General features: G+C 37.5%; 2 protein-coding genes across 5 annotated transcripts; both read left to right on the top strand.

Moving 5' to 3' along the window:
• Window positions 1-4,163: 4,163 nt before the first annotated feature.
• LOC306873305 (huntingtin-like) lies at window positions 4,164-59,785 on the top strand. Of its 3 annotated transcripts, none has more exons than XM_079422499.1 (67): window positions 4,164-4,540; window positions 5,741-5,824; window positions 6,875-6,995; window positions 7,108-7,167; window positions 8,175-8,254; window positions 8,400-8,538; window positions 10,457-10,598; window positions 10,701-10,879; window positions 11,072-11,276; window positions 12,588-12,632; window positions 12,841-12,918; window positions 13,756-14,123; window positions 15,261-15,384; window positions 15,510-15,628; window positions 15,763-15,874; window positions 16,019-16,156; window positions 16,713-16,871; window positions 16,956-17,053; window positions 17,167-17,306; window positions 17,475-17,538; window positions 27,886-27,986; window positions 28,078-28,224; window positions 28,802-28,922; window positions 29,227-29,372; window positions 29,582-29,733; window positions 30,522-30,724; window positions 30,850-30,976; window positions 31,121-31,245; window positions 31,968-32,078; window positions 32,168-32,245; window positions 32,369-32,592; window positions 32,700-32,778; window positions 32,887-33,048; window positions 33,199-33,254; window positions 33,450-33,598; window positions 33,846-33,982; window positions 34,083-34,199; window positions 34,327-34,449; window positions 35,425-35,675; window positions 36,347-36,489; window positions 36,627-36,837; window positions 37,114-37,249; window positions 39,414-39,593; window positions 39,684-39,860; window positions 41,074-41,150; window positions 41,243-41,381; window positions 41,468-41,590; window positions 41,738-41,948; window positions 42,508-42,653; window positions 43,641-43,818; window positions 43,923-44,006; window positions 44,100-44,284; window positions 44,374-44,500; window positions 47,771-47,874; window positions 47,960-48,114; window positions 48,194-48,333; window positions 48,437-48,519; window positions 48,750-48,880; window positions 48,976-49,108; window positions 51,213-51,368; window positions 51,457-51,647; window positions 52,142-52,256; window positions 53,306-53,537; window positions 53,854-53,959; window positions 54,049-54,211; window positions 57,776-57,936; window positions 58,075-59,785. In XM_079422499.1, exons 1-67 carry the CDS (start codon window positions 4,443-4,445, stop codon window positions 58,286-58,288), a joined length of 9,363 nt encoding a protein of 3,120 aa, XP_079278625.1. In that variant the 5' UTR covers window positions 4,164-4,442; the 3' UTR covers window positions 58,289-59,785. The 3 variants fall into 3 exon arrangements, with proteins under 3 accessions (XP_079278625.1, XP_079278626.1, XP_079278627.1); XM_079422500.1 differs by having other exon boundaries at window positions 53,306-53,519; XM_079422501.1 differs by lacking the exon at window positions 12,588-12,632.
• A 2,160-nt stretch (window positions 59,786-61,945) lies between these two features.
• On the top strand, window positions 61,946-113,481 carry LOC306873307 (regulator of G-protein signaling 12-like). 2 transcript variants are annotated; one of them, XM_079422503.1, is made up of 17 exons: window positions 61,946-62,077; window positions 63,481-65,572; window positions 73,367-73,477; window positions 91,265-91,286; window positions 102,931-103,100; window positions 103,505-103,597; window positions 103,839-103,982; window positions 106,763-106,942; window positions 107,646-107,796; window positions 107,995-108,089; window positions 108,555-108,749; window positions 109,001-109,074; window positions 109,268-109,394; window positions 109,977-110,073; window positions 110,600-110,667; window positions 111,305-111,401; window positions 111,689-113,480. In XM_079422503.1, exons 2-17 carry the CDS (start codon window positions 63,623-63,625, stop codon window positions 112,264-112,266), a joined length of 4,152 nt encoding a protein of 1,383 aa, XP_079278629.1. In that variant the 5' UTR covers window positions 61,946-62,077; window positions 63,481-63,622; the 3' UTR covers window positions 112,267-113,480. The 2 variants fall into 2 exon arrangements, with proteins under 2 accessions (XP_079278629.1, XP_079278630.1); XM_079422504.1 differs by lacking the exon at window positions 111,305-111,401 and having other exon boundaries at window positions 61,983-62,077; window positions 111,689-113,481.
• Window positions 113,482-125,267: the final 11,786 nt, after the last annotated feature.

Here is a 125,267-nt window from a genome sequence, read left to right on the forward strand (position 1 = left end):
ATTTATAGTTCCATATAAATGGATGAAACGGTGGATGAGGCACTTTTGTGAATTTTTCACTGCTGGAAACACTTCTTGAAATAATTTTTCTGTATATTTTTCTGTATCATTTCAGGTATGACAATTCTTTCAATGATTTCTCAATTTCGTTTTTTAAGTCAATGCTTTTCAAGACTTGTTCAGACTTATTTGTTTCTATGTTCCCCAGTTCTGTACAAACATGTGCAATTCATCCTTCCAAATCAATGATACACTCTCTGTATTCGACGAGTCTATAATATGGGTCTGTATTTGCAAGGGACACATTGGCAGCCTTGTCATTTTTGTTACTTTAGTACTTTTCTCCATTGTGGGAACACCAATCCATTGCTGGACCCTCTGGGTGTTCATTCACATCAAACCAAACTCTGTCTTTCCATTGAATATCAATATAGTGGAGCTGTTTTTTTTGCATCAATTGCATTATAGACTCATTTATTACCAGCTATCCCACTGTGACAGGTGATCGTTTGGTTGCCTTTTTCATTGGTCTCTGCTGGACAGTCAGGCCTCTTCTCCAGATGTGCATGTGCATGGAACATTACCTGGCAATGATTCATCCCGTAATATTCCTGAGATACAAGGGCATCCAGTACAGGATTGCATTGGCAACAGTAGCTTGGCTAATTGGAGCGGCCAACAGTGTGAGGCTCATTTTTATCGGAATAGAATATTTCCCAGATCATGTATTCTTTTTGGTTTTTTGCATTGCAGTGACAATAATCTCATTTTGTTGCGCTTCAGTCCTTTATGCTCTGAAGCGTCCAGGACCAGGTAAACGAACAAATGTAGAGATAACAAGAAAAGACAGACACAATAAAACTGACAGAGGCAGAGCTGTTGAGAACCAGCAGAAAAGGAAGGCCTTCAATATCATCTCTCATAGTTTAGCATCTATCCTGATTTGTTATCTTCCTCTAGTAGTATCTTATTTTATACGCATAGCTAAAATCAGTAAGCATACATACATTTGCAATGCATTTCCATTGCTTCTGTCCTTTAGTTTGACTGCTGTATTAATTTCTCCACTAGTCAGGATGTTTAATGAAGGCCAAATAAAAGAAATGATGTGCTTTTCAAAGCTTAGAGAACAAATGAAAGGAAAATAAGAGAACTAAAATAAATATTTATTGAAGCTTTAATGTTTATTTCATTTCTGATTTTTAAGAAGCAGAGAGACATGGCATTGGGATCGAACAGTATTTGAGAGTGCAAATGTCTGCAATGAATATCTGCTTGCTGTTGTAATCTTTCTTTCTTTCTTTTTGCAAAACAATGTTGTCTGGATAACATTTGGCACAAAAGAATCTTTTCTGTGTGAAACAACACAAACAATGGATTTACTTCTGATCACTGTAAAATGCATACATTGATAACCATGATAAATAAACAATGTTTTTGACCAGGACAATTGTGAAGGTCATGACTAATGTTTTCTAATAACAACAAAAACAAGCTTCATTCTGTTCATCAAAAGCAGCAATATTACCATAATTCAAATACATCCATTTCACTAGCAATAAGTAAAGTTATTTTGATATTATGTTTTGATTATGTATTGCTGGTCTACCACATTTAATAAGTAGTCACTGTTGTGACACTTTAAACTACAAAAGGCGCTACCAACATAACATTTGTAAATGTGTAAACAGCTTGCCATTTATATTGCAGTACTCAGCAACAGTTTCTAATCTGGTATCTATGCATTAATGGATACAGTCAACATTTCATAAAACTTTGTTGTAGTTTAGTGTGAAAGAAAACAAAACCCAGTTAGTACAGCTACTAATCTATTCCTGCGAGGAGGAAGTAAAGATAATTTTATAGTGTAAGTAGGTGTCCTATAAAGAAAAGTGAGTATATCACACAGTGAGTATATCTGATTTGTTTATCAATTAATTATTATATATTGGTCTACAATGTAGTGACTTTACAATTGTTTTAATGTGAAATCAAAACAGAGCAACCAAAACTGTAGACAAGTAGTTTTAAGCAGCTATTATCACTGAGCATTTCTGCTTATTGTACATTTATGTACATATTTCTGCCATTGTAAATGTTTTAATATTAACAAACAGCTGATCAGATGCATACAGCATATATCTACCCAAATAGCCATGAAGTTTGAAACTGCAGGCTGCTTTTTACACAGGTAGGATTGAAACTGGAATCAGTTTCAGTAGGAAAGACAGAGCGAACACAGTCGACTGTAGCAGCACATCTGTGGCTGCATACAATCAAGAATTCACTGCAAGGACTCCAAAGTCTCAAATCAACCAGACTGAGCCTCAGGAAACAGGTAGGCTACAAAATATAGTACATTTGAATGATAATGCAGTTATAAATGTAGACTAGCCTGTTTTCTTTTTCATTTAGGCTCTTCAGTGTTCTGCAAAGTGGTGGTTGTGTGCCTGGCGTTGCTGTTCGGTATTCTGCTGGCTGGTCTCATAGCTCTGGCATTTAATACAGAACAGACACTGTCCAGTTCAAGACTGACTATGACCAGTGTATAGATGATCAGGACTATCTGAATAGACGTTACTACAATCTGACTATAGAGAGAGATCAGCTGCAGGCTAGTGAAAAAATCCAAATGAAAATAGTACAGACTTTAGAAAAGCTGCTACTAGTTGGTAGGTAAATATTGTCTAAATATTGTAGTTAGTTTCACCTCAGCATAACATATTTGTACATACACAGTGACATAGTCATTTTTTACAACTATAATCTTTTAAGGGTGCATGACAGGAAGGAGCAACTTTTCCTCTCATATTTATTGTGTCTCTGCTACAATGTTCTCGTGGAATGAGAGCAGACACCGCTGTGCTGAGAAAGGAGCTTATCTTGTGATCATAAATAGTCCAGAGGAACAGGTCAGTGAGAGTGCAAAAAGAGACAAGCCTTAGAGTTAAGAGTCAATGAAATGTGATGGTATCTCAGATAACTGTGTCTGTACAATATGTACCATTATCATTGGTTTCAAATAATTTTGCCCACCTGGGTGCTAACCATTTCTTTACATATGGGCTGCAACAGGAATTCATATCTAATGTCCAAATAAACATATGGATAGGCCTTTCTGTAAATGTTACTGAGGGAGTGTGGAAATGGGTGGACAACGCTGAAGTAATCAAAGAGTGAGATCTGATTTATATGAGTTTTTTTTTCCCCCAAGCAAAAATTCTAAAAATATATGGAAACTCTGTGTTTTAGAAAGTTTATAGAGATTTCTTTTAATTAAAACTGTTATGTTCAGGTACTGGGCAACAGGAGAACCCAATGATGTAGATGGAATTGAAGATTGTGCAGAGATTTTAACTGGCCGACCAAGCCAAGAAAACTGGAACGACCTTTCACGTGAAGAAAAAAAAAACAATCCATATGTGAATATGAATATGAAATGCTTATTTTTAAGCCATGAAAGCATTATACATGCCTTTTTAGTTAAATAATCAGTAGAAAAATGGAATATATATGAAAGTCAAGAGAGACATTTTATACTCCTATAATATGCCTCTTCTTAATCTGACAACATTCAAAATCACGTGCTGTTTATTTAAAATAATTTGAACGTTTTTGTAAGTGATTTTTTGTCTGATTGTGTTTTTATTCCCGAATAAAAGTAAGTATTCACATGGAAGTATAACATCAGCATCACACCTGCTAAATTACACACTAGAAATGACCTTTATATTATATTTGATTCTTGAATTTTGAAGCCTAATTCAGATTTATTAGTCTGCTGTCTTGGTCTTCCTATATGGACAGAATACAGTTTTCAAAGATGGTGGATAATTGCAAACGAGTTCTACATGCTTTATGCTTTGCATTCAAACAATAGCCTAATAATAATAATAAAAAAAATGTTTTTGCTTTTAAAACTTTTCATGAAAAGATAAAAACACAACTAGGTGCGTAAAGTTTGTTCATTTTTACCTGCATTTTGCATACAGCAGTGATTGAAGGCAAGTCAGATCTAACTTTAGTAACTGATCTGGCGATAGTCTTGTATTAGTTCATGTCACTCAAACTCCCTACAGATATAAACGTCGTCGTGGATAGGTTTTATTATGACAAAGAGGACTTTAATTTTGACAGGAGTTTTATTAACCCGGAAATACAGCAGAACCGTCTCTCCCCTTACCCTGCTTTAAGATGGCTTTCAGAACTGGAAATGTTTTCAACTACCTTCTGATTATTTGGTTTGAATATCGGTCATAATCGGATGGTGTGTGGAAATTAGATCGGATTTGAGGGGGTTTTGGCCACTGTGCGACCTCGACGACAGCTTCAGTTTCCCTTCGGCGCCCGACAGCAGAGCTCTTACTCTGGCTGCAGCGTTGAGTTTGTAAATATTACCAGCTCTCCAGTCAGACTCCATCCAGACAAGTGCTTCTGAAAAAATGGCCACCATGGAGAAGCTGATGAAGGCGTTTGAGTCGCTCAAATCATTCCAGCAGCAGCAAGGCCCGCTGTCGGCCGAGGAGCTCGTCCAGAAACAGTGAGTGCTGAGCTCATGTTACTGCTGCTTCTTCGTCTTCATCTTCATCACCTGACACAGTCGCTGTAGTAATCTTGTCATCACATGCAGGAGGGCTTTCTCGTATAAAGCTGGTTATTGTTGTTGTTTTGGGCTTAAAGTCACATGACACGTTAAAACAGTCTAGAAAACCCAGTAGAAAACAATCAATTCTTGATTGCTGAACCAAAACGCATACTGAGAAATGTTTGTGTAAATTAAGTAGTTCTATGAATCTGTTCATCTCCTCATTTTACATCATCTTACAAAACGTGTTTTTACTTGCATATGCCACTCAACGTGACTCAATGCCATCAGATACAAAAAAAATTCAAATTGCTTCAAGCCAATATTCAGCTCCATGTATTGAATCTATTCAAATCTTGCAAAATTTCCCATTGGATTGGAATTGTGTGTAAATAAATGAAGCGATTTCCTCATTTAAGACACCAGATGCATTTGAATAGCCGAGTTGACTTTTCATTGCATTTGTTATTCATGAAAATGCATTAATTAATGACAGATTGACATTTTTCTGGGTAAAAAAATTAATAAAGCTGCACTGTGGAGCTTCTGTCTCCAAAAAAAAAATAATAAGAAGAAAATGCATACCTGGCAATAAAGCTCATTATCATTCTGATTCTAAAATGTCCCAAAATGAACTGTTTGGTACTATTTTAGATGTTAAAGGACCTGTCTGCCAAGCCTCTAAGTGATCATGCGTCAACCACTGTAATAGATAACCTATTACATATTTAGTTTTTCAAGGTTGAATGCTCCTCTGCTGAAGTCATTTGGTTGTGTTTAAATAAATTCAGATTTGTTGTAGATCACCACGAGTGAACAGTGATGTTATATGTGCCGTGGTTCAGAAGAACAGCTTTATTGCTGCATTGGTAGCCATTTTACATTAACCTAATGGATTTAGGTAATCAGTATTGGAAAATAAACAGTATCTGGCTGACTGTGGCCCAACTTAATATACTCACTGACTTTACAGATTAATGTCAGATTTACAACTCAGTTGCTTCTATTCATGTTGAGTTGCGTATTAGCAGCTCTTGTGTATGCTTATGAAGAAAATATATGCTGGAGATATTATTCATGTGTTTAATCAAATGTTATAAATTCAGTTTGTGTTTGTTTTCGTGACATTTCCAGTAATATTATGTTTTCTTACAGAAAAAAAGACCTTGCTACAACCAAAAAGGACAGAGTAACTCATTGCCTGACGATATGTGAAAACATTGTGGCACAGTCGCTGAGGTATGCAATAGTCAATGGACGGACACATCAGATTAAGGATAATCAGATTTGGTCATGTCTTATGAGTCATTGACAAAAGCCTGTTGATGCTGTGGCTAGGCTTTTTCACCCTTACAATGTAAATTCAGTGAAGGTATTCAAGATTAAAAATCCTGAATTATTACAAGTGGCCTTGCAAATTTTAATGTGAGTGCCAGCACGCTTGAAGTCAAATTCTCTCAGCTTGACTACACTTGAATTTAAAATAAATCTGTTTGGAAAAACAATGGCAGTAAATTAAAGAGTATTGTAAACTTTTATTGTAAAAAGCCTGCGCAGACTTTTTTGATAGGATCTTTCTGAATGTACTGTACTGTCAGCATATACACTACTGTTCAGAAGTTTAGGGACAATACAGATGTAGTGAAATCCTGGCTGAACTTGGGGAAAACGGTCCTGGGCTTTGACATAGTTTTTGGAAATTTTAATGGTAGAATTGACTTATAAATGGTCTTATAGTCATAACAGCTCATTTTCTACTGTTTTGGCTTTACTGGCCTTGCTGCAGTCATCCTAACGCTAAACTAGAGCTGAATCTGGAGCAGTACAGGTCATATACACACTGTAGCAATATGAAGTTTATTATTCATTTTGCTACATCGGACTCAAGGGGCTTCATTCTTTGCCTAACTGTGTAACCACAACCTTGTTTTTCAGTTAGCATTTACTTTTTTGGCCAGCAGAATTATTGCTAGACTGCACAACAGCTGCACAACGACATTCTCTTGGAGCTGTTAGTGTTTGAGGGATTTGCTGATAGTAACATCTGGATTTAAAAAGGAACAGACCACACTCAAATGTGTAGTCTCCTGCTTTTCTTTTATAATCTTAATCAGTGGCAAAGTCAAATTGCTTTTGTTGGGACAAAATATACATAATGCACATTTTATCAGGGCCGCTGCTAGTTTGAAAGTTTTAGCCTACAGTTTGTTAGCAAGCTAATATTGTTGTCACAGCTGTGTATGTAATGTATGTGATTCCACTGAGACTTTTTCACTGTGACTTTATCAGGACTTCTCCAGAGTTCCAGAAACTTCTCGGAATCGCTATGGAAATGTTCTTGTTGTGCAGTGACGACAAGGAGTCTGACGTCAGGATGGTGGCAGATGAGTGCCTCAACAAAATCATCAAAGTAAGTCATGTACACTTGATATATCTCATATATATCATTTGGACTCTAATGATGATTACAGTTACATTACATTATTATGTAATGTACATTTACATTAAATAATTTCTTGCAGGCATTGATGGATTCCAACTTGCCAAGGCTACAGCTTGAACTGTACAAAGAGATTAAAAAGGTGAATCAGATTGTATTCTTTTTATGAGATTTGGATGTAACACAAATTTTTCTTGCCCCCCCCCCCCCCCCCCCTTTTTTTTTTTTTTTACATTTGATATTGAGGGTGAGAGTATAGAAGCCCGTTTGGGCCGCTGAATAAAAAAATGAAAAAGGTGATTACGACTTTTTATCTAACAATTCTGCCTTTTTTTTTCTCAGAATTGCGTGATATAAACTGAGAAATAAAGTCAGAACTGTGAGATATAAACAATTGGTTATTGTTTTGTTTTGACTTTTTATTTCTCAGAATTGCGAATTTATATCTTGCAATTCTGACTTTTTTCGCACATATCGAAAAAATCGAACATATCAGTCCACAACCCCCCCCTCAAAACTGGACTTTAACTTGCATTTGCGAGTTTATATCACGTAATTCTGACTTTATAACTCACAATTGTGAGTTTATACCTCTCAATTCTGAGAAAAAAAAGTCAGAATTGCAAGACATAAACTCGCAATTGCGGGAGAAAAGGTCAGAATTGTTACAGAATAAAAACATAATTCTAAATCGTAATTCTGACTTTATATTGCAATTGCGAGTTTATATTACTTAATTCTGACTTTATAACTCACAATTGTGAGTTTATATCACGCAATTCTGAGGAAAAAAAAAGTCAGAATTGTGAGATAAAAGGTCGCAATAACCTTTTTTATTTTTATTCAGTGGCGGAAACGGGCTTCCATATGAGAGAGAGTTTAGTCATGAAATTCTGGTATAGGATTCTGAGCACAAGGAATATATTGTCTGATTGGTTATATATTTTGTTTTTCTTTGGGTGCAAATAGACAGTTGGTCTGTTATTCATTTTGCTTTGTTCTTGGTATAAACAATGCTTTATTGTTTTTTCTAGGTGAGAGTGTTTTTGGAAATGGCATACTGTATAGTTTTCGTAGGTACAGGGGTCTTGTTTTCTCTAGGGAAATGTACAGATCACTAATAAAGCACTGCTCTGTTTATTTCCACAGAACGCTGCCTCTCGGAGTCTGCGGGCAGCCTTGTGGAGGTTTGCTGAGCTTGCTCACCTAGTGCGTCCTCAGAAATGCAGGTATGCTTATTGACTTAAAGTCAATTACTTCTATTGGTCTGCTCAGGAATAAGTGAAACTGATATTGGGTTAGTGATTACAAAATGAAAATCATGCTTCTAATTGTAATGATCAGCAAACACACATGAATTTTTGTTCTCCTCAGGCCGTACCTTGTGAATCTTCTGCCATGTCTGACACGGATCACTAAACGTCAGGAGGAGACTGTGCAGGAAACTCTTTCTTCTTCAATTCCTAAAATCATGGCCGCCCTGGGACACTTTGCCAATGATGGAGAGATCAAGGTAATAACTGCAGTCTGTGAGTTCAGTACTATAATGAAAAACTCAAAGGAAACCACTGTAACCAATGTTTTATGGTTTAGCTGAATGTTGCGCTTTAAAGAACCACATCACCTGATTTTCATGTGGAAATCATTTGACTCAAATGTCACAACACCACCATATTAACCATGGCCCCTGGCCTGAATTCTGTGATTTGGCACCTCAGTGCAGGATTTCCCACACGTTATCTTCTCTCACTGTCTGAAGCCGTGAATGCGCAGTGGTGACATCATCTTCCCAATATGGAATGTGACTCAGACTGGATTTAATTATCCATGAGCCTCCTCTCCCTCACATCAGTAGGAGACGGAAAGAGTCTGTTCCCTTGCCAAGAACACATTTACATTTAAAGACAGGAGATTTGTCAGTTTAGTGTAGTTTACGTATGTTTAAATCCAGCTAAATTCATTAAAGGGGTCATATAACGTTGCTAAAAAGAATATTATTTTGTGTATTTGGTGTAATGCAATGTGTTTATGCGGTTTAAGGTTAAAAAAACACATAATTTTCCACATACTGTACATTATTTTTGCTCCTCTATGTCCCGTCTTTCTGAAATGCGTCGATTTTTACAAAGCTCATCGTTCTGAGAAGTGAGGCCTGCTCTGATTGGCCAGCTTTCCAGTGCGTTGTGATTGGCTGAATACCTCATGTGTGAGACGGAAATGTTACGCCCCCTCACCGTATTGTGATGCCGTATCCCAGCGCGATGACACAAAAACAATAAAACCCATTATAAACTAGGCATTTGTTGCATCCAGTGGGTACATAACTGATAATACTGATTATATCCTCTTTTGGAAGCCCAAACAAAGTACTTTGCTTTCACAACGAAACAGCGTCTCCAGGACAGGGAGCCAGGGGCAGCAACAATACTACAGCGAGAGTAATAGTTCCGCCTTCTTTCTTTGCATATACATTTGGCAGTGTTTTGCAAATATCCCCACACCATGCCGTAGACATGTGAGGGCGTGTTTGAATGAGCTGTTTTAGGGGGGCATGGCAGAGAACTTTTATAAAGAATATCTCTTTGGTTTTGAGACTATAGTCTGTGCAACTTCAGGGATCTTATCTATGTATGCACAAACAGCTTGTAACACTCCAAAGAGAAAGGAAAACTAGAAATCGCATCATATGACCCCTTTAATGCACAAATTTCACATGCAAGGTCAAGTGAAGGTCCTTGGAAAGACAGGAGACAAAGACAAATCACAATACACAACCTTTCAAAATTTTAGGGTCTGTAAAATTGTTTTATGTTTTTGAAAGAAGTCTCTTATGCTCTCCAATGCTGCATTTATTCGATCAAAAATACTCAGAATTTCCTGCAACCATTACTTCAGTCTTCAGTGTCACATGATCCTTCAGAAATTATTCTAATATGCTGATTTTTTATGATTTTATGCTGAAAAGAGTTTTGCTGTTTAATTTTGTGGAAACCATAATACTTTTTCAAGAAAGTTCAAAAGAACATTTTTTTTTATTAAAACAGAAGTAGTATGCATGTCTTTAAGGTCACTTTTGAAAAAGAAATACTAATTTCTAAAGAAGAATTGTACTTTGAATACTAATGTACCTCTTCAGATGACAATCTGTTGCAGAAGAGGGATCACAGATTCGCAAGGGAAAACACTAATTAATGTTCCTAGACTTCTCTTACGTCCTTTTCTTACAAAATAAAAAAACTAATTAAAGTATTCTCAAAGTATTAAAAGTATAAAGTATTATAATTAGTAGCGCAAATTAAACAATATGATTTCATAATCTCACTTCATGTTTAAATTACTCATTCACATTCTTATCATATTCAATAAATGATTCTTATCCCAATCACTTTGAATGTGGCACTTATGATGTCACTCTGTGAATGTGTATGTAGATGCTGCTGAAGGCCTTTGTTGCCAATCTGAAGTCCAGTTCTCCCACTATTCGCCGAACAGCGGCCAGCTCGGCTGTCAGTGTGTGTCAGCACTCACGCAGAACACACTACTTCTACACCTGGCTCCTCAACGTGCTGCTCAGTAAGACGCTCACACACACTCTGAAACACATACACTGGAAAAACATGGTCAAACGGTGTGTTTCAGATGTCTTAATTCATCTTCCTGTTTTCTCTCTCTCAGGTTTGGTTGTGCCAGTGGATGAGGAACATTCCAGTCACCTGATTCTGGGTGTATTACTGATGTTGCGCAACCTGATGCCTCTTCTTCAGCAGCAGGCTCCTAACACCAGTCTGAAGGGCAGCTTTGGGCTCGTTCGTAAAGAGGCAGACGTCACCCCTACACCTGAGCAGCTCATTCAGGTACCAGAGCTGAAAAAGCTCATTGTATTCTTGTGATTTGACTTATTGGTATGATGGAAAACAGGATTTTCCTGGCTCCCCCTTAATCATTTATTGAAATTCCTTCGCTACATTCAGTAAAGCTGAATTTTCAGCAGTTTTGCTATGTTGTTATGATTCATTGTGTGTTGCTGTGAATTCTTTGTTTCTTAGGTCTATGAACTGACCCTGCACTACACGCAGCACTGGGATCATAATGTGGTGACGGCATCTCTGGAGCTTCTGCAGCAGGTGTTTCGCACTCCTCCCCCTGAGCTCCTGAACGCACTCATCACATGTGGCAAAATATCACACACCAGTGTCTTCAGAGAAGAGACTGAGAGCCGCGCACGCAGTGGCAGCATTCTTGAGCTTATTGGTAAATATTGCATTTATACAGTCCGTTGAATTTATCTCATCAGTGATCATGCCGTAATAGTTTGGTCAGTCGTCTCTGTTTCACTGTCAGTGGAGAAGCATCCTGTGAGAAAATAAGGTTTGTGTTGGGTACGTAAGCGACTTTCATAAGTAGACATCGACTGATAGTAGCTGATACCGATAACTATATTTGCATTACATTTACATTTAGTCATTTAGCAGACTCTTTTATCCAAAGAGACTTACAAATGAGGACAATGGAAGCAATCAAAATCAACAAAAGAGCAATGATACGCAAGTGCTATAACAAGTCTCTGTTAGCTTAACGCAGTACACGTAGCAAGGTTTTTTTTTAAATTATATAATAAATAAAAAGAAAACCGAAAGAATAGAGCAAGCTAGTGTTAGAGGCCTTTTTTGCTTTTGTTTATTGTATAATAAAAAGAAAACCAATAGGTAGAATTCAGAAAAATTAAAAAAGCTAGTCTTATTTTTTATTTTTATTTTAAGAAAACAAGCAGTAAATGAATATAGCGCAAGTCTAAAAGGGACAAGTTTTTTAAAGAAAGAATTAGAGTAGAGAGTGCTAGAGTTAGAGGGTCAAATAAAGTATAAATAAAAATATAACTAAAAATGGAAAATGTAGTCAGTCGCAGATTAATCGGCCGATTGTTTTTAGAATCGGTAAGATGAATGAAAACGATTCCCTTAATGTAAAAAATCAGCAAACTTTATTATAAAATTAACAGTAATGAGTTATTCATTATAATGTTTGTAATGATTCAAATAAATAATTTTTATACATACAAAATCACTATTGACAAATTTATTATTTTAATTTTGATGTCATATGAAATATTTACGTAATGTACAAGAAAGGGTGAGAGAAAAATGTGCATAACTACTTCATAAAGTTTATTTTGCAAGGCCAGGCAGAAGAACATGGAGCAAAAAAAGTATCACAAAGAATTTTACGATGACCCATTTATTTGGTAAAACTATGACTATCGGTCAACCTCCATTTGTGGAGTAATCATCTGTAATGTTTGGATTTATTATCTGAAATTGTTAAAGTTCTCTCTTTGTATTTTAATTCAAATCTTTGTTACTCACTAATGACAAGCCCTCTTAATATTTTCCACGCTGTTTCTTAATATTGCCTATTCTGTTTGACTGATAACTACTTCAAAATTCACTGCAGCAATTTTCACGATGCATGTGATCTTCATCCTCTGCTTCTTCCTTCTGCTAACCCTAAAATTGAATTTTTGGGCTTTTTCTGCTCTCTTCACTTCCTGTTTCCTGCATACAGCCGGTGGGTCAACATGCAGTCCTCTCCTCCTCAGGAAGCAGAAAGGTGACTTCTTGACTGCCCTTCTTTTGCGTCTAACCTACTGACATGTTTCTGTGTTCGTTTCGAGGGCTGTCTGTGGCATGTTATTAAAGCAGTTTTGATACTAAATGTGCAGTTGGAGTTTTAGACTAAGAAATTTAGAATGGTGTTTAAAATAGAAAAACGTTTGTTGTATTGTAATGATAAGCCTTGTTTGTTGTGTTGTGCTCAGGTAAGCTGTTGTCAGGTGAAGAAGAGGGTTTGGAGGATGACCCTGAGAGGGCAGAGGTTTCCACAGGATCGTTCTCTGGTAAGTTGAGGAGAGGAGTACGGTTACGTTGGAAGACGTGTGAATTTCTCCTGACAGATGAAAAAATAAATAAAAAAACAGCGTTAACATCTCATAAAGTAACCTGAAAGAGGGACCAGAGTCATATTAAGGAATCAGAATGTTATATACAATATTGTTCAAAAATTCAGTAAGATTTTTTTTAACAATAGTTCTATTGAGCAAGGATGCACCAAATTGATTAAGTTACATGAAATACTTTTATAATGTTATAAAAATATTGAATTTATGATTTTATAAAATGTTGTTCTTTTGAACTTCATCAAAAAGTCATGAAAAAATGTATTATGGTTTTCACAAATATTAAGCAAACACAACTGTTTTCAACATTGATATTAAGAAATTTTGATTGAGCACAATAGATAAATAAGTACATTACTGAATGAATGAATGAATGTTTCTTGTGCACCAAATCAGCATAAGGATTTGAAGGATCATGTGACACTGAAGAGTGGAGTAATGGTTGCATAAAATTTGTCACAGTTATTTTAAATTGTTATAATGTTTTACCTTTTACCTTTTCAGTTTCTGACCACAAAATTGGATGCTAATTATTCTAGAGTAGATTTGAGGATTTTGCTGTTTTGATTGAGCACCTTAACAACCACATAGCCACATGCTAGAAATTACTTAAAACTCCCGTAGCCCGGGGTATCATGGCCTTGAATTTCGCTTTCTTCAAAAAAAAAAAAATTAAGCTCATTTTTATTTGTACACACTCCTTGAATTCAAACAAATGCATTGCTTGTAATGTATGGCAGGGTTAATGGTTTGTTTTTCTCTGTCACTTTCTTCAAGCCTCGGTTGGTGGCGACAGCTCTAGTGAAGCTCCCTCCTCATCGGGCGTTTCGTCTCTTGGCACATCTGACATCATCACAGAGCAGCCACGCTCCTCCCAGCATGCCTTGCAGGCGGGAGACTCAGTGGACCTGAGTGCATCAGAGCAGGGTGTAGGGCCTGATACTCCAGATGAGGAAGACGAGGAGGACATGCTAAGTCGCAGCTCAAGCGGGGGCGCCGGGGTCGTCAGCACGTCCGGTGACTTAGTAACCGAAGGCAACCAGATATTGACGGGAGCCATGTCGTCATCGCCCCCTAGTGACAGTTCCCAGACGACTACGGAGGGGCCGGACTCTGCCGTGACGCCTTCAGACTGCGCCGAGCTCGTAAGTGTCACCAGCACCAGCAGACGCTATCGGAACTATTCACCACCTTCCCCAACTCCCACAGAAGGGCCGGACCCGCACTCCGACAGCGAGTCATCTCTCTACAGGCCATCCTCTTCCTCCTCCTCTACCTCGACTTCTTCCTCCATCTTTTCTGCCATCTCTTCCTCTAGCAGTAGTGACCAGGTCAGCAGAGGACGGGGGGTGAGGCTGTTGTTGCTCTTCCCCGTCCTGATAGAACCCCGCCCCTCATTTGCTCCACCCCCCACATGCACGGCCTCTTTCCTGAGGTGTTCGAATGCCTTTTATTTCCCTGATTCTGGACCAGTGATTAAAAACCTAGTCCCAACAATGCTGACGCTGATCTCAGATCAGTTTTAAGGGCTTCATTTGATCATAAATCATTGTTGTTATTGTTAACTAAAACTTTTAAAAATAATTTTTGTTAATTGAAAAAAATCGCTTTTAAAATAAAAGTATTGGATGAAATGCATAAGTAAAAATAAAAAACTAAATTAGGAATGTTTGACAAGTATTACAATTACTAAAACTGAAATAGAAATAAATTAACGCTAAATAGAAATGTTTAAAGAAAACAAACATTAATAAAAATGACAAGCACAAAACAAAATGACTAAAAGTTAAAATGAAAACTGAAATAACACTAATATTAATATTAATAAATAATACTAAAATAACATTGGTTTGAATTTAAGCCATTTCCCTGTTTTGATAAAAGCTATGATCTCTGGCCACAAGCTCCCTTCTGCCAAATTAGGAGACTAAAATTTATAAACTAATATCTAGTGAGTCATTAAATCCTCAATATGTTTTGGTAATGCAGCTGGCCATTAACACCCTACTTTTGGTTTTTGCGAGGCCCAAAATTGTCTTGACATGCATATTATTATGCAAAAGAAAGTTGTGATCAAGCAATATTTGAGTTCCTAAAGTGATACTGCATGTCTGACTATTACTGTTCTTTGTGTGTATTTGCATGAATGAGCTGATGTGAATGTTTATGCTTGTTTGTGAGTTTGGTCCATTCTCTTGTGTCTTGTCTCATATACTGATGTGTGTTTGTATATAAATGTGTATGTGTAAATATATATCATATATCATGTGTGTGATGTTTAGGTGCTGGACGGCAGTGAGAGTCAGTACTCAGGGATGCAGATTGGCACACTTCAGGATGAGGAGGAGGAGGGCGCAGCTCCACCACCTGACAAAATACCAGAACCTTTCTCTCAGTCAGCACTGGGTACATGCTCATTTTGTACTCTTGCTCAGAAATACACCCTGCTCTAATGGTCTAACTTGTGTGTCAAGTGCACATGTTTATTAGTCATCCTTTTAGCTCACAGTTCTGCTTTCTCTTGTCGTCAGCTTTAAGTAAGCCCCATCTTCTGGAGGGAAAAGGTCATAACAGGCAATCATCTGATAGCAGTGTGGATCGATTCATACCAAAGGAAGAGGTTTTGGAACCCGCAGAACTCGACAACAAGGTAAAAACGTACATAATCTTTATAGTCCAAATGAATAATATCGTTCATCTCAGTTGGTCACTGATTCTTTACAGAGATCTAGTAGTTAAACTGCAAATCATGTGAATATTTTGTATGTATTCTATGTGTTTTAGCCATCTAGGATTAAAGGAGATATTGGGCACTATACTGACCTAAAGGAAGAGCCTCTGGTGCACTGTGTCCGGCTGTTGGCTGCCTCCTTCCTGCTCACCGGCCAAAGAAATGGTGGGAAATAAGACATTTACTCTCATGTGTTGCTTGATTCTGTATTTGTCACAATAGCATACAAGTGCTTTTGGGTGTTGGTGTTTGCTAGTTGGACATTAGTGTCTTTCTTCATTAAATAATTAGTCTGTGTGTGTGTTGTAGGGCTGGTTCCTGATAATGAGGTCCGTGTGAGCGTTAAGGCGTTAGCCGTCAGCTGTGTGGGGGCAGCAGCAACTCTTCTACCTAAAGCCTTCTTTAACAAACTCTACCTGCAGCCACTAGAAGGACAACAACCAGACGGTGAGAGAAATACTGACCTTTTGTCTTTTGTTTAGTTTAGCTTTGTTTTGGTTTGGTTCAGTTTAGTTTGGTTTGTTTTTTTTGTTTTGACATTTTTTATTTTGGTTCGTTTTGTTTTGTTTTGGTTGGGATTGCTTTTTTTATCTTGCCATTTTTTTGGTTTAGAAATTCTACATTTGCTTTTATTTTTGTTTATGTTTTGTTTTGTCTTTAGATTACCTTTTATTTAGTTTCTGTCTTTTTTTGTACATGTCTCATTTTTGGTAGGGACGAGTCAAGGACTCAGGCGCAGAGCTCAACAGTCTTTATCATAATTCAAAAATAAAACAAAAATAAACAGAAACTACCCCGTAAGGGAAAATACTTAGCCACAGCAAAATAAGACAGGACGCGGCGGGGCAGGACACACTGGGAACCAATAGGACCACAGAAACATTAGATGACGATCTAGCAAAGAGCAGGGAGAATAAAAAGGGAAAAATAAAGGAGCTTTCAGACCTCAAAACTGAAATGATACCAAATTAGATAACTGAGCTTGTTGTCTTTGTGTGAACAGAGCAACAGTACATCAGTGATATACTGCAGTGCATTGAACATGGGGATCCTCAGATCAGAGGAGCCACAGCCATTCTGTGTGGGGGTTTAATCCAAGCCATCCACCTCAAGACACGCTACAACACGGAGGCATGGCTGTCCCAGATCCACTCTGTCACAGGTGAGAACTACAGCTGCAGCTCGATCTAATGAATCACACTCTCTGAAGCCTGTCTTCACAATCTTTGTCTTTCTGTTTTCTCAGGAAACTCTGTGACACTGGAAAACTTTGTGCCTCTGCTGCAGCGAAGTCTGAAAGATGAATCTTCAGTCACATGTAAAATGGCCTGTGCTGCTGTTAGGGTGAGAATATATATAAATGCATGTTCCTCGGATCATTTTAAACATGTAAAGAATGCTAGTTTATGTTTGTCTGTTAGAGGAATTTAAAATATTGTGTTTTTACACAACTGCAGCACTGTATCATGGCGTTGTGCAATGGCAGTCTAAGTGAACTTGGCCTGCAACTACTCATTGATCTGCTGACCTTGAAGGACTGCCCCTATTGGCTGGTTCGCACTGAGCTTTTGGAGACGCTTGCTGAGATAGATTTCCGGTAAGTGGACACAAACTTTACTTGTATTTGAAAACTTTGTAAAACACATATTGATGCAATCTTTTATAAGGCACATATTTCATAATGACTATATGACTGCTGAACTTTGTGGAAAAAAATAACAAACATATAATTATTAAAATCACCTGCTGTTTCTGTGTTTGGCAGGTTGGTAAGTTTTTTGGAGAGAAAAACTGAGAAGTTGCACAAAGGAGAGCATCACTATACTGGGGTAAATCATCTTTCTTTCTTTTCTCAATTTAAGATGGTTTGTGTGTTATTTATTTGTTTTATTAATCTAGTATTAAATAATGATTAAAAAGAATAATAAAGATAATACTTCTGTCATAATTCACTCTTCATGTTGTTCTCGTATTACTTTTTCATGAAACACACAAGGATACATTTTTGAAGAATATACTTCATATGATCATATGATTTTATGTAAAAAAACTAAAAAAAACTAATAAAAGTATAAAATAATCATCAAAAATTAAAATTTCAGTTTACATATTGCCAGTTCAGCAACATGTTATATGTAAAACACACACACACTTCCTGAATATGGTTGTTTAATTAATTAGGGCCCAAGCCAGTAAGGCGCAGGGCCCTATTGTTCTTCTAAGGATTATTAGGGCCCAAGCCAGTAAGGCGCAGGGCCCTATTGTTCTTCTAAGGATTATTATTAGGGCCCAAGCCAGTAAGGCGCAGGGCCCTATTGTTCTTCTAAGGATTATTATTTTTTTTTTTATTATTTTTTATTTCGACTATCCGGGTACTTTTGGGGGCCTTAACGTGCCCGAAAACTCTTGAAAATTGGCACGCACGTTGGAACCTGCGGCCATTAGGACGCGGCTGAGGCTGGGACCCGGGCGGGGCACAGGGGCTCTACGGCGCCCCCTGGAAAATTGTCAGAAAGCTTGATGTATAGCTCACACATACTTGCACGTATTCATATGAAACTCGGTACACATATAGAACTCATTGAGCCGAACAACTTCCGTGCAGCATTTCATAGGCTCCGCCCAACAGGAAGTCGGCTATTCAGGGCTGTTTAAAAAGCGCATGTTCTGGAATTTGATATACTCCTCTGAGGATTTCCATACGATTGCCACCAAACTCGGTGAACATGATCTCAAGACATTGGGGATGCTAAATTGCGAAGATATTTTTGATATGTCGAACGGTTTGCCCGTGGCGAGGCGATGAAGTTATGGCGAAAAATGAGACCCAGGAAATGCCTAATAACGTCCACATACATTGTATGATGTAGATCAAACTCCAGTGATTTGTTCGTTGTATGATGCCGATCGGATAGATGTGACTATTATGACTGAAAGTTATAGCGCCACCAACTGGCTGCAGGAAGTGTGTCATTTTCAAAATGCTTTGAATTCAGCATCTTATTTTTACTCGATTTGCTTCAAACTTCACCAGAATAATGTCAAAACACGGCCGATGTAAAACTGTGAAGGGAATATTGATATCTAAAATTATGTTGCCATGGCAACGTGTCAAAGTTGAAAATTCGTTTCTGGTGATTTTGAGGCAGATAACATGTTTAGAATGTCATGAAACTCAACACACATATGAGTATTAATGATAGTTAGACACTGGAAAAAGCTCATAAACGGGCGTGGAAGAGGCACTCTATAGCGCCACCTTTTGTCAAAAATGAGGGGGTTAGTTTTAGCTACAGACCCCAAACTCGGTACATAAATTGTTCTAATTAATCCGGACAACTTTCTAATTTACAGTCATTAGCTACGACCAACAGGAAGTCGGCTATATTTATTTTAATGTGGGTTTTTTTTAAAAACGGGCTGTAAACAAATTAATACTCCTCCAAGCAGAAACACGGAAATCACACCAAACATTTTTTATCATGATGCCAAAATACTGAAGATGCTAAATTGCGGACGGATTTAGGATATCTTGAACGATGATTTAATGGCAATTTATTAAAGTTACAGTAAAAAAGATCTTATCTTTTAAGAGCAGCTTCCAAACACTTCATAAAAAATTACATACACAGAACAATACAGTCTGAGGATATGTGATTAATTTCATGAATTTACAATACACTATGGAGAGGAGAAAATTAAAAAACTATCAGAGCTGCTTTTGAGTTAGAGCTCCCTGCCAGCCTGCCTCTGAGTGAGAGGTCCTGTCAGCCTGCAGCTGAGTGATGGGTGGGGTGGGGGTGGGGGTGGGGTGTGAGTGACTGTGTGAGTGACTGTGTGGATTGAGGCAGTGGGTGAGAGAGAGAAAGAGAGAGAGGGTCTGTTTTTTAAAATCTTTAAAAAATGCTTATAAATCATTAAAGATTTTGATAACACTTTATAATAAGGTCTCAATTCTTAACATTAGGAAATGCATTAATTAACGTGAACTAACAATGAAAAATATATTTTTACAGCATGTTAATTCTTCCATGATAGTATGAACTAACAAAGAACAATTTTTTTAAAGCATTTATTAATCTTTTTAATGTTAGAAAAATAGTCATGTTCTAAAGATAAACTTTAAAATTTAATAATATATAAACACATTTTGGATTAATATTGATCAACATTAAATGGTATATAATTATTAATGATTATATATATATATAATGATAGCTACAGACACCAAACTCGGTACATAAATTGTTCTTATTAATCCGGACAACTTTCTAATTTACAGTCATTAGCTACGACCAACAGGAAATCGGCTATTTTTTTTTAATGCGTTTTTTTTTTTTTTAAACGGGCTGTAAACAAATTCATACTCCTTCAAGCAGAAACCAAAAATTCACACCAAACATTTTTTCACATGCTTCCAAGATACTGAAGATGCTTCATTGCGGACCGATTTAGGATATCTTGAACGGTGATTTAATGGCAATTTATTAAAGTTACAGTAAAAAAAGAACACTTTTTTTTTTTTTTATCTTTAAAGAGCAGCTTCCAAACACTTCATAAAAAATTACATACACAGAACAAGACCGTCTGAGGATATGTGATTAATTTCATGAATTTACAATACACTATGGAGAGCAGAAAATTAAAACTATCAGAGATCTGCTGTCACTGCGCTCCTAATGTGTGCGGTGGGTGACTGACTGTGTGAGTTCAGTGAGTGTGGAGGGGGAGAGAGAGAGAGAGAGAGAGAGAAAGAGAGAGAGAGAGAGAGAGAGGGTCTGTTTAAACTTCTCAATAAAATCCTTAAAAAATGCTTATAAAGCATTAAAGGTTTTGATAACACTTTATAATTAAGTCTCATTTGTTAACAGTAGGGAATGCATTAATTAACATGAACTAACAATGAAAAATATATTTTTTACAGCATGTTAATTCTTCATTGATAGTATGAACTTACAATGAACTAACAATGAACAAAATATTTTTAATATTAGAAAAATAGTCATGTTCAAAAGATAAAACTTTAAAATGTAATAATATATTAACACATTTTGGAATTGATTTTGATCAACATTAAATGGTATATATTTATTAATGATGTTAACTAACAACAGTTAAATAATGTTGTTTTTTAACATTGGTGAATGCACAAATAACATTAAATATTAACAATATATTTTTTACTTTATTCATTTGTGTTAGAAAAAATTATTCATGTTAGTTAATGGAAAAATAAATCATTAAAACCTTTGGTAACTATAATAATTTCTCATTTGTTAGCATTAGTAAATGCATTAACTAACATCAACTACCAATGAAAAATATATTTTCACAGAATTTAAAGTTTTATATGTTGTTCTGTGTGTGTGTGTTTCACAGAGTTGATGGTTTGGATTAACCCTTTAATTGCCGCATCCCTTAAAACCAAACTGCCAGAGGGTTACTGTGATGCTTGTGCTCGCTGGGCACCGTTTTATCGATGCCACCGGGGGTGGCGTATGCTGACGGCTTGGGCCCGTCATCGCTGCTCGCAGCTATATTTTTTTTTTTTTTTATTATTTTTTATTTCGACTATCCGGGTACTTTTGGGGGCCTTAACATGCCTGAAAACTCTTGAAAATTGGCACGTACATTGGAACCTGCGGCCATGAGGACGCCACTGAGGCTGGGACCCGGGCGTGGCACAGGGGCTCTACGGCGCCCCCTGGAAAATTGTCAGAAAGCTTGATGTATAGCTCACACATACTTGCACGTATTCATATGAAACTCGGTACACATATAGAACTCATTGAGCTGAACAACTTCCGCGCAGCATGTCATAGGCTCCGCCCAACAGGAAGTCGGCTATTCAGGGCTGTTTAAAAAGCGCATGCTCTGGAATTTGATATACTCCTCTGAGGATTTCCATACGATTGTCACCAAACTCGGTGAACATGATCTCAAGACATTGGGGACGCTAAATTGCGAAGATATTTTTGATATGTCGAACGGTTTGCCCGTGGCGAGGCGATGAAGTTATGGCGAAAAATGAGACCCAGGAAATGCCTAATAACGTCCACATACATTGTATGATGTAGATCAAACTTCAGTGATTTGTTCGTTGTATGATGCCGATCGGATAGATGTGACTGTTATGACTGAAAGTTATAGCGCCACCAACTGGCTGCAGGAAGTGTGTCATTTTCAAAATGCTTTGAATTCAGCATCTTCTTTTTACTCGATTTGCTTCAAACTTCACCAGAATAATGTCAAAACACGGCCGATGTAAAACGGTGAAGGGAATATTGATATCTAAAATTATGTTGCCATGGCAACGTGTCAAAGTTGAAAATTCGTTTCTGGTGATTTTGAGGCAGATAACATGTTTAGAATGTCATGAAACTCAACAAACATATCCATTTTAATGATAGTTAGACACTGGAAAAAGCTCATAAACGGGCGTGGAAGAGGCACTCTATAGCGCCACCTTTTGTCAAAAATGGGGGGGTTAGTTTTAGCTACAGACACCAAACTCGGTACATAAATTGTTCTTATTAATCCGGACAACTTTCTAATTTACAGTCATTAGCTACGACCAACAGGAAGTCGGCTATATTTATTTTAATGTGGGTTTTTTTAAAAAACAGGCTGTAAACAAATTCATACTCCTCCAAACAGAAACACGGAAATCACACCAAACATTTTTTCTCATGATGCCAAAATACTGAAGATGCTAAATTGCGGACGGATTTAGGATATCTTGAACGATGATTTAATGGCAATTTATTAAAGTTACAGTAAAAAATAGATTTATTTTATTTTTTTATCTTTTAAGAGCAGCTTCCAAACACTTCATAAAAAATTACATGCACATAACAATACAGTCTGAGGATATGTGATTAATTTCATGAATTTACAATACACTATGGAGAGCAGAAAATTAAAAAACTATCAGAGAGTTATTAAACTGCTGAGTGAGAGCTCCCTGCCAGTCTGCCTCTGAGTGAGGGGTGGGGGTGGGGTGGGGTGTGAGTGACTGTGTGAGTGACTGTGTGGATTGAGGCAGTGGGTGAGAGAGAGAAAGAGAGAGAGAGGGTCTGTTTTTTAAAATCTTTAAAAAATGCTTATAAATCATTAAAGATTTTGATAACACTTTATAATAAGGTCTCAATTCTTAACATTAGGAAATGCATTAATTAACGTGAACTAACAATGAAAAATATATTTTTACAGCATGTTAATTCTTCCATGATAGTATGAACTAACAAAGAACAATTTTTTTTAAAGCATTTATTAATCTTTTTAATGTTAGAAAAATAATCATGTTCAAAAGATTAACTTTAAAATGTAATAATATATAAACACATTTTGGAATTAATATTGATCAACATTAAATGGTATATAATTATTAATGATTATATATATAATGATAGCTACAGACACCAAACTCGGTACATAAATTGTTCTTATTAATCCGGACAACTTTCTAATTTACAGTCATTAGCTACGACCAACAGGAAATCGGCAATTTTTTTTTTTATGTGTGTTTTTTTTTTTTAAACGGGCTGTAAACAAATTCATACTCCTCCAAGCAGAAACCAAAAATTCACACGAAACATTTTTTCTCATGATTCCAAAATACTGAAGATGCTACATTGCGGACGGATTTAGGATATCTTGAACGGTGATTTAATGGCAATTTATTAAAGTTACAGTAAAGAAGAACACTTTTTTTTTTTTTTTTTTTTTTCTTTTAAGAGCAGCTTCCAAACACTTCATAAAAAATTACATACACAGAACAATACAGTCTGAGGATATGTGATTAATTTCATGAATTTACAATACACTATGCGGAGGAGAAAATTTAAAAACTATCAGAGATCTCCTGTCTCTGTGCTTCTAATGTTTGCGGTAGGTGACTGGGTGAGTGACTGACTGTGTGAGTTCAGTGAGTGTGGAGGGAGAGAGAGAGAGAGAGAGAGAGAGAGAGGGTCTGTTTAAACTTCTCAATAAAATCCTTAAAAAATGCTTATAAAGCATTAAAGGCTTTGATAACACTTTATAATTAAGTCTCATTTGTTAACAGTAGGGAATGCATTAATTAACATGAACTAACAATGAAAAATATATTTTTTACAGCATGTTAATTCTTCATTGATAGTATGAACTTACAATGAACTAACAATGAACAAAATATTTTTAATATTAGAAAAATAGTCATGCTCAAAAGATAAAACTTTCAAATTTAATAATATATTAACACATTTTGGAATTAATATTGATCAACATTAAATGGTATATAATTATTGTTGATGTTAACTAACAACAGTTAAATAATGTTGTTTTTTAACATTGGTTAATTCACAAATAATATTAAATATTAACAATATATTTTTTACTTTATTCATTTTTGTTAGTAAATTATTCATGTTAGTTAATGGAAAAATAAATAATTAAAAAATGCTTATAAATCATTAAAAGCTTTGGTAACTATAATAATTTCTCATTTGTTAGCATTAGTAAATGCATTGACTAACATCAACTACCAATGAAAAATATATTTTCACAGAATTTAAAGTTTTATATGTTGTTCTGTGTGTGTGTGTGTTTCACAGAGTTGATGGTTTGGAATAACCCTTTAATTGCCGTATCCCTTAAAACCAAACTGCCAGAGAGTTACTGTAATGCGTGTGCTCACCGGGCACCGTTTTATCGATGCCACCGGGGTGGCGTATGCTGACGGCTTGGGCCCGTCATCGCTGCTTGCAGCTATATTTATTTATTTTTTTTTTTTTTTATTTCAATCATCCGGGCACTTTTGGGGGCCTTAACGTGCCCGAAAACTCTCGAAAATTGGCACGCACATTGGAACCTGCGGCCATTAGGACGCCGCTGAGGCTGGGACCCGGGCGTGGCACAGGGGCTCTACGGCGCCCCCTGGAAAATTGTCAGAAAACTTGATGTATAGCTCACACATACTTGCACGTATTCATATGAAACTCGGTACACATATAGAACTCATTGAGCTGAACAACTTTCACGCAGCATGTCTTAGGCTCCGCCCAACAGGAAGTCGGCTATTCAGGGCTGTTTAAAAAGCGCATGCTCTGGAATTTGATATACTCCTCTGAGGATTTCCATACGATTGCCACCAAACTCGGTGAACATGATCTCAGGACATTGGGGACGCTAAATTGCGAAGATATTTTTGATATGTCGAACGGTTTGCCCGTGGCGAGGCGATGAAGTTATGGCGAAAAATGAGACCCAGGAAATGCCTAATAACGTCCACATACATTGTATGATGTAGATCAAACTTCAGTGATTTGTTCTTTGTATGATGCCGATCGGATAGATGTGACTATTATGACTGAAAGTTATAGCGCCACCAACTGGCTGCAGGAAGTGTGTCGTTTTCAAAATGCTTTGAATTCAGCATCTTATTTTTACTCGATTTGCTTCAAACTTCACCAGAATAATGTCAAAACACGGCCGATGTAAAACTGTGAAGGGAAGATTGATATCTAAAATTATGTTGCCATGGCAACGTGTCAAAGTTGAAAATTCGTTTCTGGTGATTTTGAGGCAGATAACATGTTTAGAATGTCATGAAACTCAACACACATATGAGTATTAATGATAGTTAGACACTGGAAAAAGCTCATATACGGGCGTGGAAGAGGCACTCTATAGCGCCACCTTTTGTCAAAAATGAGGGGGTTAGTTTTAGCTACAGACCCCAAACTCGGTACATAAATTGTTCTAATTAATCCGGACAACTTTCTAATTTACAGTCATTAGCTACGACCAACAGGAAGTCGGCTATATTTATTTTAATGTGGGTTTTTTTTAAAAACGGGCTGTAAACAAATTAATACTCCTCCAAGCAGAAACACGGAAATCACACCAAACATTTTTTATCATGATGCCAAAATACTGAAGATGCTAAATTGCGGACGGATTTAGGATATCTTGAACGATGATTTAATGGCAATTTATTAAAGTTACAGTAAAAAAGATCATTTCTTTTTTTTTTTTATCTTTTAAGAGCAGCTTCCAAACACTTCATAAAAAATTACATACACAGAACAATACAGTCTGAGGATATGTGATTAATTTTATGAATTTACAATACACTATGCAGAGGAGAAAATTTGAAAACTATCAGAGAGTTAGACTTAGACTGCTTCTGAGTGAGAGATCCCTGTCAGCCTGCAGCTGAGTGAGGGGTGGGGGTGGGGTGGGGTGTGAGTGACTGTGTGAGTGACTGTGTGGATTGAGCCAGTGGGTGAGAGAGAGAAAGAGAGAGAGAGGGTCTGTTTTTTTAAATCTTTAAAAAATGCTTATAAATCATTAAAGATTTTGATAACACTTTATAATAAGGTCTCAATTCTTAACATTAGGAAATGCATTAATTAACGTGAACTAACAATGAAAAATATATTTTTACAGCATGTTAATTCTTCCATGATAGTATGAACTAACAAAGAACAATTTTTTTAAAGCATTTATTAATCTTTTTAATGTTAGAAAATTAGTCATGTTCAAAAGATAAACTTTAAAATGTAATAATATATAAACACATTTTGGAATTAATATTGATCAACATTAAATGGTATATAATTATTAATGATTATATATATATATATATATATATATATATATATATATATATATATATATATATATATATATATATATATATATATATAATGATAGCTACAGACACCAAACTCGGTACATAAATTGTTCTTATTAATCCGGACAACTTTCTAATTTACAGTCATTAGCTACGACCAACAGGAAATCGGCTATTTTTTTTTTTTATGTGTTTTTTTTTTTTTTAAACGGGCTGTAAACAAATTCATACTCCTTCAAGCAGAAACCAAAAATTCACACCAAACATTTTTTCACATGCTTCCAAGATACTGAAGATGCTACATTGCGGACTGATTTAGGATATCTTGAACGGTGATTTAATGGCAATTTATTAAAGTTACAGTAAAAAAGAACACTTTTTTTTTTTATCTTTAAAGAGCAGCTTCCAAACACTTCATAAAAAATTACATACACAGAACAAGACAGTCTGAGATATGTGATTAATTTCATGAATTTACAATACACTATGGAGAGCAGAAAATTAAAACTATCAGAGTTCTCCTGTCTCTGTGCTTCTAATGTGTGCGGTGGGTGACTGGGTGGGTGACTGACTGTGTGAGTTCAGTGAGTGTGGAGGGGGAGAGAGAGAGAGAGAGAGAGAGAGGGTCTGTTTAAACTTCTCAATAAAATCCTTAAAAAATGCTTATAAAGCATTAAAGGTTTTGATAACACTTTATAATTAAGTCTCTTTTGTTAACAGTAGGGAATGCATTAATTAACATGAACTAACAATGAAAAATATATTTTTTACAGCATGTTAATTCTTCATTGATAGTATGAACTTACAATGAACAAAATATTTTTAATATTAGAAAAATAGTCATGTTCAAAAGATAAAACTTTAAAATGTAATAATATATTAACACATTTTGGAATTGATTTTGATCAACATTAAATGGTATATATTTATTAATGATGTAAATTAACAACAGTTAAATAATGTTGTTTTTAACATTGGTTAATTCACAAATAACATTAAATATTAACAATATATGTTTTACTTTATTCATTTGTGTTAGAATAAATTATTCATGTTAGTTAATGGAAAAATAAATCATTAAAAAATGCTTATAAATCATTAAAACCTTTGGTAACTATAATAATTTCTCATTTGTTAGCATTAGTAAATGCATTAACTAACATCAACTACCAATGAAAAATATATTTTCACAGAATTTAAAGTTTTATATGTTGTTCTGTGTGTGTGTGTTTCACAGAGTTGATGGTTTGGAATAACCCTTTAATTGCCGTATCCCTTAAAACCAAACTGCCAGAGGGTTACTGTAATGTGTGTGCTCGCTGGGCACCGTTTTATCGATGCCACCGGGATGGCGTATGCTGACGGCTTGGGCCCGTCATCGCTGCTCGCAGCTATATTATTTTATTTATGTTACATGACATAGTTATATTTTACAAAAATATAATTCTAATAAAAATAAAATTAATATTTTATAAATATTTTTTTTTAGATTTCATTAATTTTGTAATCAATGTTGTATGTAATTAATATTTGAATAATGTATTTTTCATATTATCAGTTGTTGAGGCTCCAGGACAGGGTTCTCAATGATGTTGTGCTTTATCTACTGGGCAATGAGGACCCGCGTGTGAGACATGTGGCAGCAAACACCATCAGCAGGTATTTAGACATTTCATCTCTGACTCATCATCTCCTAACTGCACATCACAGGTCTCACACTCTTGATTTTGATCAACCTTTCTTTACTCAGGTTGGTGCCCAGGTTGTTCTATGACTGTGACCAGGCTCAGACAGACCCGGTTGTGGCCATAGCTCGAGATCAGAGCAGCGTTTACCTGCAGCTGTTAATGCACGAGACCCAGCCTCCATCACAGTTCACTGTCAGCACTATTACACGGTACACTACAGCCATTCTTCAATGTATTTAAATAATATATTTACGTCATTTCTTTCAAAACAATAAATAAATACAAGTGAAAGCTACACTTGTATTTCTTTATTTATTGTTTTGAAAGAAATGACGTAAATATAATATTACAAAAGATTTCTAATTCAAATAAATGCTGTTCATCAAGAATCCTGAAAAAACATGCATCACAATTTCCACAAAAATATTAAGCAGCACATCTGTTTTCAACATGGAAAATAATAAGTAATGTTTCTTGAGTAGCAAATGAGCATATTAGAATGGTTTCATGAGACGCTGAAGCCTAGAGTAATGGCTCCTGAAAATTCAGCTTTGATATCACAGGAATAAATTACATTAAATTTGACCATAAATTATAATACAAAACAGTTGTTTTAAATTGTAAGAATATTAGACAATATTACTTTTTTACTGCTAATATTTCACAGTATTACTGTAATTTACAGCAGCCTTGGTGAGCATAAGAGACTTCTTACTGACTTTATAGTTTTGAATGGTTGTGCACTTGGCTTAAATCAAATTTTTTATATGATGTGCCTCACTTCAGAACATACCGTGGCTACAATCTGGGTCAGAGTGCACCGGATGTTACTGTGGAGAACAACCTGTCTCGGGTCATCACTGCCATCTCCCACGGTCTCACCTCCTCCACTTCCAGAGCCATGACTGTGAGTGCCTTAACCTTCTGAGTCAAATTCTTATAAAATATTTACTTTTATTGGACCGTCTTATTGTACATTATTGTTACATTACTGTACATTATTGTTTGTTATGATTAATTTTGTCTTGAGTTATCTCTTACTTTTTCTTGAAGTACCATGATGAAAAGAAGCATAAAAAAATAAAAAATAAAAGCCCTCTGTGGGTTTCTGTGTGGTTGGAAACGCTTCTGTTTGGTGGTACAGAAGTAACAAACAGCTGCTCTTATTTGAACCCAAGATCTAATCTCTGTACTTAATGTCATCTCTCTAGTTTGGCTGTTGTGAGGCTCTGTGCCTTTTGTCCAACACCTTCCCAGTATGCACTTGGAGCACAGGCTGGCATTGTGGCTTTGTGAGCTCTTCTGTCTTTCATCTCAACCGTTCCAGCCAGTACCGGAGCCGAGGACGCTCCTTTAGGTATACACTTTTTTTTTTTTTTTTTTTGGAAAAAATCTGAACATTACAGCTGTAAAGTCTTTCTTGTAGGACCAAGAATAAAACCTGTATATTTAATGTCTTGACCATATTGTTAGTATAAAGAAGATTATAAAAATCAAATATCCCTTGCCAATCTTATCAGTATGTTTCACTCACAGCAATAGTATAAATGTTCTCTTCTCCTGTAGTCTCTCTCAGCCTGGTGGTAGTGAAGAGGTGCGGCGGTCTCTGACGGTCGGTGTGGCCAGTATGGTTTTGTCTCTCATCTCCTCTGCCTGGTTCCCTCTTGATCTCTCTGCCCATCAAGCTGCTCTGCTACTGGCTGGAAATCTTCTCGCTGGTACAAATGCATTTATATTAGATTAGCCACAGTCACGCTTTGGCTGTTTGCAGCCATTTTTGAGAAAAGTATAAGTATTATTTATTTATTTATTTTAAAGATATTATCTTTTTTTTACCCATCCTAAACCCTTGTCTGTTGGGGGTCTTTTGTTGACTCAGAACAGTAAATGTATAATTTTTTTTAAATGAAATTGGTAAGAATAAAAGTATGCATGTATAATTGTAGGTTATTTAGGTCTTGTTTAGGTGTAAATTTCTCAATTGCACCATCATTTGTATAAGCAAATAAGCAAACGTTTGAAACTCACTACAGTAAAAATCTACACCTCTATAAGTGAATCTTTTGCACTTTAGATGTTTTAGAGTCTCAGTACTTTATTTCTATTTGTGTTTGTTCAGCATCGATATGTAGATTTTATTATTGGTTGATATTTAGATTTTATTTACTACATAAGTGTTCTGCATTATGATATTTCCTTTTTATTTCATGTATCAGTCAGTTTTGACGTGTACCTTTATGTCCAAGTTATTTGTTTTGTTCGTTCAGGTTACATATCTAAAAAAATCACCAAATATTAAACCACTCAGATTAAGGAAACCTAATTTTGATAAAATAAACATAAATTAAATCTGTCAAAAATGACCAAACAGCCTAGGAGTGTTGTGTGATTTTATTCTGTTCATCCAAGGCTAATGAAAGTCTCATCTCTGGAGATATTTATTTAATTTTTACTTTGTTTTAGGCCCATTTGTATGTAAAATGTTGTTTTCTACCTGTTTTTGTAGCCGTTGCACCAAAGTGCATGAAGAGTCCATGGGCAGGAGAGGAGGAGTCTAACCCCGCCCCCTCGAAGGTGGAGGAGGCGTGGCCTGCTCTTAACGACCGCGCTCTGGTTGTTATGGTGGAGCAGCTGTTCTCACACCTGCTGAAAATCCTCAACATCTGCGCCCATGTGTTGGATGACACACCCCCAGGCCCTGCAGTCAAGGTAAAGGAAGCATTCAATAGATCCTGTTACCATAATGCTATATGGTACCATAATCATATAACATCAGTAATATTTATTACAATGGTATTAAAAGCTTTGTTATTTCTGTTAATCTTTCCTTCCAGGCTACTTTACCCTCATTGGGCAACACTCCTTCTCTCAGTCCAATCAGACGGAAGGGTAAAGAGAAGGAGATGACGGAGCCAAGCACCACCCCCATGAGCCCAAAGAAAGGAGGAGAAGCCAACACAGGTACAGTTACACCTGCGGTGCCACCTGTTGACCATACATATGAATAATACCACTGTCAGTAAACAAGGAAAATAAGTCTCATGGTGTCTTATATTATTTATTAATTGAATATTTACAGGTATCTTGTACTGTTTTTCTATACAGGCAGAGTAGCGGACAGCACAGCGACACCAGCAGTTAACAAATCCACCACTGTGGGCAGCTTTTATCACCTCCCTCCTTATCTGAAGCTTTATGATGCACTGAGAGCTACACATGCTAACTACAAAGTCAGTTTACAGTCAAGCGTTTTGGTTTGTCTATTATATTTAGCAACTATTGTTCAAAAGTTTGGGGTCAGCACAATCGTTTTTTCCTTTTTGGAACAAATTAATACTCTTATTCAGCGAGGATGCATTAAATCGATCAAAAGTGACAGTAAAGACATTCATAATCCTATAGAAAGTCTATTTCAAATAAATGCTGTTCTTTTATAATTTGTATTTATTGAAGAATCCTGAAAAAAATGCACTCGCATATTAAACAGCTCAAACTTTGTCAAAATTTGATATCAGAAATGTTTCTTGAGCAGCAAATCAGCATATTAGAATGAATTTGAAGGATCATGTGACACTGAAGACTGGAGTAATGATGCTGAAAATTCAGCTTTGCAGTCACAGTAATAAATTCTAAATTAAATTGTAAAAATATTTCGCAATGTTACTGTTATTACTGAGTTTATTTTAATTGAATAAATGCAGCCTTGGTCAGCATAAGAGACCTTTAAAAACATTAAACATTTAGACCCACCCCTAACTTTTGTAATATTCTTAGTGTATATTTTTCAATTACTTCTAACTAGTTAAGGGAAGCAAAACAAGATATCACAATAAATATGTTTATAAATGTTTTTTTTTTTTTTCTTAAAAAGTACTCCATTCAGGTGGACAAGATGAACAAAATGCTCATTCCAAATGGATTCATTTTGCTTATAATTATTATCATCTAACAGGTCACGTTAGACCTTCACAACACCAATGAGAAGTTTGGGAGTTTCCTGAGGTCGGCGCTTGATGTCCTTTCACAGCTGCTTGAGTTGGCCACCCTGCATGATATTGGAAAAGTATGACGTCAAAGCCTAATGTCATCCTGTCAGTGAGTAAGCAAAATGAATGTCAGTAACAAACTTTAACCCTGTTTTTATCTATCTAGTGTGTTGAAGAGATCCTGGGTTACCTCAAGTCGTGTTTCTCTCGGGAACCCACTATGGCCACTGTGTGTGTTCAGCAGGTTAGACATGCTTAACTCTTCTGTTGGATAAAAGCGTCTGCTTAAATTAATAAATGTAAATGTTCTGTTTTAATCCATGACATTACGAAGTCCTTGGCTTCACCATGTGCTCTGTGTTTACAGCTGTTGAAGGCGTTGTTTGGGACCAATCTTGCATCTCAATATGAGGGGGCTTCATCTCACCCGTGTCGGTCCCAGGGCAAGGCCCTCCGGCTCGGCTCGAGCAGCGTCAGACCCGGCCTGTACCATTACTGCTTCATGGCCCCATACACTCACTTTACCCAGGCCCTCGCAGATGCCAGCCTCAGAAACATGGTGCAAGCTGAACAAGAACAGGACGCCTCTGGGTGAGTGAGAGAAGACTTGTGTATAATATTTCCTTAGAAAGATGTATCTATAAATATAATAAACAACATTAAGAGGACCATTATGATTAAACGTCCTGATCCTGTAGGTGGTTTGATGTCATGCAAAAAGTCTCCAACCAGTTGAGGTCAAGTATCACCAATGTCACTCGCCACCGAGGAGACAAGGTAGGCTGCCCCATAATTCATGACTATAATTAAATCACATAACAATGACATCTTGACAACTTACTACAGTTAAATTTTCTAATAGTAGACTACTTGTGTGTGTTTCAGAATGCCATTCATAATCACATCCGTTTGTTTGAGCCGCTGGTGATAAAGGCTCTGAAGCAGTACACCACCAGCACCTCAGTGGCCCTGCAAAGACAGGTGCTGGACCTTCTCGCCCAACTTGTGCAGCTCCGGGTCAACTACTGCTTGCTTGATTCAGACCAGGTGAGTCTTTTAGAGCTGTGGCTCATACTCCAACTGAGTCAAAATGCTACTTTACTCAACTAATTGAGAATCTTGCAAATCTTGCTATTACTTTATTTCTGCGTTAGACATACACTGTTGTAATATTTTACTACCCTGTGTTTGTTTCAGGTATTCATTGGTTTCGTGCTGAAGCAGTTTGAGTATATTGAAGTGGGGCAGTTCAGGTAAGACAATCTGTATTTGTAATGTAACTTTTGATTATTTCATCCTTGCTTACTAAAAGTATTAGTGAAAAAAAAAAAAATCTTACAGTCCCCAAACTTTTGAACTGTAGTGTACACTCAAATGCACATGCTCAGATATATAGATAATGATAATATTATTAGTTTGCACTAAACTGATTTATTTTTTCTGTGTAGGGACTCTGAAGAGATTGTCCCCAACATTTTCTTTTTCCTGGTTCTGCTGTCCTATGAGCGCTACCACTCCAAACAGATCATCAGCATCCCAAAGATCATTCAGCTGTGCGATGGCATCATGGCCAGCGACAGGAAGGCAGTAACACATGGTGTGTAGGATCACAATACGAATATATATTCACATCCTTGAGCAGAATAATTAACGACTGTGTAACTTAAAAAAAAAAAAACACTCCAAATGTTCTAATTTACTAATACTGAATAAACAGTCTAAATTAAACAAAAACTACATTTTTTGGCTTTAAAATGTCACATATTACTACACATAGATTAATCATTAATCTAATCATTTAAAAAAGTTCATTTTTCATTCTTATGCTTCTCTTTATTTCCCAGCAATCCCTGCGCTGCAGCCTATAGTACATGACCTCTTTGTGCTGCGTGGCTCCAATAAAGCAGATGCAGGAAAGGAGCTGGACACACAGAAGGAGGTGGTGGTGTCCATGCTGCTACGCCTCATACAACACCATCAGGTAACACTTATTGCTGGTCTGTGTGTTAATTTGGAAAAACATTGTACTTTTATTGCATTCATGGATTTATTTGTAAAATAATGGATGTTTGTGTGTGTAGGTGCTGGAGATGTTTATTCTAGTCCTACAACAGTGCCATAAAGAGAATGAAGATAAATGGAAGAGGCTTTCACGGCAGATTGCTGACATCATACTGCCAATGATCGGCAAACAGCAAGTGCGGCTTTGTCTAATCAACTTCCTGACTCTTCTTTTATGAGTTTCATGTCAAATTCAGAATAAAATCTAATAAACTTTTTTTTTAATAAGTGTGCTTTACAGATTTGTGTCTGTGTGCTTGACAGATGCACCTGGACTCCCACGAGGCGTTGGGTGTGTTAAACACACTGTTTGAGACAGTGGCTCCCTCCTCTCTGCGGCCTGTGGACATGCTACTGAAGAGCATGTTCATTACACCTCCCACACTAGTGAGAACCTTCTGTCACACATTGCATAGATTACATAGAGGTTGTCAAAAACCATGTGAAGTTGTGGTCATATGAGTGAAATTTTGTTCATTAAGATTGCTAAATAGAGAAGCATGATTTGTCACTTCATAGAACAGGTTTCCACTGCTCCAGAGTCCAGTGGCGGTGTGTTTTACACCACTCCATCCGATGCTTGTCATTGTACTTGGTGATGTGAGGCTTACATGCAGCTAGCCCATTCCATGAAGATCCCACCACGTATTTTTGTGCTGATATTAATGCCAGTTTGGATCTCTTTTAGCTATGGAATCGGCACAGCTTTGGCAACTTTTACACAGCATGCTCCTCAGCAATCGGTGACTCCACTCTGTGACTTTACGGGGTCTTCTTCTTCGTGGCTGAGTTGCTGCTGTTCCTAATCGCTTCCATTTTTCAATAATACCTCTTACAGTTTACGGAGTATCTAGCAGTATCTTTTAAACTAACTTAATGCAAAGGTGCCATCCTTTCACATTATCACACTTGAGTTCACAGAGCTCTTCAGAACAACCCGTTTTTATAAATGCAGACTGCAAGGCTACACTGCAAAAAATGCTTTTCTTAGAATTTTTGTCTTGTTTCCAGCAAAAATATCTAATAATTAAGTGAGAAAAATAATCTTGTTTTCTGTTTGACATAAGATTATTTTTCTTACCCCATTGGCAGATTCATTTGCTTGTTTCAAGCAAAAACTCACTTAATTTTGACTTTTTTTTTCTGAAAACAAGACAATTATTTTTACTTGTCTAGAAAATCCTTCTTGATTTTAAGAATTTTTAGATATTTTTGCTGGAAACAAGACAAAATCTAAGTAAGAAAAGCATTTTTTGCAGTGTAGGTGCTTGATTTTATACTACTGTGGCAATGAGTCTAACTGAATGCAAGCTCACCTTCATCCTATTAGTTGGCTCATTGTTTTCCTGTTTTCTTCTGTAGGCATCAGTGGGTACAGTACAGTTGTGGGTGTCTGGGATTCTTGCCATTCTGCGTGTCCTCATCTCACAATCCACAGAGGACATCATTCTGTCTCGTATTCAGGAGCTTTCTCTGTCACCTTACCTCCTCTCCTGTCCCACCATCCGTCGACTGTGTGACGATGACCCGTCCTCTCCTGAAGCTCTGCCCACCACCATGGAAGACGCCAATGGGGAGCAGCAACGCATCCCTCCGGAGGAAACTTTTGCTAGGTAACTGCTGGTCATTGGAGATAGTCAGTGTGGAAAAATGAATGCTAAATTTTTAAGATAAATTACAGTTGTGGCCAGAATTATTAGAACACTAGTATTTTCACCAGCTAAAAAATGGTTTTATGTCAGTTATTTCTATCTGTTGCTGAAGTGTGTCAGTAGGAAGTATCAGTTTACGTTTCCAAACATTAATTTTGCCATTAATTGTAATAATCCAGTGAGATTTTTGTTTGCCCAAGCAGTTTGACAACAGCCAGTGCTCCACACAGAGATCTGATCTTATCATCATCCAGACTCTCTGGAATAACATAAAGAAACTGAACAGACTGAGAGACTAAATCCAGAAGAACTGTATCAAAGTCTCCAAGATGCTTCAAGAGACCTACCTGCAAAGCTGCATTAATGTTAAAAGTTTTAAGCACTAGTGTAAAAATGCTGTAAAATGAGGATGCTGCCAAAAATAATGTCATAAATAGATTTTCTTTATCAACGAATTTCTAGTAACTAGAGTAAATCAGCATTTGGTGTGACCATTCTTTGCATTTAAAGCAGCTTTTGTGCACTTGCGCATAGTTTTTCAGGTAGCTTTGCAGGTAGGTCTCTTGAAGCATCTTGGAGACGTTGCCACAGTTCTTTATAAATACAATCATTCATTTCTTTTTGTTTGTCAGGTTCTTATTGCAGTTAGTGGGGGTGTTGCTGGATGATATCGCCACTAAGCAAGTGAAAGTTGACATGAGTGAACAACAGCACACTTTCTACTGTCAGCAGCTGGGCACACTGCTCATGTGTTTGATCCACATCTTCAAATCAGGTAGGCAGAGCCCACATCTCACATGGCTCAACTCATATACAGTCATATGTCAGGATGTAATAACCGAACACTGGTCCTTTACAAGTTCAGCAGACTCAATGTTCTCAGTAAATTCCCATTTCCCTTAAACTTTCCAGGAATGTTCCGGCGGATCACGGCAGCGGGCAGCAGGCTGCTGAAGGCAGAAGGAGGCGAAGGGGGTAGTTTTTATACCTTGGAGGGTTTGAACAGCCTGGTGCTCCAGCTTATCACTACACACCCATCTCTGGTCCTGCTCTGGTGTCAGGTCCTTCTCATAATTAACTACACCAACTACACCTGGTGGTCCGAGGTGCATCAGACACCCAGGTCAGACTATGTGCTAGCAGCCTAATGAAGCCTCATCCAACTGTTACAACCAGGCTAAGCTAAATTTTTGGTAATTTTTAGAATAAATTGCTGTTTGTAAGGGCAAAAACAATTTGGCCTTCCATGGGTTGTGAGTTAATACAGTTATATGTTGGTTAAGTGAAGCTTGAAATTGCTCTTTGTAAGAGGTAAAAGCCTGTGGTAGATCTGTTGTTGTTTATTGAAATATGTTACTTTTCCTTTAAGCAACTTGTTTTTCCTTTATCATTCCATCAGGAGGCACAGTCTGTCCAGCACTAAGCTGTTGAGCCCGCACTCATCTGGAGAGGAGGAGAGGCCTGAGGGGAAACTGGCTATGTGTAACAGAGAGATCGTCCGACGAGGAGCCCTTATCCTTTTCTGTGACTACGTGGTGAGATTTCTTAAGCAATGTGTGCCCTTTTTTTAAAGCAGTGCCATGAGTTTTATTTTATCTACCCTAACTTCCACATCACTTAAGATTATTATTATTATTTTTTTTTTTAAAGAAATTAATACTTTTACTTTGTTCACCCCAAAATAAAAATTTGGTCATCAGTTACTAACCCTCAAATTGTTCCAAATCTGTGAGAGTTTTTTCTTCTGCTAAACAGAAGGAAGATATTGAAGAATGTGGATGAACAAACAGTTGCTGGTCCCTATTGACTTCCATAGTATGGAAAAAAAAATTAAATGGAAAGTCAGTGGGGACCAGAAACTGTTTGGTTAATCACATTCTTCAAAATATCTACTTTGGTGTTCAACAGAAGAAAGACATTTTTATAGGTTTGGAACAACTTGAGGGTGAGTAAAAGATGACAGAACTTCCATTTTTGGGTGAATTGTCCCTTAAAGTGAGTGTACCGACCAATACAGTATCTCACAGAAGTGAGTAGACCCATCACATTTTTGTAAATATTTTATTATATCTTTTCATGTGACAACACTGAAGAAATGACACTTTGCTATAATGTAAAGTAGTGAGTGTACAGCTTGTATAAGCTTTCCCCTCAAAATAACTCAACACACAGCCATTAATGTCTAAACCGCTGGCCACAAAAGTAAGTACACCCCTAAGTCAAAGTGTCAATATTTTGTGTGGCCACCATTATTTTCCAGCACCGCCTTAACCCTCTTGGGCATGGAGTTCACCAGAGCTTCACAGGTTGCCACTGGAGTCCTCTTCCAATCACGGAGCTGGTGGATGTTCGAGACCTTGCGCTCTTCCACCTTCCGTTTGAGGATGCCCCACAGATGCTCAATAGGGTTTAGGTCTGGAGACATGCTTGGCCAGTCCATCACCTTTACCCTCAGCTTCTTTAGCAAGGCAGTGGTTGTCTTGGAGGTGTGTTTGGGGTCGTTATGTTGGAATACTGCCCTGTGGCCCAGACTCTGAAGGGAGGGGATCATGCTCTCTTTCAGTATGTCACAGTACGTGTTGGCATTCATGGTTCCCTCAATGAACTGTAGCTCCCCAGTGCCGGCAGCACTCATGCAGCCCCAGACCATGACACTCCCACCACCACGCTTGACTGTAGGCAAGACACACTTGTCTTTGTACTCCTCACCTGGTTGCCGCCACACACGCTTGACACCATCTGAACCAAATCAGTTGATCTTGGTCTCATCAGACAACAGGACATGGTTCCAGTAATCCATGTCCTTAGTCTGCTTGTCTTCAGCAAACTGTTTGTGAGCTTTCTTGTGCATCATCTTTAGAAGAGGCTTACTTTGATGCAGCGTGCGGCGTATGGTCTGAGCACTGACAGGCTGACCCCCCACACCTTCAACCTATGCAGCAATGCTGGCAGCACTCATACGTCTATTTCCCAAACACAACGACGCTGAGCACGTGCACTCAACTTCTTTGGTCGACCATGGCAAGGCATGTTCTGAGTGGAACCTGTCCTGTTAAACCACTGTATGGTCTTGGCCACCATGCTGCAGCTCAGTTTCAGGGTCTTGGCAATCTTCTTATAGCCTTTTTTCAGATCCTCAGAGAGTTCTTTGCCATGAGGTGCCATGTTGAACTTCCAGTGACCAATATGAGAAAGTGAGAGCGATAACACCAGATTTAACACACCTGCTCCCCATTCACACCTGAGACCTTGCAACACTAACGAGTCACATGACACTGGGGAGAGAAAATGGCTAATTGGGCCCAATTTGGACATTTTCACTTAGGGGTGTACTCACTTTTGTGGCCAGCGGTTTAGACATTAATGGCTGTGTGTTGAGTTAATTTGAGGGGACAGCAAATTTACACTGTTATACAAGCTGTACACTCACAACTTTACATTGTAGCAAAGTGTCATTTCTTCAGTGTTGTCACATGAAAAGATATAATAAAATATTTACAAAAATGTGAGGGGTGTACTCACTTCTGTGAGATACTGTGTATATATATCTGATTCTGATAATTAAAAAAAAAATCTCTTAAGTCGGTTGATAATTGATCTTTGTTTTCCAAGCTTACCATTCATCATATTTCTAATAAAACATATTATACATTGCACTTTACAAAAAAATGTTGTTTGTTTTTTCTTCTCCCGTCTCAGTGTCAAAACCTGCATGACTCTGAACATCTGACGTGGCTGACAGTGAATCATGTGAGCGATCTGATCAGTCTTTCCCATGAGCCTCCAGTGCAGGATCTCATCAGTGCTGTGCACCGAAATTCTGCAGCTAGCGGACTCTTCATACAGGCTATACAATCACGCTGTGACAACCTTTCTACTGTATGTATATACATATGCACTGCATTTTCTTTGAGTTTGTGCTGTGATGATCTTTTCTGTTACTTACATATTAAATGTGTAAATCTCCAGCCGGTAATGCTGAAGAAGTCCCTGCAGTGTCTGGAAGGCATTCATCTAAGTCAGTCTGGGGCTCTGCTCATGCTATACGTGGACAAGCTTCTCAACACGCCGTTTCGTGTGCTGGCTCGCATGGTGGACACACTCGCCTGCAGACGTGTGGAGATGCTGCTTGCTGAGACCCTACAGGTAAAACACAGACAGACAGACACACACACACACACACACACACTCTCTCTCACTACTGGCTTATTTTACTGTCTGTGCCATTTGGTGTAAAAGACTATAATTGAATAAAACTAAAATAATTGCAAATAAAAGACACAATTAAAATACTACTACTACAAAAATTTAAATATAGTTAAAATTAAAGAGATTTCCCCGGGGATCTTCTACCACTGTAAGAATTTTGAGGATGGGTGACTTAACCACCAATTCATATAAAGCAACTCTGGAATATTTGGCCTCTAAGTAATTATTTTTAGCAGCCAGTGGCTTTCCAGCATTTTTCTAAATATATTTCTTAATTTTCCTTCAAAATGTATTCTTTCAGTCAAAAACCACAAAATCAACTATTCTCACCCTTTCTTGGTCCCATGTTGTCAAAGACAATGTTTAAAGACCCCCCCCCCCCCTCCCCCCACCCAATGCATTTTTGGCACTTCTGCTGTAATAACAAGGCTGCTGTTATTATAGACAGAAACTAGGAGAGAGGCTATTTGAATATATTTAAAAATGTATATAAATATTGTACATTTATATTTGTAATAAACATAATAATTTGTTTAAAAATAAGTAAATAAAGTAAATATATATATATATATATATAAAAAAATCAATAACTGAATGTTCTTCAGTGTTTTATTTTTATTACCAATAAATTGTCTTTAAAATGTGTTTTTACTCACAAATAACAAATTCTACCTGCTAAAATGTTTTAAAGACTGATATAACTAGAAAAAATCTATTAAGAATTTCTTTTTAAGATTGACTTAGGAATCCCTCGCATATCCAGGATTTCCAAGGCCGTGAGAATCATGGCTCCTGAATAGAAATGAATGTTGTTGAGAAAAACAAATTAAAATAAGAAATAAAATGTCAGCCTTACGTCTAACGTGTTTTAGCCATCTTGCAGCCGTTGGAAGTTTGACATTTGACATTTACATTTAGCAGACACTTTTATCCAAAGCGACTTACATTGCATTCAAGTTACAGTTTTTACATTTTATCAGCTCTTGCTTTCCCTGGGAATCGAACCCATGACCTTGGCGTTGCTAGCGCCATGCTCTACTATTTGAGCTACAGGAAAGCTACAGGAAGTGTGCTGTGGGCCCTGGACCTCTGTTTAAGATCAACTGCACTAAATGATTATTGAGGGTCATGTTTTCTCCTCCTGCTGTAGAATAGTATTGCTCAGCTGCCACTGGAGGAGTTGGACAGGATTCAGCAGTACTTGCAGACCAGTGGACTTGCGCAAAGGTAAGGCACATCATCAGTCTACTTGTTTTGTCGCTGTTGATAAGATTTCCCAACCCTGATTTTTAAAATATCCTTTTTTTTTCTTATGTCAGGCATCAGAGGTTCTATTCCCTGCTGGACAGGTTCAGAGCTACTATTGCTGAAGGTACCACGAGCCCTGCTGCCCCCATTACCTCACACCCACTGGATGGAGATCCACCCCCTCCCCCTGAGAATGTGGATCCCAATAAAGTATGACTTACACTGATGCTTTCTAGGTAAAAATAGTTGAAAACTATTGCTATTAAAAAATTATTGCTATTATGTGTGTATTGCAGGAGTGGTATGTTGCTCTGGTGAAATCTCAGTGTTGTTTGAGAGGTGAAGGAGCTCTATATGAAACTACAGAGCTGCTGACAAAACTTCCTCAATCTGACCTAAACGCAATCATAACCTGCAAGGTAAAGACCAAATACATAATAATTTGTTACATTTATATAGCACTTTTCTGGGTACTCAAAGCACTTTACATGGAAGAGGGGAATCTCCTCATATCTCACATTTTATAACACGAACAGACACTGAAGTTGTGCTATTGTATTTTGCAGGACTTTAACTTGTGTCTGCTGGCATCATGTCTGAGTGTTGGGGTACAGAGGGTGTGTAGGGATCATGGGACAGTTTTATTTGACACAGTTCAACAGGTGGCCTTCGAGCGATTGGCTGGTGTTGTCGAGCTCCTCCCCTCCCCTCATCAGCCCCTCCTACCGTCCTCCAAAATGTGTGCGGACTATTGGCAGAAGCTTAAACAAGTCTACAGTGAGTCACAATCAGAATTAAGCTTATTTACTCCAAACGACATGCCTGCTCATGCACAAAAATGTATTAGTTTTAAAGTTAATACTTTAATAATCTAATGACATTCGTATATTCATGTTTTCTGATGTTGGTTAATGCTCACTGATATTTTAGGAACCTATTCAAATTGAATATAAAATTTAATTGAATAAAATATAATAATTTTATATTCATTATTAGCTTAGCTAAATGGCAACCAAATCTGCTCCTCTACATTAGGTGGTGCTGTTCAACATGCAAATGTGTACAATACTGTAATCAAGGCAAAGGCTAACTTTGTTTAACATTGCTGTGGTCACTGCAAAATCCCCATCCTTACATTTGTGTTATCTCATTGTTTTGATGACTTTATTATTATTATTCCAACATGGTGAAAATAGTAATAATAAAAAATGAGTAGGTGTGTCTAAACATTCGTAGGTGTAAGTACATAGGAATTATCCTTTGTGGCAAATTCTGCAAATTATAATAAAGTGGTAATGAACACTCTCATTGCATGTGTTTATGTGTGTGGTTGCAGGTGAGCCTGGGTTTTATCAGACAGTGTTGAGTCTGTGTGGCGTTTTGAGTCAGTACCTGCTGTCTTTGTCCAAACTGCCATCCTCACTGCACATTCCCAAAGACAGAGAGACACTCATTACCACCTTCAGCACCCTCGCCATAGAGGTAAGGCTGATGCATCCTTTCCAAATAGGATGATTTTTATATGGAATATTCTAGTGGTTGACCAATATTGATTGTTTAATGGGTAATGCCGAATGGTCGATTGCTGATATAAAGAGATACAGGTCTACATGGTATCACAATACTTACCGGGCGATGCCAGTAAGTGAAATTACAAAACTAGTTATATATACAAAGACAGCGCACTCCTGTTACTTATGAATGGTAGAAAGTGCATTATGCGATTTGGCAGGACAGCCCTGCCTTCTCAGTAAAAGAGCCATTCGGCAATTGGTAAAGTCGTGGCATTACTGCAGCTGCTGTTAGAAGCTCTGACTGCTGTATAATAAAAACATATCCTAGCTCTTCCAAGCTTTATAATGGAAATGAATGGGGGTTGAATATTTTTAAGCCCAAAAAAGTGTATCCATCCATCATAAAGTAGTCCTCACGGCCCAGGGGGTTAATAAAGGCCACCTGAAGTGAAGTGATACATTTGTGTAAGAAAAATATCCATATTTAAAACTTTATAAACAGTAATCTCTAGCTTCGGCTAGCTTTTGTACACACGTTCATGAGGGAGTGGCTTAGTGTAGGCATTGTGTAAGCTCAGAAGGCCTTTATTAACCACCCAGAGCCATGTGGAGTACTTTTTATGATGAATGGACACATTTTTGTGCTTCAAAATCTCAACCTCCATTTCTGCCATTATAAAGGGAAGAGCCAGGACATTTTTAATATAACTCCGATTGTATTCATCTGAAAGAAGAAAGTCATATACACCTAGGATGGCTTTAGGGTGAGTAATCATGAGGTAGTTTGGGTGAACTATCTCTTTAAGAGTGTAGCCTTACCCAAATGACATGATATACCATGTTATACAAATATATATAGGTCTATAACTGGATTCTGTTTTCCACATTGCAGAAATCATGGAGCTCTATATAAATCAAAGGCACTAAGCTCATATTTCTCTTTCCATCTCTGTAGGTGGTGGTTTGGCGTTTGCTGCAGGATCAGCTGCCTCTGAGTGTGGACATGCAGATGAGTCTGTCGTGTCTGTGTCTGGCTCTCCAGCAGCCGGCGGTGTGGACACACTTTTCCTCCCACACCTACCTTACACACACCTGCTCCATCATCTACTGTATACAGCTCCTCATCCACGCAGGTGTGTGCTACAAAACTCTGGAAAACACAGCCTACTGAAACCTTATAAAAGTGCTATCATTTTGAAAATTTATATTCCTTTTGTGATTATGATGTGTTATGTAGTTGCTGTTGGACCTGGTGACCAGCTTCTGAGGCCTGAGCGGAAAACATCAGAGCAGTCAGAAGACGAGTTGGACTCTGCAGATAGTAAGTTGACACATACATGTTACACACTGATCCATGAGGACCATAGCAACAAGTGTTAATTTCTCTGTTTGCTTTTTTTTTTTTTTTTTTCAGAACAACTTGAATGGCGGTGTTGTGAGATCATGGCCGAGCTGGTTGAAGGTCTGCAGAGTGTGCTGGCTCTGGGTCACCATAGAAACAAGAACATCCCAGCATTCCTTACACCTACCCTGCGGAATGTCATCATCAGCCTGGCCAGGCTGCCCATTGTGAACAGCTACACCCGAATCCCACCACTGGTGAGAGAGTCTGAGCGAGTGTTTATGCATTCATTTTGTGTATGTGTGTTTAGAAGTGTATGAAAGTATTGATGCATTTGATTTAACAGGTCTGGAAGCTGGGCTGGTCCCCCAGGCCGAGTGGAGAATTTGGCACAGCATTGCCTGAGATCCCTGTAGAGTTCCTGCAGGAGAAAGACGTCTTCAGAGAGTTCCTCTACCGCATTAATACTCTGGGTATGAGACTAGTTTCAGAGTCCTCTGTCTCTTTAAAAGTGGTTCTGAATGTGATTTTGAGTTCTCACAGAATCTTTGATTTATTCATTCCATCACTGTCACCTCATGTTTCTTCATGCAAAAAAAAAAAATGGAGTATATATATATATATATATATATATATATATATATATATATATATATATATATATATATACACATATGCAAATGTTTTTTTTATAATATATTAAATAGGTAAGCTGCTCTGTCCAATTAACAATTGAAAAGTATGAATACACACAGCTGCTCAAAAGCTTGGGGTCAGTAAGATTTTTTTTTTCAGTATTAAGAAATGAATATTTTTATTCAGCTAGGATGCATTAAATTGGCAGTGAAGACATTTACATTCTTACATTTTTTTCCTCATATAAATGCTTTCGGTTGGTCGAAGAATTCTGAAAAAAAGTATCATGGTTTCTAAAAAAAAAATGTCCAAAACTGTTTTCAGCATTTACAATAAGAAATGTTTCTTGAGCACAAAATCAGCATATTAGATTTATTTCTGAAGGATCATGCGACACTGAACACTGGAATAGTAATGCTGAAAATTCAGCTTTGCCATCACAGGTATAAATTACATTATAAGTTACAAAATATATTCAAAATAAAAAAAACAGTTCTTTAACACTAGAAATCCCAGAGTTTTTTACCCCTCCTTTAGCCAAGTGGATGCTAACTGGCTAGTCTTTTGGCTATCATTAGCATCAATTCATGTGTAAATGTGGTCATTACCTGAGCAATCTGCAAGGGGGTTGGGGGTGTGTGTGTGAATGGTTGCTGGTGGCTTGTTTGTATGTGTGGGGGAGGGAGGGCTGCTAAAAGCAGAGAACTTCATTGACCATGTCTCACATTGGCATAGCCAAGTCAGCAGTCTTCTCCATTATTGTTGTTTCAGCGAAGAGATACCCAGAATTTATACTGTAGGGATGGTCATTATTTGAAACTCAAATGTAAATATTCTAATATTTTGAGATACTGATTTTTGACTTTCATCAGCTGTAAGCTATAATCAAACAAAAAACAAAAAAAAACTTTTGAAATGTTTTACTTTACATGCAATGAATCTAAAACATATGAAAGTTTAACTTTTTGAAATAACTTACAAGAAAAAATGAACTTTTTCACAACATTCTAATTTATTGAGATGCACCTGTATATTTAACCGTGGTAATATTTTAATCCCGGTTTGTACTAAACTCATCTGGTGGGTTTGCTGCCAAAAAGCTTTTTTTTCAGTTTCTTCTGACCATAGAAGCCAGTGCCATTTGAAGTTCCAATCGTGTCTGACAACTGAATTTGTTGGAGTTTGTTTTTGGATGAGTGAGGAGAATTTTCCTTGAAACCCTCCCGAACATGTAGGTGATGTAGGGGATGTTTAAATGTTGTTTTTAGGTTTCTGACCCAAAGACTCAACTAATCTTTACAATTTTACAGCTGTGTCCTCTTCCAGGCAGATTTTTAACATCTTTAGTTGATTGGAAAGAATTTTTCAATGCTTTAACTAATTTCTTATTCTGCACATCAGAATTATATTCTTAGGTTTTACTCCTTGTGATGGATGATTAAGGGAATTTGGCCTTTGTGTTCCTCATATTTATAATCCTGTGGAACAGGAAGTCATGGCTGGACAATATCATACTCTTAGTCACCCTGGTGTGCTAAAAAATATAAATATGAATGGGAATATATGCACATACACGTACATATATAGCTACATATACGCGTGTGTGTGTTATATTACACAATTCAAGATAAGGGGGCAGGGAGGGCTGCTAAAAGCAGAGAACTTGATTGACCATGTCTCACATCGCTGTCACTTGCGCATAAACTCCTTAGCCGGAAAACCACCATCCTCGGCACAGTCAACAAGATTCGCCGGGAAATCCCTCAATCCGCTAGACACACAGATCGCAATGAATTCACCACTCAGGTATGTTGCAGGTCTTTTGTGGTTCTATGTTTATGTGTTTCTAATTTTTAGAATCAACACCGTCAAGTGTGTCATTGTGTGTAAAAGTGCTATGAAAATAACAATTTATCTTATTTATTAGGTGTTTTCAACCACTGCTGCTACGCTGACGGCGTATGCGCCCAAACGGAAGAAGACCGTCTACATTCTTAGCAGCATGCACAGCGTGATTCAGACTGATAATACCACCAAAAGGAAGCCAAACACTGTCACCCTTTACAACACCACAAAGTGCGGCGTGTACTCACTCACTTTTTAATATCATTTGTAAATGTGTACAAATGGTTGGTTTCTTTTTTATTTTATTTTGTACTGTTTTTATCAATAAATCTCAGCAACAAAGGAAAAAAAAAACATGTGTGTTGATTTCTCCCTAAGATGGCAAAGTGAAACACTAGTTTCCTTGAAGTGGCTCAGCATGGCCCCACATTGTTTACATAACAAAAGCAACTGTTCACAGCCAATTAAGGATATTAGCCTAAAGCCTTCCAGCCCATCGGCTGTCCTGCGGGTTTTATAGGTAGAAAAGCCAAATGGCTGCTCTCTGGGACTTCTAGTGTTAAATTGTAATAAAATTTCAAGACATTACTCTGGATTTGGATTCAATGGATTTTTGATCAATGAAATGTAGTCTTTGTGAGCATCCCTTTCATCTTTCAAATATAAAAAAAATACATAAACACTATACAAGAAACTATACAAGAAAGAAAGTTCACTATACAAGAAACACGTCTGATTGTTAAAAAACAATGTGCTATATAAAATACCATTTAGTGTATTTTTGCATACATTTTTACACATGCATTCATTCACAAGTGAGAAGCATAACATTTTTAGCATCATTTGGATTGTGAAATGTTTAAATTAAGTAAAGTAAAGTAAAGTAAAGTCGTGACGTATTGTCAAGTATGGTGACCCATACTCGAAATTGGTGCTCTGCGTTTAACCCATCCAAGTGCACACACACAGCAGTGAGTAGTGAACACACACACACACACAAACCGTGAACACACACCCGGAGCAGTGGGCAGCCATGCTGCGGCGCCCGGGGAGCAATTGGGGGTTCGGTGCCTTGCTCAAGGGCACCTCAGTCGTGGTATTGAGGGTGGAGAGAGCGCTGGATTAATTAGTAGACAATGAATTTAGTCAAACTTCTATAGCTTCATACAATATGTTACTGTGTTGACGTCAGGCAAACATGTGTAGTCCTTTTTATAATACATGATTATTAAGCAGTTTGATTCATCCATGTGGTCTTGCAGGCTGGAGCAGTCGGACACAGTTTGAGGAGACGTGGGCCACTTTGTTGGGAGTGCTGGTCACTCAGCCAATCACGATGGACCAAGAAGAGGAAACCCAGCAAGAGGTACATCATTTAACTTCTGCCAAAACACTCTTCCAGGCTTTGGATACTGTGAGTGATAGATAAGAAGTGTCTGTTTGTGTCACAGGAGGATATGGAAAGGACTCAGATAAATGTACTGGCGGTTCAGGCCATCACCTCTCTGGTGCTGAGTGCCATGACTCTGCCGACAGCAGGAAATCCAGCCGTCAGCTGCCCTGAACAGCAACCCCGCAACAAAATCCTCAAAGCTCTGGATACAAGGTTTGTATACATTTATTTCATTCATGTGTTGGGCCTCTTGGTTTAGATGCAGAACATACGTTTTACGTGTGTTTTCTAGGTTTGGCCGTAAGCTGAGTGTGATTAGAGGCATGGTTGAGCGTGAGATTCAGGCTATGGTGTCAAAGAGAGATAACATCGCCACACACTTCCCCTATCAGGCCTGGGACCCTGTGCCATCCTTATCATCCTCAACGGCAGGTCAGTGGTCAGCTGAAAGATCCTCTTGCTTTATATGTGCAGTGTGTCTCTTGTCACATTCGTGACCTTTACGTGTGTTTGTGTGTGTATCTGTAATGCTCAGGCACCCTCATCAGCCATGAGAAACTCCTGCTGCAGATCAACACGGAGAGGGAGATTGGCAACATGGACTACAAACTGGGTCAAGTTAGTAAATGGACTACTCTACAAACCTTCATTTTATTAACACATTTGATTCATGCTCATTTTATTTAGATGTATATGTCGATTGATGGTTGTGCTATTTTTTAGCTTACCTGTTATCCAGCAAACATGAGTGTATGCCAAATATGTTTTCTATTATTCAATGGATTATTGATTGGTATTCACCTTCAGGCACATCGTTACTTACAATATCAATCCTGTACACTTTGTAGGTGTCAATTCACTCAGTTTGGTTGGGAAATAACATTACCCCTCTGAGGGAGGAAGAATGGGGTGAGGATGAGGAAGATGAAGCAGATGCTCCAGTGCCTTCCTCACCACCATTATCGCCAATCAACTCCAGGTCAGACTTGCAAATTACTAGCAGAACAGCTCCTTAAAATCAGCAACCCTTTCAGACTTCACACTCTGCATTGCCTTTCTTCTTGTCCTGTCTAGGAAGCACCGTGCTGGGGTTGATATCCATTCCTGCTCTCAGTTCCTTCTGGAGCTCTATAGTCAGTGGATCCTCCCTGGCAGCCCCAGTAGCAGGAAGACTCCTGTTGTGCTCCTCAGTGAAGTGGTCAGATCGGTGAGTCCATTCATCAGCCTTTAAACTGTATAGTAAGGCTGGGTGATAAAAATGTACATCTCAATATTATGTAATATTATATAATATATATATTATATAACATCTCAATAAATATGATCAAAGGCGGCTGTGAAAATTAATCTGCATTGTTGATCCTTTTGATCTTTTATTTGAAAAATTCACAAAAATCTAACCTTTAATTGGATAATAAGAATTTAAAATGGGGGGAAATATCATTATGAAATCAATGTTTTTCTCAAATACATGTTGGACACAATTATTGGCACCCCTAGAAATTCTTGAGTAAAATATTTCTGAAGTATATTCCTGTTCATATTCACAATTTTGAGTACTCCAGGGTGATTATGAACATGAAATTATCCAGCCATGGATCCTGTTTCACATTTATAAATAGGAGGGAAAACAAAGCCCAAAGCCCTGCTGTATTTTTGATGTTGTGGTCCTATATTTCTGCTGGAGGTCCTGGACATCTTGTTTAGACACATGGCATCATGGATTCTATCAAATACCAACAGATAAAATTTTTTATAAGTGACTGCCTCTGTTAGAAATCTTATAATGGGCCATGTTTGGATCTTCCAACCATACAATAATCCAAACACAAACCTCAAAAACGGGTCAATGAGCACAAAACCAAGCTTCTGCTATGGCCATTCCAGTCCTCTGACCTGAACTCTGTAGAAATTAGAAAATGAGTGAGGTGAACTGAAGAGAAGAAGCACCGTCATGAAGCTGGGAATCTGAAGGATCTGGAGAGATTCTGGATGAAGGAATGGTCTCTGATCTCTTGTCAGGTGTTCTCTAACCTCATCAGGCATTATAGGAGAAAATTCAGAGCTGTTAAACTGGCAAATGGAGGTTTCAAAAAGTATTCAATAAAAATTAATTAAAATGGGCCGTTAATTGTGGCCAATGTGTATTAGAGAAAAACATTGATTTCATAATGATATTTCCCCCCATTTTAAATTATTATCCAATGAAAGGTTAGATTTTTGTGAATTATTAAAATAAAAGATCAAAAGGATTAACAATGCAGATTAATTTTCTCACAGCCTTTGATCATATATACCAAGGGTGCCAATATTTTTGGCCATGACTGTATATTGATATTTTTCCATTTGTTCACCAACAATGTAAAATGGGGGGTTTTTTGGCCACAATGAAACCGCCATGATCAGGATAGAACAGTTATTGTTGCAAAATACCTAACAATTTACTGCAAAATCAGCACTTTTGTTAGATAAATTTTTTGGCATTTTTGCCTTTTATTGGAATAGAAAATTAAGTGGACAGGAAGCGAAGTGGGAGAGAGAGAGGGGGGAAACAGGATCGGGAAAGGTCTGTGAGCCGGGACTGGAACTCTGGACTCCCAACGTTCAACAGAAGCTATTGGCGCCAACCAAAATTAACACTTGTTAAAAGAAATCTAGATGTAGTGCCACTTACTGTTTTTTTTACAAAATTTACACAAAATGAACATTTAAAATCAATGAAATGGGAAATTTGAAATTGACACAAAAAGTGCTATTTTGATAACATTTTGAAGTGACGTCTAGCGGTGAAACTTGCATACTGTCTAATGTTTTAAACACTGAATTCATGATCATTTAAATTAAGCTAGAATTTACAGAAATTGTTTAATTGAAATATTTTGCTGCATGTCATGAACTAACCAGTCAGTAATAATTTCTTACATTTCACAAAGCTAAAGTTTACAAAACACTTCTTGCCTCATTTCAAGTCAGACATAACTGAAATTAATCAGATGTAAATTCAGTAACCGCTGAATTTAAAGTACATCATTTATTTTATTAAGACTAATTCAGACTAATAACTCCTGAGTTTGTGAGTTGTTTTGTGATTCTTTACAAGAACTGGGTCACAGGAGTAATTTGTTAATGAATCAGACTATATTAGTCATACTGTTTCAACATTTGTTGCCCAGCACACAGTAAATAAACATTTGATAGTTTGAACATTGTGTTTTTAGAGCGTACACATTCAAATTTTCTTCTATACACTTACCTCTGCTTTTCCTATGCAGTTAACACATATCCTTTCTTTGTCTCTCTGTGTCTTCAAGCTGCTGGCAGTGTCTGATCTCTTTACCGAGAGGAATCAGTTTGATATGATGTTCTCCACTCTGACTGAGCTACAGAAGGTCCATCCACCAGAAGATGAGATTCTCAACCAGTACCTCATGCCAGCTATCTGCAAAGCAGCTGCAGTGCTTGGCATGGTGAGCATGTATATGCACTGATGCAGCAGCTATATAAATAAATGCAGTTACAGCTATTAAACAGTCTGGACTATTGTATTTGTGTCAGGATAAAGCCATCGCAGAGCCTGTGTGCCGTCTGTTGGAGAGCACCTTGCGCAGCACTCATCTGCCCAGTCGGATTGGTGCTCTTCACGGCGTTCTGTACGTGCTGGAGTGCGACCTACTGGATGATACAGCACGCCAGCTTATACCTGCCGTCAGTGAATACCTGCTCTCTAACCTTAGAGCTATAGCACAGTGAGTAACACTACAACCTGAATACATACACACGCTTTATGCTCCGTTTTTGCTGGGATTGAATTCACAATCTTCCTATTACCAGCCTTGAGCTTTAACCCCTACTCCACACCAATCATTAGTGTTCCACTAACTCTTAATATTTGCTGTTTTATTTAAGAGAATATGGGATGAGAGGTTAACGGCTTGCATCCTGCATTGGATGAAAGACTTCATACTGTTAGCCTCTCTTAAGAGGTTATGCCCCATGCAGTCAAAGCTAATGGCAAAGTCTCTATGGCATGCTGGGAGATTCAATAATAGGCTCACACTGGCAATCACAACACATGCCTGCACACTGCATGGTCATCAGCTCCTCATTAGCTGTAATGTATGGTGACTTACTGAGATCTGAAATCCCTCATTAAAGACCAGGGATAGAATTAGCATCAGATAGCCTCACTGAAAATAGATGAGTGTGTTTATGACTAACACTGTTGGTGTGTGTCTCTCAGATGTGTGAATCTACACAACCAGCAGCATGTGTTGGTGATGTGTGCGGTGGCCTTCTACATGATGGAGAACTACCCCCTGGATGTAGGGTCCGAGTTCAATGCCGGGATTATTCAAGTGGGTAGAGACAACACTTTGGAAAAAAGTGTTGATATACTGTAGTAACTCTTTCCCTGCCAGCATTTCCTTTTTTAAAAAGAGTTGCCAGCCACCTCTAGCTTCATCCATTGTTTTTATCAACATTTGAACATGAGTTTCACTAAAAAAAAATGCAACATTTTGAACAAAAAAAAGAAAATTGCGTTTTTGTCATAGAAAGCCGGAAAATTCCGTCAATGGCAGGGAAAGAGTTACCTGATCTGTCTGATTCTAGACCTCAGCTGGTCGGTTTCTGGGTCAATGACATGATGCTGTTTTTTTCCCATATCTATAAATATATTCATTAAGAAAATTATTGTAGTTTGGCAAGTAGTTTGCCATAACATTATTTAGAGAAAAAAATAATTAAGTCATCTGGCAGAACAAACATGCAGAAGCAACAAAACAAGATATTATCTTATAATTTGACCTTTCTGCAACAGGGCAAGGTATATTCAGGTTGTAAAATGTCACGTGGCATGACTTTCCAAAAACTAAATTATATTTCTAAATTAATAAAATTCTGATATTTGTAAAAAAAAAATATATATATTATTAGTATTATTTTAATTAATCGGTGCTCGCATGTAGGTTTAAGTAAAACATATTTTTAGATAATACTTGATGGTTACAACATACAATGTTGATGGTTTAATTAAAGGGATAGTTCACCCAAAAATGAAAATTGTCATCATTTGCTCATCCTCAAAAATTGTTCCAACCCAGTGTGAGTTTCTTTCTTCTGCTGAACACAAAAAAGTTACTTTGAGGAATGTTGGTAACCGAACTGTATGGTAGCTGGTAGCCATTGACTTTGATGAGGAAGTCAGTGGCTACCAGCAACTGTTTGGTTTAATTTTTGGGTGAGCTATCCCTTTAAGTTTAAACTCTATTTGGAAATGTTGTTAAAGAGAATATAAAGAGAGAGAACTTGTGCTACATTTTTAAAAGATTTTTCCTATTCATGGACACTGATGTCACTCACTGATCCTTCTCTCTCTGCTCTTGTACCTTTTCTACATTTCCAGATATGCTGTATGATGCTGTCTGCTAGTGAGGAGGCCACACCGTCCATCATCTACCACTGCATTCTGCGAGGTCTGGAGCGGTTGCTTCTGTCTGAGCAGTTGTCACGCATGGATGCAGAGACGCTAGTCAAGCTGAGCGTTGAACGTGTGAACATGCCCAGTCCACACCGTGCCATGGCTGCCCTGGGTCTCATGCTCACCTGCATGTACACAGGTGTGGCTGGAGAGGAAGGCAGGACACATTTAAGCTACATCTTTAATACTTACCCACCCTACTAACACCAACAGCCATAAGAACAGACTCACCGTAAATGCTCACCCTACTAACAGAGCACACAGTAGCCCAGTATGAATTCAGCAAAAAGGTGTCTAATGCGACAGGTTGCTTAATTTTGTTCCTGTGAACCCGAAGTGAAAATACTAGATAAGAAGAATAACATTAAAATTAATGTTTGAACTCTGAGATTTTGTATAGAAATCTAGTTTTATCTGAGTTGATCCATTATGGAGCTGTTCCTCTTACTGGTGGCCATAATTTTACCCAACAGGGAAGGAGAAGGGAAGTCCTGGGTGCCCTGCTGATGCAGACTCCACAGCCCCTGACAGCGAATCGGTCATTGTCGCAATGGAGCGCGTATCCGTCCTGTTTGACAGGTATGTATGTCTCTTTTTGAAGAAACTTACCCAAGCTAAAACCATTTTTTGTATTCCACTAATTCATCTGTGGAAAATGCTTGCCGCAGGATTCGTAAAGGCTTTCCAAGTGAGGCGCGTGTGGTAGCCCGGATCCTTCCTCAGTTCTTGGATGACTTTTTCCCACTGCAGGATGTCATGAACAAAGTCATTGGGGAGTTCTTGTCCAATCAGCAGCCTTACCCACAATTCATGGCTACAGTGGTATACAAGGCAAGTGGCACTTTTTGGGTGCAGAATTTTTACATAAAGGGATAGTTTACCCAACAATAAATAAATTACTCATCCTCATGTCGTTCCAAACCCATAAGGCCTTCGTTCATATTCAGAACACAAATTAAGATGTTTTTGATGAAATCTGAGAGCTTTCTGACCCTGCATAGACAGCAACGCAACTGACACGTTCAAGGTCCAGAAAGGTAGTAAGGACATCGTTAAAATAGTCCATGTGACGTCAGTGGTTCAAACGTAATCTTATGAAGCTACGTGAATACTTCTTTTGCAAAAAGAAAATAAAATCAACTTTATTCAACAATTTCTTCTCTTCCTTGTCAGAATTTAATGCGTGTTCACAAGAGTACCACGACACATGCGTGTTGGTGCTGCTGACGCAGGAGCCGGTGTTCTGACGTAGAACATCAGTCTCTCTTAGTTCATCTGTATATTCTGGTTTTAATAAGTAATGCTGGGCAAAAAATTGCAAGACATCCTCTCTGTCAAATCTTCAGACATGTTTACAAAGACTTTATGTACAGCATACGTCTTCCTTTCGCTTGTAAACAAGGCTCCTGCGTCAGAAGTAGGGCTTCAAAATGCCCTATATTCAAAACAAAAGTTTGTTGACCTGCTATATCTGTGTGTACTTTGTATATTTATTATGTACATACAGTGCCCGCCAAAAGTATTGGAACAGTAAAGACAAAATTGCTTTGTTGGCTGTGGAGTCAAGACATTTACAAATATGATTAAAAGATGAATATGAGACAAAACTACAGAATGTCACATTTTATTATTGGGTGATTCAACACATAGATGTTTTACCAGCTAAGAAGTTCAGCACTTTTAGAGTTTCATCCCTCTATCTGATGTGAGCATAAGTATTGGAACAGTTGCCTCACAGGTCTTTCTAAGTGATCAACTGTGTCCTGATGCATTAATTCTTCAGATATTAAAAGCAGGGAATGTGTCGTATCAGTTATATCCATTACTTCTGTATTCTGAATCTTGCATTTGATGATGACACACACAAACCAGGATGAAAATGAGGGAGCTGACTTTGAGAGAAAAGCAAGCAATTTGGATGCTAAAAGAAAAGAGGAAGTCAATTAGAGCTATAGCAAAAACAAAGGGCATGGAGAAATCAAGAGTTTGGAAACCACCAGCAACCAACAACTACCTGATCAGCTGAGAAAACAACAGTAGTTGATGACAGACAGATCATAAAAGCTGTGAAAATGAACCCTAAAAGACGTGTCTGTAAAATCACCAACAACTTCCAGAAAGCTGGGCTGATGCTCTGACAATCTACTGTCCTCAGGAGACTTTGACACAGAATTACAGATGTTACACAGCAAGATGCAAACCTCTGACCAGCACCAACAATAGAAAGGCAAGATAAGAGTTTGCAAAAAAGCACAAAGGTGAGCCAGAAGAGTTTTGGAACTGTGTTTATGGACCGATGAGACAAAGATGAACCTTTATCTAAGTGATGGGAAAGCAAAAATGTGGAGAAAAAAGGGAACTGCAAACGATCCCAAGCATACAGCCTCATCTGTAAAGCATGGTGGAGGTGGTGTCATGGCATGGGCATGCATGGCTGTCTCTGGAACAGGCCCTCTCAACTTTACTGATGACTTAATGTATGATGACAATAGCAGAATGAATTTGGAAGGGTACAAAACCATCTTGCCTACCAATATTCAAGAAAATGCCTCCAGATTCATTGGGAAGTGCTTCATATTGCATCAGGACAATGACCTAAAACACCCTGCCAGTTCAGTCAAGGAATTTATAAGGACAAAGAAATGGAAAGTCTTCGTTTGCCCAAGTCAATCTCCAGATTTAAATCCGATTGAACATGAATTTCACCAGCTGGAGAGGAGAGTAAAGGCAGAAACTTCCCAAAACAAGCAACAATTGGAATTGGCTGCATTAAAGGCTGGGAAAAGTATTTCAAAGGATGAGACCAAGAGTCTGGTGATGTCTATGGGTCACAGACTCACTGCTGTGATTGTGTGCAAGGGATCTGCAACTAAATAATAGCTTTAAATCTTTTATATCTGCCTTATGTTCAACTGTCCCAATACTTATGCTCACATCAATGAGTGGGATGAACTCTAAAAGTGCTGTTCTTTTTATTTGGTAAAACATGTATGTGTTGAAACGGCTAATAATAAAATGTGACATTCTGTAGTTTTGTCTCATATTCATCTTTTAATCATATTTGCAAATGTCTTGACTCCACAGCCAACAGAGCAATTTTCTTTAATGTTCCAATACTTATGGAGGGCACTGTATAAATACAAACACATACATGTATATATTCAGGAAATGTTAGATTTATATATAAAATATAAATTATATGCAAGTAAATATTGTTTTTTTTTTTTTTTAAATGTATACATATGTGTGTATTTATATATACATAATAAATATACACAGTACACACACACGTGACCCTGAACCACAAAACCAGTCTTAATTCGCTGGGGTATATTTATAGCAATAGCCAAAAATACATTGTATGGGTCAAAATTATTGATTTTTCTTCTATCCCAAAAATAATTATTTAGGACATTAAGTAACAAATAATGTCCTATCATAACAAACCATACATCAATGGAAAGCTTATTTATTCAGCTTTCATATGATGTATAAATCTCAATTTAGAAAAATTGACCCTTATGACTGGTTTTGTGGTCCAGGGTCACATGTAGTATGTAAACAAACATTTATTTTGAATGCAATAAACCGATTTGCAGCCCTAGTCAGCAGCATCACACGTATGCATTGTGATACTCTAGAGAATGCGCATTGAAGACACGAAAGAGAAGAAATTGTTGATTGAAGCCGTTATTTTTGTTTTCTTTGCACACAAAAGTTATTCACGTAGCTTCATAAAATAACGTTTGAACCACTGATACATGGACTATTTTAACGATGTCCTTACTATCTTTCTGAGCCTTGAACGTGTCAGTTACCTTGCTGTCTATGGGAGGGTCAGAGAGCTCTCAGATTCCATCAAAAATATCTTAATTTGTGTTCCGAAGATGAACTAATTTCTTACAGGTTTGGAACGACATGAGGCTGAGTAATTAATGAAAGAATTAAAATTTTTGGGTGAACTAACCCTATAGTACTCTATCTTAAATGCTTAAGTACAGTTAGCAAAATTTTGCTGAAATTTCACAGACAAAGAAGCTTGTGAAAACCTGTTGCAAAATCTGCAAGGGGTACATTTTTCGCTCTCATGTGAAATTCCCAATTGTGTGGATTCTAAAAGAAATGACTAATTTCACCTGTGAAAATTCACAGAACATCAGTAAATGTGTTCGCATCTTTATTCTTAGAATTAAGTCATAATTTACTAACCCTAACCCTCATTTTGCTCCAAACCTGTATGACGTTCTTTCTTCTGTGGAACATAAAAGATGACATTTTGAGAAATGTATCGAAAGATCTTTGTACATATAATGAAATCAGTACAGTTCAGTGTTGTTTTGGACCCCACTGGCTTTCACTATATATTCATATAAGTGCATATATTTCTTGATACAGGTATTTCAGACACTTCATGCAACTGGGCAGTCCTCCATGGTTCGTGATTGGGTGCTACTCTCACTGTCGAACTTCACACAGAGGACGCCTGTCGCCATGGCAATGTGGAGCCTGTCTTGTTTCTTTGTCAGTGCCTCAACCAGCCAGTGGATCTCTGCCCTGTATCCTTAAACGCATATGATTTTCAGTTGGTGCAGTTACTGCACCCCTTGTATTGGTAAGAGTACACTTCCTATTCCATACTTTATTTTCTTTTTTCTCTTCATCCTTGTTTTCCTTAACGCCTTACTTCCCATTAGCCTGCCGCATGTCATCAGTCGCATGGGGAAGTCCGACACAGTGGACGTTAGCCTCTTTTGTCTGGTAGCTATGGATTTCTACCGACACCAGATCGACGAGGAGTTAGACCGCAGGGCCTTTCAGTCTGTCTTTGAGATGGTGGCTTCACCTGGTAGTCCGTATTACCAGTTACTTTGCTGTTTGCAGAGCATTCACCAAGACACGTCACTATAATACAGAAAACAATAATGCATCATTAGAACCGCCATTGCAAATCGAGCATTCACCAAGACACGTCACTATAATACAGAAAACAATAATGCATCATTAGAACCGCCATTGCAAATCAGGCATCAAAAAGATGGTAACAGTACCCAAGCATAAGACATCACACTTATCAGAACGTTACACACCAGGATGCATGGCAACAAGAAACCATTATCTCTGATTGGATGTATGTGGCAGTTACTATAATGTTACTAAACACCAGAGGACATTGTCCCAAGTAGTTCATAGTTATTAGGGACAGTGGGACCAATCCAAGAAAGGCTGCACATCCACCAGAATCTGTAATTTAAAAAAAAAAGAAAAGCAGTACTACCATCAGAATAGTTGACTGGTTTCACGGTTTGTCACTTAACATCTTAAAAGTCTATATGGATGCAAGCTTGTCTTCTCTATATTTTGTATGTATAAATGCTCTTCATTTGGTATCAAAGAATGTTACTGTGGCAAAACTGTGAGGCTGGTCGCAAAGGTTATCGGTCAAAAATGACGATGCGTTTCCATCATTAGTAACGTCATATTCTAATATAGAGAATTTTCAGCTAAAAACAAACTGACTAAAGAACATATTGTAGTGAATGTTCTTAAATATGATGCAAACACTATTAAAATATCTCTTGCACTTCCGGAATTCAGCAGATCCAAGATCAGATCTTTTAGTCCGCAGACCTGGAGTTCAGCTACTCCAAGTACTTCTTGTCCAACTTGCTAAAATCAATACATCTGGGAATTTTATACAATGCCGGTCTTTATCCTCCTCTCCAGCAGTCCATACTCTCCGAAAGACACTCGCTGTCATACACTCAGCACTTATTCAGTTTAAAATCATTCCTTTTGCATGGGCAACGCATTGCTTTGCTCTGTGTTTGCTAGCACTTGAAGTGAAAATAGATTGTAAATTGAATTTGTATATCCTCTCTAATGTGGGAGAGGTTACATACGACTATTGGTATGATAAGATTTTTGTGTATTTAAATGTAAAATGTGTTTGACTTACTAAGTAAGAGGGGTAAATTGCCTGGAACAAAGTTTATTTTTCCTCTTAAAATTTGGTTGTCTATATTTGTTGTTTTTAAGTTGATACTTTTTTTTTAAGACTGAGAAAAACCAGATCACAAATGTGAATCTCTTAAGTCCTTTTGTATGGACGGGATTTGAAATAGCCATAGCAGTTAGCTTAGAGAAGTTTTTAGATGATGGTTTATGCATATGAAATTTGCAGCTCAAATCTACATACTGTGTCCCTTGAAACACGTTTCGTTTTTTTGTTAAATTTCTTTTAAAAGCTCAGGACGAAAGATATGATTATTGATCTAGTGTAATAACTGGAAGTATGTATTTTAATCTATAGAGTGTTTACATCAATGTACAATTTGTGTAAAAGAAATGCTATTTGTGATTAAATGAATAAACTATGGTGCATGACAACACCTGTTGGTGGACATGAGATGGTGTAAAGAGAGAGGCTGTTGTAACCAAATGTGCGCAATAACCCAACCTTTCATTTTTTAGAGACTAAAAAAAACAACAATTATAATTTATCCATCTCAGGTGGCATAGAAACCTTCACTGTAAATATAAGTCTATTTGAGAAGATGGGGATGTATATTCACTTGAAGCATGCTTTAGTCTGCTTTCAATATTGTGTTAAAATTTTATGTGATGACAACATTTGACCAATGACAGACGAGTAACTGCCAAACAATGTCAGACAAATTTGGCAAATTACATGATTCATGGCATCCTTCCATGGAGACGATTAGCTGGTCATGTCTAGTATGTATGTTTATTATGATTCAATTAAATGTTTTAATTTTAGTGAACCAGAACATATACATAGCAATTAATACTTGATCTTTTCAATGCTTAGTGAAAAGCCTTTACTTCTCTAAAATATATTGTCAGATTAATCTTAAATTCATTGTAAATATCGCCCCAAGATTGCAGGATTTCTTGCAAATCTACAGATTAAAGAACCATTCAAAATAATGGATTTACCTAATCTACATACTGTGTCCTTTGAAACAAATCTTTAGAGGCTTTGGAGATCTTTAAATCTTAGTTTTGTTGGGATAAATAAGACAGTAGTGTTAATGGTCACTCACAGCTGAAATAACTTGAATGCCTTTCATAAAGACCACCAATATGGTTGGACCAAACGTGAAATACTGCAGAATTAATGTTACTACTGCGCCTATCACAATTTTATAAATATCAGATGGTAAATACCTTTTATCCTCTATATTTTATGCTTGGAAGCTTCATTTGTGAAAGAGAGGTTAATGACTGGTTAATGCATTTCAGATGATTTTTAAGCCACTCCCCTTAAATTATATTGTTCTTTTCTATCAAATTGAGATTATTCTTTACACCTCCCCCTATTGATCTCCATAGTGATCCTGTTAGATCTCAAATCAATGTTTACTTCAGCTTGTTTTATCTGAGATGCAGAACATGAAGTTAATATTTAGCTGGAGCGGCAGCATGTCCTATAAATATCACAGTACGATGCCATGATGGTCAAGCACCGGAGCTTTTTTTTTCTTTTTATTAAAAGGAACCTTTTTACTTCATGTTAGCTATTTGATTCGCTCATTTATGCAAACTAAGCTGGTAAAAAGGACAAAAATTTATGTATTTATATTAATGGATTGTTTTAACGTCATAAGTCATGAAAATCCTATAATATAGAAATGAATAAAAGATGTAAAATGTTCAGTTTGTTTAATTGCATTTTTCATTTATCACACATGTGGGCTTGTCAACTAGTGACTCCAGTCCGTCAATTATTTTCAACTTTATTTTACACAGAATGGGAGTTTTAAGGGGCAAAAGAGGAGAAACACTCGTCTTTTTTATTATCATTATAATGTTTGTAATGTGACAGTTGGGTATTTGATTTGCACGTTAGATTTCGAATAACAGTCCTTCAGAGAATATGGCCCTTAAAAGTAATTTAAGAGCCCTGAAATATTGTGATTACGTTTTTTTTATTTTTTTTATCATTAGTACAATTTACTTTTTTTTACATTTAGCTATATGCTTTTGAACATTTTCTACTCCAAGGTAGGATGTTTTAAGATGTGCTCGAATAATGGATTTGGATGTTTTTGAGTTTGTGCTGGTAATCCTCTGAAAAAGTGCAGGTTATTAACTTTCTGTGCAGAACAAATGGGGGATTCCAAGCCCAGGGCTTGTGTGTGTGCATGAAATTGAATTTCACATTTATGTGCATGTCAGTTCAAAAGCAGCAGCTGTTAATTATTAACCAAATTATTTGCTACTAATAATCTTACAAATAAACCATAACTCTCTTGATAATCCCATCTTTTATGTGTTATGGAAACACCTTGGCTGGAAAAATCTGTCACTTTCTACAGACCTATTTAAAGAACAAGAACAATTTTTACATTACTTTAAATGATTCTAGTGTGAACTTGGAAGGGTAGCTGCTATATTTCTTAATGCCATTCCAATAACTCTTAAACACCACATCTATATAACACTGAGGATAAACTGACTTATAGCCCTAAATCCAATGTCACGTAAAGGAAAGCCCCTTTACCGGTGCTGTCCTTACAGAAGAAAAGAAAAAAAAGAAAAACTGAGATGTAGTTTCCTCCTCCTCCTGCTTGTGCTGTCCACACCAGCTGCCCTCTCCTTTTGTTTACTCCTTATGCAGCACTAAGGTCACCATGTCATTAAACTTCACATCAGGTTTGGAGACATCCGTCACAAGTAAGGGCACTTAATTACCTAATATATAATTATGATCTATAACTCGGTATTATCTGTACCGTAATGCAACGATTTCTTGATTTCTTCCTCACAGGAAAGTTTTTGGGAAGTGCGGCTAATGTTAGCAATGTAGCCATGGGAATTTATTGTACTTTCTGGGGATATTAAAACTTTTTAGGTACAATATATATATTATTTAACTGCATGCGGATCCATATAAGGGTGTCGTTTTATAGCTTTTTACGAGTTGTGTCTCAAATATATGTTATTCTAGTCAGTATCTGGCTACTGATGCCGATAATTCAATACCGTTAGATGTTACTCACTGCCAGCTGTTCCTCGCGAAAACCAACACCGAGGCAGCTAAGTAGTAGGTATTAAGATGTGTACGGTGGTGTTTTACTTTTAGTCGTTTTTTGCTCGTGTTGAGATGGAAGGACACCTGTAGCATAACTTTTGTGGTCAGTTGGCAAGTCTCCGTCAAACTGGGTTTGGGTCGTTGTGGAGATGATTGACAGCCATGGAAACCAATGAGAGATGAGAAATGTCTACAGACAGTTCCATTGTCATGGTTACACATGTTGACGCGTGGGCATTCCAACAATGGGGAAAAGAAGGCGGGACCGATAGCATGAGTGGATGAGTCGTCTTCGCATCTGTAACTTTAATAGTCTTTTAGGAAACTAAGGAAAAGATATCGATGACAAACACTATTACATTTGTGAATTTGTCTATCCTGTCAGTGTTCTATCTTATCAGTTTCATGTTTATTATTATGAAATGCTATTTTTTCAAAACACGGTCCCCCGCCTTTAAAATGCATACGCTTGCATATAAATGTCCAGTAAGGCGTGTATTTTTTTTATTTGGTTAGCATATTGGAATTTATGTATTGTTATATTTAACATACATTATATTTAACATCGCGTTATGTGGGTCAGTGCCAAATGACGGCATGACAAAAAGTTATTTTGAAAACACATGTTCCAAGTTCTTATAAATTGAATCCTTGTAGTCATGTTTATTCCATATTTATTTATTTGTTTTATCAGTCCACCACCTGGACATTTCTGATTTGAAGCAAGACTAAAATAAGCAAGTAAATAAATAAAAATAAATATGTTGACGATGGAAAACGTAAAATCTAAATCAAAATGTTGGTATTTTTCAATAGATCTGGATGTAAATAATGCCTAGTCTAAAATGAAGCAATAATCATGACTAAGCAGTAACAGTTACTGCAATTCTCAATGTTTTAATGAATCCCTAATAATTTAATCAACTTGAAATGCATATTTTAATAACTGAAATTACCCGCTCACCATTTCCATATAATTTTCTCTTAATGTGTTGATTAATTTGTCAATGTATTAATGAACTTTTTCCCTCTCTCCTTTGTGAAGGTATTGCATGAATATTCAGTCATGCACCACGTTAGTGCCTTAGACTTGGGCTCTGGAGCTGGAAGGATGATATCACTAAACTCGCCATCTCGCCTTTTGTGAGCCCTAGTCAGAAGAGAGTAAAACAGGGACTGAAAGAAGGATGTTCAGACAATCAGAGCAAGGCAGGAGGCGTGTGAATGCCCATCCATCTGCGCGCATAAGAGGGGTGGAGGTTGCGAGGGGAAGAACAGGCTATGGCTTCACGCTATCTGGTCAGTCTCCGTGCGTGCTGAATTGCATCCTGAAGGGTAGTCCGGCTGACTACGTGGGCCTTCGCACTGGAGATCAGATACTAAGCGTGAACGACATCAATGTGTCCAAAGCATCTCACGAGGATGTTGTCAAGCTGATTGGCCGCTGTACAGGTGTCCTACACTTGGTCATCGCTGAAGGCAGTCATAACAATGCACATCTAGATTCATGTTCAAGCGATGAAGAATTGGGGTTCCATGACCACAAGAGCCACTGGCTGCGGCCAAAGATAGACTTGAAGACACTTGGTATAAACCGTGCAGAACGTGTAGTAGCAGAAATGCAGTCTGGTGGAATCTTTAACATGATCTTTGAAAATTCCAGCCACTCATCCAGCAGCTCGGAGAAGGCAGTAGCTTGTGCCTCTGCTTCTAAAACCAGGGCTCTCTCAGAGCCAGACTTCTCGTACGGTAACGCCGGCACCCGACGGAGCGATCCTAACTTGCTCACTGAAGAGGAGATGGCCAAGGTGCTTAATGATGACTCTGTGTTCATTGATATGTTTGAACAGCAAGATGAATTTGCCCTGTTGCAAAATGCAGACTCTGCGGGTATACTCAACGTTGGGATGGTTGTGGGATACTTGGGATCTATTGAATTAGCTTCAACTAGTGCCAATTTGGAAAGTGACAGCCTGCAGGCGATTCGTGGCTGTATGCGACGTCTGCGCGCAGAACAAAAAGTACACTCATTGGTCCTGCTCAAAATCATGCATGATTGTGTACAGCTGTGCAACGATCGAGGTGTTGTTCTAGCCACTTACCCTGCAGAGAAGTTAGCATTCACTGCCGTGTGTCCAGACGACCGCCGCTTCTTTGGCCTTGTCACCATGCAAGCCACAAATGACCACACCATGATTCGGCACGGTGAGGAGGAGCAAGGCTTGCGTACTTCTTGTCACGTCTTTATTGTAGACCCTGAACTCTGTCATCATAAGGTCCACCAAGGTGTAGCCCGACGCTTCGGCTTTGACTGTACTCCAGACCCAGATACCGGTGGCTGCTTGGAGTTCCCACCAACATCCCAGCCGCTTCTACAGTTCGTGTCAGTGCTTTACCGTGATATGGGAGAATCTATTGAGGGTATGCGAGCTCGAGCTTTCCTCGATGGTGATCTAGATGCTCAACAAAACAACAGCACAAGCAGCAACAGTGACAGTGGCATCGGCAACTTCTTGCCAGAGGAGAAAAACAACCGAGTCCTCTTGGTTGACTTGGGCGCAAACCCTAGTCGCCATGTTCCCACAGGACTATGGGAAAACCCACCAGGACCTCGTAGCCAAAGTGTCCTTGGAGGTCTTCCACCACCACCGCCTCCGCCAATCTCGCATCGTAATGGCTACCGCCCTGACCAGTTTGTAGATCACCCTCAGCCCCATCCACATTTCCACGGAGACCCACCTCTGCTTTCTGGCAGGCATCTAAACTCCTCCTCACGACTGGATGTGTCAGGTCTTCCTTCACGCTCCCACTATTCTAAGAAGGTGAAGGGGGCATCAAGCCAGCGTTGGCTGCCAGTTCACGTCCTGAGAGACTGGCGTCAGGGGCACAGCAGTGATCAGGAGTCTTATGCAGAGTCCACAGACGGATGGTCCAGTGCTAACTGTAGCACCCTGCCACCACCCATGAGTAAGATTCCAGCCGACCGGTACCGTGCTGCAGGCGACATCGCCTCGCAGCCTCACCGGCTCCATGCGCAGAAGGACGAGTGGGCTAAGAAGCTGTTTGGGGAGAAGAACCTACGAGAGCATCAGCAGCAATCGAACGATTGCAAAAGAACGAAAGATTCAGAGAAAAAGGTAAGAATTTTTTAAGGCCCCAAGTTCTGTTTTCAAGTCTGTGAACAACTCGTTCAGGATCACAATCAGTAAGGCTACCTCATTCCAGAGGAGTTGACCACAAATTGAAATGCATTCAGAAATACAACAGTAAGTGATCCTCAGGTTTAGGAAGAATTAGTAAGTAAGGATTTTAAATTTGAAACAAGTGCAGTACACTGGTTAATGAGCCGGGTAACACTGCACAAACACTTTACTGTCAAAAAGAATTCTGTCAGGTAGGTGACATGCGTAGCCAGGCTGAAAATACCTCGGTGCCATTTGCTGCTTCAGCTGCTGCTCCTCGCTTGGAGGGAATATGTTAAAATGACCCTGAGATGAGAAGATTGAGATACAAAGCTGGGTTCGAATCAGTCTCCCAGTGGAAAACTTTCAGCACAAATGGCTGTGAGCTTCTGCTCTGATCTGAGTGCCTTTGATGGGCCTCCAGCAGCTCAAGTTTTGGGCAGGAGATGTCAAACCACTGAAATGAATCTGATCACGATATTTTTAGAAATGGTTCACCCAAATATGAAAATTCATCAATTCACGTTGCTCCAAACCCATATGATGTTCTTTCCTCTGTGGAACACCAAAGGAGAAGTTTAGTAGAAAGTTGATGCACTCTCTTCCATAAAACGAAAGCAGTATAGGGGCCAGGTGCTGTTAAACTCCAAAAATGATGAAACTAAATTGCCCTAAAACTACACTCTCAAGAAAAGTGGTTCTAAAGCAGAATCCTTTTGGTCCACCATTATGTCTCTTTCATTTGTTTAAGCAAAAGCAATTATGTTTCTAAAGCCAAAATAGCATGAGCCCTTCACAATTTGGGCAGTACCCTCAACTGAAGAGAGATGGCCGTGCTTGCATTTTCAAAACTCTGACACAAAGAACCATTTCAAAAGGGTTCTTCGGGATGTAATTGTTGTAAATAAAACTGTTACTGTGTGTAAAGAGCCTTTAAAGAACCATCTTTTTTGTATTGCGGATGACAATGTATTGCTCATACAATGTATTCCAAGTTTTCAAAAGCCATATGATACTTTGTGTTGTACAGGTGATATTAAAGTCATACAGGTTTGGATTGACATGAGGATGAAATTACAATATTCTTCAGCAGACTATTGGGTCCAGCTATTTGTGATGTACTAAGCTCTCTAAAAACACAGTTTTTTTTCAGATAAAGTAAATCCCCAGAACCTGCTCCACAGGAGCCAATGGGCCCAACCAGGCCCAAAGTTGTCCACAGGCCCAAAGCAACAAAACAGTCATTGATTGGATTTCCCAGAATAGTATTGTAACTGTTATATGCATCATCTGTGACAATAGCTTCAGGGCCTGCTAAAAACAGTAAGGCATGTCAGACATCAATGGTCTGTGTTCACTGCTTGAAGGAATTGTTTTTCAGTTCATTCTCTGCTTGTTTCATTCTAGCACTGCTTATATAATGTGGACATCAACATCAATTTTATGTTTGAATGTCTTTATAAGGAAATGTGGTATTTTTTGGATGCTGTAGCATTTAAGCATTTGTTCCACTAATTAATTTGAATAGTGTGACAAATTAATATTTAAAAATACAAATACTCCATGTAGTCTCTGATTTATTGAGGTTATAAAAACTGCATGCATAAATCTAGTTGCTAAGGTGATTCCAGGCTGTGTTATTGATATGGGAGCATTCTAGTTGAGGGCTGTTGACATAGAGACCATGCCACGTCTGTCTCACACAGGTGGCAGCAGCCATGACTGATGAAGAGGTGTGAGGTATCATGGCAGCATGAGTTTTAATAGTGTACAGTCAGGCTGAATGAGGCTGATAAATTATGTTAATAATTAATTTATATAATGTAATTTTCTTTAATGCATTAGCTGCGCAATCCCAAAGCATAGGGTTCTTTTCATTATGTTAGTTTAAACTTTCTTGTCTGTTTTTGAAATCATGAAAGAGACAAATCTTAACATTTTCTTGGCATCCACATAGGGTCACAAGTTGATCTCTTACTCACCAACAGACGGCACTGTTCCACTGTCTGTGCATCACTTACAGGTCAAATACTTGTTGCAGTATAGTATGATGATTCTTTTCCAATTCAAACGATTTTTCATTAGAGATTTAAAGGTGATATGCATGGCTTGATTATAAAGCAAAATATCGGTAACGCTTTATATTAAGGAACGCATAAGAGTTTTCCCCTCAATGAACTCCTAATTACTGCTTATTGATAGTAAGGTAGTTGTTTGTAGTAATGTTTAGATGTAGGGTAGGATAAGGGATTTAGAATATGGTAATGCAGAATAAGGCATTAAAGGAATAGTTCACCAAAAAAAGAAAATAAATTGAGAAAACTCAATGAATTTCTTATGTTGAACATAAAAGAAGATATTTTGAGAAATGCTGGTAATCAAACAGTTGATGGTCCCCATTGACTTCCCCCATAGTATTTCTTTCCCTACTATGGAAGTCAATGGGGACCAACAACTGTTTGGTTCTTCAAAATATCTTTATTTTTTATTTTTTTATGTACAACATAAGGAAGAAACTCATAGAGGTTTGGTACGACAAAGTAAATGATGTCAAAATTGTAATATTTGGGTGAACTATACGTATAACATATAACATTAGAACTAATAAACAGCCAATATGCTACTAATATGCATGCTAATAAGCAACTACGTAGGCTAATGTTGAATATTGTTCCCTAATTCAAAGTGTTACCAAAATGTCTAACCAGTTGGCTTCATTTTATGGTTTTATTTTATTTACATTTTTAATATTTTTTTCATATACTTTATTTCACTTAATATTTACATCTATTGTTTTGTTTCAAATGATTATACAATTGATATATTGTTCAAAGTAAAGACGAAAAGCTTCATTTTATTATTTTATTTACGTTTCATATTTTTTTAAAAACTTTTATTTAAATTTCAAGTGATTATGCAATAGATATATTGTTCAATGTAAAGACAAAGTGATTAGACACTTTCGTGTTGTCATCCATAGTTAATGTAATAAATGCAGCTAACTTCATACATCCATTAAAAATCACCTAGTTGGCTAAAATCAACTGGAAACATTGTCCCTTTGTATGTACTGTATACAAGAAAAACTCTGTATTTCATGTTCATATTATTTGTAAAGTGCTTACCTACAATGACTATTGATCATGTGCTAGAACAAGCCATGTCAAGACTTGAGGAGAGCAGTATAGAACAGTCGTCATATCAGGTATTATCCATACTGGGTATTGTTTTTGAGTATTGAGATGTTTACAGTTGTAACAGTTGGTTATATCAATACTTGTTTTGCATGCAGTGGCTGTGTTGTAATCTGATAGTGTGATGGATTATTCTATAATAGATATTTGCAGATCTCCTTCATGGTTCTACAGAGAACAAGATAGTTTTGCGATGGGTATGAAACGGATAAACATAGATTTTTTTATAGTGACATTTCTTAGTATGGTTTGTCATTCCGACATGGATGAAGTAAACAGGAAAGAAAGCTCCTCAAAGATAGCTCCTCCCTGATAAGTCTAAGAAGTCTATGCAGTGCACATTACGTTCCTGCTCCCCACAGGAATCCATGATGTTATCTCAACCCCAAGACTGACCCAACTGCACCCTAAGAGGGGAGAGAGAGCTAGAGAAGGAAAGTGTAAATAGTACAGTTTTAGAGCGAATAAATCAATAGATGAAACTGTCATACGAAATTATATAAAAAAGAGGGGACAGAATGTACTTTGAGACCTTTCAGCTTGTATGTACGTACCATTCGCTCTTTGGCAGCCTAAAACAAAAGCTTTAGACTGTGCTGATGTAAGCATAGTCATATGAGTCTCATGTTTCTAAGCCTTTCCCTTCATCATTAGTCTTTTGAAGTATATAAATAAAACATTTTTCCTCCTAGGATTCAAGTGCTGCACACAAAACTGAGTAGCTCCTGCTAACATCTGGAACATTTAGTGTTGTTCTCCAAAACCTATGTTGACAGCTCTATGCTGCTTTTCAGCAACCATCTGCAAGATTCACCCAAGGAACATAGTTTAGTCCATGATATTTCTTTAGATTAATTCACAAAGCTCAATTGCCATGGAAACCACTGGGGTGATTAAGAGGCAGTCACTCATGTCTGGCTAACCTGTTCCTCCGTTACATGACCGATAGTGTTTTTATTGAAACCCAATATGGTTCTACTATCCAGACACCAGAAATAAATGCAGAATTTACAATCATTCACTGCACTACAAGAGCAAACCTTTGTGTGATTCTTTTTAGTTTTTTTATTGTTATTTTTTATTTCTTTACAGTTCTTAACTTTCAAATCTTTTCTTTAAGGAACCATCTTTTTCATCTATTTCCATAGCACACATCATTTGTTCTCTCCTGATTCTATGAGCTCTCTTTTTATAGTATGTGCGTTGTGTGTGTGTGTGTGTGTGTGTGTGTGTGTGTGTGTGTGTGTGATCGTGTCTTTGCATGCTCGCCTTGAAATTCACATGGTGAGTGTGTGTGATTGAGAGAGATAATATGTAAATGTCCTGTCTTGTTAGCCTCAAAGAAATATTTCACCAAAAAGGAAAAGTCGGTCATTGTGTTGGCCCGCTCACCGTCATTCTATACAGAAAAAGCACATGAACTTCACATGTGCAATCACGTTAAAGTGACGTGAAATATGTGAAAGACACATGAAACACACATGAAACGTGGTTTTGGAATATTTTCATGGTCTAAATGTGTGAAACCCATGTGATCTCATGTGAACACGTGATCACATTGTCCATATTTGTTCAAGTGTTCACATGGGTTTCACACATTTAGACCATGAAAATATTCCAAAACCACGTTTCATGCGTGTTTCATGTGTCTTCACATATTTCACGTCACTTTAACGTGATTGCACACTTTTTCTGTAAGGGAACTTTACAAAGAAAATATTTTTAGAAATCTTTGAAATTTCCTAATTGAAAGTCAATGGTCACTGAAACTGTTTGATTACCAACATTCTTCAAATGATTTGTTTTGTGTTTGCAGAATAAAGAACATCAAACAGGTTTGGGATGACGTGAGTGAGTGAGTTAATGATGGCAGAATTATAATTTTTGGTTTAACTATCCTTTTAAACGCAGACACACATGTGCATAGCTGAAGTATGTACTACCCTGACTCTCATGTGCATGTACTCACTTGTGTTGGCATATTTGTGTGTGTGTGTGTGTGCGCGCATATGTTTGTTATCACTTGATGTGTCATAATGATGAGGCTGAACACAGAGTTCGCTGCGTTTCTAGGCAACACAGGAGGCCATTTGATTACACTGCTCTTGTCATCTGCGCAATCAGCCTGTAAACTTTAGCCTATGAAAATGATCCCTCTAATCAGTCTGTCTCTCTGACCGCTTGACTGCTGGTTCTCCCGTCTACATTCGTCCTTCTGTTTCTCTGTCCAGCGTCACTGATGATCTTTCTGACTGCATCAGGGTTAATGCTGATGTATTTTGTTTTCTGTTGAAAGACTTTCTTATATACCAGTTAAATGTGTAGAGAATGTTTATAATGCAAGAGGAGTCCCAGAGTCGACGCTTTGCAAAGTGAACATGACGTTAATCCAAACGACCCCATTTGATGAATCAATGTCTTCTGGCTTGTTTGTTGGAAGCAATGTTTATGTTAAATTTTTGTTTTTTACATTTATATTTTTCTTACACAAACATAATTCACTTCAGTAGACATTGATTCATCAACTGGGGTTGTTTTACGTGGTTTTTGAAACATTTTACATGCGTTTTTTCTACTTTCATCATATAGACAGAGATCTAAAAATATTAGTATTCATCTAAAGAAAGTAAGTCATGAATTTCATGACATCTGGGTTGGCATGAGGGTTAGTAAATGATTTTCACTTTAAGGTGCATTGTTTAGTGAGTTTTTATGGGCAAAATCCAGTCATTTCATCTGTCGTCTGGAATTTCATGTGAATGTAAAAGATTTCCCAATGTATATTATAGGTTCAAGTTGGTCATACACATTTGCTGTATTCTGTGTGAGCTATGCTTTATACATCAATACACTATTGACAGTAGACCTATTTTTATACCTATTTTTACATTGTTTAATTTTAATTGCATTTGCTAATGTGACTGTACCTTTACATTGAAAAAAGAACTCGAGTCATTTCTAGGAACCAGAATATTATAGCGACTTCGAGCCAACCTAGAAACACCCACAGCACCTTAAAGTGTTACTCCACCCCAAAATGAAAATGTTGTCATTAATCACTTAACCCCATGTCGTTCCAAACCTGTAAAAGCTTCGTTCATCTTCAGAACACAATTTAACATATTTTGGATGAAAACCTGGAGGCTTGTGTGGATACTCTCTAAAATGGCGCTATGCTGACTCAGAGGAGACAAATTGTTGAATAAAGTCGTTATTTTTTTTTTCTTTGCGTTCAAAAACTATTCTCGTAGCTTCGTAAAATTACAGTTGAACCATAGCAGATGGACTATTTTGGCAATGTCTTTCATACTTTTGTGGGCCTTGACAGTGTCACAAGCCTCCCAGTTTTCATCCAAAATATCTTAAATTGTTTTCCGAAGATGAACAAAGCTTTTACAGGTTTGGATTGACATGGGGGTAAGTGATTAATGACAAAATTTTAATTTTGGGGTGGAGTAACCCATTAAGATATAGTCTTGTTGTTTTGGCAATACTAGTTGCACAAATGTCATATTTTGCTTAAAAACCTTGTGTTGTTAGGAAATCCACTTTAAAAACCTCTTTAGTGACAAAAGTATCCTTTATACGGTTTATATTTACACTCACACACACAAGCGCACATTTCCCCATGTGTCTGTTCATGTGATCCTCAAACGATATCACCAAACGTTCCTCTCGTAATGAAATCAAACAGCGAGAGGAGAGTTGGTTACTGGTTCCTCTGTGGATTTCACACATGGAGTGGAGGAGAAATGTTGTTGTCCTTTTCAAAAATAGGGAGAGGGAGACAAAGGGCTTATCATTTCTATTTCTCAGGAGACAGTTTTGGTAGACGGACACTGTGATATGATTATGAGCTGGGGTCGAGACTGTCCACCAGACTCTCTTGTGTTTTGTGCGCAGAACTAAGGTTGAATGCAAATGTAGAAGTCTGATAAATGATCATGAGTGAACTAAATCATTCTGGAAGTGATTCCAACGATATTGTTTCTCTGTGCCTTTATTGTTATAGTTGTGGTGTGGACATTGCTATTCTTTAATACTGAGAACGATTTTTAGAACTATCTTTATCGTTATCGTGCTTGGTGTGAACGGGCCTTTAGTCTATTTATCAAAGAATCCTGAAATAAAATGTATCTCAGTTTTTGCTAATATATTATTAAGCAGTAAAAGCTTTTTCAACATTGAACCATTATTAATAATTAAGCACCAAAGCAGCATAAAATATTTTTGAAGGATCATGTGACACTGAAGACTGTTTTGCCATCAAATAAATTACTTTTTAAAATATATTCAAATAGAAAAGGGTTATTTTAAACTGTAATAATATTTTACAATATTACTGTTTTTACTGTAATACAATCTTAATTATTCCAAACTATTTGTTGGCTATACTCTGCAAAAAACTATTTTTCTAATTCCCAGACATTTCTTGGGGGACACATGGTTTGCCAGTGTGAGGACGATGGAACATTTATTGTATCAAAGGACTTCTGCATTGTAAAAATGTTGGTCTTGTCTATGTTACTAATGTCTTTCTCTCTGTTTCTCATAGGGTGGAAGATTTAAAGGCATCACTATGGGCTTTCCTCAGCGTTCCTCCGGCAGACGATCTTTTGGACGTTCCAAGCGTCTCAGTATGGCTCGCTCACTTGATGACCTTGAGGTAAGGTTCCTTAAATGCTCTTCTTTTTCTCCTCATGGATGTCCCTACATTTTAGTCTCTCTCGCATTCTCACTTCTCAGCATTCCGATCCTATCACTCGGAGGGTTGGGAATGATTACATAAGAGTGAGTGTTCTACGTGTGACTCAGTGATTCAGAGATATGCATGCACACTGAAACAAAAAACACAAGCAACCCTCTGGAGTGCATGAACTCTAGGGCCCTTATTCACGAAATGACAGGTGTGTGGCTGTACAGCAGATTTGACACCTCAGAGAGGGTATTCTAGTGTATTAATGGCTGTGGTCACACTCACACACGTGAGTTTAATTTTAGACTCAGCAGTCTGAGAGAAGGAGTCCATCCACGTGTCGTGTGATGCTCACAAAGTGTGGTGACGGCAGATTGCCATAGCAACGGAGGAGATGGTGAAACATGGATGGTGTAATTTTCAGATGGAAGAGCTCGGGGGCACAAAAAAACTGACAGCACATCACATCTCGGTCTGTCCTGATAGCCAGCATGCCAGCGGTTATTACAGTTTTATCTATTTTTCTGTGAGTAATTAGAGGCTTAATTTGGAACATTAAAGTTGAAGTGTGTGTGTGTGTGTGTGTGTGTGTTTTTTTGACATTTTCTCCTTAATTTTTGCATATTTTCTCCTTAACTTAATTTGTGCAGACAACAATAAGTGAAGCATTCGTGTGGTTTTTTTTTCTGAAAAGTGTAAACACTGTAGATCTGTGGTGGTATGAAAACATTGCTTGACAAATAGTAGTGATTTGGCAACCTGTTTGAAAAACCATTTTGTTTTTTTAAATGTTAGTAGTTCAGAAATTACACACTTTCATTTGAACTTATTTTAAATGAACATCAGTCTGTGCTTAACATTCACAAAGTCATCTAAAGTCTAGACTAAAGTCCACTAAAGTCCTCCTTGGTATAGCATGAAGACTGAGTACAAGGAATGGGTAAAATACAGAAAATCTTTGTTCTGGACCTATGAATTTAAGTATTTAACTTATTCCGCTCCACTCCTAAATCATGGAGGTTGATGGGAAGATGTGACCAACAATAAAACAGCCAAAACTAATCACATTGACTTAAACACTTAATGTGGGGCCATAGCTATATCATCGCCAAAATCTTGGGTTCAGAAAAGACACATTAACATTTATGCAATTGCCGGATTCTTTTGTGCAAAACCACTGACATTGCATTCAGGATATTTTATTAGTTTATGTATTCCTTGGGAATTAAACCCATGAATTTGTCATTGCCAGTGCTATGTAAATGCATTGTAGGTAGCTTTGGATAAAACCTCTTCCATATGCATATGTAAAAATCTAGTTAAAACTGTAACAATTTATAATACAGTTCGTATTTGAAAAAAGTCTCTTATGCGAAGTTGAATTTTTAGCAACATTACTCCAGTCTCGAGTATTACATGATCCTTCAGAAATCATTCTAATATGCTGATTTGCTGCTCAATAAAAATTGTAATATGTAAAAAACTTTTTTCCGAAGAATAGAATGTCCAAAGGAACGTATAATAATGATAATAATAATGAAATTGTATAAAGTAATATACATTAATTTCTAATTAAATAAGTATCATTAACTCCCCCCCCCCCCCCCCCCCCCACTCCTATACCTTTGTCCACTATTATAAATGATCTGTCAATAATAAGTAACTGATCCCAGAAAACTGTTACTCTTTTGGACTTAAGCAGGAGTCCCTCTTTACCAGCTGAGTCACATAACATGAAAATGAGTGTCCGTGCCACTCTGACGGGACAGTCACACTGTTGATCAGACATGATAAGATAAAAGAATGAAACACTTCCTTCAGTGTTAGTGGCTGGAACAAACGCTCGCCTGATTGCATAAAGCGGGTTGTATTGAGTGATGAAGAGTCTTAAGCTCTTAAAAGCAGGATGTTTATCATCTGCACTGTACACATGCTAAGAAAAGCCTTTATGCAGAAACTGTGATAATGCCATAGATTAAACAGAAGGTTAAATGCGACAGTTTTATATTTTTTCCTCATGCTTCCATTATTTTCTTGTAGTCTCTCTCTCTTTGGTTTGCTCTTATCTCTTTACCTCGTCTTCCGGTAGCTTCGTCTCTTTTCTCAGAGCTGCACATATGCAGGGTGGCGGCACTTGTGTCTGAACAGAGCTCGCTTTGTGAAGCAGCACAGTAATTAGTGTGTGAGTGTGTGCTAATGAGCATTGAGCAGCATTCTTCTCATTAGCAGGGATTCTGCTACGAACTCACACACTCTCTGCAGTGAGGCATGAACGTGCATGCGCGCTCTTAAATTACATGCTAATTGAATACTGTCCTTAAATGCTGTGACACACACTTTCAAGCTCTGAGATGAACATACACAAACAACATCAGGAAAGGCACTAATTACCGGCTTCTCCAGAACACACACACACTTCCTCTGGCTGGCCTATCGTGTAAGAGAAAGCGAGCTGTGCAGTTATCTTGTCAGCGTGTGTTTACCCGGTGAGATGTCATTTCTCTTCATGCCCACAGACACTGTGTGACATCACGCCAGCCTTTCCAGCCTTCAGTTTGCTCACTGAGCCAACAAATTCCACCCCCCATTCAAAACTGATCGTGACTATCCTTGAAAGTCACGAATACGATTTATTTTTAAATACAAACTCTTTTTACGTGGATAATTTAAGCTGAATGGCACTCCGGATACTGACTTCATAAACACAGACTGCTGAAGTAAACTTGAAATACACATATTTGGTCTTATTTTTAAAATTCCTTGTATTTATTATTGTGATTATTATTTTTATTTGTATTGATTATTTTACTTCCTTTTTATGTAAAGCACTTTGAATTACCATTGTGTATGGAAGGTGGCATATAAATAAACTTGCCTAGCCTTGCCTCATGGTGAATAATTAGAAAATAAATGAATTTTGATCTTCATAATCTTACATCAGAGACAAATCATTTTGCTTCAGTATGACTTCTTGGCTGATGTCATCAAACCTTTTTTTTTTTTTTTTTTTTTTTTTTTTTTTTTAAATGCCACCATTTAGAGCAGGGAGATTCTTTTTATTTTTGACTCCAAGGCCCTCATTGTTCACAACAATATTCGAAGGCCAGACACTCCTAGTTTCTGTAAATGAACTTTCAGTAGATTTTAAGAACTGAAGGTTTTTTCAAGGTTCCCATTTTTTTAAGCAACGGATTTATATGGCTTTTCCAGTACTTTGTGATTTACCGGTTAATAAAGAAATAAAGATGAAATATTTTTCAAAATTCACAGTTTTTACCTAATACACTATTTATAAGATTGGCATGACAATACATACACTCCTCTCCAAAAGTATTGGGACAGTGAGGCCAATACTTTTGCTCACATGAAAAATTGGTGGGTTCAAACAAAAAGTGATATCTTCTAAGTTGTGTGTCAGATCCAGATGTAAATACCTGGAAATAAAAGCCGGCATGTAAATCTCTTGTCTGATATTCATCTTTTGATGTCAAACCCAAATGTTTTCAGTCTACAGCAAAAATAAAGGAGTTGGCCTCACTGTCCCAATACTTTTGGAGGGGAGTGTACATACATGTGTGTAAATATATAAGAAACAACAGCCGCCGATGCCCTTGCACTCACATCTCCAAAAATGTCAAAGCAAATGTGCAAACTTATCTTTATTTAAATGTATCATTATCTTTATTAACGAACCACATATTTGAAGTCTAAACAAGTACATTCTTGCCTAAAAACCTCTTGACCTGCGTGACACAAAAACAGTATTATTTATAAAATTATAGTGAAATAGCGCAAGCGGAGTGATACAAATGGTGAAATGGTTGGAGTTCTGTTATGACTAGAATATCGCACTCCTCTCAGCCAATCTGATTTGAGGACCAGAATAAATAAATAAGATTTTTCCAGATCTAGAAATCACATTTTAAAAATAGGCTACTCCCTGTTTTCCCAAAAAATTAATAGCCCTAGTTCTTCAAAGAAAAACGTTTCTGACATTTTTAGATGTTTTAGCTGATTTTAATGCTTATTTGGTCTCTTTTTAAATCATTTGTTTGCTGAGATCCCCTAATGGTCCCTGGCCCACTGGTTGACAACCACTAATAAACAGCAGGGACAACTTTTTATACATTTCTGATGTGCTATAGTGCATTTTCTCATGAATGTCTGTTTCAACTTATTACATCGTCTCAGAAATAAAATTGACCAGTTTACTGATTTAAACTCATTTGAACAATCATGATTATGTAAGTAATGTTTTTAGATTGCATGTTTGCAATAAAATTGGCATAATAGGATATGTTGTATGCAGGCTTTGCTTAACCAACTTGGTGACACAAGTCGGTTCATATTTGTGGACTTGATCATGTATGAGTAATTGGATCAGCGCTGTATGTTCAAGGCAATGCACTGAATGATTGCAAAAACCGTCAGTTTCACTTTGAGAGTCTTGAAACGATTGCAGCATACATGAAGTCAAGCGTGTGTGAAAACAACTTGATGGTTATCATCATAAGAGCAGATGCTGTTTAGCCAATATTTGAATCCTTTAAAGTAGAATCATAGAGCAAAAAAATTATAATTCTGAAAATTAGAACCTAAATACTGTTTTTGCTGTGCACCTCAAGGCTAAATAAATATTAATGACACAACACTGGAAAATAACTTCCTGTAGTGGAAAAGCTTGATTAGAAAACAAGGAATCCTAATAATTGTGCAACCCAGAAGAAATATGTCTCAACTCTCATGCTTGTTGACTGCCTTGTTTTGAATAGTTTCTCAGAATCACATGTTTGTTTCTGGTTGTATTTCTATATGCATGCATTACAATGTCTGTCTATTATCTGTCTATTATCTTATGTCTGTGTCCAAGTGAATGTATTATCTCATGTTAGGGCATTTTATAATCCAAAGCAGGAGCAATACAATGCATTTTTAACTCTCTGAGGCTGCTGGCTACAGAAGCCACATGCATTCATCTGTCCATAGCTTCACATCAGTCACAAACTCTGAGTGATTTATTATAGTGAAGATTCTACTTTGCTCCCGGGTTAAAAAAACAGACCCCATGGATTCTTAAACACTGCTTACAGAGAGAACAGAGTTGGGACTTGTTGAAGAATGTAGCCCTTCATACCATGTTTAGGTTTAGTAGTGCCTGTCAAACAAGACAGATCCACTCACAAACACAATGAGAAGGACAATTTCAATGTTCCTGATACATTTTATTGTACACATTGACTGCAATTATACACACTGAAATGAACACTTGCCAGGAAGCTGAAACCCCTTAATTGTTCAAACACACACACACACACACACACATTCATTCTGATTCTTTCATGCTCCCTTCTTTAAGCAGATGCTGTGCTCCAGGCATACTAAGTAGGTGACACAAGGCATTGTGTAAATAACATGAAGAATCCAACTGTGAAGCACTTACATTTCAGTGCGTGTCTGTGTGACTGTTTCTCACGCCTCTGTGAAGTATATGAGTGTGAACGCACAAGCACACACACTCACTCACTCACTCCCACTTGCGAGCGTGTCTCTGCATCTCTGTCTGTGAGCCCTGGGCTCTGTGGGCGGAATAGGAATTACAGCAGAGTGGGTGGAAAAACGGAGAGAGGGAGAGAGAGAATCAAACAACAGAAGACGCAGAGATAGTGACAGGGACAGACTGTGAATACGGACTCACACACGCTGTATTGAACGCAGCCAGTGGATGGATGTGTTTACAGAGCGTGGAGTCATTTAACGGCCGACTGTGGAGACTAACACTGCCATACATGGAGCCAACTTTGAGCGTCAATACTGATGGAGTGAGTACCTGTACATGAACATTAGAATGGGCTAGTGTGCTTGTTTGATCTATCAAGTCGTGTTGTGTTTAAAGGCAGAGTGTTTTAGTTGAGGTGGGGGTTGTGGATGCACTCTGACAGTTTTCTAGCGCTGGAGTCTGTGTCTGCTGTTAATATTTAAGAGTGTGGTTGTGATCACAAAGCGCTGTTTGGATTTTAACACCGCTTGTACAAGTACTTGTGTGATCTTGCTTTGGAATGCAGGTCCATGTCTGTTGAAACCTCAAATTAGTTTAAAAACTGTGCTGATGGACAGGTTGTCAAGTGAATTTGCATCTTATATACTCATTTGATGCCATTCATTTGCAGGTTTTATGCTTTAAATATATTTTTAATTATCTAATTTCATGCCAAAATTAGCTAGATGAAAGATATTTATATATGTAATTATGTAATTTACCTTTTATGGTTTGATCACGAATCAACTTGCATATCCTAATCATGTGACCGAATTTGTCCAATCAGGTGTTATTGAATTCTTACGAGCTCCTGATAAAAGATTTCTGTATCTGTCATTCTTTTTTTGGAATTTTCTTTGAGCATCATTGGAGGTTTTTTTGTGCTCAGCTATGAATTTAAAGCAACTTCGTCATCAATCTCACGTGTCACATTTCATATGAAGTAAAGCTGTACTTCCCTTTAGGAAAGAAGAACACACATCAAAAATTTAATGTGAAACAAATACTTTGTGAGTGAACTCATTCGGTTTTGAAATGTATGTATATAGTAATGTATGGTCATGCTGATTAGTAGTTCTGAGCTCCTTAAGCCCCCACGCTTTTTTTTAGGAGAAAAGCATTTCGCCTGAAAATTAGAATAGAAATTTATTTGATTTTCTTTTTTGTTTTTCTCTCTACTATTTCCAAGAAATTAACTTACGCTAAATATCATTCAAATGTATCTTGGAATCATTTTAATGAATATGCAAACATTATATAATATATTATTTTAAAGGGTTTTTATTTATATATGTATTTATTTTTTATTCATAAGATGAACATTTAGTATGTGAGTGAGTGTGTTTGTGCCTGTGTTGGAAGGTACAGCAGATGGCAGTATTGAGACAAGTTGGTCTTTTAATGAAGAAATCACCTAGTACTGACATCCTATGCTCCTTCCTTCTCTCTGTATAATTTACATTATGCAAATAAGTATATTTACATAATGTATTGTTCAACGGTGTCACCATCATCCATGTTATTGTTTATTCTACTTATCACTCTTCTATGTATCTCTCTTTTCATGTGTTGCAGTGTTAATCAGTCTTGTCATACTTTATATACTGTGCTGACAGACTTTATTGTAGTTGTAGGACTTTGTTGGACTGTCTTGCAGTAGTTTCAGAGTACTAGATCATTTTGACATTATATAATATGTGTATTGTAATATACGGTGCCCTTTAAAAGTATTGGAACAGTAAAGACAAAATTGCTCTGTTGGCTGTGGAGTCAAGACATTTACAAATATGATTAAAAGATGAATATGAGACAAAACTACAGAATGTCACATTTTATTATTAGCCGTTTCAACACATACATGTTTTACCAAATAAAAAGAACAGCACTTTTAGAGTTTCATCCCCCTATCTTGATGTGAGCATAAGTATTGGAACAGTTGCCTCACAGGTCTTTCTAAGTGATCAGCAGTGTCCTGTTGCATTAATTCTTCAGATATTAAAAGCAGGGAATGTGTCGTATCAGTTATATCCATTACTTCTGTATTCTGAATCTTGCATTCGTTGATGACACACACAAACCAGGATAAAGATGAGGGAGCTGACTTTGAGAGAAAAGCAAGCAATTTGGATGCTAAAAGAAAAGAGGAAGTCAATTAGAGCTATAGCAACAATAAAGGGCATGGAGAAATCAAGAGTTTGGAAACCACCAGCGACACCAGCAACCAAAAACTACCTGATCGGCTGAGAAAACAACAGTAGTAGATGACAGACAGATCATAAAAGCTGTGAAAATGAACCCTAAAAGATGTGTCTGTAAAATCACCAACAACTTCCAGAAAGCTGTGGTGATGCTCTGACAATCTACTGTCCTCAGGAGACTTTGACACAGAATTACAGATGCTACACAGCAAGATGCAAACCTCTGACCAGCACCAAAAATAGAAAGGCAAGATTAGAGTTTGCAAAAAAGCACAAAGATGAGCCAGAAGAGTTTTGGAACTGTGTTTATGGACCGATGAGACAAAGATGAACCTTTATCTAAGTGATGGGAAAGCAAAAATGTGGAGAAAAAAAGGGAACTGCAAATGATCCCAAGCATACAGCCTCATCTGTAAAGCATGGTGGAGGTGGTGTCATGGCATGGGCATGCATGGCTGTCTCTGGAACAGGCCCTCTCAACGTTCCTGATGACTTGATGTATGATGACAATAGCAGAATGAATTTGGAAGGGTACAAAACCATCTTGCCTTCCAATATTCAAGAAAATGCCTTCAGATTCATTGGGAAGTGCTTCATATTGCATCAGGACAATGACCCAAAACACCCTGCCAGTTCAGTCAAGGAATTTATAAGGGCAAAGAAATGGATTTAAAATCAGATTTAAATCCGATTGAACATGAATTTCACCAGCTGAAGAGGAGAGTAAAGGCAGAAACTCCCCAAAACAAGCAACAATTGGAATTGGCTGCATTAAAGGCTGGGAAAAGTATTTCAAAGGATGAGACCAAGAGTCTGGTGATGTCTATGGGTCACAGACTCACTGCTGTGATTGTGTGCAAGGGATCTGCAACTAAATAATAGCTTTTAATCTTTTATATCTGCCTTATGTTCAACTGTCCCAATACTTATGCTCACATCAATGAGTGGGATGAACTCTAAAAGTGCTGTTCTCTATTTGGTAAAACATGTATGTGTTGAAACGGCTAATAATAAAATGCGATATTCTGTAGTTTTGTCTCATATTCATCTTTTAATCATATTTGCAAATGTCTTGACTCCACAGCCAACAGAGCAATTCTGTCTTTACTGTTCCAATACTTATGGAGGGCACTGTTATATAATAATTTGATATTATTACGTTATATTATTGGTTTCTTATCTGCCATTAACATTCCGAGATGAGATGTCTTTCTGTATAGAGTTGCGTCTGTTTGCCAGCTCGCTTAGCTCACATAAGCTCCATTGCTCTTGGTTCGAGAGGGAAGAGAGAACCACTGTTAATGCCTTCATGCCCACTGGGAACAGGCAGAGAGGACAGTCATGAGAACCAACAGGAATGTGGATCTGCATTCAAATGACTTGAGATTTGACTCCGTATTATGCATTGGTTTTCTCTTGAGAGAATCAGGACTTCCCCTGATTCAGAGAGTTAATCCCCATCTGAAATGTGTGCCACAGCCCTGGAGTGGAGATCTGAGCCAAGCCATTCATTTGAATATTAACTTGCAGAACTGTCAGAGGTGATCTGAAACACTGTCATACTTCTGTTCTCTGCTCAAACTCTCAGAACTTTGTCTTTCACAGATGTGAAATCAGCTGATTGACAACTTGTTCAAAGCAATCAACATTAGTTTTTACAGTATGTTAATTTTGTTTGTTGGAATTTAGTGACGTATATAAATGAATGAAACCTGTTTTTTTTGTTTTATTAAATTTTTTCTTTCCTTTTTAGATTTACAAACGGCCATATACTAGTACTGCACAATTCTGGATAAATTGAGAATCACATTTTTTTTTTTTTTTTGTCTGAAATCGATATCACGAATCTCCCACGATTCTGAACCTGACAAAATATTATTGCTGCAGTCTATTTAAAAGTGTTTAATTAATTTGAAGGAATAATAAAACATTTGAATATATATGCATTTAAAATATATTTAATACACAAATTTTTAACATTTAAAATGATGAAAAAGTGGTTTGAATGGATGATTCAGTGATTCACTCGTAAATGTGACCCTGGACCACAAAACCTTCTTAATTGAGATTCGAAATTGAGATTTATACATCACCTGAAAGCTGAATAAATAAGATTTCCATTGATGTTTGTTTTGGTATGGGACAATATTTGGCTGAGATGCAACTGTTTGAAAATTTGGAATCAAATTTAAAGTTGTCCAAATGAAGTACTTAGCAATGCATATTACTAATCAAAAATGTAGTTTTGATATATTTTCGGTAGGAAATTTACAAAATATCTTCATGGAACATAATCTTTATTTAATATCCTAATGATTTTTGGCATAAAAGAAAAATCAATAATTTTGACCTATACAATGCATTGTTAGCTATTGCTACAAGTGGTCCAGGGTCACAAATAGTTAATTGATCTCATTACTAGATGAATCTGTGTTTTTGAATGAATTATTCAATGACAAATAAATTTTTTAACAGTCACTTTTCACCAAAAGGCAAAACAATGCAATCGACACAAATGTTTAAATCTGAACTTCATATCTGAAAACTTTCATCCCAGTATTTCTGTGATAATATGAATTACTGTAAGACAAAATAATACTGTGACGTTGAAAAGATTGTTTGTGAAGCGGTTTCTTACCCAAACACGGTAACTGTCTGTCTGCTCTGTTTTAGTGGCAGCGAGAACGCAGATTTGAATGTTCCGGGTTGATTTTTCGAGGGTTTAATAGTCATTTGAAAATGGGATCACATGGGTGTTTGAATCGAGATTTCGATCTTTTAACGATTATGTAGCTCTACCATATACCAGTGTTCCATATTTATAGTAGATTTCACAACTGAAATATTTATATAATTTATATGGAGCCAAACTTTTTTTTAGGGTGGGGTGGAGGTTTGTGATGGGTGATTAAAAAAAGAAAGAAAAGAACAGAAAATCAGCCCACACAGAAATGCTAAAAATAAAGCTCCCAAACCTCCCTTAAAGATCTTTCACCACTAGCCAAAAGGTGGCATTTTAATGGACCCCTAATATTTTTGTTCTCTGAAATATGTCTGCCAAGTATTTTTAAGATTTTCTTTTTCACCCATCTACTCAGGAAATTGCCAATTGCGACGCTCATATTTTTTAATCGAGCTCATGAGGTTTGTATCAAACACTGCCTTTGTACCTCCAGCTCTGGGATATTTTTATTTCTTTCTCTCTCTGTACTGATATGACCTGCTCCAGAACCTGCCTTTCATTAGCGTCCACTCTCACGGCATGGTCATTCACCTTACGTTATTCTCCAACTGCCTCACTTTAATCCAAAAACACGCCTTTCAGCAGGACGATCCAGAGGCCTGTCCATCCTCTTGGATTTTTACAGTACCAAGAAACTCAGTTCCACCGGCTGTGTTTTTAGGCGTTGGGAAATTAAGACAGATGCTTATTTGAAGTGGCAGCGCAGGGCTGTGCTGTTGGAGGCCCGGAGTGAGTGCTTTCTTTTGTCTTGAATGGAGGATTTATTTGAGTTGTGGCAGAGCCAAGGACGGTGAAGCGGTTGAGTAAGCATTTCTTGATTCCTCTAAGTGAGAGGCGCTAGTTGGTGTTGAAAAAGATCACCAAGAGAAAAGTCTGACATCTGTTTTTATAGTTGCTACACAGGTCAAGGAACAGGAGAATGTCATCGTTTTCTTCTCCATCTGATTTTCTCGCTCGCAACCCAGGCGCATTCTGCTGAGAGTCGAGGTTGCTGTAACGGCACAGAATCAGAAGGGAACTTCCTCGTTAGTAAGACTGAGTGTCTGTCTTGTGCTCGGAGCGCATGTCAGCTCTTGCCGTGGAGGAATGAAGTGAGCGCAGTCTAGGCGTAAGAGAGGGATGGATTCGCCAGTCAAAGCACTGGGTTTCTACATGTTAGGAGCTGCGCCGTTTGAATGGACACGCATACGAAAAAGACCATGAGTCTCAAAAAGAGACTGTCGTTTAAAAGGGTCTACTACTTTCATACGGTGAGTGATGAAAAGTTGTTCTCTTTTCCATGTTTCTCTTTTTGTCTACTTTCTCTTATGTGTCTAGATTGTGCATTGTCTCTTCATGAGTCGCTGTAAGACGTCTCCATTCAATAGCCCCGTAAACATCCTCCTGCTTTATGAAAGGGGGCAGAGACTGAACACACCTGGACTACTAGCACTGTTTGTTCCACTAAAACTAGTTTGTCTTCTTGACATGGGTATTTTGTCAGATAGAACAGCTCGTCTGTCTCTCCTAAAGAGTTTGTGTTGTAAGTTAGCTTGAGCATTTGTTAAGCCAAAGCAAATTGGCGACAATTGGGTATGAATTCACACCGCTTCACAGTTTGAAGACACACAACTTACTCTTTCTTGGGAATTTAGCACTCGATGCGAGGGACTATTCATTTCAGATTCAAATATAAACACTGGGATCTGTTTGTCCGTTAGCTGTTAGTCCCACAGTTTCCTGCTTCTTCTCAAACCACAGTGTGTTAGGTTTGGAAAAAACTTGTCTGTTACTTTTCAAACACCTAACTGGAATGTGTGTCTGTGTGAGGGAGAGCGGTCATCAAATATGTTTTCTGACAAACATCACAGAGAACAGACATCCCTCATTTCCCTTCATTTTTCTTCTGTTTCTGTGAGCACTACTTATTTTTTACTTTATCCTTTTTTATTCTATTCAGCCACTTTTCTTCCAGTTACATTTCTGCCATCGCTTTTATTTTATAATTCGGACTTTGCATTTGAGATGAAAGCACTTTTAAAACTATAAACTTTTTTTTTTTTTTTAGTATCTATTTTTTTTATACTTATGTTCATATATTTTAAAATAGAATTTATTCCTGTGATGGAAAGCTGAATTTTCTACATCATTACTCCAGGTTTCAGTGTCACACGATCTTTCAGAAATCATTCTAATATGCTGATTTGGTGCTCAAGAAAACATTATTATTATTATTATTATTGTCATCAATGTTGAAAATAGTTGTGCTGCTTAATATTATTTTGTGGAAAACATGATATATTTTCTGTATTATCGGATGAATAAAAAGTTTAAAAGAATAGCTTTTATGTTAATATTTAAATATTAATAAACCCCAAACTTTTGAACAATAGTGTAAATGTTCCAGGTAATAGAACTGTTGCATGAGTTGTACAAAGTGTTCAACTTCAATTTGCACTCCCTCAGAATGTCTCGATTCATTCAGAAATGCATCACATTATGCAAATACTGTAAAATGTATTTTGATTATTGTTCCATGTTGACCTTAATATTCAGCTTGTAATATTCTACAATTATCTCATACTTATTTAAAGGGATGGTTCTCCCAAAAATGAAAATAACCATGATTTACTTGCCCTCAAGCCATCCTAGGTGTATATGACTTTCTTTATAATGGCAGTGAATGGAGGTTGAGATTTTTAAGCTCAAAAATTGTATCCATCCATCATAAAAGTACACATGACACAGGAGTAACGTAAGCTCTGGTGAGACTATGCTAGTCTCACGAAAACCAAGTTTTGTTTCAATATTGATATTATTCTTACACAAACGCATCGATTTGCTTCAGGAGGCCTTTATTAACCTGGAGCCATGTGGAGTACCACCATTCACTAACATTATAAACCTTGGAAAAACCAGGAATTTTTTTTAAATCTACGATTGTATTAATCTGACAGAAGAAAGTCAAATACACCTTGAGGGCGAGTAAGTCATGGGGTAATTTTCATTTTTGGGTGAACTATCCCTTTAATACAAGCCTGTTTTTTTTTAGATTGTATATAAACATCTTGGGTTTGTGAGTGTGTGCTAGCTGTGCTTTCCCACTTTGTCATGAAGTCGTCCCTGTGTCACATTTGAATATTTCACCCTTGCAAACATTGCACAGAGGTGTTGTGTGTGTGTGTGTGTGTGTGTGTGTGTGTGTGTTGTCCATAGCCCTGTGTAAACAAACACATTTGGACAAACAACAATGGATGTTCTGTACACATGTATTTCGTTCTGCACCTTGTGGCCTGTGTCTTAAAGGAGTAGTTCAGCCAAAACAATTATTTGATAATGTTTTCTGCTGCAGCTCAGCAGTAACATCAGGAATGTGCCTCAAACAGCACAAAACTCATACATTCACACATCTGGTTGTATGTATGTGAGATCACAGGCCATCCAGCTGCAAGTATATGTAAACCCTGAGGTATGTATGGATCTCTCCACAGTCTGTGCTCTGTTAGAGAATGCACAGCGGAGGGGAAGAGAAGGAAAACACATTAAGTCACACCAGGGTCATCAGACTGGGAGAGATGCTGAGATGAAAGCAGGATGTGACGGAACTTGCGTGTTCCTGATGCTTTGACATCGCATCTAAATAAAAATCATTTATTTTTCTTAAATATACTGTCTTCAGCTAAGCTGTTAGCCTGTGGTGTGCATAGTTCAGTGCAGTGGTTCTCAACTGTTTTTTTCTTTTTTGGTTTTTGCCCGAGGACCCAGATTTGGCATTGGACATCAAATGGTGACCTAACATGAATTTTCAAGCCCTGCAAATATTAAAGCCGGTATGAAAGGAAAATTCACCCTAACATTGAAGTCCCTGCATCAGTTTTATTTTTAAAAATTTTTGGACAATCTGACTTCTGTTTCATTTATGGGCTGAATAAGAAAACTGAATAAGGGGAACCCAAATTATGTAAACTGTTCTTTGTGTCAGACTTTTTAAAATGTAAATGTAAAGGTTTTTAGTTTTTGTTTTGTTTTGTTTAAACGTTTTGGATAGTAGCTACATGTTGCAAGTTTGAGACTTACAAGGGCCACACTGAAAGGTATTCTCTGTTTTTGACCAAAGTAATATTACAGTAACTAAAGACTTGTTTTTAACTAAACCTCTATTAATAGAATCATCATATGTGATGCTTGAAAGACTGCTTTGCAGAGTGCACACTTGAAGTGTTGCCATTTTTATTTATTATATGCAACGTTTATTAAGTGTCTTTGGGCTTGTTGTCTGGACTTGACTCATAATGCGGTTCAGTAAATGGAGTTTATAATGTAGGCAGGTGCAGGTGGCAATATTTTGGTATGTGGCTTATTTCCAAGATAAAGTGTTTAGATTTAAGTTTAAATATAAGTGGGCTTGTTATTATTTGCTTGCTGTTTTTTAGATCTGGCAACACTGATGAGTCAAAACATACTTAGCTCCGTGATTTCTTGCCCCATACAAGAGAGACACCTAGTTGTTCAGTTCGTTTCCATAAATGCTGCATCAATTTTTGTAAATGCATTTGTCACCACACACCACAACAATGTTTTGGGAAATAATTTGGTTGTAAATTGGTCGTCATTCTAGCATCAGGTTCTTTTCGACTTTCTTAATGTAGTTGCGCTCTATGCTGACGTCATGAGAAAGTCATCAGATCAACCTCATCAATTGTACACAAAGAGCGCCATCGACCCTGTTACCTATAAAGCAGCTTCTGTGTGCCATAGTCTTCTAAGTTACATTAAGATGACAGAAAGAGATTCCGGGTCGAAAGAGTCAGGAATGTGAGGGGTGGAGAGGTTGGAATATGGAAAAGGCCACTTATATTTCAATATGTGGTTACAAGCAGCTCCACTGCCAAAAAATGCAGGAAACCCACTGGAATGAGAAGAGGAAGGAGGGAAACAGAAGGGGTTAGAGGGGGCAATATGATGAGAGAAGAGTATTTCTAAGCGCTTTGCTATCTCTGCGAGACATATAATGACTTCAAGACATTTCATTCAGAAGGGTTTTGACGAATGATCAATATCTTGGACGTTCAGCATCACTCTGACTCCATCTGCACTCATAGTCTTCCAAATGCTAGACTTATAGCCTACTTTTTGGATTCATATTGTGTTTCCAGATAATGAATGTGTACATGGTCTTACCAGGTTAGACTAAAAGTAGCTCTTTCCCAAAGTTGCTTATTCTATAGTTTGCTGTGGCTTTCTAATCTGAAATTTTTCAATAATTAAATGTTTCAATTCTGTGTTAAATTGACTGTTTGATTTATTCTTTATTCTTCCTCATTCTCATTTCCTTCAAGGTCACACTAAATTTGTCAGTGGTGTTTCTCCTATTTAGAGAGAATAGGAAGCAGAAGCACCACTGACAGTAACATCACTGACAGATTTTCAAGTTGAAGGAGGGTATAAAAAATCTGAAATTGGTCCTAGTTATAATACTTTATATGTAACACTACCACACATAAATTAAATGTTTGGTTAGTGGCTTTGTTATTCAAATTTGCTCCTCCCAGTCATCTGTGATTGGTAATATAGTTGATGTAGGACAGTGTAGAGTGTGTCCCTGATGTCTCTGGACCAGTATAATGTAGTTATAGGCTGATGTCATCTCAAACATGTTGACCAAGGACTGGGTCAGAGCCAAATTATTATTATACAGTGTGCTCCACATTTTCTAGGAACTTTTTCAGTTTGTCAAATGCAGTATTGAATAACATCAGGGTCAGTTAGGGCTTAAATACAAGGTCATGTTGGGAAAGAAATTGCTGTAGTTCCAGCATGTTTGTTTGTATAGACTATTTGTTCAATGGAAACTGCATCCGTCTTTGTTTATCCATGCTGCTACCAGCCGCCATACATGTGGTTATTTTTTGTTTCTTTCCCCCATGACTGTTTCTGGATTGTGAATGATCAGACTCCTCCTTTAACTGCCTTTTAATTGCTTTTAAGAACCATTTCTAGGCCTGTATTGAATCAAAATTCTTGTTGCAAGAATAGAGCATTTAATTCGGAGAAGGCTAAGATAATTTGTGTGCAAGTAAACAATGTGCGACTCAGTTCTTTGGAGATCAGTTCATTTGAGGTGGTGATTTTAATATAGTTTGAATTCCCAGCCAATTGTTTATTTATTTGTTAAGGTCCAGTGTTTTAAATCAATATTGTTTGAATAAATGGTAAATTTTTAATATTTATGGTCAGTTTTATGTTTTCAGCTATCGATAACGGTGTAGTACCCTTAGCCTTATTTACATCAGTTCATCATAATTCTCCAGATTTTCTTTCACCGTTTTCATAGAAAATATGCAAAAACATTCACTGATTCATTGTAATGATTTTTATTTATTATTCTTAAATGGATTCTCTCTAAGAGAGTTCAATACATGGGGTACAATATATTTTTCTATATTAATAACAAATAATTTATTTAAATATATATACAGTAGCATACACAATTTGAGGTTGTTTTTGAAGAGAGTATTTTTTTTTTAAATAGAAATCTTTTGAAACATTCTAAATATCTTTACTGTCACTTTTGATAAATTATAATACATCCTTTCTGAATAAAATATGAATTTCTTGACCTAAACCTTTTGGACGGTGGTGTAAAAATAAGTTTTTGTTCTCAATCTTGTCTGTGTAAAAGTGCTATTTGTAGAAAAACTACGCTATGTAAGCTCACACCCTAGGTGTCATCACTTACTGACCTTTGAGCCCACTTTTAAATGAAATCACTCATTTGGCACCCATCCCATACAAACACTTTACACATCCACTTACCTAAATTCCACTGTTATGATTGTAGCATGTATCATTTGACCCTGCAATAAATGGATCATCACTCTGAATAAATTAGAGATGAAATTGAAATAAAAATGTTTTTTCTTTCTAAAATCTTTCTTTTTTTCCATTTTGTACAATTTCGATGACTCAATATTTGTCATTTGGGATGAAAAGGTTTCAGTCTATTTCTTAATCCCTTACTAAACCACTGAATGACATGCTCAGGCAAATCAAAAACTGGGCGGGACTAATGTGTCACAGTGGGCGGGGTCAGTAATATCAGTTTGCTGGAATGTACCTGATGCATCTCATTATCTGTGAGCGAGTGAGGAGGCGTGTATGTGAAAAACTGTACCAGTAAAACAGGAAGAGCGGGTGTGTGTATCATGCCACCAGAGTATCCTGCTATGCTGCAGACTTCAGTGTGCGTTTGTGTTGGTGAAGAGAGTCACTCACACATGTCTTTCTGTGTTCTCTTGCAGTCTGCGGCTGTCTCCGATGGTGGTGAGTAATTAATCAATGTTTCGATATTAAAACCTCAAATCACATCTGAACCTCTTGTTCAAATGTCAGTTTTTTTTGTCGTATTTCTGTTCCTCTCAGATGTTCTCAATTTCATTCTTTATATTTACTTCTATTGTACTCCATGTCTTTGGAATCTAATTACTTCTACATTCCTTGTATGTATACGTTACTTTCTCCTTCGTGTTCTTTTTCTATTCTATTCCATTTTCATTCTAGTCTCATTTCTGATATCTTGTATCAGCCTCGGTGTTGTTTTCTGTGCTGTGTTTTCAATGTTAATGTAGTTTATATATGTAGATCTGAAATGGATAGAGCTCTACCCAATTTAAGGAGAAAACAAACACCATTTTGTCTGTCTTTTACTTGCCTGATCTCTTGATAAGATTGGCTTTCTGTTCCCTCTGCCGTCCATCCATCCCCCCAAATCCAGCTCTTACACAGCAGTTTTTGCTCTATAAGTGCTTGTTGGAAGAATATAGACTAGCATTTTAAAGTCTTCAGCTCATTTTGTGGGAGGAAACAATGTAATTTGTGTAATCAGTTTTCCTCTGAAATCACAAATTTACTCTTGCATAATGTTATGATGTGACAAAACAAATTTTGGCGTTTCATTACGGGCCTCTTTAAACATTCAGTCCGACTTCCTCTTTTTGATACAAAATTATTCACGAGGAACAGCACCAGTGACTGTACAGAAAGTAATATGTTGTCTGATTCATCAGGCCAGAGTGAGTTACTGTTTTGATCTAAATCTCTGTATTTCAAATCCAACTGCACTAGGAGTGGACAAGCCCTAACTACCTCCCCTCTCCCCCTCAATGCCTCAATTAACGTGTGAATGTGCCAGGGTTTCTGTGAATGTTTGCTTAACGTTGCCAGTCAGAGACATAGATCTTTCAGCCTTATGCATAACAAAAGGCACGGAGGGACAAATGTATGCATGCAAAACTGTGAGGAACCTATGCTTACACTTTATTTCGATAGTCCACTTTGGACATTCTGCTATTTATAACTTTGCAACTACATGTCAACTAACTCTCATTAGCGTATTGGTAGACTGTGAGATTATGGTTAGTAGAATCATATTCGCACAATTATAGTCAGTGAAATGTCTGTTGAGGGACCATCAAAATTAAGTATACGCAGATACTTCAACTAATACTGTAGTGACTGGTGTTTGACATGTAGATGCTTGTTGTTAGTAGGATGTTGAAGGTGGACTATTGAAATAAAGTGTTACCAACTTATTCAGCGGGCTGTTTCTTTTACGCTCCTGTAGTATTGGTTTTAATGTTTGCGAATGGGCACACAATAGTTTTTGGCCTCATCAAGTTGCCCTTCAAACACAACGACCATGATAGGATCTTAATTGAGGTCAGCCCGGCTGAATCAGCGTTCAGATGCCCGGCCAGTTTTATCCCCTAGAAACTGTTCCAGGATCAATTAACAGCATGGCAGGATGTCGTAAATCTGCCTGTGAAAGCAGAGAGAGTGAGTTAAGGACCACTTGTAACATCAGTAACACCCATAGATCAAAGAAATCATTTTCTTCATGAATCTGCTGGCTCTAGACTTGAGCTGTGTTCTTGGAGACGTCTTGGCGTGAGTTTTACTGTCTGGACCTCTCCTTGTGTAAGGCTAGTTAGTTTACAGGATGTCTGCATCTAGGGATCAGTGACATAATGCTATTTTTTTCTGCCCGGAGCTGTTTATTTATTCAAAATGAAAATCATAAATACAATGCATTTAATGCACCTCCTCTATGATGAACTTGTTTTTAATTTATTAAATGAAGTTCATTTAAGCATGCAAATTTAAGCAAATATAATGTTATCTTACATTAAGTATGGCATATATCAAGTAATCTTAATATTAGAGAAAAAACTGCATTACTGCATACATTAATATTTGGGGGAAAAAAGTCTGTCTGATCGAAATTGTGTGGCCAATGATCATGCAGAAAAAAAATCATGAAACAGGAAATTATATCAGCGGACATATTCAGACACTCATGACTATGTGTCAAGGTCAGTAAGTCTCTTAAATGATCATATAATTTGACCTTTTTATCACAAGACAAGGGTAGGCCATGTTGTGAAATGTAATGTGGTGTGACTCCCCAAAAATATATTTAGGGCCCAAGCCAGTAAGGCGCAGGGCCCTATTGTTCTTCTAAGGATTATTATTTTTAGGGCCCAAGCCAGTAAGGCGCAGGGCCCTATTGTTCTTCTAAGGATTATTATTATTTTTTTATTTTTTATTTTTTATTTCAATCATCCGGGCACTTTTGGGGGCCTTAACGTGCCCGAAAACTCTCGAAAATTGGCACGCACATTGGAACCTGCGGCCATTAGGACGCCGCTGAGGCTGGGACCTGGGCGTGGCACAGGGGCTCTACGGCGCCCCCTGGAAAATTGTCAGAAAACACGATGTATAGCTCACACATACTTGCACGTATTCATATGAAACTCGGTACACATATAGAACTCATTGAGCCGAACAACTTCCGCACAGCATGTCTTAGGCTCCGCCCAACAGGAAGTCGGCTATTCAGGGCTGTTTAAAAAGCGCATGCTCTGGAATTTGATATACTCCTCTGAGGATTTCCATACAATTGCCACCAAACTCGGTGAACATGATCTCAAGACATTGGGGACGCTAAATTGCGAAGATATTTTTGATATGTCGAACGGTTTGCCCGTGGCGAGGCGATGAAGTTATGGCGAAAAATGAGACCCAGGAAATGCCTAATAACGTCCACATACATTGTATGATGTAGATCAAACTCCAGTGGTTTGTTCGTTGTATGATGCCGATCGGATAGATGTGACTATTATGACTGAAAGTTATAGCGCCACCAACTGGCTGCAGGAAGTGTGTCGTTTTCAAAATGCTTTGAATTCAGCATCTTCTTTTTACTCGATTTGCTTCAAACTTCACCAGAATAATGTCAAAACACGGCCGATGTAAAACTGTGAAGGGAATATTGATATCTAAAATTATGTTGCCATGGCAACGTGTCAAAGTTGAAAATTCGTTTCTGGTGATTTTGAGGCAGATAACATGTTTAGAATGTCATGAAACTCAACACACATATGAGTATTAATGATAGTTAGACACTGGAAAAAGCTCATAAACGGGCGTGGAAGAGACACTCTATAGCGCCACCTTTTGTCAAAAATGAGGGGGTTAGTTTTAGCTACAGACCCCAAACTCGGTACATAAATTGTTCTAATTAATCCGGACAACTTTCTAATTTACAGTCATTAGCTACGACCAACAGGAAGTCGGCTATATTTATTTTAATGTGGGTTTTTTTTAAAAACGGGCTGTAAACAAATTAATACTCCTCCAAGCAGAAACACGGAAATCACACCAAACATTTTTTATCATGATGCCAAAATACTGAAGATGCTAAATTGCGGACGGATTTAGGATATCTTGAACGATGATTTAATGGCAATTTATTAAAGTTACAGTAAAAAAGATAATTTTTTTTTTTTTTTATCTTTTAAGAGAAGCTTCCAAACACTTCATAAAAAATTACATACACAGAACCATACAGTCTGAGGATATGTGATTAATTTCATGAATTTACAATACACTATGCTTAGGAGAAAATTTAAAAACTATCAGAAAGCTGTTAGACTGCTGAGTGAGAGCTCCCTGCCAGCCTGCAGCTGAGTGAGGGGTGGGGTGGGGTGGGGTGTGAGTGACTGTGTGAGTGACTGTGTGGATTGAGGAGCTGGGTGAGAGAGAGAAAGAGAGAGAGAGGGTCTGTTTTTTAAAATCTTTAAAAAATGCTTATAAATCATTAAATAAGGTCTCAATTCTTAACATTAGGAAATGCATTAATTAACGTGAACTAACAATGAAAAATATATTTTTACAGCATGTTAATTCTTCCATGATAGTATGAACTAACAAAGAACAATTTTTTTAAAGCATTTATTAATCTTTTTAATGTTAGAAAAATAGTCATGTTCAAAAGATAAACTTTAAAATGTAATAATATATTAACACATTTTGGAATTAATATTGATCAACATTAAATGGTATATAATTATTAATGTTTATATATATATAATGATAGCTACAGACACCAAACTCAGTACATAAATTGTTCTTATTAATCCGGACAACTTTCTAATTTACAGTCATTAGCTACGACCAACAGGAAGTCGGCTATATTTATTTTAATGTGGGTTTTGTTTTTAAACAGGCTGTAAACAAATTCATACTCCTCCAAACAGAAACACGTAAATCACACCAAACATTTTTTCTCATGATGCCAAAATACTGAAGATGCTAAATTGCGGACGGATTTAGGATATCTTGAACGATGATTTAATGGCAATTTATTAAAGTTACAGTAAAAAAGAGAAAACTTTTCTTTTTTTTTTTTCTTTTAAGAGCAGCTTCCAAACACTTCATAAAAAATTATATACACAGAACTATACAGTCTGAGGATATGTGATTAGTTTCATGAATTTACAATACACTATGCGGAGGAGAAAATTTAAAAACTATCAGAGTTCTCCTGTCTCTGTGCTTCTAATGTTTGCGGTAGGTGACTGGGTGGGTGACTGACTGTGTGAGTTCAGTGAGTGTGGAGGGGGAGAGAGAGAGAGAGAGGGTCTGTTTAAACATCTCAATAAAATCCTTAAAAAATGCTTATAAAGCATTAAAGGTTTTGATAACACTTTATAATTAAGTCTCATTTGTTAACAGTAGTGAATGCATTAATTAACATGAACTAACAATGAAAAATATATTTTTTACAGCATGTTAATTCTTCATTGATAGTATGAACTTACAATGAACTAACAATGAACAAAATATTTTTTATATTAGAAAAATAGTCATGTTCAAAAGATAAAACTTTAAAATGTAATAATATATTAACACATTTTGGAATTGATTTTGATCAACATTAAATGGTATATATTTATTAATGATGTAAATTAACAACAGTTAAATAATGTTGTTTTTTAACATTGGTTAATTCACAAATAACATTAAATATTAACAATATATTTTTTACTTTATTAATTTGTGTTAGAAAAAATTATTCATGTTAGTTAATGGAAAAATAAATCATTAAAAAATGCTTATAAATCATTAAAAGCTTTGGTAACTATAATAATTTCTCATTTGTTAGCATTAGTAAATGCATTAACTAACATAAACTACCAATGAAAAATATATTTTCACAGAATTTAAAGTTTTATATGTTCTGTGTGTGTGTGTTTCACAGAATTGATGGTTTGGATTAACCCTTTAATTGCCGTATCCCTTAAAACCAAACTGCCAGAGGGTTACTGTGATGCTTGTGCTCGCTGGGCACCGTTTTATCGATGCCACCGGGGTGGCGTATGCTGACGGCTTGGGCCCGTCATCGCTGCTCGCAGCTATATTTTTTTATTTTTTTTTTATTTTTTATTTCAATCATCCGGGCACTTTTGGGGGCCTTAACGTGCCCGAAAACTCTCGAAAATCGGCACGCACATTGGAACCTGCGGCCATTAGGACGCCGCTGAGGCTGGGACCCGGGCGTGGCACAGGGGCTCTACGGCGCCCCCTGGAAAATTGTCAGAAAGCTTGATGTATAGCTCACACATACTTGCACGTATTCATATGAAACTCGGTACACATATAGAACTCATTGAGCTGAACAACTTTCACGCTGCATGTCTTAGGCTCCGCCCAACAGGAAGTCGGCTATTCAGGGCTGTTTAAAAAGCGCATGCTCTGGAATTTGATATACTCCTCTGAGGATTTCCATACGATTGCCACCAAACTAGGTGAACATGATCTCAAGACATTGGGGACGCTAAATTGCGAAGATATTTTTGATATGTCGAACGGTTTGCCCGTGGCGAGGCGATGAAGTTATGGCGAAAAATGAGACCCAGGAAATGCCTAATAACGTCCACATACATTGTATGATGTAGATCAAACTTCAGTGATTTGTTCGTTGTATGATGCCGATCGGATAGATGTGACTATTATGACTGAAAGTTATAGCGCCACCAACTGGCTGCAGGAAGTGTGTCGTTTTCAAAATGCTTTGAATTCAGCATCTTATTTTTACTCGATTTGCTTCAAACTTCACCAGAATAATGTCAAAACACGGCCGATGTAAAACTGTGAAGGGAATATTGATATCTAAAATTATGTTGCCATGGCAACGTGTCAAAGTTGAAAATTCGTTTCTGGTGATTTTGAGGCAGATAACATGTTTAGAATGTCATGAAACTCAACACACATATGAGTATTAATGATAGTTAGACACTGGAAAAAGCTCATAAACGGGCGTGGAAGAGGCACTCTATAGCGCCACCTTTTGTCAAAAATGAGGGGGTTAGTTTTAGCTACAGACCCCAAACTCGGTACATAAATTGTTCTAATTAATCCGGACAACTTTCTAATTTACAGTCATTAGCTACGACCAACAGGAAGTCGGCTATATTTATTTTAATGTGGGTTTTTTTTAAAAACGGGCTGTAAACAAATTAATACTCCTCCAAGCAGAAACACGGAAATCACACCAAACATTTTTTATCATGATGCCAAAATACTGAAGATGCTAAATTGCGGACGGATTTAGGATATCTTGAACGATGATTTAATGGCAATTTATTAAAGTTACAGTAAAAAAGATAATTTTTTATTTTTTTTATCTTTTAAGAGCAGCTTCCAAACACTTCATAAAAAATTACATACACAGAACAATACAGTCTGAGGATATGTGATTAATTTCATGAATTTACAATACACTATGCAGAGGAGAAAATTAAAAAACTATCAGAGCTGCTTTTGAGTTAGAGCTCCCTGCCAGCCTGCAGCTGAGTGAGGGGTGGGGGTGGTGTGTGAGTGACTGTGTGAGTGACTGTGTGGATTGAGGCAGTGGGTGAGAGAGAGAAAGAGAGAGAGGGTCTGTTTTTTAAAATCTTTAAAAAATGCTTATAAATCATTAAAGATTTTGATAACACTTTATAATAAGGTCTCAATTCTTAACATTAGGAAATGCATTAATTAACGTGAACTAACAATGAAAAATATATTTTTACAGCATGTTAATTCTTCCATGATAGTATGAACTAACAAAGAACATTTTTTTTAAAGCATTTATTAATCTTTTTAATGTTAGAAAAATAGTCATGTTCAAAAGATAAACTTTAAAATTTAATAATATATAAACACATTTTGGATTAATATTGATCAACATTAAATGGTATATAATTATTAATGATTATATATATATAATGATAGCTACAGACACCAAACTCGGTACATAAATTGTTCTTATTAATCCGGACAACTTTCTAATTTACAGTCATTAGCTACGACCAACAGGAAATCGGCTATTTTTTTTTTTATGTGTTTTTTTTTTTTTAAAACGGGCTGTAAACAAATTCATACTCCTTCAAGCAGAAACCAAAAATTCACACCAAACATTTTTTCACATGCTTCCAAGATACTGAAGATGCTACATTGCGGACCGATTTAGGATATCTTGAACGGTGATTTAATGGCAATTTATTAAAGTTACAGTAAAAAAGAACACTTTTTTTTTTTTTTATCTTTAAAGAGCAGCTTCCAAACACTTCAGAAAAAATTACATACACAGAACAAGACCGTCTGAGGATATGTGATTAATTTCATGAATTTACAATACACTATGGAGAGCAGAAAATTAAAACTATCAGAGATCTCCTGTCACTGCGCTCCTAATGTGTGCGGTGGGTGACTGACTGTGTGAGTTCAGTGAGTGTGGAGGGGGAGAGAGAGAGAGAGAGAGAAAGAGAGAGAGAGAGAGAGAGAGGGTCTGTTTAAACTTCTCAATAAAATCCTTAAAAAATGCTTATAAAGCATTAAAGGTTTTGATAACACTTTATAATTGTCTCATTTGTTAACAGTAGGGAATGCATTAATTAACATGAACTAACAATGAAAAATATATTTTTTACAGCATGTTAATTCTTCATTGATAGTATGAACTTACAATGAACTAACAATGAACAAAATATTTTTAATATTAGAAAAATAGTCATGTTCAAAAGATAAAACTTTAAAATGTAATAATATATTAACACATTTTGGAATTGATTTTGATCAACATTAAATGGTATATATTTATTAATGATGTAAATTAACAACAGTTAAATAATGTTGTTTTTTAACATTGGTTAATGCACAAATAACATTAAATATTAACAATATATTTTTTACTTTATTCATTTGTGTTAGAAAAAATTATTCATGTTAGTTAATGGAAAAATAAATCATTAAAACCTTTGGTAACTATAATAATTTCTCATTTGTTAGCATTAGTAAATGCATTAACTAACATCAACTACCAATGAAAAATATATTTTCACAGAATTTAAAGTTTTATATGTTGTTCTGTGTGTGTGTGTTTCACAGAGTTGATGGTTTGGATTAACCCTTTAATTGCCGTATCCCTTAAAACCAAACTGCCAGAGGGTTACTGTGATGCTTGTGCTCGCTGGGCACCGTTTTATCGATGCCACCGGGGTGGCGTATGCTGACGGCTTGGGCCCGTCATCGCTGCTCGCAGCTATATTGTATTTTATTATTATTATTAATTTTATAATAAATAAAAAGAAAACAAGTAGATAGAATAGAAAAAGAATAGAGAACGCTAGTGTTAGAGGCTCAGTTTTTATAAATAAAAAGTAAAACACCTCGAAAGAATAGGAAAAGAAAAGAGAACACTAGTATTTGAGGGTAAATTTTGTTAAGTAAAAAAGAAAAAAGTAGTTAGAATAGAAATAGAATAGAGAGTGCAAGGGTGTATATATATAAAAATCTAAAACCTTTCACTGGATAATACGAATTTAATGAAATAAATGTTTCTCTTATACACGTGTACACATTATCACATTATACGTGTGTGTGTGCTTCTGTATATTTGTGTGTGTGTGTGTATATATTGTATGTGTGTGTGTGTATACATATACACACACACACACACACACACACACACACACACACACAGTGGTGTGAAAAAGTGTTGGTCCTCTTCCTGATTTTTTATTTTGTTGCATGTTTGTCACACTTTAATGTTTCAAATAATCAAACAAATTTAAATATTAATCAAAGATAACACAAGTAAACACAACATGCAGTTTTTGAATGAAGTTTTTTATTATGAAGGGAAAACAAAATCCAAACCCACATGGCCCTGTGTGAAAAAGTGCTTGCCCCCTAAACCTAATAACTGGTTGGGCCACCCTTAGCAGCAACGACTGCAATCAAGTGTTTGCGATAACTTGCAATGAGTGTTACAGCGCTGTGGAGGAATTTTGGCCCACTCATCTGGGCAGAATTGTTGTAATTCAGCCACATTGGAGGGTTTTCGAGCATGAACCGCCTTTTTAAGGTCATGCCACAGCATCTTAATAAGATTCAGGTCAAGACTTTGACTAGGCCACTCCAAAGTCTTCATTTTGTTTTTCTTCAGCCATTCAGAGGTGGATTTGCTGGTGTGTTTTGGATCATTGTCCTGCTGCAGAACCCAAGTTCGCTTCAGCTTGAGGTCACGAACAGATGGCCGGATTTTGTCCTTCAGGATTTTTTGGTAGACATCTGAATTCATGGTTCCATTTATCACAGCAAGTCTTCCAGGTCCTGAAGCAGCAAAACAGCCCCAGACCATCACACTACCACCACCATATTTTACTGTTGGTATGATGTTTTTTTTTCTGAAATGCTGTGTTACTTTTACGCCAGATGTAATGGGACGCACACCTTCCAAAATGTTCAACTTTTGTCTCGTCAGTCCACAGAGTATTTTCCCAAAAGTCTTGGGGATCATCAAGATGTTTTCTGGCAAAACTGAGACGAGCCTTTATGTTCTTTTTGCTCAGCAGCAGTTTTCGTCTTGGAACTCTGCCATGCAGGCCAGTCAAACACTTTTTCACACAGGGCCATGTGGGTTTGGATTTTGTTTCCCCTTCATAAAAAAAACCCCTTCATTTAAAAACTGCATGTCGTGTTTACTTGTGATCTTTGATTAATATTTAAATTTGTTTGATGATCTGAAACATTAAAGTGTGACAAACATGCAAAAAAAATCAGGAAGGGGGCCAACACTTTCACACACCACTGTATGGAGATATATACAACAATGCAGACACACAATTTTAATTTTTTTTTAATTAAATGATTAGGATGTATGCATTTTCATCATGGATACTCTTATTGTGTCATATTACCCCTATTACAACAGGACCAGTGTGCGTTTTATGCAACGCAGTCAAAATTAAATCATCCCATCTGTTTGTGTGTGCAGTTTGTCTCGGGTTATGGTGCTTCTGGGTGTCTGTGCTGGCCCAGCATTAATATTGCAGGTTCTTGTTGCCTCTCCCGTCTAAGTTTCCCTCCCCTCTCTACTTTCAATAATTTATAATCTATCCGTTCAGAGCTTTGTGCACAGGCCACTCTATCTGTTTATCTCTATGCATGCATGTAGTCTCATCACTGTCTCTGTGTTTAGTTAGTTTCTAGTTGCTTATGATGATTGCGATCAGCATGTACATTAGCTCTATGGACAGTTTGATGGCTGTTCACCCTCTGCTCCGTGGCAGTGTGTGTTTGTAATGTGGGGGGATGGATGTCAAAGCCTGGCGTCCAATTGGCATGAAATACCTGGTGAAGTGGCATCACACAGGCTCGTACCAGCTTTACCCAGGTAAGAGCTTGTGCTGATAGTGACCCACGGTCTGCCGAGGTTCTTTCAGAGGTGCTTCTTTTTAGTGAACGATGCTTTATATTCAGCTATGCTGAAGCTGTTTATGTATTGCATAGCCTTTCAGGGTTTTGAGAATTTCTTTAAGGAATTTTATGTTGCTTTTGCCTTACAACAGTTCATTGTAACATGGAATTTAGTTATATGAACCTGTTTTATTTACTTTTTTGTCCTTTATGCAGCTTGACAGCTCCTGTTTACTATGAACAGTTTGATTTTTCAAATACTCTTGTGTTCCACAGATAAAATAACAGCATGTGTATTTGGAACAACATGTGGGCTAGTAAATAATGACTTTTTTATTTTTTGGGTGAACTGTGCCTTTAAAGAAGGATTTGCTTTGTAACTTTAATCGATAGTATTTGATTACAAGAACTCACTAACCAATCAGAATCACCCAGAAGCTAAACAGAGAACATCTAACAGCTGCAGCAGCAAAAGAAGTATCAGATCGTTTAAGAAATCAGGTTAAGGACTAATAACAGCATTTTAATAAGTAGCAAAACATCTTGAATTTTCCAGTGAATTTGAGTATCCTCTGTTGCTCTACCTCTGATGTTTTTGTTGTTCATTTTCAAATGCAGGTCTATTTTAAGAGTATGGTTTTAATTTAGAACACCCTCCTCATTCAGGCATCAGAATTACATAATTCAGATCCCGTTGGGCATTTTGTGATTTGAAAGAGTTGATGTTTTGGGGGGATTATGTAAGTTTGTCACATGTAACTTGAGAAAGGGAATCAATAAAAACCTTCATGTTACTATAAATGTCTACTTCAACAAAAATAATTGTGACACTGTTTGGTGTGAATAATCGTAACCTTGTTATCTCATTGTGTGTGTTTAGAGCTGAACAGTGTGGACCTGAAAGGCTGCGGCAGTGATAACAGTCTGAACAGCAATGCCAGCCTCCCTAGCGTGCAATGCCATAGACGCCACACTGAACGGCGCGTTGCATCATGGGCCGTCTGCTTCGAGCGGCTGCTACAGGATCCCGTCGGTGTCCGATATTTCTCGGTACGTTGGATCGGTCCAAGTCATCCTTTTGCACAACAGCTGCACTGTTACAGAATCCTTGATCGATATTGGCTGAGAGTACAAGTCAAGCTTTGTGCATTTTAATTGAAAATGTGAAGAACTCAGATACTTCTTTTATCAGAACTTGCATAAGTTGTTAAGGCTTTCTCATCAAGGTTGCATGAGGAACTCAATGAATTCAAGGTCTCAAATAAAACCACCATGAAGTGTTTGGAAAGGATTTTGCTATCTGTAAAGCAAAGAATGCCTAGAGAATTTAGTTCAGCCAGTGAGTGAGTAGTTAATTTTCTAGTTGAAAGGTGAAAAACAACACGTGTGTAAAGGAATTATCAATAGAATAATCAATAATGTTTAATTTATTTCTTTTTCTCTTCATCCTGCAGGAGTTTCTGAAGAAGGAGTTCAGTGAGGAGAATATTTTATTTTGGCAAGCATGTGAATATTTCAGTCACGTTCCTGAAACAGACAAGAAACAGGTATAAAGTCCACATATTTATCAGTTGTATTTTTAAAGTTTAATTTATTAATTAAATAATATATTTTTTTTTTTTGGGCACTTGATCACAAAACATATGCCGTGAATTTTTGTAGGCTGTTTATTAGATCTTTTTAGTCCATTTAGTGTAGTAAATACACCCTTTGCGTGGACAGGATGATATACACAATGTTTTTCATTTGCTGTTTGATTGTGACCTTGTGATAACTTTTGGCCCCCAGCTGTCCCAGAGGGCCAGAGAGATCTACAACAGCTTCCTGTCGAGTAAGGCCACCACACCAGTCAACATTGATAGTCAGGCTCAGCTGGCTGATGACATCCTCAACGCTCCAAGGCCAGACATGTTTAAAGAGCAACAGCTACAGGTAAGACAGGAAGTGGGGCTACTGCACTGTATTTCTGAATAAAAAAGCTTGGTAACACTTTAGAATAGGGAACACGTATAAAATTAAATAAAGTATTACCAAAAGCTTTAGCACATAATTAACAGAGCCTAAACATTTCCAAATGCACCTCAGGCTGTGTCGGTGTCAGGCCCATCCTAGAGATTTTGAAATGTTGGAAAGTTTCTTTACATGCCTTGACATGTCTTTTTATGTGGTTCTACTTTCCTAGACCAATTAATATAAAATAATAAAAATGGTTTCAGTTTTTTTTATGACAACATACAATATAAAACTGATCTGTGTACTCCCAAATAATTGCTGTTTTTAAAATTACTGTGTACCCTCCACTGCATGTCTGTAAGGCGTTACACCGTCTTTGAGGGCTGTAGGGAAGACGTGAAATAAAGTATTTTGAATTCAGCTCTGTGAGGTCATAAGATCATGAATGTAGCGTCCTGTAGACTCCAACCCCATGATAACCATGAGGAAACCTGCAGGCAACCTTTGTGCATGTAGCAACAGAGAATGTGCTCTTATAAAGTGTCTTTTAAGGCGGAGAATCACGTTGCTGCATTTAGAGGCTCCTGCCTGGTTGTCACCTCCTTATCCGGGATCTCTGTAAATCACAAACTCGCATAAACATTGTTGGCCACATTTTACAATGACAGACACTGTAGCTGTTCAGTGGTATAATAAATCTGTTCTTTTTTTCCCCTAACCCCATCTTTCTGGATTTCTGTCATTTATAAACTGGTGCCATAAAAACGGTGCAGATTAGTGTTGCTTTCGTCAACGAAAATTATGACTAAATATCGTCGTCAACGAACCTTTATCACATGACGAGAGACGCAACGTTAATGCTGGTCATGTGACGATGACTATAACTAAATGTATAATGCAATATTGTTGACGAATAAAAACGAGACTAAATGCGGTTTACAAAATAAAAACTATGCTAAAATGTCTCTTCATTTTCGTTGACCAAAACGAGACGAAACGAAATGTTATAACATTATTTCGTCTCGTTTAGTCGTGTTATTATTATTATTATTTTGCAGTATTTCTGTTTCCTGTGTCTTATTTCCCGTGTCCGAGAGCTCCGTCCCGAGCCCATCTTTTTTCCTCCTCCTCCCAAATCAGATTATATTGTTTCAGCTATTAAATTAGTTCAGTTTTGTATGTAATGGTAAAGTGATTATATTTCCTTTCGTTTTTCTATTAAGTTAATTTAGAAAAAGGTTTGGAGCATTTTTTGTTCATTAAATACGTTTTTTTCTTTCTTAAAGTAACGACCAAGCGGTCAGCGGCAGACCGGCAGGCTGATCATAGCTTATGTTTGATCAATTTAGCCTTCTCAAATCATCATGACTTGCCTAAAATAAAATCAATAGATAGCTATACTAAAACAGTTCAAGCACATAACAATGTTTAAACGTTAAACCTAGATAAATGTGCGCTGCATCCTAGTTGGTGCGGAGAGTGGAAGCTAAAGTGCAGCAGCGCAATCAATTGCAATTTTTTTTCAATGGAAACAACTTACAACAAACTTGGATGTCTAAAATATAAGGAGAAGCCTAAAACAGGCCTGAGGCCCGGCCCACGTCTGAACTATGACGTGAAAATTGGCCCAAAGCCCGGCCCTAAAGTTGTAAAGTCAGGGCCGGACTGAAATGCAGGGCTCTAGCGTTCCCCTCGGTAGAAATCACCCCCCCCCCCCCCACCCCCCTTATGGCGCCCCTGCTATTAGGTACTTATACTATATTGACTGGGTTAAATAGAATTGCATTACTAAAAAGAGACTAAAATACAATTTTCATTGACTAAAAGTAGATTAAAATGACATCAGTTTTCGTCGACTAAAACTAGACAAAAATAGTCATGGATAATTCTGACTAAAATGCTCAGACTTTTAGTTGACTGAAGCTTGACTAGACCAAAAAGAGTATGAACATGACTAAAACTAATAAAAACTAAAATGACAGCTTCACACAAAGACTAGACTAAAACTAAAATTAAAACAGACCCCCAAAAACAACACTAGTACAGATTGCAGTTTACATTTTGTTCAGAAAGATGTTTTAATGGTTTTTTAAATAAGTCTCTTTTGATGAACTAGGCTGCATTTGTTTGATCACTAATATAGTAAAATCAGTAATATTGTGAAATACTATTACTGTTTTCTATTTTAATATGTTGTAAAATGTAATTTATTCCTGTGATGGCAGTTTAATTTTCAGTAGCCTTTACCCCAGTCACATGATCCTTCAGAAATCAACACTGATTCAGTGCTTAAGTAACATTTATTATTATTATTATTATTAATGTTGAAAACAGAAGTTAGTTGAGAACCTTTTTAATGAATGGAAAGTTTAAAAGAACTAAGAGAAAACTTTTGTAACACTGTATATGTTTTTACTGTTACTTTAGATTACTTAATACACCCTTCCTGAATAAAATTATTAGTTTCAAAAGAAAAAAAAGACTGACCTCCTTTCAACTTGAACGGAAGTGTATGTTATCCCAGCTGATAAGACCCACATTGGGGGTCATCAGCATATGTTGTTGTTAAGGATGCTGGTCCCAGCGTGAAATGCTGGTGCCCCAAGCGGTTTTGCTTAAGCTGCTTTACCAGCAAGACTAAAAAAGCTAAGCTAGTTGACAAACATAAAAATACGGCTACGCTGGACCAGTATCAAGATTTATGCCAGTCTTATAAGCAGCAGATTTAACAGAGAAACTCTTCTTTATTCCCCCAATAGATCTTTAACCTGATGAAGTTTGACAGTTACACACGCTTCCTAAAGTCCTACCTGTATCAAGAATGTATGCTTGCAGAGGTGGAGGGACGTCCTCTTCCAGACCCCTACCAGGTCCCCAGTAGCCCCACGTCCAAACATAGCACAAGTTCTGACCGCTCCAACCTCTCTACACCTAAAAAGGTAACACACACAATTGTGTTTACTTTGTCCTACGCCCTTCATTAGAAAAATGATGGGGTATTTGCAGTTGACACATTGACTTCCTTTGAAACGTAATCACAAAATCAACTTCAAAGGACGATATCCCCAATTATCTCTCAGTGGAAGGTTTACTAACACCTTCAGTACTTTATGTACATTTATTTGTGATTATGTATGAACATTTATGAATTATGAATTGATGACCTGCTCAGCATTGCAGAATGTAATAATGTTTGTAGATGGTATTTATTCAATTTATTTGGAAGTTGTACCAAAGATTTCAAATCATTAGGCTAAAATGTCTCACTTTTACTGTCCTTTAAAGGTATTAGGGACCTGGGAATAGTTTCACACTTAAAAGTATTTAAATGCGATTGTCTTGTTGCTTTTGAGGTGTGAGGTTGAGCTATTGTCAGCATTCTATTTTTGTTTACATAGTCAAGTGTTAGCATAGTTATCACACAAGCTTTCAAAGAAGAAAGACAGTCATCTCAGTTAACATCCCACCATGCCTTCCAGTCAGATCTAATTAAACGCAGTAAATTCCTGACCAGCTATGCGTCTCATTTTTACTCTGTATATCAATGGCTCCACTAGAGAGAGTTTATTATTGTCTCTGCCTTGGATCTTTGTGTAATGCCTTTGTTTTTGAGTATGGAAAATAATCTAAGATTTTTTGAAGGTCCAGGATGACAAGAAGAGTAAATCGGGAAGATCATTGAATGAAGACAGCAGAGATGAACATGGCGATAAAAAGAAAAGCATTTTCTTTTCCTGGTCCAGAAACAGAAGTTTTGGAAAAGGATCAAAGAAGAAGGAACTTGGTGACTACAGTGAGTGGGGAACATCAGAGCGGATTCTGTACTTTTTTTTATTTTTTTTACAATGATTGTGTATGATGCTCATGAACTCTTTTCGTGTCTACATTTTATTTCTGCGCTTCTCAACTCCTTGAATAGTTCCCCCAGTTTCTCCAATTCCCTGCATTTTCCAATTTTCCAGTTACAAATGGTGTTTGTCTTTCACCAAAGGCTTTACAGGTAGTAACGGACGGAGAGAATCACAGGGCTCTTCGTCGTCTGGTGCGAGTTTGGAACTTGCCACCTCTGGTTGTGGAAAAAACGAGGTAGATCTGTCTAGGATTATTATGGTTTTGTCATACCAAATATTAAGTATTGTATTGGTCGCACTTTAATTTAAGGTCCAATTCTCGCTATTAACAAACCATTAACTACAACTTTTGCCTCAATAGTTTGCTTCTTATTAATATTTAGTAAGGTAGTTGTTAAGTTTAGATATTGGGTAGGATTAGGCATGTAGAATATGGTCATGCAGAAAATGTGCTTTATACGTACTAATAAACAGCCAATATGTTAATAATAGGCATGCTAATAAGTAACTACTTAATAGTGAGAATTGGTTCCTATACTAAAGTGTTACATGATGTTATATGATGCAGTTATTATTATTTATTTTGTATTTTTTTAATCTAAGAAATTTATCTCCAATTTAATATAACTCAATTAAATTTTTTTCGTGGTTATTTAATTTATTTGCATTGTTCATTCTTTTATAATCCTCTGTCTTACAGGGAGAGACGTCGCGGAACTCCATGGCATTGTCTGAGCGCGCCGTGCGTCACTGTAACATTAACCTTCCAGATGGCTCATGCTGCTCAGTACCCATCAGGCCTGGTGTCTCCATCAGAGAGGTGCTCATAGGCTTGTGTGAGAAGCTCAGCATTAATCTGGCTGCTGTGGATTTGTTCCTAGTAGGAGGAGAAAAGGTAACATGCCTATCATAGTGCACTTAAGATACTGTACACTATAATAATAACCAGCAATAAAGGTACCTTCACTTTTGCTTTTAATTTAGTCTTGTCTACCTCGAAATGTTACAAAGTGGTGTCAGTATGTGTGTGTTTGTGCTGAGTGCCACATTTACGTGTGTTGTGTGTGTGCAAGTGTGCGCATCTGCATCATTTGATACTGCACTGCTGTAATGGACTATAATAATATGTACTGTCCTTGTGTAAAGCCTTTAGTGTTGGACCAGGACTGCATGACACTGTGCTCCAGAGATCTTCGGCTGGAGAAACGTACGCTATTCCGGTACACACCAGTTTATCTGTTTTTATCTCTGTCTATCCATATGTTCATCTATCATTTTTTCAGTCTTTATGTATGTATTCTTTGAAATTTTTTAAACCTAACTGAAGTCATTCATTATCAAAATCATCAGGATTCAGTTTTGTAAAGTTTATTTTCCTTAACTCCTCTCTCTTTCTTCATCTCTCCCTCATAGACTGGATCTGGTGCCCATAAACCGTTCTGTTGGGCTTAAAGCAAAACCCACTAAGCCAGTTACAGAAGTGCTGAGGCCAGTGGTGGCCAAATATGGCCTGAACTTAGGAGACCTTGTGGCCAGGATAGTGAGTCAAGCATGCTTTTTTTTTGTTTTTGTTTTTTTTTATAAATAGAGAGGGTTTGCATATGGATAATATAGTATCTAATATCTTGGATGTATCTAGTTCATTGCATGTATTGGCATGTATCTTAGAAAATGGTTTATGCACATTATTGTATTTAAGAATTCTCACTAAAAATATGATGACGATGTGTTTGTGGGTTATGAACCATGCTGGGTTATCAGGTTTCACATAAAGTGTGTTTCCATCATCTTGCCTGTTTAGCTGGTTTGATTTACATTTACATTTACATTTATTCATTTAGCTGACGCTTTTATCCAAAGCGACTTACAATTGCTATATATGTCAGAGGTCGCACGCCTCTGGAGCAACTAGGGGGTTAAGTGTCTTGCTCAGGGACACATTGGTGTCTCACAGTGGATTCGAACCCGGGTCTCTCACACCAAAGGCATGTGTCTTATCCACTGCGCCATCACCACCCATTTAGTTGCACATTACTATAGAGGCTATTGTATCATAAAATATATGAATTTTGTGATTTTATGAAATGGTTATTAATTAGATATGTTGCTTTTGTGTGGGTAGAGTGGAGAGAAAGAGCCGCTGGATCTTGGGCTTCCTATATCTAATCTAGATGGACTAAGGGTGGTTCTGGAAGCAGCAGACCACGTTCCAGGAAAAGGCAAGATGCGCACACACACACACATACAGGACAGACATCATTCACATCATCCAATCTGATTCTTTGATTTCACCCACTGTGAAATAGCATAGAGGCCAAGAGCCGTGTTTTAGGCAGTTAAATGCATGTTAACTGCAAATACATTAAAATGGATTATAGTTTAAATTTATTATAAATTTTAGAATTACTTCTATTGTTTTTGAAATATGGTTAAAAATGCTGAATATACTGACAAGCATTTATGGTAAACTAAAACATACATTAACACTTAAATCTTGTATTTGTATATATGTAATTACACATTTGTAATGATGAAGGTGCTATTGCGTACATTTAAAATGTTTTGATTTTAAATGTAATATCGAATCACACAAATGAAATTCATATACTTTAGTTATGTTAGCTTACACATCAAAGTACACTTTGTATTCTGAAAGTAAAATGGGTTATGAATACCTTGTCTTTTACATAGTTACTCGCTCTTAAACTTGAACAGAATGAGTTAACTCTCTCCTTCTCTAAACAGACAAACAAAAGCTGGTCTCATCTAATAATCACGGTCCACCTCTGTCTACACGAAGCCAGTCTGCCACAGTAAGACCTCGATCTCAAAGATCGTACATTTTCATCTCCTTCTCTCTCTTTCTTTCTTTGAGTTTTTTGGCCTGTGTGGGGTGTCTGTGCATGGCTGGCTCCCCTAATCTTTTCTCCGGTCTGAAGGCTGTGTGTATCTGCATTTCTGGGCCTGTGGATGATCTAACCCTACTTCTCGGATCACAGCAACCCCAACTCTTTACCACTTCCTTTCCATCAACACACCACAACGTTGTGAGGGGATAGCAGACTCTGTCTGCCAAGAGTCCCTTGGGTTCAAGGGTTCATCCCTTGTACAGATTCTCTCGTCTCAATAGTTACTGATAGCTGTGGGATATGTTGAGAGAAATTGTAGAAAGCCAAGAAAGTGGAGCGTGGATGTTCATTAATGTTGGGTGTTGTGGTGGCATGCTGTGCTGGTGGTGGTTTTTCTGCAGTGACATGCTATGCTAAATGGAGATTGACTGCACAAGTAGAATGAGTATGTACACTGGTTTTAGTGATAGTGACTAGAGGCCCACCCAGTTCCCATGAGGCCCCTGTAGTTTTAGCCCTGCGCCCCAGAGAAAACCTTGTAGAAGAGGCGCTTCTCATCCACGCACCCTTAATGTGCCCCATTCTCATTGTCGCTACCCAGGGGGAGGACAAAGCGGCAGGGAAGGCTTCGGCTGTGAAAACCAGGGCCCAGGTGGAAAAGCACAAACAGAAAAAACTTAATATAGATGAAGCTGAAGGTAAAAAAACAAAACAAAAAAACAATTCCCCTTTCACTTTCTTGAATAATCTCTCTTTCTTTCTCTCTCCTAGTTAAGCGCTAGTTGTTCTTGGCTATACCTTATGCTAACAAGTCTCGGTAGCAAAACTGGCTAACGTAGCTAATGCTAACACAAGCACACTTTGAACTGGCAGCCGCAGTTAATCTGTTGCTGATGTCTTGCAAGAATGTTTTCTAACATGTCAAATGTGCTTATTACATTCCAACAAATAAAACGGTTTAAAATTGTGTCTGTTGTTTAACCAGAATTCTTCGAGCTCATATCCAAAGCACAGAGCAACAGAGCTGACGACCAGCGGGGTTTGCTGAACAAATCTGACCTCGTCCTTCCTGACTTCCTGCGCCTTGACACGGAAGCAGACGGCAACAACCTCAGCTCCACCCCTGTCTCCCACAAGACCCGGCCCCGATCCAAGGAGAACGGCTCCACGCTCAGTGCCAGCCACCAATCGCAGAGCTTAGATTCAGCGGTGGAAGGAACAGCACCTAGACGTTCCCTGATGCCACCCCATAGCGCTCTCAAAAACACAGCAGGCCGAAATCCACCACCGTTTAGTTCCTCACTATCTCCAATCCCACACTCGCAAAAAGGGGGCTCGTCCGGGATCACAGACTGGAGGAGCAACGGAGAGGTGCAGGCACTGGAGGAAGAGGAGAGCGGCACGGACCTGACATATGTCGCTGAAGGCGATATCACAAGCCCTAACAGCTCTCTCCTTCACCAGTCTCCGGTGCCTCTCCCTCCCTCCACAAACCGACCGCACCTCCTGAGGGAGGACACTTACCAGGACAGCTGGGCTCGATCAGGTACCTCTCCTGTGTGAACAAACTACGCTCGCATGAGTTATCCTCACCTCTCTCTGGTCCCTCCTGAAGATCTGTGTGTGATTTCTGAGTGCTGTGGATTTGCTGTGTTCCTCATCGTAAGCTCTGTGCCAAACCCTGGCAAAACCACCTCCTTCCAATGTACATTTAACACCCTTTAAGCACTTTAATGAAGAATCGAAAAAGAGACTTCTACCTACAATGCTTTTGACAGTTCCCCTTAAAGTATTTTAAAATGACTAGCCACACACAATTTTGACAATCATTAACCTTCACAGTTTTTTTTTCCACTGAGAGAAACAATAGAGTTATTGAAGCCAGTCAGACTGATTTGAGGTCAGTAGTGAACTGAAGTGATCTTGCTCGTCTTCTGCATATCTCTGCCCTCTAGCTGATCACATGATGGCCTTAACAGGAGCCGCAAATGACTGAACTAAACATGTGATAATTCTTCGGCACTAAATATAAACTACATTGCAAAAGTGGAGTGTTTCAGGTGACAAGCACCCTCGTTTACACATGAATATATATGTCTGTTCAAAAAGTTCTTCAAATGATGTGAATACACAAATGGATTAAAACATAAACAAGCACAATCCGTTTTAGTATGACAGAGGCCTCGCCTTACCTCTCTTTGGTTACCAGTAGCGTGCCTTCCATGAGCCTGTCCATGAAACCTAAATATTGGCAAAGAGTGATCATTAACTCCTCATGACCTCACATTTCTATATTACAATCTTAAATTGAGACCTCAGAGCTTCTTGTCTTTTCTTTTTTCTTTTTCCATCGTGTTCTTACGAAAATGCAATTCAACAATGTGTAGCTTCGCAGATCACTTCCTGTTTATCACCATGACATCACTTCCATGTTTTTTTAAGCTACGGTATCATATGTTACATATGTAGTTGTGTAATATAATCATAAGAAAGGATTAATTTATCCCTTACGAAACATCAGTATATCTTCTTGAATGCTAAAATACTAAATGTGTACATAGTTTCTCTTCGTCACAGCTGTGTGATTTATTACTATGTTGAGTTGCCAACATTGTTGATTTGTTCTCCATTCAATTCCTTCTGACACTGAAATCATTTTCAGTTTTCTGTAGCAGTCTTTTTTGTAGACGACCAATATCTCTACTCGGATTGATATTTCTGCAAACCTGTAAATAGTTAAATAAATGTTTGGGGTGAGATCGTTCTCCCTTACTCTCATTGTTTGTGTTTTGTTACAATCTCTTTCCAGTACCTGTTTTCAATTTCTACTATTTCTTAGGCCTGAAACATACTCTTAAGTACGTAAACACACCAGGAGCGTTTCCTCCGAGGAGGCAAGGGAGGCAGTGTCTCCTCTCCTCAAAATTGGATGAGAAAATAATTGATTTTACAAAAATAAAACAGCGCAAATATGACTAAATATGACATTAAAAGTCTAAAAGTCACTCGTTTTTATAAAGTAACACTGTTCAACGGTGACACCTGCAGGTAAAGTTACAGCTGAGGCTTGCCTTCCATCGGTCCATAGTCTTAAAACGGAGACCCTAAGGGTGCGGTGACTTTTCTGGAGGCTCATTGAGATGAATGGGGGAAAGATTAATTGTTTTGCAGTGAAAAGACAACATTCTTCTAACATTGGTATAACTTCTGACTTCGAGAACCATCGTAGGGCTCCAGACTAACATTTTAGCATCAGCACCTGACAGTAAACACTCATGTACATCTCGGAGATGTCTGTTTGATGTCTGCATTTACATATGCAAGACATATTTTTTAGGGTGTTTGCTCATCTGGTATACGTCTCTAAGACGTTTCCTGTCAGATGTCAAATAGACATTTATTAGAATGCCTGTAAAACTGCTTCTGAGACGTTTATCAGATTACAAGGCAGATGTTTCCCAGATCTTTAGCAGACGTCTTACAGATTTACTTGTGCTGTCTGGGTAGTTGAGATGCAGATAAAATTAACTTTTATCTGTCTAAAAAAGTTCATAAATTCATAATGTCTATATGTAGCTTTAACAGAATTTTGCGTTGTATTGGAATGCTTCTCACAAGATTTGACAGATGTTATTGATTCTGCGGCCAATTCGACTCCTTCACTGTTACAAGACGTGGCTGGCTTGAGCACAGTTAATAAAGTTAGGCTAATTGCTATCTAGTGTTCCTTCCTAACAGAAACGGTCTTCTGACTGGTTTGCCTAATGGGGAAAAATGCATAAATGGCTGCCCACTGCTCCGGGTGTGTGTTCTCTCAGTGCTGTGTGTGTAACGGTGATATTGTTAATGTGTTTACTAGAATCTAGAGTAAACACATTAAGTGTAACAGGGACATTAATTTTATATATATATATATATATATATAAATATAAATAAACTTATAACTTTATATATATATATATATAAACTTATAACCATATAACACAGACTTCCAACTACGCAAGTTTGAGTTCATTGATTGTTGTACTGTCATATGCAGAAAAAATGTATATTGCATTCTCAGTCTTACCACTAGGAGTGCTATAAAAGGTATCCGTTGTCTGCTTCTACAGTAGGTTTTCTTTTTTACATCTACTACTGCTATGGTGAACCATCTGTTTAAAGAGAATCTTGCTAAGCAAGTTTGAACATAAACGGGTATAATGCCAGCAAATTGTAAACTATGATAATTGATAAAAGGGAACTCTGCAATTGGAATGTGATGGCCAAGCATTGTTTGCGTACTTGTGAGAGCATGTTTCTGGCCTTAGGGTTATCACAATGTCACATATGCACTTTGAGGAATGAGACTTGTGAAATTAGTGCATAACTCTTTCTGGCATGTTATGGTGTTGTTATATTTATATGAAATTTCATCTTTAAGTAAGCAAACCAAGTTCATCACTTTCTCTTGAAAAAGTCATCTTGACTGAGCTCTTTGAAAACGAGTTGTCAAAACAAAATGATCAGTAAGATTTTTTTTTCGTAATCAAATTAATACTTTTATTCATCAAAGACATTAATTTGTCAAAATGGACAGCTACGACATTTATAATATTACGAAATATTTTTTTTTCCAAAATGTATCACATTCTTTTAAAAAATGTATCACAAAAATATTTAGCAGCACAAGCAAATCAGCATATTAGATTTTTTTTCTAAAGGATCATGTGATATGTATGTATTTGTGTATGTGTATGTGTGTGTGTGTGTGTGTGTGTGTGTGTGTAATTGCACAACGTTAATATTTCTAATGTTGATTATATAAATGTCATGCCATCTTAGTAAGCCTAAGAAACTTCTTTCAAAAGCATAAAAAATATATTCTCAACCCCACACATTTAAAATAGCAGTGTTTAGTATAATATGACTAAAAACTGTACCACGTCCTTCAGAGTTCAAGGAAAAAGAGAGGCCCAAATAGTTCTCGGACAAGACAGTTTATCGCTTCCTTTTCCAGTTATTAAATAAAGAATACAAGGTAGACATGAAGCATGAACAGCACAGCTGATCACATGATGAAACGTTCTGCTCTCAGAAGCGTTTTTAATAACTCTTTCACATTCCCCTCACCCCACTTCCCCCACCGCCTGTTGTGTGCCGTTTGAGGGAGGCTGTTCTCAGTGCATTAGCTATGCACAGAGGCCTAGTTAAAGTGAATGGCTGGTTAGGCAGGCTTTGTGTTGTTTGGATGCCGGTACTGGGCTCAGACAAAACCAGCCTCTGTTTCCCTTCAGTGTTCCCTCTCGCATCCTCCACTGGAGGAAGTGTCCTAATTCTGCATTGTCTCCCTCTGTATTTTTTCACGCTCCAAAAGAAGGGAAACCTTCCATGCACCGAAATGAAAATGCTATCGTAATTTGACCATGAAGCCAAATTGTTGCACGATTACTCCTCCTGACGCTCTTGTTCTGTGTATTTCAATATCTTTACACATTTTATCACATGACCACTGCTTTACACCCTGTTTGTTGTTATTACATTATTATCAGCAAGGACTGTTTGTTCTGTTCTGTCAGGCTATGGGAAGTACAAAAGTAAAACCGGTTTGTCAGGCAAATTTTCAACTCTGGACTTGAATAAATGGAGTTTAAGGTGATTAAAAGAAGAAATACACATGTTCTGAGTGACAGAAGAAATCTTTTTTGCCCTGACAATGTATTCACAGGTCCTGATGACTCATTTTTGCCAGACAGACTGAATATAAAAGGAGCTATTTTAGACCAATAAAAATGAATTGAGTTTCGTGATGTATGCGACATAAGGCATTTAAAGGTAATTATGAGTAAGACATTTATTGTAAGAACACGTCTTCCCGTTTTATGAAGCCACATATATTGCTTCCAATATCCCAATGTTTTAAAATGAGGACATAAAGAATTTATTTTCTAGACTAGTTAAACCACGGTCAAAGAGGAATGGGTTTAGTTATTAAAAATCGAATTATTCAATCTTAACATTTATAATTTTTTGCAGATTTAATCAGATGTATTTTTTGCTCACTCAAAAATAGTCTCACAGTAATCTCACTAGTACATAACCGAGCTGAAAACACAATAGTCTGCAAAGTACAGGCCGGGACTTGAATGGGTGGGTGAATCACTTTTTTGTAATTGTTTGTTTAAATGAATTGTCAGAGCGATTCAATCAGACTTTTCAATGCTTTGAGAGATTCCCTGCGTCCCAATGTGCATACTATCCACCTTATCTGCCCTAAATAGTATTGAAAATGACTAATATCACAGAATTCAGGATGGATAGTATGCACATTGGGACACATGCAGGCAGAGAGAGTGTTTAGAGTAAACCAGTTCACTAAAGTGAATCGACTTTCCCGCACTAAAGATGAGAGCATTAAGGTGGGCCTGTTTGATTATTCCCTCAGCTGAGCCGAGACATTAAAAAACAGCAATGAAGCATTTGATCGCTGTAGCTTCTTACCAGAAGAGCTACTATTTTAAATACTAATTCCTTTTTAAAATTAGAAATGCTTGGAAAAGCCGGTGCTTTGGAATAGGATGACTAACTGCATTTCAGGATCAAATGACTAGTGTTTCATTTCGAAGACGTTTTGGGGAGATTAAACCATTCTACTTAATTTGAACTTGGTAAAATTTCACTGCAAGGATACATTTGCTAATTTGTTGTTGTCCAAGAATCCCATCTGGGCACACATGTCCAACAAACACTCACAAAGTCCTGAAGCATGTGCAGGACCCAATAAATCCACAGGTCATGTTCAAGTGTTTGTGGTAAGACTTATGCACCCGACGAGTTTTAAACATCTGCTTGAACTTCAATAACAGGAAGACTGTTTTTTTCCCATGAAGAAGATTTAGAAAGTGAATCCCCCAAGTCACTGCTGACGCAAAACCCCCATCTATTGTTCCTCAGAAATACCAACCGTTACAGCTTGTTTTCTAACTCGCAGTTAGCATGCATGTTTGATATGTGAGAAAGCAAGTCTTAGGATGCTTGTAAACAGCAGAAACGCCCAAGACAATTTATCAGACATTCAGCACTCACATCGATGTTAAGAGGGCATCTCGAGTCTGAATGAGTGAGATTCTGAAAAGATATGGTGCTCCATCTAGTGGCCATGGCAGATAAGTGATTATTGAATTATTGCATTTTAAAAGAATATGACAAGTAATGTGCCAATAGCTTGTTGTCATTAGAGATTAGACCTAAAGAGAAGTGCATATGTTTGATAATCAGTTTAATTATAATATGAAGACTTTCTTGAAGACATGATCAATACCTCATCTCTATAGACACGAAATCCGCTTCCGGGTCCTGACAACATTCCTGGGCGTGTACTGAGAGACTGTGCAGTGGAACTCACTGATGTCTTCACAGACATCTTCAACATCTCGCTAAATCAGGCCGTTGTCCCCACATGCTTCAAAGCTACCACCATCATTCCAGTCCCGAAGAAGTCATCTCCATCCTGTTTCAATGACTACCGTCCAATAGCACTCACTCCTATTCTCATGAAGTGCTTCGAACGGCTAGTCATGCACCACATCAAGTCTGTCCTCCCCCCCTCACTTGACCCCTTCCAGTTTGCATATAGGTCCAACCGCTCGACCGATGATGCCATCGCCACTGCCCTCCACCCAGCCCTCACACATCTGGACAAAAAAGACTCATATGTCAGGATGCTGTTCATAGACTTCAGTTCAGCATTCAACACAATCATCCCTCAACAGCTCACACACAAACTGGTCCAGCTGGGGCTCAACACCTCTCTGTGCAACTGGCTGTTGGACTTCCTGACCGGGAGACCTCAAGCAGTACGGGTTGGCAGTAACACATCCAGCACCATCACACTGAACACTGGGGCCCCCCAAGGATGTGTGCTGAGCCCCCTCCTCTTCACTCTGCTGACCCACGACTGCACACCGTCACACAACTCTAACCTGATCATTAAGTTTGCGGATGACACAACTGTGGTGGGTCTCATCAGCAACAGAGATGAGACAAACTACAGGAGCGAGGTGAGCCGCCTGGCCGGGTGGTGCAGTGACAACAATCTCTCTCTGAATGTGGAGAAGACGAAGGAGATTGTTGTTGACTTCAGGAGAGTACACACTCAGCATGCCCCTCTGACCATCAACGGTGCGACTGTGGAGAGAGTGAGCAGCACCAAGTTCCTGGGTGTGCACATCACAGAGGACCTCTCCTGGACTAACAACACTGTAGCACTGGCCAAGAAAGCACAGCAGCGTCTCTACTTCCTCCGCAAACTCAGAAGAGCCAGAGCCCCGACCCCCATCATGTGCACCTTCTACAGAGGCACCATCGAGAGCATCCTAACCAGCTGCATCACTGTGTGGTATGGCGCTTGCAACGCATCCTGCCGCAAGTCACTTCAGTGAATAGTGAGAGCAGCTGAGAAGATCATTGGTGTCTCTCTCCCCTCCCTCCAGGACATCTACAGCACCCGTCTCACCCGCAAAGCCCTCCGCATTGCAGGTGATCCCACCCACCCGACACACAGCTTCTTCAGTCTGCTGCCATCAGGGAGGAGACTGCGGAGTCTCCAGGCGAGGACCAGCAGACTGAAGGACAGCTTCATACATCAGGCTGTCAGGAAGCTGAACTCCCTCCCGTCCCTGCCCTCCCCTCTTCTTACCCCATACAACACTGAACTCTGACACTATGAGAACCCCCCCCCCCCCCCCCACGGCTCCCCACACCCCCAGGACCAGCCACCTACTTACAAACTGTGACCAGCACCTCTCACTTGTGCAGCATTGGACTGATCACTACCTCATCCAGCATTGACTGCAAACTACCTCCTCGGATAGTCTGATAAAAAGACTGTTCTCCTGTCAACTTAACAGACTGACAAGCTCTTTTTGCACTACACACATATCTGCACAGTGTTTGTTTTATTTAACTGGTTTGCACTCTATCTATTCTGCCATGTCACTTTATCTATCTTTTTTTATTTTTCTACAATGTCCTCAGACTGACAAGCTCTTTTTGCACTATACATATATCTGCACAGTTTTGGTTTATTTAACTGGTTTGCACTCCATCTATTCTACCATGTGCCTTATGTCACTTTATCTATCTTTTCTTTATTTTTATTTTTATACAATGTTCTCAGATTGATAAGCTCTTTTTGCACTACACATATATCTGCACAGTTTTGTTTTTATTTAACTGGTTTGCACTATCTGCCATGCGCCTTATGCCACTTTATCCATTTCTTTATTTTTTTTCTACAATGTCCTTACTTGTATAGCTATAGAGTTGTATGTACATATGTTTAAACCGTATTATCTGTATTTGAACGTGTTTAATGTTAACTGTTTACACCAAGGGTCTGAGGGTAACGCAATTTCAATTCTCTGTATTTATGTGCTGTACATGTGGAAGAATTGACAATAAAGCAGACTTGACTTGACTTGACTGTTCAGGCAAGTAGTTTTATCTGGTACCACAAGGGGGCAGTGTGTCTGTAACTCTAATCACTTAACAACACAAAGCACCATGATGCACAGCCAAACTCTTCAGTTCTGTCTTCATCAGCCTCACTTTTTCTTTAACATTTTCCTCTAGCTAGCACATATCGATAACACTTAGCAGTGTGTATTGGCAACGATAGCCTTTCCAATTTACCTGTATCAGAGAGCGACTAATGAAAACCAGTGGACACACTTGAGTGGATGATTATTAGCATGGAAATACGTTTAAATTTGGTCAGAAGGAGTCTCTTTTTAGAGGACATTAGCAGCTTAAAATCAGGCTAACAAGTAATAACCACTCATCTCATCATGTGCTGCAATGTCTTATAATCCAATTCGATTACAAGTCTCTAAGCAACCTGATGATGAGCTAAATGTGTTTTGTATCTGTCCTGCTGAAAAAAGGGTTTAAGGGTTTTAGACAGTTTTAAACTGGTTAGCCTGGGAGACTGGTTAATGTGTGCAGAAGCCAACATCTCAGTCTTGAACCAGTTTGAATTGGTGAAACATACAAGATATGTACCCCATAAATTGTGATTATGACAATCAGCAGAGCATGGAGAACAATTAATGGTTGCTTTTAAGTCTCATAAAAGCTATCACCTGCATTGACCTATAAAAAAACAGCAAAACAAGCCTGATTTTGTGCATGATATATGTCAAATTAATTTATATGGACTAAATAAATGTTTGACATGTAAAATTTAAATTAAAGATTTAAATGAAAAAATTCTTATATTAAAATTGATAGAAATTCAAGTTTTATTACAACCTGTATAGCTCAGCAGCTCAATTTGTCAGTAGAAGACATTGTTCAGTCTTAATTTTGTAAGACAGGAATGTCTAAAACATGATTAATCAAGTATAAAGATGGATTACGCTAGCATGTCTATTTTGTGAAATGGTGTGTGGAAAAGACCAAAGTGCTCACTTTCATAAAAAAATCTTCAAGTATTACATAGTGTGCACATTACAGAACAATACCATAAAGTAAGAAATGGATACTTTTAATGTGCAAGAATATGCATTAATGTGATCAAAAGTGAAAGTAAAGATGTTTAGAATGTTACACATTTCTGTTTCATATAAAAGCTGTTCTTTCTTAACTTACTCTTCTACTCCTCAAAGAATCATAACAAATGGTTACGGTTTCCATAAACATATTAAGATGCACAACTGTGTTGAGCACTGATAATAATAAGAAATGATTCTTGAGCACCAAATAAGCATATCAGAAGAATATTTCTGAAGAATCATGTGACACTGAAGACTAATGACTGCTGAAAATTTAGCTTTGCATCACAGGAAAATTTTTATTTTAAAATATATTAAAACAGAAAAGCATTGTTTTACACTGTAATAGTACTTTATAATATTACTGTTTTTTAGAATTTTTGATCAAATAAATACACCCTTAGAGAGCATATAGACTTGTTTCATTTTTAAAAATCTTACCAAGTTATGTATAAATCAGATGAAATCTGAAATTTTAGTATGATAAATAAAAACCTCAGCACTCTCACATGTTGCCCTTTCAGTTTAGATGATTCTTTCAATGTCTTTAAATATTGTCATGACTTTGAATAATGCAACACATGGATGTGGGTGTAAAGTCACATTCATTTAAGTAGAAATGGCAAAGAAAACATCATATAACTAGCCGATATGACTCCGCATGGAACTGTTTTCCACTTTTTGTCTACCGAACAGGGCAAAATGTGTTATTCAATAAAAACATACCGTCTGCCATGGCTGTAAAATGTCATTGCAAAAGACACATCAATAATACTGTCTGCCTGGTCACAAGACATGGAAGAGCCGGCATTTGACATCATTGATGTCAGATCTGCCGCATCAGATTATTTGTGCTAAAGAAGTCGAGACTATATTGAACTTGTCATTGTTTTTCTAATCTATTTTCATGTTTGTTATTTATCAGCATTTCTGCAAAAACTGTGCTCTATCAATTAATATCTTAATATTTCCTCCTCTCCCCTTTTGACTATCCCTCCTTAGTGAAAAATGAAAGACGTCAGAGAGAGAGGACCAGTGTTTCCAAATATTCCCACAGGAGGGCACCCTCCGCCCCACCTCCTGCTCCTCCACCTCCACCTCCCCCTCCTCCACCTCCACCTCCCCCACGCAGGGTCAGAGGGGGCAGCAAGCGGGCTCCTCTCCGTGTGCGAGGTGCTCTTGACGTGGATGGGATCCGATATGATAACCTTGGTGGTCGGAATGGAGAACTTGGAGACTTGGAGAGGGTGGTTGGCGATCTGAAAACCAGCAAAGGAAGAATGAGAACAGGAGTTTACCAGACCTCAGACCAAGCAGAAGTGCTGCCTGTGAAAAAGCGTATTGATCCAACTGCAAAAACAGCAGTTAAGCCTTCGGTTAAAACGTCAAGCAAGAAGAATAGCCACAGCAAGAACAATGCCACTTTTGTCTGATCAGATAATAAAGAGGCTGAGCTTGGTAACAATTAATAATCTACTACCTTGATAGCTTTTTCCAATGAAGGAAGAAAACAGATGATTCAGGAAGTTCACCTGCAACTATTAAAATAACTTCTAACATGGAGCTTGTAGTGGATTTTCAAGTTTGTTTTTGCTGTCAGTTACTGGGCTGCAATAATGTGCTTATACAGCACATTAACCTCTATAAATATGACCTGTGAGGAGCTGTTTGGGACTGAGCTGGACTGGCACTCTGTAGATAGGACTTAATCTATTTTACTTACGGACATTAATGTCAGGTTCAATGTAACAGCACTCATAATAAAGCATAATAAGGTGTCATACTACTAATACTTGTCTCTTTCTTGATGTTTCCTCCTTGTTCTACTTCCAGTGAAGTCTTCTATGCTGCTGTCTTGTTGGACAAGGTAATGCTTTCTTGTGTCTCTAAAGTTCACACAAGTAATTTTAATGGGTACCGTTCAGCGTTGAAAACAGCTCATTGACCTGAGGAAGTGAAGGCACTGCTTTCTGCCAAGACGGCTTTCAGGGATAATAGCAAGGAGGAAGGAGATACTGAAAGGGTAAGACAGATGGGAGTAAAAGATCAATACAAAATGCTGCAGGTATTCTAAGGACATGCAGTGTTTTCATTTGCTAAACCACTAGCTAATGCATTGATGATTCCTGCATTCTGACACAGCAAATTGTCTTGAATAAATATGAATGACTTTTCCGTCCCTGGTCAGCGATTTGAATCTCTTAATGTTTGTTGATTGCATTTGTATCATTGTGCATTGAGGAATTAAAATTTCACTCATAAGGGAAGATCTTGGCTGCTCAGTGGCAATGTCTGATTGGCATTGGTTTTCCTTTGTTTGTGGCCACTGTGTCCTTGAGCAAAACCCGATGAAACCTAAGTTGCCCGAGGGATGCTAAACATTGCACTTCTGTCATTAACTCCCACTCCCTCCTTCTAGGGCTTTTTTAGGAATTAGAATAACTTCTAAGTATTAATTTCTCTCTTTGTGAGATTGCTTTTATACAACCGTTCAATAAACAACAAGGTAATTGCAACGTTCTTTAATAGCAATTTGTAATTTTCATTCTGGCAAATTTACAGCTCATTTGTAGTTCGATCTCATTTATACATTTTTATTCAATCTGCTTGCACCCCACAGATGGTCAGGTTTAAGGGTGGACCTTCATGTTTCTTCACGCTTTCGTCTAAAAAATAATTCCCGTATGAATCACATTGTACATAGTCATATGAAATCACCATCTTGTTAAATAGTTACATTTTCTCATGAGCTCTGCTTGGTAATTGAGTAGCTTATTGTATTAACTAATGACATTTTTGTGTACTGAACTGTTGCTGCCTGTCTCAGAGCAATAGACGGTATAGTGACATTCCCAAATGTCCTGTGTGCCTGAACAAATCAGTTGAGTGAATAATTCAATCACTCATTCAAGACAGTTTCTGTGTCCAAATACTTTACTACCATATATAAACTGAAACACTATGTGATTAAGTATTCATAGAAAGTATTTAGAAAACAGTAGGTGAAAAGTACCAGGATGGTCTACTACTTTCGGACACTTTGCAATCCCGTGAGGCCATGCGAGAGAAGTTGTGTGACGGTGTAAGTAAAAGACAAGATGGTGAATGTAGTATGTCTGGATTTCATACATTCATACTATATAGAGCATTTTTAACAGTTGTGAAGTAATTATTTATTCAAAAGAAGTACCTACTCAGAGAATATGCAGTTTTGGGCATTTCATTTCCTGGATGAATCAATGTGTTGCATTTGAACAAATTAGTTGTGTGAATGATCCAATGACTCAGCCATAAAAACAGACGCATTTCTATTGTTCAATGAATCAGTATGTTTTAATGATTCAATAACTCGGAACGAAAATCACCTGTAAACTGTAGAAAAATGATTGCATGAGTAAATCCAACATTTACCTAGATTAATAAATGCTGTAAATTCTCGTTCATTATCACTTAATGATGCCTAATGCATTAACAAATAAGAATGAACGGAACCTTGTTGTAAAGACTTACCCATACACAAAATGCATTTAGGAGTGTTGCACAATTTTATCCTATAGGGGTGTAAAACGCTTGGCATCCCAGCTTTCAACTTGCCTACTGCTTCACGCTTCACCAAGGACAATAAAACACTTGAACACTAGTCTTCTAAGCTCCTTACATTGGCTGTAGTCATCTTACAACTACCTTCACTCCCTCTACCAGCATCTGCTATTTGTCCTCTGCAGTGCATTCAAATGCTTCAGCTTGACTTGACTTTAACCTCTGGAATTCTCTCATGTTACACCTCTGTTGCCTGCCAATACGACGCCGTTTCTGACTTTTATACTACTGCCAATGGCCTGATGCCCACTACCTTCAATCCTTCATCTAAACTTCACCCCAGCCTAGCTATTACTGTCAGGCAGTTGTGCTCGCTTAGCTCCCATATGAAAGGTTACTGCTTGTCTAGGTGCAGACATTTCTCTATTTGTTGATCTCTCCATTGGTGGAACTAAATACAAGCTGTCAAAACAGCAGATTTTTCAATACAGC

The sequence above is a fragment of the Barbus barbus genome (genome assembly GCF_936440315.1).
Source record: "Barbus barbus genome assembly, chromosome: 7".
In the NCBI taxonomy this organism is placed as follows: Eukaryota; Metazoa; Chordata; class Actinopteri; order Cypriniformes; family Cyprinidae; genus Barbus; species Barbus barbus.

Coding starts and splice junctions, on each gene's coding strand:
- LOC306873305 (XM_079422499.1), top strand. CDS start 4,443: ATGGCCACCATGGAGAAGCTGATGAAGGCGTTTGAGTCGCTCAAATCA. Junction 33,983..34,082: donor GCCTCATACAACACCATCAG/GTAACACTTATT, acceptor TTGTGTGTGTAG/GTGCTGGAGATGTTTATTCT. Junction 37,250..39,413: donor TCCTTTTCTGTGACTACGTG/GTGAGATTTCTT, acceptor CTCCCGTCTCAG/TGTCAAAACCTGCATGACTC.
- LOC306873307 (XM_079422503.1), top strand. CDS start 63,623: ATGTTCAGACAATCAGAGCAAGGCAGGAGGCGTGTGAATGCCCATCCA. Junction 91,287..102,930: donor TGCGGCTGTCTCCGATGGTG/GTGAGTAATTAA, acceptor GTGTGTGTTTAG/AGCTGAACAGTGTGGACCTG. Junction 108,750..109,000: donor TCCTAGTAGGAGGAGAAAAG/GTAACATGCCTA, acceptor CCTTGTGTAAAG/CCTTTAGTGTTGGACCAGGA.